Consider the following 121896-nt stretch of genomic DNA (forward strand, 5'->3'; position numbering starts at 1 on the left):
AAATGGTCAGATATCTAAGTACCAGGCTAACACTAACTCCTAAAAGGAATCTGTTTTGACACATTTTTTTGTATACTAGCAGTTTGGGTTGTAGCCAAAGGCAGGTTTCAGTAATAGGCTGCTATACCCTAATCTAGCAAGCTAACATACCCATTAGTAGAGTAGGTTGTGGTTTGTGAAGCGGCCATGGACAGTTTGGAGCACACACTATGTAACATAAGCAACAATGACATACAAACAGACAGATGTGACTCACTCTGCAGCTGGAAGTCCTGCGTAACCCTGTGTGTACTTGGATGAGGCTTGACTTGATGGACGCTTGTGCTATTATCAGTGGAGTTCTGAGCCTGTAACACACAGTCATTTACACATTTATTTCACTTTCTTTCAGTTAGCTCCTCTATCGAGCTAGCAATAAACTTTTGTGGTAACTTTAGCTAGCTGGAGTAGCTTAAGAGAAGAATATTGGGTCTGTAGTTAGGAGCTGATGATACTGAAACTATAGCCTTTATAATAATTTTAGTTTGTACCTGAGGAATAGCATCCATGATTTTGTCACAGGAGGGTGCAGGTTGATGGTGGTTTACTACAGCCTTTGGGGCAGCCTGTGTCCCCTGACTGGAGAGGGAAGTCTGTCTCTCCTTTTTGCGCTGAATCAGACGGATGTGCAGCGCCCTTCTGTCCAGCATCCTTCCCTGCATCTCGCTCATAGCCTTTGTGGCTTCCTCCGGAGAGGAGAAGCGCACAAACCCAAACCCTCCAGAGCAGCCATCGGTCCCCATCACCTGTAGAAGACAGTGAGGAGACTCATTAGGATAAACTGCTAATGTGGCTAGTCATGAGGAAAACTGTAGACACAGGTTATTAAGAAATGAAAACATTTTAGGGATTATTTAATTGTCAGTGACCTTTGCGTGGATGACGGTTCCAAAAGGTGAGAACTCTTTATGTAGGCGCTCGTCATCCACAGAGACATCAAGATTCCTCAGACACAGGTTCACACACTACAGAACAGAGGGCAAAGTCAACATCTACTCTCTCTCTCTCTCTGTGTGTGTGTGTGTGTGTGTGTGTGTGTGTGTGTGTACCTGCTCAAACTTATGTTGAGGTTTAGGATGTCTCTCTTCCTTCTTCTGCTCTTGGCACTCCTGGCGGGACTTGAAGTGTGTGATAAACCTATAACACAATCGAGACACTGCTGTTAGAGCCTTTATCAGAACACAAATGTTAGAGACTTTATACCTAATTTAGTGACCTTTGAGCCTGTCAGTCCCAATAAAGGAGGTGTAGTCTTTTTTCTATTAAATTCCAACTCTGCACAATGCTGAATCACACTACATCTCACTGTAACAGTGCTATATAATTATTATTATTATTATTATTATTATTATTATATAAACATTTTAATGAGATAGTTGTTGGATTTAATCTATATTTAACACATTTAAGAATTTTCCTGTATTAGGGTATGAGCAAATTATAACTATATAACCTTATAATGTTTTCAGCAAGTATTAAATACATTTAGTTATACACATATCAAAAACAAATTCAAACGAAATTGAATCGATTGTGTACATTGTAGTGATTTCCACATGACTTACACATAGTGGTCATTAAAGAGCATGCCATTCAGCCTCTTGATGGCAGCCTCAGCAGCCTCGGCACTCTCAAAGTGTACATATCCGAATCCCCGGGACCCATTTTCATCACACACCACCTTCAGGAGAGGCACATCCATCAACACACAGAACTTATGTCAAAGAGACCTAATTGAAGACTTTAGATTTAGGAAGTTATTAACAGCCACATAGCCCAGTGTTCAAACCTTGCATGAGAGGATGTTGCCAAAGATGGAGAAGGTGTCGTAAAGGGCCATGCTGTCGATGGACTTCTCCAGGCCCTTGATGAAGATATTTCCCTCGTTGCTGTTTCTGAGGGATGAGTCACTCTGGGACCACATGATGCGCATGGGCTGACCCAAAAGGATGTCAAAATTGAGCAGCTTCAAAGCGCGCTCAGCTGAGGGAACAAAGTGAATTACAGCTTATTAACATCAAAGTTACAGAGGTCTATTACAAGAGTGCAGTATACACCATACACTTCAGTATTCCCTACACTTGACCTTATTATTTTACTAACAAATCTAAAAAAAAAATAAAATAATTAAATACACTTGCTGGTTATATATCAATTATAAACTTGTATTATGGTTCTTTATTCACTTTACCATCAAAAGTGTTCATGAGACTGCACATGCTGGGATTTTTCCTTCCAATCCTTTTGTTTTTGGACTAAGTATTCACATCAGCTTACAGCTTCACTTCTCTTATAATTTCAGTTGTGTGGAAACTATAAAGAGACCACTTTTTAACTAGAGGACACAACATAGTAGTATTATATTAGATATCAAAGAAACATTCAAATGTACTTAATTGCAAATTAATTTCCCTTAACACTGGCCCAGTTTTGCAAAGAAATGTAGAAACTGAATTCAACTAAATTGGGACAGTTTGCTTCAGCTATTTTAATTTTTGAAAATTGTCATGACTAATATATTGCTCATATTTATATAAAAATGAGCTTTGCTTTTACTTCAAATCAGGTACATATGTTTATATTTAAATCATTTTTAGGATATTGAAAATACTGAAGATTTTCTAAACCTTGTTATTGCCGGTATAGCTGTAAGAAATTACAGAATGTTACTAGGCCAACGTGTTTATACTATATGTAGTCATTTTTACTTAGTGTCAGGTGGTCCGACAACAAAACAATATATGAAGTAGTGTAGGGAATACTGTCACGGTGTGTTAGAGATGTTTGTATTACCATCGGCCCGATGCTGAAAGATGATAAAAGCGTATTGGAGGGATGTGCCGGTGTTCAAGCAGAGGCAGAGATAACAAACTCGCCCAACAGAGCTGAATTTCTCCAGGAGCATGGACTCGGTCACATCAGGGTGAAGATCGCCAACATAGAGTGTAGCCATTTGGAAACTAGCACTGATCAATTCACATAGAATCTAAAACAAAATTCCACTTTTAGTGACAGACAAAAGCAATAAACCCCACTGAACTGAAGACTGAATATTACGTCCAACACGAGTAGCCTACTTTCTTTCCAAAACAGTTGATCAAGGTTTCTTCAGATGGTTAACACTTCTGGTATTAACCCATAATCATGTTATAAAAAGCTACTGAGACCTACTATTTCAACCTGACAAATTTAAGTAAAATGTAAACTAACAATTACTTTCACCCCTGTAAATCTGAAACGTAAGAAAACATAGGCCTACAGCACTTAAGCCTAGCAGTATGATAATAAACTTATCATTTAACAATGAGCAGTCTCATTATTCGTTTGTGTAATAGGCTAGCAGTTTAAAAATGAAATCGTTAAATTAGAAATCAACAAAATGTTGTAAGGATACTTACCACTGAACCACCAAACCACTGAAATGCTGATCACTGCACAAATGTCCAAATAATGCGTTTGTTACAGAATGTTCAGATTAGAAGCAGTTGGTTCTGTTACCATAGAGTTTGTGATGTCAAGGTTGAGATTCCATTACTGTCACCGCATTCCGGAATTTTTGTTCCACATTTGCCTTTGAAGGTAAACAGCTAGGTGCAGTCTCAAGTAACTTAGTAAATTCAACAACATCAGCAACAACAACAACAACAACAACAAAAAAAAAAACTCTCACACTCCAGATTTAATGGATTCAAAAAGAATAGAGTTCCACAGATTTAAAATATTAGTGTGTGGATATTTTTGTATGTTTTTAATAAAGTATGAACAAAAAACATTTTCAGTCCACTAAACCCTTGTTACAAAATCACACAGATACTAATCTTAAACAACAACAACAACAACAATAATAATAATAATAAAAAAATAATAATGCAATGAAGGGCTCATCCTCATACATAATGAAGCGTGTGTATCATCTGAAGCTTACTGCTAAGCGATCGCCTCCTCATTGGATTTACCCCTGGCACTATGTGCTTCCCTATTTGACCCCCTAGAGTCAGTGGACATCAGTACTCTCTTACAAAACAGCACTTCTCCCTGCTTTAGCATCAGCAAAGCATTGTGGGTGATCTCTATGCCATGTCTGTGCACTCTAATGCAAGTAATGTAAAATTGTACCTTAATATGGTCTGTGTAAGGTTTTGAACATGAGCTACAGTTCACTGGTGTTTGAGCAGTTGCCCAGCTATCCTCTTCTGTTTGATTTAGAGCCCAAAACACTGCATTTACAGTGCCTTGTGAAAGCTTAACACATGTACAGCACTATGCAAAAGACTGAAACTACACTTTTGTTTCAATCAAACAGCCATTCAGTGGTCATTGTTAATTATCTGGTGGCAAACAACAATGATGGAAAACTGTACTGTACATTAATACTATTTTCAGTCAAACAGTCATGCAGTACTTATTTATCCAGGTCAATATTAAAGTTCCATTTTAGAAATAAAATATTTACAGATTTCTTACTGCTTTTACTGTTGATGACCTGGGTGATTTAACACCCCCCACCCCCCCCCCCCCCCAAGAGTTCCCACGCTTATTGTTATTCTTCCTAAATCACACCAAGGTCTTATTACGGTGCCCTCCATTAATATTGGCACCCTTGGTAAATATGACCAAAGAAAGCTGTAAAAAATTGTCTTTATCGCTTAACCTTTTGATCTTTTGTTTAAAAAATTCACAAAAATACTCTGCTCCCATGGGCATAAAATAATTGCAAACACAACACAGGTTTATTAAAAAAAATATATTTGTACAGCGTACCATTTTATCAATAGATGAGAAGTACATCTGTGCACAATGCATGGACAATACGCTTAATTAAAGGCTTTAATAACCAGTTTCACAATTGGAATGTTGTCTTCTTTTTCACCTGGTTACACTTATATATAAATATATATATAGGGTACAGTATCTGGGGTTTAACTGAAGACATGGCAGCAAAATAGGCATAATATCCCTAAATAGCCCCTATTAATTTGGTATAGATTAAAAGTCTGGTAAAAACAAACAAACAAAAACTATTAATCGCACCAGGTTATATAACTGAGAAAATGTTGTTCTGTTAGGTAGTGCATGTTATGTCAGTCTGATAAAGCAGCAGCATGTAGGTAAATATCACTTTTTCTTTTGATGAGTGAATTGCACTGCTAATTACCTCGTGTTGTTAAAGTATCAGATTTATAATACTCTAATTCATGTCATGAATGTGAGATCAATATTTCACACTAATTGACAATTTTACTTCTGCACTCTAATACACGCACTGCACTAACATTTGATACTTCTCATATTGAAAACCAGCATTCAGAACCTCATCTGATGAGTCAGATGTTTTTACTGGCGATTATTAAAACAGATGCATTCACCAAGCAGTTCTTGGTGTCTAATGTTTTATTTGAATCCCAAGAATCAACTAAACTTAAACTTATGATGTTAATATTGTCAATAATTTTGACAAGTTTTTGATAGAAAATATGATCATGTCAGTTAGGGGGTATTATGAAAAAATTAATTTATGATAGAGGGAAAATTACAAATATTTTCTCAGTAGTTTGAGTGGAAGGTTTGAATCATTGAGGGCATTTATACGATCTTTTTTCTTTTTCTTTTTCTTTTTTTTTTTACACAATCATTGTATGCATTTATACAAGCCATGTTTCTTAATCTGGACCAATGTGATATGGCTAAGGTTAATTTCGTGTGTAAATGTGAGTTCATGTGCCACTATAAGCACAGGCTAATGACACCACTGGTAACACTGGAGAATGGTGGTGGGTGTTTGAGTCAATAAGTATATAGTCAGAAAATGTATTTATTTAACAGGCTAATTTGTGTTAACTTCACTCTAATGAGCCATTTGTGCTAAATGCCCATATATAATCTTTCTTGGCCAGTCTAATATGCAAGCTCTGTCATCAACCAATAATAGGCTTGTTTTCTAATCATTGTTCATTAAATGTGTCACCCAGAAACACATTTATAATAAGCTTCAGGTACACATATAATCTGAAAAGCATAACCCTGTTCTCTATTGTAACTGTCCCTGCAGAATGTTACTCTCACTTCCTGAACCCTGTAGTGTGCCGTGAACTTCATAATTCAATTTACTTTATATGTATATATATGTCCCTCAGTGGTGGAATGAACTTCCAACCTCAGTCTGGACTTCAGAATCTGTCACTATTTTCAAAACCAGCTAAAGACCCATCTCTTCCACAAGCACTTAACTAACCCCTAAAATGCCAACCCCCACATTATTTAAAAAAATTAAAATAAATAAATAAACTTACTCTGTCTCTACTCTGCCAGAGTGCCAGCACTCTACTTTGCTTCTTTAGAACTCAATTATAAATCTTGCATGGTAGCACTACTTGTATTGTTCTCCGCTTGATATATCGCTTTGCTTGTATTTCCTCATTTGTAAGTCGCTTTGGATAAAAGCATCTACTAAATGAATAAATATAAATGTAAATATATATATATATATATATATATATATATATATATATATATATATATATATATATATATGTGTGTGTGTGTGTGTGTGTGTGTGTGTGTGTGTGTGTGTGTGTAACATCATTAAAGAGTAGCACATACACCGGTTGGTCTTCCTGCCACACAGACTGCTGTGGTCCCTTTCCTGGATTTTTGTTAGAAGTCTGCAGGAAGGGAAGTGTACCTTTAGTCTCTCTTTCATCATTCAGAGTTTTTTTCCCATCTAACTTCCAACATTCCAGCATAATGCAAAAGGCAAGAGGTGTGAGATAGTTCTGCACTGGAGAGGAAATGACATTTTTCATTGCCATTTCTGAGCAGTTCAGAGGTCTGAGAAAAATGGATTATATTTATCTATAAAGCTTTTCAGTCAAAAGTATTTATACGGGTAGCTTTTCTATTATGTTTGTGAAAAAATAACAAACCTTATTAATCCCCCTCCATGGGAGAGAAGGAAACAGGTTTTGTCCCTCTGCCATACTGAAAAAAAAAACTTTCCTCAGAAAGAAATATTTGAAGAAATTGTTTATCATTTTTTACATTTCTTTATTTTTATTGTTTATTATATTTGTAATAAATCAATAATGTATGATATAATTATATTACATATGTCCTTACAGAAAATTACTATACAGTTCTTTTTGTTCCTAGGCTAATATCTTCTACCTATTTTATATTACTTATTAATTAACTGTAACCTAATTTACTCTAATGGCATTGTACATTACATTTGAACTACTGAAGACTAATGAAATGTAAACTTGCATTTAAAAAAAAATCACACCTAAGACAGGAGTGGGACATAAAAACAGACATGAAAATCATACTATCACTGTCTGATTACTTATCTACAGAACTGTATTCATTATAATGTAGCAAATCTAATCCATTCCTATTTATATATTGCAGTCTTGGAGGAAGATATATAACCTGAGAGAGTCCTGGACTCTGGAGGTGTTGCAGGATTGTTAATGAGTAAATTCAGTGCTACAGAAGTGCAACAGAGTTTATTTCGTCTTTGTTGTTATGTATTGGATTCTCTGCTCTGTGATTATTGGGGAGTGTAGCACCTTTGGTAGGGCACCAGCTTTTGTGAGAAATGACCATGGCAATCATCAGAGCACCATTCAGGCAACAGATAACCATTCATCTGTCACTCAGCCATGTGAGAATGGGGAAAGTATTGAGTAGGCAAAGTCTCCTCTCCAAGCCTGCTACAATTTGTTGAGCATCATGAGCAGTGAGCATTGAAGGGTCAAATAAAAAGCAATATGCCTTTTTATACACAGCTGTTCCCAGAGAGAAGAGATTACTCAATTCACTATGGAGGCTTATGATGGGAACTTAATGCTGCTCCTGTGGTGTAATCTACTAACCCAATCTTGTTTTCTCACTAGGCTGTCAACTAGGCTGTATTATGAGCAGATGTTGTGATTAAATTTTCACTGAACTCACGATTCTCCCACCTCTTTTCTGTTCCTCTTAATCCTACTGGCAAATCATGGCATCTGTACCAATTGTTATAGTAAGTGGAAACAGATTGGCTTTTATTGTGTTAAATAAATAAATAAATAAATAAATAAATAAATAATACAGTGGTAGTAAGACATTAACTATTGGCTATTTGCTCGATGCAAAAAGGAGCATATTGATTTCTGTTTAATATTCATTTCCTATAAGATTAGTGTCATGTAATATTAGAGAAGGAACTCTGGACTACAGTTCCCAGCAGCCACTGCACCTCACTGCATCACGGTCATGACCACCTGCACCTGAATCACGATCATGTTAACAAGCACTTATGTGTATATTAGTCACAGTTTGCGCTGCACTCCTTGTCTTATGTTTGTCTTTCTTTACCATTTACTCTGCTGCTGTGTTTATGGTCTTTGTTTTATGTTTATGCCTAGCCTTAGTGTTTTTTCCACTAGTTCTAAGTTCCTGTTTTGTTTTTGGGGGTGTTTGTATTAACGCCATCTGTACTTGCATCCGTCTCCGCCTCTCCTGACATGACAATTAGTCCTATTTGTGGTTTTGTGCATTCAAAGTAACGCTGTAATATTGGTTGAATAAACTAACTTCAATTCAGTTCAGTTCAGTTTTATTTGTATAGCGCTTTTAACAATGGACATTGTCACAAAGCAGCTTTATAGAAATATATCAATTCAGGATATAAATTTTTAATTAAAAAAATTAAAAAATTTAATTAAAAATTTATTTAATTAAAAAATGTATCCCTAATGAGCAAGCCAGAGGTGACAGTGGTGGGGAAAAACTCCCTGAGACAATAGGAGGAAGAAACATTGAAAGGAAACAGGCTCAAAAGGGAACCCATCCTCATCTGGGTGACACCGGATAGTGCAATTATAAATAAATCCCTTCTATATCTGACTGTGTACTACATGGTCAAAAAGTGCAATTGTGTAAACAGAAAATTCATAACCAGGAAACTTGAGTACAGAGCTGCTCATGGCAATTATTGTCCTAATGTTATCATAGCAATTGTAGCCTAAGTCATTGAAACAAATCTGTTCATATCAGTTGCAGTCCAAAGCCATCTTCATGGTTTTAAGTGGTACAGTCCTCAGTAATCTAAATGGTCTTTGGGCCATCCATGTGAGGCCATCCTCAACAGCCGTGAGTGATTTCATAGTGATGAGAACTCAACTAGAAGTAGGGCATCAGGTGGATCAGGCAGGTCCAGGGAGCAGAAGGGGTCAGGATCATCAGTACCTCAAGAGTAGTATGTGTAGTTCGACACACATACTCGACACACACACACACACACACACATACACAGACAGACATGAAGACATACAGAGAGAGAGAACTAGGCAACTAATACATTCACTGGTCCACATGCCTTAGGGAGCTGTGGACTATTCAGAGTGGTGGAAAAATTCCGTCAGTCCCTTCAGGATTTAGTGATTTTGTGATAGCAGAAATTAACACAAAATCAAGGAAACTCCGCCATGTTGGGAGGAGCTTGCAATATTTTCTTTTAATTATTGCAGATTTTCCACAGTTTTGGACCAAAATTTAAGTAGTTTTCTGCAAAAAAGCACACAAAACTCCGCAAATTTAATTGCATATTTTGCCACAGCAAAATCAAGCATTTTTGGCCACAACAATCACAAATAAACTCCACAAAATCCTGTACGGACTGTACAATGAGGCAGACAATAAAGAAGGCAGGCTAAGTGCACATTGTTAGTCTGAAACTATTTCAGACTAGGTAAAGCTAATTTTATAGTCAAATGCACAAGACTTTTGCTTTTTGCTTTAACAGGCCTTCAACACTTTGATATCACTTGGCATGAACTAGAAAGGTGTGTTTTTTAATCCCACTCCTGTATGTTCCATTGTTGTCCTTTAAAGCTAAATAAAATATAAATGAAGTCCTTGCACTGTAGCATAGTGAATGCACAGTTGTGACCAGTGCAGTGTAGAAAAGAGCTTTCAGGGCCACTGGATGCACATTACTATGAAAAATTACTTTAAAGAAAAACTCCAGGGCACTGCTCAGAACATTGCGTCCATATACTTTGTTAACCTATAAGGAGGTTCTAGGCTGCGATGTATGCTCTCGGTTTCAGAATCAACATTTTCAGCTGAGCCACGACTTCAGTGAGTTTTAAGAACTGGTACATCGTAAATGTAGAGCAAATAGAGTAACATGACACAGAGTTATTATTGGGCACATTTTTGCACAAGTTTTTTTTTGGGTTTTTTTGTAACTGTTGTGGTTAACAGTGTAGCCTAAAAAGCTCTGGAGCTCGAAATGTAATTTGTAGTCTACGCATGGCTGTTAGTTCAAGTGCAGTTTGACGTGTTCTTCACTTCAAAAATACAACAGCCTCAAAATAGTGATATCCTGAAACAGTTTTTGCTTTAACTATGAAAAAAATGACTTCTTGAGTATTTTTTTGAATTAATGCTCAACTAGTAAAAATTAGCAGCAATGCAACCTCTACTCTAAGTTTCATGCACCTTGAATCTAATCACAAAGCCCTAGATGGTGTTGAAAGATCAAAGCATCCAAGAAGTGTTTGCCACTGTGCCACTTTTCTAGGCCTCTCATTCAAATTCATACACTATAGATATGCTTGTTTTATCAGAGTTAAAGTGGTGCTCATGGAAACAAGTGTTTAATATACATCATTGGAAAACCACTCATCACTGATGAACCAGTGATAAATACAAGACAGAAAAAAGGCAGTATAAACAGGGGAGTCTGTAAAATAAATAATTCCTAGTGGCACAGTGCTGAGGAAGGAGACCCAATTTACTCTAATGGCACTGAACATTACGTTTGAAATGGCACATACTGATGAAATCTAAAATTGCATTTCACAAAAACACTCAAGGCAGGAATGGGGCATAAAAGAAGCAGGAGTATCCTGGGGGCAAGGGATGTTTTCCTTGTACAAATCACAACAGTGGACCTTAATGTTCCATTAGCCATTGTATATATATAGGGTGCCTAAACTTAGTTTAGTGATGTACATTGATGAGATTGTGTAAAAGTGAGTTGCATCACTGTGAAGTCTGCAGCATGGAGCAGGTGTGTTTGTTTCCATAAACTCTTGGATGAGGAGAGCTAGGGAATAAAATGTAATAACTCCAGTTTTACTTTCAAAAGTAAAACTTTTTACACATAAGATGCTTTGCTTATTAGAATGTAGAAGCTGGAGTACAGTACAATAAAATCAAACATTATGACAAATCAAATATAAACCATTTTTCAGTTCATTCATTCATTAATTCATCTTCAGTAACTGATTTGTCGTGGTGACAGTCACAGTGGAGTCCCTCCTAGGAAAATTGGGTGCAAGGCATGAAAACACCATGAAACAGAATGCCAGTCCATACACACACAGTTTGGGAGGAAATCCATGTTGTCACGAACCGAATATGTGACACTACACAGACAGTAACCCTAGAGCTCAGGCTCTGTTGAAATACTTTTTCAGTTGTCTCGGCACAATGATATCATTGGCTCCCAATATTAATGTACTTGTCCTGCTTTGCTCTCTTCAGTGTAGAATTTGGTTTAACAGTGAGGCTACTAAACCACATATCAGCACTACTGTATATTCCAGGACATCATGAACCCATTTACTTGTTTACAGACTCAAACTATGAGATGCAAAAAAAAATCACCAAATTTTCACCTTACTACATAAACTGAAACTTTTTGCTTCTTCACTATTTACACCTTGCACATTCTACATTAGATGTTCTCATGAATTCATGAACAAAAATCCTCATTATGTATACAAAAGCCTGCAATGTTGTTGTTGTTTTTAAAAAAAATAAAAAAAAATAAAAAAACAAGTTTTGCAAAAAATGTTTTGCTTTTCTGTAGGAAGGTTTTTGCAGTATTCAAGATGTGATTACTGTGCATTCAAATGAAAATCTGTTGGTTTATATTGGATGTCGTTATTTGATAGAAGAATGTTGTGAGATACTTCAGAGCTGGGGAAAATTTAGAGACTTTTTTTCCCACACTTTCAAGCTCAATTTGTAATTTGAATGATAAAAACTCACATACAAAGGAGTCATAATTAGACAATTTGTTCCAGTGTAATGAGAAAACACATTTTTAAGCCATTAAAAATGTTTAATCCATTTTCTAATTCACTTTTCACAGGTTGGAATAAATCTGTGATACATTGCACAAAAAGTAACTGCACTGGACAGGTGTTATAGGTGATATGTGGAGGAGGTTTATGATGAAAGTCTTTTGTAATACCCTGGTAGGTGTGCCTGGTTGGACTGAGTCCTGGTAGTACTCTGGAGGCAGGTTTTGGAGAGCGTGACTCTGACTTTTCTTTTATTTATTTATTCTTTTTATGTATTTCTTTAACCAGATTGCTTTTCAGCGCTTCATTCGCCAACTCAAATGCAAAAAGGGCAACACACACACACACACACACAAATCATTGGGTTTTACATTTGAAAATAAATCTAAAATTGCATCTAAAATCGCTGGTACCAAGCCCAGAAAATGGGGAGGGTTGCATCAGGAAAGGTACCATGCACACACACATTCACACAGAGGGCAATTTAGAGCTACCTTTTTACGTCTGTCTCCTGAAATTGTGAAGAGATTAGTATAAAATAAAAATAAATATAGTACAATAATAATAATTAATTCTTTTTTTAAATAGCTATTTCATAAAGATTTTATCCTGTTTTCTGGGCTTGGGACCAGCTCTGAGAGTGCACTGGCTCACACAGTCCTCCAGGTTCTCTGACCAGAAATCGAACCTAGACCATGGCAGTGAGAACACTGCATGCTAGCCACTAGTCCACCAGTGCAATAAATCTGTAATACAGTGTGCAAAACTCATAGATTTTAGGTGATATATGGATTCAGGTTATACAGTAAATCAACAAGCACCAATGGAGCTCCTTCCTAATTTTCATATGTAAAACCCAATGGTTTGTGTGTGTGTGTGTGTGTGTGTGTGTGTGTGTGTGTGTGTGCGCGCATGCATGTGTGTTCGTGTGTGTATGCATGTATGCATGTATGTATGTGTATGTTCAGGTGAAATGTCTCTCACCCCAACCCCTTTACCTCTGTAATTTTCTCACAGGAATGTACTAAAACTCATATGTACTCGGAACTCTATCTTATCACATGGCTAAGCTATTTCCTCTAGTGCTGTACAGAGCGTCACATTGTTGCTCTTTGCGCAGTAACTGATGAGGCAGTAAGCTGTGGAATGTCCCATCAAACAACTAAATTGCAGTGTTTGTCTGAGATGCTGTGTGATGACAGTAAAGGCTCTGGTTTGGTAAACAATTACTTCTAGTGCTCTGTTAAGCTAAAACAACAGCCCTGAATTAACACTTAGCATTACATTTCTGTTATTCTAGTTCATCTCTAATAGCAGTCTAATGCTATTTAATGTATGCTTGTTCAATGTGGTCTGTTTTTGTTAACTAATCCCACTTAATTCCATTTTATGTGAACAACTTTTTAAAGAGTATAATATATTTAAGCAGGACTTTCCTGTTGGAACAGATGAAATCTCTTTTCTTTTTAGTTTACATTTACTTTCTGCTTTTTAACGTTCCCTTACCTGAAATTTTTTAATACTTTTTTTTTTTTACACCTGGAGAGCAGAGTTCATTTAGTTACCAACATTTAGTAAAACACTGTAAGTTAATTTTGCTAGTTTATATGGACTTATTTTTAATCGTGAATTGAATAAACATTATACAGTGTAGTTGTAATTTGTTAACCCATAAGCAAATGTCAGTTCATTGACATGTTATTCAGTGGAGTAAACAATGTTACTTAAGGGGACCTTAATGGACAGTGTTACCCATGCTTTATATAATATATGAAATTATAACACAGTGCTGTTGAAAGATCAAATCTGATTGGTCAGAACGTTCTGACAGTAGTGCCAGCTGCAAGACAAGTCACAGGTTTATATTAATGCTCTCCTTCTAATCATTATTGTTTCTATAATAACAACTTGTTCACAGGGGCCTGCATGGCAGATGATCTACATAATCTAAGGCTAATAATAATAATCCCAAAGATAAATGTTTTCTATTTGATTTGTATAGGGAGACATTTATTTAACATTTATGTAAAGAGTCTCAGGTGTCAGAGCTTTGTAACAGTCCATTTTTTGTCTTATTAACTTCAAGAAAGAGAAAAAAAAATGAGAGATTGATGAGGGAACAACTGTTGTGTTGCATTCCTTACTTATGTTGATCACTTATTGTGATTGTGGAAAAAGTACAAGGTATGAGATAGAAAGATGCAGTATAAAATATTAATTCAAAAAAAATTAAATAAATAAATAAATAAAACATGTAGAATGCAAGGGGACCACTGAGGGACTGATACCAGGATGTTCTGAATATTTTCACAGCGTGAAGTGTATAACGTTAAAAATAAATAAATAAAAGAATGCTGAATTTCAACAAGGAATATACTGCCATGTAAATATAAGCAATCACTAAATTTATCTTACTGTATTGTTTCAGTTAATGCTACCTGCCACCTGTAAAGCTGAGTAAGTAAAGCTTAAGTAAAGCTTTCTTACTACAGGCACAGTATATTCAAGAGTCTGGTTTACTCATATACCACTTATACCACTACATTACTACACACACTGAGCAAACATGAAAAACATAAAAGTTCACCTTGAAAATATCAGATTCAATGACATCAGCAGGCTATTTTTTACTTCAAATACTTGCAGTGCTCATACTACTGTATATCTTTGTTGACCATGAACAGGACTTATGTGTACTGTCCCTGTGTACAGTTTAATCCAACATAATGCTTTCACCATTCGCACCTATTTCTGTTCCGTGACAACCAAAGCTTGATGCATGACACGAATGGTGAAAAAAAAAATCGTTCTAATTGTCCACAAAAACAGCTCTTTACCCAAAAAGAGCTCTTCATATACTTTATGCATTATATTGTCATGTAATCTCTCTAAACTGTGTGGAGAACATAGAGGAGTACAGTGTGGTGGCAGATTCTGGCATACACCATGACCGGAAACAGGCCCTTACAAAATAAATAATATCTCAGCTTCCTGGACAGGAAGCGATAAAAATATGAAGCAATTAATTTTCAACCTCATTCATATCATAAAGTAAACAAAGGTTCTCACTCTGAAGTATGTTCTTGAAGGGCTTGTCTTAATGCCATAGACAGATGAAAAAGCTGCTTGAAATAGATACATAATGAAACCATGAGTGTTTCAGGAACTTTTCTTTTTCTTTGTCCTCACATAGATTAAACCCCAAGTAATTCTGGGGAAAAGGTAACGAGTGCTGCATGTCAGTAAGCAATAAAAAGCCATGGGGTATGCTATCATAGGAAAATAACCAACAATGGGGTGTAATGTGGCCCAATGTGAAGCAAATTATTTTCCAATAACAAGACTTTCCTGAAGTGTTTTATTCCACTTATACTGCAGCAATTTTGCAAATGATTACGATTTTTATTCATTAAAGAATGACATGTTGCACCTTTTTATCAGTTTATAGTTACATTAAAGGTTGTGAAACAAAGTAGTTCCTGTTAACACTTACATGATCAAAAATCAATAAATAATCGTTCTCTTTACAGCTTCTCCTTTGTCTCTCTCTTGAAGTTAATAAGACAAAAAATGCAGCTTGTCATGTTACAGAGAAACCACAAATCCCTACATTCTGAAGACTCAAGTAACTTAAAACTACTTTTTACAACTGTGTTGAGCAGAAAATCATCTCAGAACACACACAACATTGAACACATGTCAGACCTTGTGCTGGATGGTGTACACCAGCAAAAGACCATGTGGGGTTCCAGTCTTATAAAAGAATCACAAACAGGAATTGAGGCAACAGTGGGTACAGGTTCAATGATATTGGAGAGTTGTAGATCGTAGCTGAAGATTGTAAAAAGACCATCTCTCTTTCAACTGTCCAGTTTTGGGGAGTCTGTGCCCCTTTAGCCTCAATTCCTGTTCCTGGTTGAGAGGAGTGGAACCTGATGTTGGTTCCTGCTGTTGTAGCTCATCCAGTTTAAGGTTATTTTAGGTTATTTGAGTCACTGTTTCCTTCCTGTCACCTCAGTCTGTCTATTCTCCTCTGAACCCTCTTGTCAACAAGACATCTCTGCCCACAGAACTGCTGGGAGTTTCTTGTTTTGTGTATCATTCTGTGTAAACTCTAGAGACTGGCTGATTGGACAGTTGCATGAATGTGCAGTTGTACAGGTTCCTGTTAAAGTGGATGGGTCAGTGTAGAAACAATAACGTCTTAGAACAAGCACACTAATATATACCTTTCAGTCACAAATACTGTCCGAGCTGAACATTAATGCCTTCTGAAATCAGAATTGAGCATTGAACAGCGCTGTGGTACAATATAAATGCCGCTAAATAATATGTAATAAAATGGCTTCATGTTTTGACTTTCAAATAATCACTAAAAAAATCACTCCCTCCCTAAAACACATGACCAATGCATTTGAGTCGATTGAATCAATTCTTGGTTGATGTTTTAATGTGCTAATTCTTCATTTTGTGTTCTGTCAGTTGACCTGCGCTGCAATAAATACATTATTAACACAGCGTTTCTGCTCAGCTGCTTGGGATTCTGTGTGTATGTACAGGAGAGGTGGGAAAGCTGTGGGGTGTGAGCACCTGGACCTCATCAACATCGTGCACCCCCTGGTTCTACTAAATCTCACAGACTCACAGACACCTTTACTTTTGGAGTGACACCGAAGTGCATTGCAAATTGACCCATTAGGTCAGATGCATAAATATAGATGTGCGAGAGAGAGAGAGAGAGAGAGAATAAACTCTGAAATGCACACTATCACTCCTGATTTGGTCTGACTGCTTCATTCCTAATTTATTGATGCTAAACAGTCCTCCTGAGTCTTGTGTTAGAGTGTGAAGACCAGAATTGCTCAGGAAAAACAAATAAACATCTCATTCTGGCACAGACTCATACTGATCAATGATCAGTTAAATTATATTTATGAAACTCAGACTGTGATCCCAGCAAATAGACAACCAAATAGATGAGTATGGCACCTGTAAGTGTGTTTGCACAGTCATGCTTCAGCCATTAATTAAGATTATTCCCCAACAATAAAAATCCATTTAAGGAAGTTTCTATATTTTGATGCAATAAGATGATTCCATTATAATCTGGTTAAGCTCTGGCCTAAATAACATAAGTGTTGCTGCAGTAAAGAGATGTGGCAAATTTATGGGATCCATCCTGGCATTCATTTGTTCATGTAAAGTCTTTGTTAGTTAATTATTCTTCTTCCAGCCAAATGCTTCTGCTATAGTGTCTTATCCCTAGATCACAATGAGCAAAGACCTGTGACCATCAGAAATCATATGGTTGCCAAGTAACGGTTTGAGGACTTGGAAATGCTGCTGTGGCTTTTAAGTGCATTGTGTAGAAAATAGGGAATGGTGGAGTTTAACTATTAATCTGAGCCTAAGCTCAGGCCACTCACACCTGCTAATTCTCCCATCCTATATAGGCTCTATGCGGCATGGTGTGTGTCGTGGTTCACTGTGTTACAGTGTTATAATACCTAAGATTAGCCATATTGAGTAATGAACATGTTGTATGGATCTGGTTTTTTTGCAGGGTGTACTAGACTCAGGTGTGCATTGATTCATTTCACTGTGTGTGCTCATTTTGTTTGCCTGCTTCACATTTTCCATTTTTCACAAAGACTGTCATCTGAACATTTCCCAAGCCCTTTCACAATATGATATGATGAATTTGCATCATTATATTTCGTTTCATTTCCTTTACTGTGTGTGTGTGTGTGTGTGTGTGTTTTTCTTGCATTAATATTTTCCGCTGATTAAAAGCCAGAAAGATAAGGATCTGCTCTATAGAGACAGGTGACAAATCTATAATATGAGGATTGGATATAATCTTGTAAGTTATAATGCTGCAGGCTTCCCATTGCCTTCTTATTCATTACATGGTCCTTCATGCTTGGTGGTCATGTCCATTGGTTAACATTGTGGTAATTACACACAGAAAGGAAAACAGACTGTGATTTTCTGCATTTAGATACGCTCTTTCGACATTTTGATTTAATAACACAACTGAATTTAATTGGTTCCTACTATATAAAAAACAGTTTTATGTATTTTACTTGTTTTATATATAGCCATATAACAGAGGGTATTCCTGTCAGAGTATATTAAAATATGTAATAGATATAAGGGGGGAAAAATATAGTAGTAGGCGCTATGATGTATAGAACCATTTCTATTGTTATATATATATATATATATATATATATATATATATATATATATATATATGTGTGTGTGTGTGTGTGTGTGTGTGTGTGTGTGTGTGTGTGTATAATGATTGGGACAGGGAAAGATTATGTAGCGGATGATGTCCATACATCAGCAATGTGTGCACGCCACGGTGACCTTGTTTTCTGTGCAAAAAAGCACAAAATATTTCTTCTCTTTACAATGCCCAATTTTTTTGGTATATCAACACCTGCTATATCAACAAAGTTGAACAGTGATACATTGCTCAGTGGAACAGTGGCTCAAAACAAGCTGCAAGACTGTATGTTGGATGACTAAATGCTTTCAACTTTATAACTGCCTATAATGGGTTACGTAAAAATTCCCTAGATCATAGCCTATAGAGTAATTCAAGTGTGACTTAATTTTCTATATGATTATTAAAGTCCACCAAAATCTATGATCACCATCTGATGCTGGTGATCCTGCTGGCTGATCAGCTTGGCTCAGTGGATGTTCTTCCTATGTCTGCATGGGTTTCCTGCGGGTTCTCCAGTTACCACTGTCCAAAACAGCATGCAGGTAGGTGGACTAGCTAAAATTAATTACCCCTAAGTGTGAATGTATGTGTGCGTGTGCATGAGCCCTTGTGATGGACTGGCATCCCATCCCGATGGAAATTCTTCCTCCTTGTGCCCTGTGTTCCTGGGAGAGGATCTGGATCCATCCCTTACTGAAAATGAATGAAGGAATATATTGAATATTATTATTTGTTCATGTTATTCATTTTTAACTGGCATTATTCATTGCTTGCCTTTTGTAAAATACTGCCAATCTTCATTTTCATGTGAAATTGCATGTGCCTAGTCTATATAAATTTAGCACTGTCTCCTCAAATTCTTGCCTACTTGAAAATATTTGATTTGTTTAGACATCGTTGTAAAAATGTACTTATCTTTTTTGCAGTTATTTCTGCATTACTATTGCTTAAATGGGAAAAGGCTCAGACACTATTCAGATAATCAGAACAAAGCATGAACATGCTTTCTGAGGGACTAGCTCTATGTTTGTTTTTCATAATGCACTGTAGGTAATATTTATGGGACTTTTAACCTGTAGAGGCAGTACTAAATCAGGCCTGGTAGCTCTAGGCTTTTCTGTCTAGGGAAAATAAATCATTCCTTTCACCAATTAACTAAACCTGACATGTTTCTATATTTGCCACATGCAATAAATGAATTAAATTAATGAATTAAATTCAGTTCAAAAGGGCATATTTCAGATGGGTCCACATTTTCAAAAGTGTTCCTAAAATGTCTGGGTTACAGACTACAAGAGAACAAAATCATACACCAAAAGTCAATTTGTATTATGGATTCACTTGATTCAATGTAATGGTAATAGCTAAATCAGGTACAGTCTGCTTGTAATTCTGTACTGATAGCAGCTGGGCTGACATAGTTCTCCATACTAAAACAAGTGCTTACAGTAACCATTGTGCTCTGTGTTGTTTGTTTGCTTGTTTGTTTGTTGTATTATCTTGTAAATAATTTCTGCTCTGGAAGTGTTCAGCAGAATGTGATGAGTTGAATGATAATGGGGGGGGGCAGTATAAGGTATCTTGCCTGCTAATTCTGTGTTTGTGTATGTCTGTGTGTGGCACCATATTTTTGGCAAAGTGTTTAAAGTAAGTTGGTTGAAATCATGCAGGGGATTGTAACTGCTCACATAGACAGCCTCGTTGTCCCTGGTGAAAAAAGTAAGGAGCAAATTATATGAGGAAAGGATGTGATCAATAAAAAAAAAGCTGGTGCTGTTTCACACCTAGACACATTGTCTATTACGGTCCATGACAAAACCTTTTCCCCATTAACTTTCTGTGAGTGTATATTGATCATATGTTTCTAGAGTATTGTACACTACTTACACAGTGCTGCAAATAATATACACTTATTGTTTACTTAAATTTTTCTACCATTGTTTTGTGCATGCTGAGAGGCTTTTCTGCTCAACATAGTTGTAAAGAGTAATTAATTGAGTTACAATATCTTTCCTGGCCCCTCAGACCAGTCTGGTCATTCTCCTCTGATCTCTCTCATCAACAAGGTGTTTCAGCCTGCAGACCATCTGCTCACCGGATGTTTTTTTGTTTTTCGAACCATTCTGTGTAAACTCCAGATGTAAATCCCAGGAGATCAACACTTTGTAAAATACTCAAACCAGCCCATCTGGCACCAACAACCATGCTACGGTTATAGTCACAGAGATCACACTCTTTCCCCATTCTGATGTTTCATGTGTATGTTAACTAAAGCTCTTGACCTGTATCTGTATGATTTTATGCACATGTGCTGACTGGATAACTGCAAAAATGACCAGGTGTTTGCAAGGTCTGTATTATTAAGAATATAGGAATTAACATTTTGCAGATGTTCCACAGCAATGAGTGTAATTATAAATAGATAATAAAGTATGCAGTGTCCTTCTTTACTAAATAAAAACTGTAATTGTTGGCAAATTACTGTGGATATTGGAAAATATTGGTGTTATTAATAATGGTTATAGTATGGCACCACCCTGTCGTTGATTTTTTTTTTCCTATAGCAGCATACCCAGTCATGTTTTATTCCCTACTTGAACTGTCTTAATTATTGGTCTAAACTCAACATCACCAAGCTATTTGTTTCAGATAGTATGTGTCTTGTCTTATAAGCATGAGACAGTTTGTAATTGAGTTTAAAACAAAAACTTTACTTGATCACATCCTCTTCATTCTTCCCATATAATTTGCTCCTGTCTTTACAGCGAGGACAATAAGCTGGTCTACAGGGGCAATTACAGTCTCTTCCATGATTTCACCCAATGTGGAATTGCTTGAAATGGCCAGGCCTGCTGTAGCTAATTGTGTGTCCAAACCTTAATGCAGGTAAAATTAAATCAAAAGGGGAAAAAATGTTGAAGGTTTCTTTTTGATGTTCTGTGAAAGGAATCACCACAATAAGGTCCGCAATAAAAATAATGCATGTATCATTTTATCATACAAAATATGAAATAAAAGAGAGGTTTTTTTTTTTTTTTTTTTTTTTTTTGGAATTTGCTCACAAGGGATTTTGGTAATGAGAAAGCAAAATTAATCTAAGGACTCAAAGCTTTATTGTCATATGTGCAAGCACGGTGTACTGAGCACAATGACATTTTTACTTGGATGTCTCTCCGCAGCCAAGACCAGATGATAAACATGCAATAACAATAAATTAACAACAAACATATAAAGACAGATGACATTAACATTTACAAAAATATACATTAGTGCAAAAATTATATAAAAATAAGAGTTGAGAAGCCACAAGTATAAAACAATCCAAATATGTACATCTCAATATAAAAATACAACTGAAGCAGCAATGATTGTTAAAGTGACCATGCAGACCACTGTTAAAGTGACCATGCATAAAGTGTCCTGGCATTGTCAGTATAGTGTGAGTGGCTTTTTTTAGTGTTTTATTAGAGAGAGTTGAAAAGTCTTATGTCATGGTAGAAGCTGTCCCTGAGTTTTGAGGTGTGTGAGTGTGCTGATGGATCTGAGTCTTTTACCTGAGAGCAGAAAGGAGAAAAGTGAATGTGCAGGATGGCTGGAGTCTTAATACAACCCTCCTTTCTGACACAGCATGTTGGTAAATGTTCTGTATGGTTGAGAGCTGTGTGCCTGTGATTTCCTTTGGTGCTTGGTGGACCTTTCTAATGGCAGCTGTTGTGTGCTTTGTCCACTTGAGAGTAGAGGGGATGGTGCCCCAAGGTTTTTAAAGCTGTTGACCCTCTCCATGACGTGTGCTTTGAGCCCTGTTTCCTGTAGTCAATGATCAACTACTTAGTTTTGCTGACATTGATAAAGAGGATGTTGTCCTGGCATCACTCTGCTAGGAGTCTCACCTCCTCACTGTAGGCTGTCTCATCATTGTTTGTAATCACACCCACTACGGTGGTGTCATCAGCAAACTCTATGATGCTGTTTGAGTTGTGTGTGAGCAGGGAATACAGCAAGGGACTCAGCACACTGCCTTGTGGAGTGCCTGTGATAAGAGTCAGAGAGGAGGAGGTATTCTTGCCTATCTGTACATGTTTGGGTCTGTTAGTGAAGACATCTAGAATCTAGTTGCATAGGGAGGGGGCAAGTCCTAAATCCAGTAGCTTGTGTAGCATCAGTTTAATTGGAATGGCCATGTTAAACACTGAATCCACAAATTGCAGTCTGGCATTACAGTTTCTGTTTTCCAGGTGAGCCAGTGTGGTGTGTAGTGCAAAAGATACTGCATCCTCAGTAGACCTATTTTGGAAAACTGAAGTGTGGCCAGAATCTCTGGGATATGGTTTCTCAGCACCAGCCTCTCAAATAATTTAATTGCTATTGGAATCAGAGCTACTGGGCAGTAGTCCAGTTTTTGGCAGAGGGATAATAGTGCTGTTTTTAAAACAGGTCAGTGCTATAGAACTGCTTAGAAACAGATTAAAATGTCTGTAAAACATTCACTAGTTGGTCAGGCTACAAGTTTTCAATACATATTTTGAAATTCCATCTGGCCTAGTCTGGCAGCTGTGCGTATGTTGATTCTGTTGAAAGACCTCCTCATGTCGTTCACAGAAAGCACAGGTATAATCTCTCACGATGCCGTGGGTGGGGTGGTGGTGGGGGGGGGGTTGTTTCAGACCTTTGTAAAAGAGAGTATTCATCATTTTTTACATGTTCTCATCAAATATCAATCACCCACTTCTCGTCAATGGGTTCATTTCATTGAGGCTGTGCTGAACATAACTGTGCGTGAAAATAAAGCAGGCAGTGTTTGGGTTTCCTTGTCTTTGGGTCAGGTGTTGGTGTACGTGGGGCTAAATGGGTCACAGCTGTTACACAAGTCCACCCCAATCTCCTCCCAGGATATTTATGTTGTTTCTTGTGGCTCAGTTCTTTCTACCCTGTCTAACATTTCATTCTCGCCCCAGTGGGCCTATGGGTTCGGATTCACATGTATGTGTTTCTTTCTTGCCCCAAGCACATGAAGGAAATGATAGTTTAACAACAATGTGTTTCAGTCCAGGGACATGATTGATAGTGTTGATAGTGATGCATGAAATACTAAGAAATCTATACTAATGGCTGTTATTTGTGAGACTCTTACGTCAACACTTACACTTGATTATGCTTTGCCTTTGTATAGTATAATAGTTGTTTCTAAGAACACCAATGCAATGAAAACCTTTTTTCTCTATTATTCTAGTAACTGCTATAATTGTGTACATCCTGTCCCTCAACTATATGCCATAGGGATATGATTTTAAAATAGTTTAGTGTTTCTGTTGACTCATATGAGGATGCAGATCATACTTGACAGATTACTGTGCAAAGCCTGTCCTTTTACACTGACTCACAATTAATCAGGGGTTCAATATTAATTATGAAACTTAAATTATTACTATTGCCTCAGCAATTGATTTTTTTGTATGTCTGTGAACAGATATACAGTCTGTAGAATGAAATATGATCACTAATAAACATAAGCTCATTGTTCTGATGAGATAGGGGGAATTAAATGATGGGTGAGAATTGTTACTTTATAATTTACCTCACCTATGGTGAGAACAAGTAATAAATAATGTTCTCCCTCATTGAGCTTTATAATTTTTAAAAACTTTATAATTTTCCCCATTTTTATTCCTTTCTTTCCGGGAACCAACTGTGAATCAGTTTTTTAGCACAAAACCTTTTGTGGAATTTTATTCCATAGTCTTTGAGAATGACTGAATGCATATTGTATGTGTATGATTTGTGTGTATATGTATGTGTGTATATGTATGATACTATCTGTATATGGATTTAAACCTTGAGTGGATGTAGTTGAAAGCTGGAGTTTATTTTTATTTTTTAATTAAATGTGAACAACTACCACTATGTGCCCTCAAACACTGGAAAGCAATCAGGGAAAACAGATGTAGAAATGCCAGCATCATCAGCATGTACTGTGAATTCTGGTTTTGGCAGAGTCCATCAATTTCAGCTACATCACTCGAGTTCATAATTGGGCTCAACTAGAGATGTGAGTGGGATATTTTTTTCAATCCTGTTCATGAAGTTATTTTCATTTGTGCTAACCATTAAGCCACCGTGCCCCCCTTTCCGTTACATTTTCTAAAAATAATAATAATAAAAAAGAAAAAATCATTAATAGTTCATATCTGTATTTATTTCTTTTTAGGGCACATTATATGTTCATTCCAAATAATGTTTTTGGTTACATCCTAAATGTCCATGTTATTGTCTAAAGCAGTGGAAAGATGTATTTTTATTATTATTATTATTATTATTATTATTATTATTTATAATTTCATTTAATTTTACTTTTTATAAATAAACTTTACTTACTAGTATATTGGCCTGGGGCACTTGGGGTTGTGTTGATTAAAGTTATGCAAAGTGTTTAGCTATACAGCTAGGTTGTTTTTGGAGATCTGGGTTTTCACCATGTGAAAGAAAATGGTTGAATGAGCCATCAGTGATTCATATACTGATGTATGCATTGTGGCCACTGAAGAACATGAAATTATAACAATCCCATTCTATCAGTTTATTCAAGACAAGGTGCAACTTACAAAATATAAATATTCATGACAACAGCAAGAAATATCATGTGCATACTTTAATCATTCACCCAATGAACTACCAAGATCAGTTGCATGTTGCACAGTATGGCATTGTACTGTACATTCTGAATGGTTTCCAAAGTCTATGTAAAGCAGGGTATCCTTTGCACCAAACATTTTTTGCACCAAACATCACACGAACATTTATCATGCATTTTAAAAATGCATTTTTTATTTTAAACCAGCCTATATAAAATTTTTAATGCTATATCAAATACCACATTCAGGAGCACAAACTTGCATCTAAAGCTACATACATTACAGTTAAAATAAAAAAAGAAAAATTTAAATTTACAATGCCTTATCAGCCACCTTTACTTTAAATAACACATTTACATAATAAAATAAGATTGACCAAGATGTACATTCTTCCTCTCTTTTATCCTTTGTCTTATGAATATTTTCAAATGAACTTTTTTTTTTTCATCTAAACATGCTCACAAAATGCCACTGTACGGTATGTTCTACCTGGCTGTATTTTATTTTTAAAGGTTACATTCTTTAAAGCTTTCAAAACAATAATCAGAATTAACACAACATAGACATGAAATAAATAAGATAGCAAATGTATGCTTGATACCTCTATCCATTTCCACAGCGACTACAACAAATCAGTTTCTGATATCTCAATGGCATGTAAACGTGAAACCATCGTTGTAACAAGTCTTTTGGGGGAGAAGTATTTAACACTGATGCATTGTGCAGTAGCTGTATTAATCCATGTGAGTTGGGCTTTGAGCACAAGGCTATTAATCATCTGGGCAGGACAATTTGAAAGATTTACTGTGCATTCTCTGCCTTTTCATTGACTTAACACTAGAAGTCTATAGAGAAAAGACTTTAGGCCACTTCTGTATATCACATCATTACACTCTGCTGCTAGATTTTAAAACATACCAGAACAAATATGGACGACTAATCGAAATTTTGGTCTATTTTATTCAACATTGAAAAATTAGACTGATTTACCAATTATTGGCTATGAACAATTATCTATCCATAAAACTAGGCTGTAGTTAATGTGCTGTCTGACATTGAGGATTCCTTATATGAAATCTTATTTCTTCCAGGCAGGAATTCATTTGTAGGCCCTGGAAGCTCCTCCATCTCTGTGGGGAAGTGGTCTGGACTCTGCCCATTGGAGGTTTCCTTGATTACACTGTAAGTCAGTGCCATGCTGTATGTAGCCGGCTTCTGTGAGCTCTGCGGCCTGCAGTTACACAGCTTACGGAAAGCAGCACGGAACTTCTGAGACATAGCATTGTAGATGACAGGATTGATTGCACTGTTGAGATAGATGCAGAGTCGACAGAAGAGCAAAAACCATGTGTCAGAGTAGGGAGGTTTTAGGAATGAGTTGACCACCACCAGTGTACGATAGGGCATCCAAAGCAACGCGAAGAGAATCACCACCACAGCCAGCATCTTTGTCACCTACAACACAAATAAGGAAAGACTAAAACAAAATCTACAAACTTTTGCCAGGATTGAATAATTTTTGCACTTTGCATAGAAATTATTATACATTCATGCAATTATCCAATCAGCCAATCATGTGGCAGTAGCACAATGCATAAAATCATGCAGGTACAGGTCAAGTGATTCAGTTAATGTTAACATTAAACATCTTAATGGGGAAAAAATGTGATCTTAGTGATTTTGACAGTGCTGGTTTGATTATTTCAGAAACTCCTGATCTGCTGGAATTTTTACACTGTACAAAGAATGGAACAAATGGTGCAAAAACAAAAACATCCAGCGTGCAGCTGCTCTGTGGGGGGAAACGCCTTAATAATGAGAGGTCAGAGTAGAATGGCTGGATGGGTTTGAGGTGACAGGAAGAATATGGAAACTCAAATAATCATTCTTTAGAACTGTGGTGATAAGAAAAGCATCTCAGAAAACACAGCATATTGAACCTTGCAGAGGATGTGCCACAACAGCAGAAAACCACATCAGGTTTCATGCCTGTCAGCCAAGAACAGGAATCTGAGGCTATAGTGGGCATAGACTCACCAAAATTGGAGAGTTAACATTTTTAAATGCTTTTTTTAATCACTGATGTTTTTCAAAGATACTGAGATCATATTTCCCCATTCTGATGTTTGATGTGAACATTAACTTAAGCTCTTGATGTATCTGCATGATTTTATGCATTGTACTGCTGCCACATGATTGGCTGATTGGATTACTGCATGCACTAGCTGGGTACAAGTGTTCCTATTAATGTGGCCTGTGAGTGTATGCAGGTATCAGATGACCTAATGTTACTCATGCCACAATAAATAGCTGATTGGACATTAAATCATTTTTGTCTATGTTATTGAAACTATTTTAAATGTGATACTACTGGTTTGACTATCATTTTGTTGCCAAACCTAAATATCATGTATCATGAAAATGCCTTCCAGGTATTGTGATATGATATTTTGGCCACATCACCCACCCCTAGGCCAGTGTTGCTAAGACAACAAATATGTTGGTGGCATTTACATCTAGAATCAAGCACAACCTTCTTCTTGGCAACCACACAGAGCAGTGGCATAGTAGCACACACAAACGTATTTTATGTAGAATATGCAAGATGGCAAGAAACTGCCAGTTTTTTATTGTGTGTCATCAGAGACTCATGTGATCCTACTCCGCAACTCTCATGGAATATTGCTGTTTTTTGTTCCTGGCTCCTGTAGCACACATGCATATATGTGTGTGTGTGTGTGTGTGTGTGTGTGTGTGTGTGTGTGCGCGTGCACGCGCATGTGCGCGTGTGCAAGCGTTCGTTAGTGTTAGTGTGAGAACAGGTGCATCTGAACCATTAAACATCAATTCTGAGATAAAGGTCTAGCTATTTTGTGGCATAACTATGTTTAAAAATTGCCAAGTTAGCTGGTAGACAGTGATAAGCACGAGTAGAGGTAGTGACAAGATAAAAAGGAAGCAGAAGAGGGATGGTGCAGATAAGGCACTAAAACATCTTTTTGTGAAAACCAGGAGTGAAGAAGAAACAGACCCAGGTGCTCAGAATGGCATCTGCAAAGCTAAAGCCTTTAGGAAAGAAGAAATAAATGTAACTTTCTTAGATGCATGGTCACTTATGGTTGCACAGGATGGCAGCTGCAAACCTTGTAATAAGTCTTAGCACCACAGCTGCTACCTACTTTGACCACACTGACTGGTCTATTATTTCCTTCAGTGCTGTCAGAACTGGAGTGGTAAGATTTGTATACAGAATAACAATAACATAATACAGTTATGCATTACATTGTCATTTAATTGTACTACAGAATGAATGAAATATTTTACAACAACAACCTATACATAATTAGGGAGTAACACCAGTTAATGTACTCGTGCCCCTTTTGCCATTCCATGTCTCAAAACCTGGACATGGCCCTTCACTGGGTTTTCTTACTCCAGTTCAATGTTGAGATTTACAATACTTATTTATGCGTGCTTTCTTTGTCAATTTTATTTCTTAATTTTTTGCATGCAGACTAGCTATGTTTGGTCATTTTATCAGGTCATCACCTCAACATTGCCCATATTGTGCTAGTTTAATCTATGATTGTGCTAGTTTAACCATTTTACCATGAATGCAGTAATGGCCATAAGAATAAATGAGAATAAATGAACTGCGGCTAGTTCTCTTTGTACATCCAAATTTCCGGTGATGTTGCCCTGCCATTCCACATGATTATAAGTAGTGTGAACACTACTAGGTGCAGTTATATGTTTCTACATTCTGGTATGTGCTTGGCTTAGGTTTTGAAGCACACCTTTAACATATTTTTTTTTTGGCATGTTTTTGTGATCGCCCTGGATAGCACCCGAACTACATTACTCCTGGTACTGGAGTACCTTAACTTGAAACGTTTTCCCTGATCCAATTAATCAGGCTAACGAAGAGCCCTTCCTGCGTTGAACAGTTGGAACAGGGAAAACACCAAAACGTGCAGGACATGGGTTTACTCCAGGAGCAGGGAAAACACGCAACGCGCGCGAGGACAGCGCACGGTTACGCGCGTGCCAGCCTTAAAAACAAAACTTAAATGTCTAGTGCGTGTTATTAAAAATTGTTTCTAGTGTGCATGATAGGAACAGTAAATGAATACCTGTCTTCGCGAGGCCGCTGTGCTTCCAAAGGAAGAGTTCTTGGTGTGCTTTTTGCTCTCTGCGCACGAGCCTTTCCTCCAGGTTTGCGCCTTCTCCTTGGGGTCCGACGGCAGGGGGTTGAGAAAGAGGATCCTGGCGATCAGCCCGTACAGCACGGAGGCCAGCAGGAGCGGAACCACGTAGAACAAAGTGAAATCAGCGAAGTATATCGGCTTGTAGTATCTTCTTGCTACCTTGTAAGAGCACACGGTTAAGGTGATGTTGTCGTAGATCATCTTTTCGATGTCGGACAGATAAAACCACATGACGCAGTAAAGAGTGGTGAAAGCCCAAACCATGACAATGATCTTTTTTGCCCTGGAGAGGGTGCAGAGAAACTGCGCCTTGATCGGGTGGCAGATGGCGATGTACCTCTCCACGGTGAAGGCTGTGATGGAGCAAGATGACGCGTTGATGCCCAGGTACTGCAGGTATGTTATGGTGAGGCAGCCGCCGTAGCCGTACACCCACTCCCCGAACAGGCTTTCTGTGATGTTGGGTAAACCTGCCGCCGTCAGCACGATGAGGTCTGCGACCGCCAAACTCACCAGGTAGCAGTTAGTGGGAGTCCGCATGTGTTTGGTCGTGAGCACCACCAGGATCACCATCACGTTCCCCACGATCCCGGCGCCGCAAATGATGATCACCAACAACACACTCACCACTTTATACTCGATGCTTTGGTCGGTCCATATGCCTAGATTCTGGTTAGCATTTCCAAATAATGTCACATTCTCCATGCTTCACTCCGCTCCTGTACTTCACAGCTGAACACGATCACCGATCACCTTTCAAGTCCAGGACACAAGCCATAATCGAAACAGACACAGATAATAAAATGTCTATAAAAGTAGAAAGGTGTTGAGCATAAATACAACCAGTTTGCAGCTAATATGTAAACACCACCTTTCTGATATTGCAGATGATTTTTTTTTTTTTAAATCGACGTAACTTGTGAAGATCCAAAAGTATTTCCAGATATACGTGTGGCTACGAGGCAATCAGTCCTCTCTAGTGTGTGTCTAAGGTGGAGAGGGCAGTGGTGGTGTATCCGCCCATAGGCTGAGTGTGGCTTTACTGAGCTCCCCATAAGCCTCCACTAATACTAATGGAACACCGGTGTACGTAGTAGGCAGGAGAGGGAAATGCTCATACAGCCTACACTACACTGGATGGACTCTTTCCAGTGCAATCTCGTTAAGAGCCGCCCAGTTCTTTATAAACTAGCCCAGAATGCAACTTTGCCAGATTAGACCCATACCAGTCCAAAGCAATTTTACACCCGATGTGATTACTGATATCTCAATGGGATCAGAAAGCATATCAGATTTAGCCTTTGTAATACAAGGCCTATGAGTACACACACAGCAGCAGCACACACAGGTGTTTTTGTTTTTGAAACATCTGAAAGTATATCTATTGTTCTGCAAATGTTCTAAATGTCTGTTAATTGGCTAATGAATGAGAAATAAGGACACATTACCAGCTTAGCATCGAGAAAAAAAGATTATTATTTTTAGCTTTTCACAAAGACGTTTCAGCACTTGTGCAGAGTTAACATTCCCTCACCAGTTCCTATGTACCCCCCCATCCCCCCTTTTTAAATTAAATTCTTCAAATCTTTACTTTTTCACTTTTTTATTCCTTCAATTCACTAATTCACTGACTACTCATTTTCCAGCTATAGAGAACTTAGGTCATATTATCTGAAGTGCTCCAATCTCATTTCTCAGTGACAAAATAACAGTGATGATTTAGAGTGGTATGATTAGCTAAGGTAATTATCTTCTCTTACTCCAGTTCTTCCACATCTGCTCCACTTTCCAGATGAGTCACAGCTTAATGAAAAAAAACAACAACATAATGTTTCTCTGTACGATTTTGGGCTACCGTGAGACACCAGAAGATCTTCACTGCTACTTGGCAGATATTCTAAAAATTTCTGGAACTGCACTGAAGGGATGAAAACTTTTTTTCTCAATTAGTGTTTGATGATGGTGGTGGATAGAGATGTCTATTAGGTTACTTCAGAATCTCCTATAGGGGTTTGATTGGGGCTGAGATCTGGGAAGACCACAGCATATAATTTATATCAAGTTCATCCTTATGAAACCATTCAGTGAGCCCTCATTCCCTGTGGGTGGGGATGTTATTATACTGGAAGAGACCACTTCCATCATCTCTTCACAAAACTGAGCGTTGAAAAGAGCTCCCATGTATATGTGAAAATTATACAACACTAACCACTGCATGTAGCCAAATAATCCTAAATCTTTCTGAATCAAATAATGATTACACTTTTTTTTTGTTCAAATATTATTTGAAAACGTAATGTTAATATTTAGGTCAAGATATCAAAGTTGTAGCTATAATTCTAAGCAAATAATTTGCCATCAGAAGCCACTGTTCTAAAATAAACCTACAAAAAAAACAACAACAACAAACAGTCAACTCAAGCTCAACCATATTAGTTGTTTTCTTCAAGAGGTGTAGATATTGTCACAGATTGCAGTATTTATTTAAATAATTTATACATTAAAGTCTCTTTCTCATAAGATGATGTTTATATATTGCCTGGCCATTCCTGCATACTTCTAAAACTGATAAATATTACTATAAATAACTGATAAATATGTACTACTATAAATATTACTGTAGTGTATTACTATGATTTTTGTTTTTAAATACATAATCTATTGGTGTCTCATACATATACAATGCTGTGGAAAAAGTATTTGCCCCATCCTGATTTCTTCTGTTTTTGTGTATATCTCATATTAACTAGTTTTAGATCTTCAAACAAAATACAACATAAAACAAAGGCAACCCGAGTTAACACACAATATTAATTTTTTATTGAAGCAAAAAATACATACTTGCAAACAAACACTTCTGATAACTGGAGATCAGACTTTAACTTACTTCTAGGACTAGGACTTACTCCTATGCTTTGGATCATTGTCTTGCTGCATAATCCAGTTGTGCTTGAGTTTCAATTTACAGACTGAAGACCGGACATTCTCCTTTAGGATTTTCTGGTAGAGAGCAGAATTCATGTTTCCCTCAATTATTGCAAGTTGCCCAGGCCCTGAAGCAGCAAAGCATCCCCACATCATCACACTTCCACCACCATGCTTGACCTTAGGTATGATGTTCTTTTTATGGAATTCTGTGTTTGGTTTACGCCAAATGTAACGGGACCCCTGTCTTCCAAACTGTTCCACCTTCAACTCATCAGTCCACAGAACATTCTCCCAAAAGGTTTGAGGATCATCAAGCTGTGTTTTGGTAAAATTTTGATGAGACTTAATGTTCTTCTGGGTTAGCAGTGGTTTTCACCTCACCACTCTTCCATGGATGCCAGTTTTGCACAGTGGCTTTCTGATAGTGGAGTCATAAACAGTGACCTATATTGATGCAAAAGAGGCCTGTAGGTCCTTTAATATTGTCCTTGTCTCTTTTGTTACTTCCTGGATGAGTTGTGGTTGTGTTCTTGGAGGAATTTTGGAAGGTCTGTCACTTCTTGGAAGGTTCACTACAGTGCCAAGATTTTCCATTTGGAGATTTGGTCCATTTGGTCGGTCAGAGATCTGTGGGGATACAACCTGCACCCTGTAAAATATTGTATGATGCTCCTGAAATAGAACTCAGAAACATGTGATGAATTGTTTTTGTAAACATGACTCATCATATACAGATCATATACAGTCTGTATAAGTGTATGATTCAACTTTTTCTCATGGTCTTGTGTTAAAAAAGCAAACAAAAATCACAATACATAGCAATATCGAATCACAATACATGTAGAATTGCAATTCTTAAAAATCACAATACATATAGATTCTGCACCGAAGTATTGTGAAAGTATCAAGTTGGGAGATAAACGTCTTGTCCCAGCCCTAAATAAAGCTACAGCAAAAGTAAATAAAAAAACTTTCAATTATTATTGTTCTTTTAACTTACTTATAAATTAAAGCATAGCCAGGTAATGAGTTCTATATTGTTGTTTTTGATTCTACACTTTCTTAACCCAATTCAGTAGTCCTTAATGTATGCAAGTCTGTCTTCGATACATTTTCTGATGTATTTCTGACAGTTATGTGTCACCGCCCCCTTGTGGATATTTTTTATAATAACAACCCCTCTCTGACTCAGGTTACAGCGACCAGAAATCTAATAGTCCAATTCAGGACAAAGAGGACAGAGGGTGGTAGGGGTCATGCAAATACAAATGCATTTATTAGACACATTTTTCTCATGTGACACCTTTCTCTTACAAAGGAACAAATAGAAAACCATTCACACCTTTCACAATGCCTTCAGTGTGACTAAATAAGACTTGCACAGATTGTGCCAGATTGAAGATTCTGTCTAATGGGTGGATTTCACCTAGTCGGGGTCGGTCTGACAAATAATTACACATACACCTTAGTGGGATGATCACTCTGCACAATAATTAAAATTTAATAATCAATACATTATTTGACACCTAAAGCAAAGAATGACTACAGGACTGCATCAGGAACTATTGAGCATTTTGTCACCCTACTTCTAACACAGCATACTGTGGCTTATACTGTTAATATTAAAGCCAAAGTTAAATCATGTACTATATTAATTTCCACAGGGTTTTGATAAAAAGCATAATGTTATAAAGTCTCAGAGAGTCTTACTGCTTTCTAATGATTTCGAAGCATTTCAGAGCTTTTCATTGGCAGTAATTTTTGAAGATGCTTTCAACAAGCTTTCTTACATGGATTGTGAATGAAAGCAATGCAGAGTCACATCTCATACTGTATGCCTCAACCACATCAATGTTCATAATCTATATGTTAAAATTCATCAAAAGCAAGCAAAGGAGATGTCAGAGTTTGTGTCACATATTACATTTGCTCTGTCTGTTAATAAACTCATTGATGGAATATGTGTAATTTCATATTATTATATCATGTTTTAATAATATTTTTCTTCATAAAGCAAGGTTATCTCTTAATTAATAGTCTGAGCAGGGAAACATATTTTATTTTATCTTGTCTCATTACCTTCTTTTAACAAAGACAAACTTCTGTGTGCATCAGATCAGGTCTAGGATTTATCTGCTGCAGTGCATTTGTATTGACTTAATTAATCATTTGTGTTCAGTCATACTATTCAGTTCATTGCATTCAGTGAATTTTATTTCAGCTAGCTTTAAATACAGACATGTCCAGCTTTCCATCACTTTCCATGCCAGCAAGCCACTCAGAACTTGGCAGCATTTATTTCAAGGGAATAAATCAAATATTTAGCAGGGACACCAGGCTGTTTAATTTTGCTAATGACAAAGGCCAGTTCCTACATCTGTTGTTGCATGACTACCATACAGAAATGTACTCTCTCACAACAATGCAAAGAAAAGAAAGGAAAAGACTAGCCATTATGTTAGATCAGTTATAGGAGTCCTTGAAAACCCCTCTGGAAGTGAAACTCTACATGCGTCTACTTCAACAGATGTGGCTAGTTGGGAATATCTAAAGTTATTCTTTTCTTTCATTTATTCATGTGGCTGATGCTTTTTATATAAGTAAACTGACTTTCAGTGAGACAGAACACAATCCAGTTATAGAGCGGGGACAACACTAAACAGTAATACAAATACCACAATCTGCATATGTGATGCATGTTCACCTGCTGAATATTTTTACTACTTATGAAATATTTATGTAGATATTTGCTCATACACACAATGTGAAAGATATTTAGCATGCACAAATGGTTAATGGAGGAATACTACATGTGAATATTTTCTGGGTTAAATTTCTTTGATTGACATGCATGTGCTCATAAAAAAGTCTATCCATGTAATATCTAGCATTATCTGTTAAGACAGAATTTTGGAAAATGTCAGAATAAAAGTAATGTGGTTTTAAATGAAAGTAGTAAAATATGCTTTATATTAGAAATAAAATATCATTCATAACTAAAATTCCAAATTTTTATTTGGATACCTCATGTTTATACTGGTTAAAAAAAAATATGTATGTCCATTACACCATATCAGCTATAAGGAATCGACCGAGTTCAGAACCTTGGACAGTTCCTGCTATACCTGGAAAGAGCTACAGATGGGTGACAGTATAAACTGGTGAACCTGTTGTGCTGTGGGGACATTTTGCATGGTTTATATCAACTTGTCTGTTTACAGGGAAGAGTCACTGCAAAACCATACAATCACTTTTCTATCCTGAGTGCTTTCTTCCAGGATGGCAATATCCCCATCAACAGTGCATGAGAGCTCACTGAATGTTTTGATGAGAATGAAAATGATGAAACTAACGGCCTTCACACTCACCAGATCTCAACCCATTTGAACATGAAATATTTCAAACTGATGAGTTAGACATTACCACCACCATCATCAAAACTCCACTTGAGGGAATATTTTCTGGAAGCTTCACCTCCCATTCAATACCCTGCTCTTCTCCCATTGACAGCAGCAGCTACAATGACAGCTACATCTGGAACAATCACGCCAGAACTTTTTAATTGAGAAATAACTACTGTCCACTACTCTGTATATGAAAGTATTTCTCAAAAACCCTGCTCACTTGACTCATTATCCCACAACAAACAAGGAAGACATGCGTCTACAGTCTTCTCTGTACTAACACCCAGGTTGTAGGATGAAGCTTCCCTAGATGTCTTCAAATAAAGACTGAAGACCTACCACTTTACTAAGAATTTAACTGAGCATTTTAAATAAATGCTAATAATAACTTGTTCTAAGTTGTACTAACTCTTCTCTTATAGAATTTTAGCTTAATTGTATTCTTAGACCCTGGCATATTTGTTCTTTGATGGAGACTGTAAGTCACTCTGTTTAAAGGCATCTGCCAAATGTGGTCAATGTAAATGTAAGCATTCCTTTTATATATTTTTCTTCAAATATAAATTCATTAAATTACTAAAATTTACATTTCCTCAAATTAATTCATGTCTTTAAAATTAGGAAATTAGGCCAGTGTGACCTACTGTATATGGAGGTATATCTGACACTTAAATTTGTGATTATTGTCAAGCCTACTGGGTCATAATCATATAGCACAGACCGATTTACTATTTCAGTTCTGCCTTGCAAGTAGAATTGTATCCTTGGCAGATTATTACAATACCAACAAATTTGAATCGTAAGATCAGGGTAACAGTATTATGTCCAACATTTGATACATTTTGACTTTCCTGCAACATTGTGTTACTTCAGAAATATACACAGGCCTTTTAGGATATATGAGTGTATTCCCCAACCTATACCTAGCCAAAATTGGGCATCAATCATACCCTGAGTTTCCCTACTCTCTCACTAACTTATTATGGAAATATATCTGATCTCCTGCCCAAGCATTCATTAGCATTATAACATAAATAAGTACTGAAAGTCTGTAAAATATAAACTCCTATATCTTGTTATAATTGAATTCAGACAGTAGAGGTTCTTATGGTTTATGATCACCATACAAAGTAGGACATTTATGTTGATCTTTGCTAATATAACACATACAATGTACCAGATGCTTTGAAACGTATTAAGCATGTACAACTTTAGAATGAGGAAAAGCCATCTGTGTATGTTTAATGCATACAATAATTTCTTTCAAATTTTTTAAATGACTTTGAATGGCATCCATGTGCTCATTATAAGCGTATAACGTTATATAGGGGCAGTCCCTGCTGAAAAAACAATAGCAACCCTCATAGAATTTGCAATGGTTTTAATGGTTATAATGGGAATTGATTTGTTTTTAATGGAGACTGAAATGGTCCCTGTGTAATGGTCTACTGGTATTTGGTTGCCTTCTATTGCTGACATGTTATGTCTAGTGGATACCATTAAGGACCAATAATGGTCATGGTAATGGTTTTAATGGTAAGCTGATTGTTTGTAATGGAAAACATTAGAATTTCTGTGATGGTTTCTATTGTTTTTCATCCTGGAAGAGAGCACTCCCTTCAGGATAGAGATGTTTCATCATAGGAGAAAGATAATCCGTGAGAATTACTTTGTATTGATTTGTCGTGGATCCAAACCATGAAACAACATAACAGCGCCACTTTTCATCTGTCTGTATATGCATATGTAGCATAATTTCTCTCATCGATGCATCCCTCTTCCTCCTCTTCCTCCTCCTCTTCCTCTTCCTCCTCTTTGTCCTCCTCTTCCTCCTCCTCTTCTACTTCCTCCTCTTTGTCCTCCTCTTCCTCCTCCTCCTCCTCTTCCTCCTCTTTGTCCTCCTCTTCCTCCTCCTCTTCCTCTTTGTCGTCCTCTTCCTCCTCCTCTTCTTCCTCCTCTTCCTCTTCCTCTTCGAATCACAGCTACACAGGGCGTGATTAGAGAAAATGGGCTTGCTGCTGTAGGCTACACGGTTGAATTGAAGGATGTGGGAAGTCATAAAGGTGATGGGCGGGACTTTATTTGGACAGACAAGCGTTAACAGCCTCGGTAACCAATCAGCCTGCGCTGTAGTCAGTCCTAATGTCAAATGTTCCGGTAAGTGGCGGCGTCCTTGCGGAACTGGAGCTGCGCGCTGCTGAGAGCTGCCGGGATGAGAGCACGTTTATCTACGCACAAAGGATTTCCTGCGCAAGTATTCCATCTCTTTATCAAACGCAGTGTAGCATTTTACCTCTGTAGCTTACGTACAAATGCGGACTGAGGAACTGGCGTCTCCATTGTAGCCATGCTAGCAGTCTGAATTGAACAAGCGTTCATATACAGGCTGTGACTACAGTTTTCTAATCTGATGCGACCTTCAAAGAAGTGTGTTCAATTGTCAGATTTTTTATCGCAGTAGACAAGAAGCTTAATGTGTTCTCCATTATATAAAACGCATTTAGTGCATTGAAATCTTTGTATTTCTCTGCCTACGTGCGTTTTTAAAGAGCCTTGGATCTTGTTTGTGGTTTGCATGGATATCTTTCTTTATGGAATATTAATACTATGAACTAATCATTTCAATCTGATATCATAAGCTTTCATAAGGTCAGGCAATGAAACATGATCAACTTTCACCAAAGCAAGGATGGTTAATGCTGTCCCTGCTGAAAACAAAACAAAACAGAGAATTTCTAATGGTTTTTAATGAATATAATGGGTGTTGTATTGGTTTTAATGGAAACCGTAATGGTTCAGTCTTTCCTGGTAATTTGTTGCCTTCTATTGGTGGCATGTTATGTCTGGTAGATACCATTAAGAACCAATAATGGTAATGGTTTTAATGGCTAAAAGCTGATGGTTTGTAATGGTATTTGTAGTGGAAACCATTAGAACTTCTGTGATGGGTTCTTTTTCAGCAGGGTTGAATCATGTCTGTGGTTTGCATCTTTATGCAATACTAATACTATAAACGAATCAGTTCACTCTGATATCCAGTGGTGGAAATGGCCGAGATACACTAGGGGACTCTAGTTGGGGTAAATATGTGTAAATATAATATAAATATAAACGTATAAATACCTCTATGATATATAATAACATTACACTTATTTCATGTCTCCTCCAAACAATATGGTCAATCAACAACATTCATGAATTATGTGTGGCACCAAACAAACACTGTTCATTCATTCTAATCTTCCGTATCTCGACCCTCTGCTGTCTTACTCCTAGCTTTTGACCAGGTGGTCCAAATGAATTTAATATAGTATTAGAATAAGGGCATTCAAAACAGATTGAACATGGATCATTTAAGGTACATGCATGCAGCTTTATCCGTCTAATTTTCTACTATTGCATCTGTTAAATTAATTGTTTCTGTTAAGATTTTTGTCAACATTAAGACTCCGTTAAATTACCTGATGTGGTCTGATTGGTCCTGTGAGGATGGCACTGATAGAGAAGCGTTCCCATTGGCTGCAGCCTGTAGGTATTATGGCCAGTCACAAAAGTCAATGTTATGCAACCACACACAGAATATCTCCACTACGCTTCTAAGCGGAACTCGCTTTCGTAGGCTTTCGAGTGGATAAAAGATACAAACCCTTTTCATTTACAGAAAAAATTTTAGCCAGTTAGAACTGGAAGACTGTCCCCACTTGAAATTTACTGCCCATCACCACCATTTCCAGCCCTGCTGATAACATAACCTTTCATAAGGTCAGGCAATGAAACTTGATCAAAACTTTCACCAAAGTAAGGAGGGTTAATGCTGTAGTTATAGCTGCTCTTTCAAAAAACATGACTGGACATGGTGTTTTTTAATCTGTGGCTTCTGTGTTGATAGTTTTTACAGTAAACACTAAGAGTAGCAACAGCGGAAGACTTCAGGCCTCACTAGACCTTCTTCTCCAGCCCCACACTGATGATTTGTGTTGATAGGTGTTGATGTGGCTGTCTTGGTGGAGTGATCTGGTAGCAAGAGTCCAATGGCTTCAGTGGAGCTGCTTTACATAGATAAAGAGAGAGGACGAGACGATCCACTGGATGTCCCTGATTGGGCCCAACCTGTTCAAGTTCATGGGACAGATGGTCCAGCTGAAGAAACGACCCCCAGCGAACATGAAAGCAGTTCACATGGGAAAGTGGTTGTTGCAGAGGGTCAGCGTCATTCAGCACCAAAGATGACCCAGAGCAAAGGACTGTCAGGCAAGCACTTTCATCAAGAGAAGGTCAGGGTGTGTTGTGACGAGGAGCTGGAGACCTCTTTCACTTATGTTGATGAAAATGTCAATCTGAGACTGGGTACTCCAGACACAAGCGAGAAAAGCCTCCATGATGGGACACCTTGCCCCGACTCCCCAAACGAGAACCGCCTTGAGTTTTCCTTAATGTCCGACCTGACATCTGAGAGCTCAGGAAAGCCTGTAGATTATGGATTTATCAGTGCCGTCACCTTCCTAGTGACAGGAATAACTTTAGTGATCATATCTTATTCTGTCCCTCGTGACTCAGGAGTAAACCCAGACACCATCTCGGCACGAGAGATGGAGAGACTCGAAAGTGAGAGTGCAAGGCTCGGGGCACACCTGGATCGGTGTGTTATTGCTGGGCTTTGCCTTCTCACGTTAGGTGGGGTAGTGCTTTCTACTCTGTTAATGATTTCAATGTGGAAAGGGGAGATGTACAGGAGAAAGGCCTTCTCATATTCCAAGCACTCAGCAAAGCTGTACGGCTCGACTAATTTGAGAACAAAATCAAGCTCTGCTCAGTCATCAGCACACAATTTTGTTGAGGAAGACTCTGGTGGTAATTTGAGCTAAATTTTTGTTTCTCTTTACAACATACCCAAAAGTGTGTTGTTTATACATCTTTTCCACTGGACACTGTAGTACAGCAAGCCTCTGGCTACTACATCCTATGGCTACTAATCCAAATCTATAACTAGCCTTATCTTTGTAAACAACCTGTGTCAGTTTCTCCTCACAAAACAGTTTATTTGAAAGCAGTTCTCTGAGGGTTGTGGGGTGGCAACATCATTTCCTATGCATCACTAACAGTAGCAACAATACCAGATCTACTTTTCCATATACACATTGATGAGGGCTTACACACTTGATGAAATTATCAGACACTACTATTGAAAATTGCTGTGCCTTACTGTCTGGGGGAAAAGGTGATTCTAGTTAGCTAGTATTTTTTAGTGTTTTTTTTTTTTTTTTTTTTTAATGGTGGTTGTCTGACTGTGTGATGACCATAATGTTTCTGTGATGATTCCTTTTGACTAATCAGTCTGCATTATTTATCGCTCCACTGGTATGTCCCTGTTTGGTACCCTTTTATGAAGGGTAACCAAATTCATCATGGGCATTTATACTGCAAAAAATGATATCAGGTGAAAATATCTTTAATATAGTGAAATGTTTCTAGTAAAATATGTCTAGTATTCCCTATTATAAGATTACTGTAAACCAAATATAAGATTTTTAAACCTGTTTCCAGCTTTTTATAACTCATTTCAAGCTTTGTCCTATTGGCAAATAAATTAGCTATTTTTAAGCATTTATTTCTAGAAAGAAGCCAACTTATTTGCCAATAGATTAAGAGCATTTAAAACTTGAAATTAGTAACAAAAGTCTAGAAATAGGTTTAATAATCTTATATTTGGTTCACTGTAATAGGAAATACTAGATGAATCGACCTATATTTAAGATATTTTAAAGGGTTGTTGTTTTTTTACACTGTAGTTACGGTACACTGCAAAATGTATGTTTTAGCAACTAAAACTATCTTGAATATATTCAAATTCAACTAATATTTATCTTTATTAGATTAAGATTATGAATCCTATTTCTAGACGTTTCAAGTAATTATTCTATTGACAGATAATTTAGCTTATTCTATGTGATCATTTCTAAAAGAAAGCAAAATTATTTAAGCTTAAAATGAGTCAATATATCTACATTTATCTGCAGTGTATAGCAATGAAAATCTTGGCAAAATACATGATCCTGCATTTGTTATTGTACCATGTAATACAGAAGTGTCCAGTGGAAAAGTGCTATTAGTTACGTATTTTATGGTCCTGTAATAGTCTGTGGTTTTGTTTTTGTTTGTTTGTTTGTTTATAGTAAAGTAAAGCTTATAGCTTATAGTAAGGATATTGTTGAACTAGACTTTATCTTAAAGTTAGCACTTTTAAAAGGATTATTACCGTTCGATTTTTTTCCGTGCAACCATGTAACTAACCTTTTGTTGTGCTGGTTAGAGGTTTAAAGGCTGGTTATAATCTTTGAGTTCTACCCATAAAAACAGACAAGAATTCCATATGAATCAAATCACAACTTTGCTGCTGCTGTCCTGACAATCCTTCTTAATTCTCACTGCTTTATGTATTTAGATAATACAGTTAAATGTAAATATATCCAGCCTTAATCCTTTTATCAGCAAATGTACATTTCCAAAAATCTGTGTAAATAAGGGCTAGGTCTGGATGGAAATCAAGTAGCAAACCAGAAACCTAAATCCAGATGTACACCACACTCCGCAAAGCATCACAGATATACTGGAAATTTATGACCATAAAGATTGCTGCTTGTGTCTTGGCTTGATCTAAACTTGTATGCAAATGCTGTACTTCTTAGTGAATATGGTCCATGCAGAAATGTACACACTTAAAGCCCAATGCTTATTCAATAACGTTAATGGAAACAAACAGCTGCTAAGTGTGTTTGGTTACTGTGAGGGCTTTTTTTTCCTTTAAATGTGAGTGTGTTTCTTCTCAACTAACTGAGTCATATGAAATATCATTTAAAGCATGATATAATCTACAAAACTAAGTCATTTTAAATAAAACTTGCATGCTTATAATGACAATATTCTGTAAATAGGTCATCACTTACAATCACAGAATGGAAAAATGAATGTAAACACTACTTGTGTTTTGTTAACTTTAATAAACACATTGTATGCTCTTTAATATACAAGATTAATAAAACATGCTGTTATTAACTGATGCTTTATTTCTTCACACAGAATTATACACTCAAGTTGCCACTTTATTATGTACACATACCTTGTATTTGCACTCACTGTCCATTTCATCTAGTATATGTGGCATATAGGTCACTTTGTAGGTCCATTGTCTGACTGTACTCCACCTGTTGCCCAATTTCTCAGCCTGTCAATCAGTTAAACAGATAAAATAGGAGCAATGCCAACAAGCTATTACTTGAATAGTAATCCATTCTCAACGCAGCAATGACACTGACATGGTAGTGTGTGTGTGATGTCAGTATTAGGGTATTAGATACAGCAGCTATACTGCCATAGATGTCTGAAGCCACCATCCCTACTGAGTAAACTCATAACATCCTGTTAGAGAATGCTAGCCTTAAACGTCTGTTTTGGCATACACTGACTTATGCTGCCCTTTGTTAAGCTGCTGTGCTGTATCAGTACTGCGGTATATTAAAAAAAACATAAACTGATGCAAAATAATATAAATAATACACTATGCCAACTAATATTTAAATTATCAGTTGTACTTCTACACATGCTACATATTAAGAATGTCTTTAAAAAAAAAAAAAAAAAAAGTCTAATTACAAGCAAGCTCTCTAGTTCTTTAGTTCTTAAGCAAGCTCTCTAACTCTTTATATGAGATGAGTTTCCTATCGCTATCAAATGGTCGATTTATAATCGGCATAAAGAGTAAATGTAATTATACTAGATACAGCCATAACTCCTAAAAATTTTAAACAAACTTCTTAAAAACTTGAGATATTAACTACGGCTGGTGCTGGAGTTTCTACCGAAGAAGCTTAACATTGCTGTGTGGCTTTCTAAGGGTGCAGGACTGCAGACAGCTGTGTTGGCCCACTGAGAGCGGACACTGGCACCGTCAGTCTGGGAAATTACAGGTTTGAAAGTGTACGGCACACTGTCACTCCATGCCAACCATCAGTCTCTGTATCTAAACACTGAAACAAACAAACACACACACACACAAAATCACATTTTCAAACAATGGACAAACCATAGCTGCAATTGTCTTACATAATGGCCTGTGTGGTATAATTAAGTCATTTCACCTTGATGATTATAGATTGCACAGTAAGGTAAAATAAAACAATTTCACATTTTGTTTATTGAGTTGTAGCGAGAGCTTCTCCATGCAGCAGGAGATATTTACAATAACCTGATTTAACCTCATGTCTCACTCACATTACTGCAGGAATAATGCAGGAGTTATTTATAATGCATTGTGATTGTTATTTCTAGTTCCTTATGCTGAAGCTCAACCAACATCATAAACGCTCTGCGTGGGAAGCTGCATAGTTTTTATCCAGGCTACCCAGGAGACCTCCTTCAACAGCACATGAATATCTGTAGCTGATGTTAAGCGCTATGAGCTCCCAAAAGCTTTGCTCCTTTACCTGATTTATGCCTAAACACTAAAGTATGCTTACTAGACTGTGGAAAGTTTCCAGTCGTATTGATTCATCTGGAGAGCACTATCCAGCGATAGTTCCAGGGTCCTGACCTTAGCTCGGCCTCGTTTTTACTGCCTTTAGATCAGGCTATTTTTAGTAGGCATGCCTCATGGACATTAGGAAAGCTTATTTACATTACGCCAGTGTCTTATTCTAATGCAAATTAAATCCTTAAAGCTATTTAGCCAGACTGGATCTATGCAAGGCTGCATTTTACATTAGCACCCTGCTGCATGCAGTTTCACAATTACTGTTCCACTCTATTACCTTAGAGCATTTGTCATCATAAAGTCGAACACAGGTATTTTAAAAAGCCCTGTGTGGATTACAAATATGCACTGCTCAGTTTTCTTGTTTAAAGCTTCCTGTAGAAGACTGTAGAAGATTGGAAATCAACATAAAGTTACAAGTCAAAGTCGTATGATCGTAAAGGACTTAGGTAACTTCCTGAAAATTTCACTATAAAGTATAGCACACTATAACTGACCCAATTCTAGGCCAAATTGTAAGTCATTATAGGTGAAACATTGTATAATAAGGTATAATATAAAGTCCAGATCACAGAACCTGCAACTACACAGTTACTGAATATATATTTAGTCATAAAAGACATGGCAATTCAGCATACATCTTTAAAATATATTAAACAGGTCTCTGAAACGTGCTAAGAGTTAAATTAAGTGATGGTACTGACATATTAGTATTAATATTATTTTAACTTATCATTTAGCTATGTGGTGTAACCCTGTGGTCTGAGCAAAATAAAAGATTCCAGTCTATTTGCCATTAATCTCACTGCACTGAATAGGCTTCATTGTACAGCAATAAGCCTGAATACTGAAGCACATAAAGAAGACACATACCTGGGTTTCAGGTCTGGTTATTCATATCTTCATCTTCAGTAAGCACTTTATCCTTGTAAGGCGTGCAATGGATCTGAAGCCTATCCTGAGAACTCTGGGTGTGAGGCTGGAATACATTTTGGATAGGAAATCAGACACGTTCACAACTAGGTGCAATTTTGCATAGCCAATCCACCTACTGGCATGTTTTTGGGAGGTTGGAGGAAACCAGCAAACCTAGAAGAAACCTGGGAGTGGGGCTGATTAGTCTAGATCATAAGGAAGACATGGCTGATAGCTGACATTCCAATGATAACAGCTTATTTGTGATGTGAAGCATTAAACCAGTGAAAGCAGCTTTATGATTTCATTTGTTATATGCATGTTAATTGGCAATCCCAGACAGATTTTGTTTGGCTCAGACAAGTTGCTGACGAAATCATTCAGGTGTGTGTATGCTGTAGGTCTCCACTACTCAGTTTATTCAGTTCTAGGTTCAAAACAACAGCACTTTGAAACAGCAGTCACAGTACTATAGAACTTTATTATTATTATTATTATTATTATTATTATTATTATTATTATTATTAATTTGTTTGTTTGTTTCTTTTATTATTGTTATTATTATTATTATTATTTTGTATAATCAAGTAGTTAATCGCTGTAATTCACATTCAAACCACTGGGTGGCAACATTAGATCTAAAATATGGTGGCGTGTAGCCATGGTATGCATTATTTCGATGATCTTATTTCGTGGCACAATACACATACATTTAATACTATTTTCTTTATTAAAACCTAAATCAAGCAAGTAAAATAATCTCAGTGCTTAGACGTTGCATTATTGTGCGTTTTTTGTTTCCCTTATTGATTCCTTATTGATTTCAAAGCAAAGTGGAGGCTTTTGTAACCCAAAGGCACTGACCTCTTATGTCAGATAAGTACCCTAGCTTTATTTAGGATCACTCGTAGGATGGTGGTCAATGTATTATATATATATTTTTTTCTTAGAGCGTTACTTTCCAACCTTGAAGCATCAAGAGACCAACATAAAAATCGGTTGAATTATTTATCTACGCTGATGGTGCTTCAAGGTTAGAATCCTTCCAGACTAAGATGTTTTTCTCACCTTTTATTGTCAATGTAATGGTGCTTTTAGTGTGCAGGCCCCAGGTTTAAATGCTATATTAGCAGCTTTGTTGCCTTGTCACGGTTAGTTTAACAGCAGTGTCGACAAGACTCAAGCTGCCCAGCCCCCAACGGTGTGTGCATACAGCAGAGGAGCCTGCTTGCGGGAACCACTGGTGAGCTTTCATATCTGAGATGCTCTCAGGTTTCTCAGCCACACAGAGACCTGATGTACCGTGTTGCTATTCACCTTGGACTCAGTTTTCTGTGCCTGACTATAATTACTGATAAAGAAAGATATAGATAAAGAGAGAGAGAGAGAGAGAGAGAGAGAGAGAGAGTGATAGAGAGAGAGAGAGCGTGATAGAGAGAGAGAGTGATAGAGAGAGAGAGAGAGAGAGAAAGAGAGAGAGAGAGTGATAGAGAGAGAGAGTGAGAGAGAGAGAAAGAGAGCATGATAGAGAGATATAGAGAGAAAGAGAGTGATAGAGAGACAGAAAGAGAGTGAGAGAGAGAGAGTGATAGAGAGAGAGAGAGAGTGATAGAGAGAGAGCGCGTGATAGAGAGAGAAAGAGAGAGAGAGCGTGATAGAGAGAGAGAGAGCGTGATAGAGAGAGAGATAGAGAGAGTGATAGAGAGAGAAAGAGAGAGAGAGTGTTAGAGAGAGAGACTGATAGACAGAGAGAAAGAGTGAGAGAGAGAGAGTGACAGAGTGAGAGAGTGACAGAGAGAGAGAAAGAGAGCGTGATAGAGAGAGAGAGTGATAGAGAGACAGACAGAGAGTGAGGGAGAGAGAGAGTGATAGAGAGAGAGAAAGAGAGAGCGTGATAGAGAGAGAGTGATAGAGAGAGATAGAGAGAGAGAGTGATAGAGAGAGAGAAAGAGAGTGAGAGAGAGAGAGAGAGAAAGAGCGTGATAGAGAGAGAGTGATAGAGAGAGAGAGAGCGAGAGAGAGAGAGAGAGAGAGAAGTGTGGTCAAACAATTGTAATGTGAGTTCAGGAGAAGGAGAAAGGGATATGTTCAAACATATGCGCCACATGAAAGGTTGCAGGAGAAAAACAAATGGATGGATTCAGGCTTACATCATGGACGAGCTATAGAGGGAGGATGCGGTGCCCACTGATAGATCTCTCCTAATTGATGGTCTATGTTGGCCCATCTGAACAGTCAACAAAGAACTGGTGAAAAACAGCTGAGGATGCTTCGCTTTGAGTGTTCCAACAGGACCCCGAAATATTCAATGACCCAGTCAGGAAGGGGATTTAATGCCATCTGTCCAATTGATGCAGGTCACAGGGGTAATGTTATGGAAGGAGTGCTGTTATAGGAAAATAATCCACAGTGGGATCGTGTGATATGCCCCAGCGCAACACAGCGGTGCTTGAAAGTTTGTGAACCCTTTCGATAACCCTTTCTATATTTCTGCATAAATATGACCTTAATAAAATATTTTAAAATATTGATAATGACCTTAAACATCATCAGATCATTTTCCTCAATGACTAAAAGACCAAGGATAATATTTTTGTCTTATTTGTTTAATTGTGTTCTCTTTATCTACTTTTAGGTCATATTTTATGCAGAAATGTAGAAAATTCTAACAAACTTTCAAGCACCACTGTACATATTTACTGTTACTGTTACCACCACAAAGTGGATTATTGTTGTATAAAAGCATGTGCCAAAGTGGTTTATTCCTTTTCTACCACAGCAATCTGCCAACAATTACAATTTTAATAATTAATGAATGATGTGTCATGTTTCTACATCCATTTGAAGTTATGGAACATCTGCAAGACATGTTCCTGTTACTGCTTACGTTATAACAGATGAATACAGTCATTCCCTCACCAACCTGTCTTTTTCTCTCTCCCTTGGAGTTAATAAAACAAAAGAACAACAACCTGAATGTTACTGAGTAATGAGAAAGCGCAAAGTCCTCTGATCTGAAGACTTTCCTGTGGCAGAAAACTTAATGACTGTTAAAAAATGCTGACACTGGAGACTCCTTCCATAAGTGTTAAGTAAAAACCTCCTCACCATATCAACAAGTTGTGTTACAGCTGGAACTGTTGTCAGAACTGCTATTATAGAAAATTAGTCAACACCTTCTGACCAATCAGATATGACGATTCAGTAGCACTGTAGTATAATTCATTTTAATTTGTACAAATCCTACGAGGCAGCTATATTCATTGACATAATTCTGTCAATGAAATATGGACCCACATTAACAAAATAAAAAAGTCCGCTTGTCTAATCGTATAAAGCTAGAATATATTTACCTGTCAGACTAAAGGACAGCATTACCTCACTGCAAAATACATTTCTAATTATCAGCAGAATGCAGCCAGACTTTGCATCAGACTAGTGATATAGGAATTCATTTATTATGCAGTAGAATGATATTCATCATATTCCACTATGGCTTTCGCTGATTTGAGTGCAAGCATAGTCCATATTACGTCAATGGTAGTCACTCTCCAGACACTATGTAAGACTGTCCAAATAAGCCCAGAGGACAGTGAGTGTACTTGAAGGATGATGTGCAAGATTGACAGATGTTTAGTATTCAGAACACTGCTGCCTCGGCTTCCTGTCCCCATATTTGGTGGCTCTAGACTCATTTAAAACTACGAATGAGTCATAGCACAGAAGGCAGAGGCTGAATTGGCTCCTTCCTAACCCTCTCATTAGATTAATCTGCCATTGCCATGTTTATTGGTATAAATAAAAAGACTCATCCCTCTGATTCTTCCGGGAGGAGGTTCATCTACATCCAGTCCTGGCAGGCCTCAAGGTTAGCTTGAGTTGTGCCAGGAAGAGAGCTATGAGCTGGGTGGCTGGGCGGGGGATGTCTAAACAAATCTCTGTCCTGACAGGTGTCCTCTTTGCCAAGGTTTGTCTGGGGCTGCTGGTGGAACAGGGTGCGGGGAGGTGGGGGGTAAGAGAGTGTGTGTGTCTGTGTGTGTGTGTATGTGTGGTGGGGGGACGCTGTGAATGAGGATGACGTGATCCTTTTTCGCCCAGCCAATAAAAGAGAGTGCCCAGCAAGACCTAGCTCTGTACGTGCTGTCAAATTCAATAAGGTAGTGCTTTAATGTTTTGGTTTAATCAACCAAATTGCATTATACACAGAAGGCCGGAGAGGAGAGGAGAGGAGAAAAACGAGGGGAGGAGAGAAAAAGAGGGGAGGAGAACAACGGAGAGGAGAGGCAAGGAGAAGAGAGCAAAATAAAGGAGAGGAGAAGAGAGGAGAAGAGGAGAGGGTAGGAGAGGAGAGGAAAAAGAAGAGAAAAGAGCAGAGGAAAGAAAAGGAGAGGAGAGGAAAAGAGATGAGAGGAGAGGGAACCGAATGAGAGGAGAGGATAAATATGAGAGGAGAGGAAAGAAAAGGAGAGGAGAGGAAAAGAGAGGAGAGGAGAGGGAAGCGAATGAGAGGAGAGGAAAGAAAAGGAGAGGAGAGGAAAAAAGATGAGAGGAGAGGAAAGAATAATAGAATAGAAGAGAAGAGAGCAGAGGAAAGAAAAGTAGAGGAGAGGAAAAAAGATGAGAGGAGAGGAAAGAAGAGGAGAGGAGTGGAGAGGGAAAAAGAAGAGAGCAGAGGAAAGAAAAGGAGAGTAGCAGGAAAGAGATGAGAGGAGAGGAAAGAAAAGGAGAGGAGAGGGGGAAAGAGAAGAGAGCAGAGGAAATAAAAGTAGAAGAGATGAAAGAAAAGCAAAAGAAAAAAATTAAGAATAGAGGAGTGGAAAGAAAAGAAAGTGAAAGAAAGGAAAGGAAAGGAAAGGAAAGGAAAAAAAAAGAGGAGAAGAAAGTCAGGATGTCCACCACAGGCAGGAGAACTGGGAAGTCAGGCTAAAGAAACGTCATGCACATCTGAATGTAAACCAAAAGGAAAAGTGCAGCTGGCCTCTACAATGAGAAACTGGCAACATAAGAACCTTTACAGAAAAATGATATGATCATGTGATTATTCACATGTGAAACTGACACGTGATTTTTATACACGTTACATCTCACACATAACTCATTAAGTTTCACACATGTTCACATGTAATGCACTTGTTTTTATTTCCACATGTAATTTTATTCACGTTCCATTTCTTTTCACGTGTTCGTTTTCACATGTATGGCATCGCATTTTTCAGAAGTGAATTACTCATACGAATAATTCTTTTTTCACATACGATCATATATTGTTCACATAACGTCACGTGTGTTTGAGTTCACATGTGCAGCTCCAGGAACTAATTTGTTCAAATGTACTGTCACACTTTTTTTTTTTTAATCTCATACTTTTTTTGATCTCATATTATTCATATAATCACATGTGGATCAACTAACGATCAGAGATGCATGTGAGTTTTCTCTATGGAAAACTTCCAGTATTCTCCTTGTTCTGTTACTAACTTGGATGTGTACAGTTAGGGTGATCAGCTTTGTGGCCTTCACTGCAGGCATCTTAATGAATGCTGCTGGAAATAATCATTCTTACTCAGTATCTAAACCAGCATCATGATTGGCTCAACACCGCTGTCAATCACAATAACTTCTGGTTTTGGTGATCTCATCCCAATGCATGGCTCTACAGGGATTCTCCAAAGAACTTCTAGAAAAGTTCCATAAACGGTAATAGATGAGGGGAAAAAAATTAACATGCAGTACGCTGCAGTACGTTTGAGTCATTGAGAGCATGCAGAGACTTTCCACATAAGTTATGTGTGGGTTTGCCGCCTTGAAATAAGATATACTGAAGATTATATGATTATATGACTGTGCGCTTTCAGGATTGAAGATAAGCAAGAGAAGGAGAAAGGGAGAAAAATGATAAACAGAGATGGATGATTGTCTTGAAAATGTGTGTCAAGAATCTCCAGCCTTCGTTACTCTTCACCGATTGTGGCATAGCCTGACTGTTTCTGACTGCATGCCATACCATATGCCATATTCAGATGATGGAGCAAGTGCTCAGTCCCACAGACAGCATTAAAACAGTTGAGATCACACTCCGCACTCAGCAAAAACATCTGAGCCCTAGAGAAGATGCAAAGTAGAGGAGAAACTAAAGGGATGACTTCAGCCACAAAGTCACTTTGACACAGCCAATGAGGAATCAGGTAACAGGATCAGGCTTCATTATGTGACTTCAGGCGGGCTGGCAGGCGACCAGGTGAGCTGGACGCACAAATGGACATTGATTTTTCAATAAGGGCCCTCAGAGCTGTCAGCCAACCACAGCACACTGATATCTTCCCCCTGAGGAGAGGACCTCTGCTGCCCAAAGCCTGGGACTGACTGGCATCCACATGCAGACTCTGCTAAGACCACTCGCTCTTAACCTTAACCTACAGTACTAGCGGGTGTGTGAGAAAATGCAGGTAGCGTGAAAAATTTGAAACCTTGAGAAAGTAATTTGTTTGTCATTCAGCAGGACACAGCCCAGTGGTTAGGTTGTAGGCACAAGCACGCATGTATTGTTTAGAGTGAGCGAGGTTATAATATTCTCTCTCTGACAGCTCGGTCATATTTCCCAGTTCCCTGTAGGCTGGGATATGGGCCCCCTGCTCCAGGGCCAGACACATTTAGTGCTCCCCATTCATCAGAGCAGCAAAGTCCAGCACACACAACACTGCCCTGCTCCTGAACCCCTCAAGCCAGCCACTGCTCTGAAAACACAACAAAGAATATGTAGCAAATACACACAAATATATTTTTTTCCAGTGAGTCTTTTTCCACCCTTGGCTGATATCCCGACTGCTAAGTGCTGGCCAAGTAATCATTATTATTTGATAGATCCACTTTGGTTTTGTCAGAGACAGCCAGTAATAATGCCCGTGAAGTTAGCAGATGAGGAAGTCGATATTTGCACAAAATCATACAAGTTAGACTTCATACACGTAATTATCAGGTTTCAAAGCCATTCTCTCAGACACCATTTTAAGAGATTGAGTGGGTATCTGTTGTGTTAAATAATCCATATTCAGCCCTGCTTTCATCATCAGTTATGCTCAAATGAATGTCAGCCCAGCCAGATTTTCTTGAATATATACTGCATATTTTATGTGAATATACATATTAAGCCATCAGCCATGCAATAAAACTTGACTAATGGTTACTAAGCGGTCATTATTAATGAAAAGGCACTTGTCAACAACTATGAGGTAATCCGAACTCAAAATGGTATCACCCTTTTGTAAAAGAGAAAGTCTGCTGGGCTAGACTCTGGGAAAAACAGTGAGGAGTTTAGGGCGGTGAGCTTAGTGAGGAAATTGTGGGGGGTTTTCTAAAGCTATAGACAAAGCCCACAATCCGTTTAGTATGCCTAGGGATCACACAAAAAAATAAAATATTATATACCACCCCCTTTTAGCAAGAAGCAGTTGTGTAAATTTGACATATGTACCCTTGTGGTCTCTTTGCTTCTCACTGTGCTATAAGTATGTCTCTCTCATATACTGTCTGGCTACATTACAAACAGAGTTTTATGACAAAACATAACAGGAAGCATCAATCACCAGCTCTTTCGCTGCGTGTTTGGGAATGCAGAGTTTCCTTTTGTGTTGATTTTAGCCATTTAGTGCATTCTGAATGAGAAGAGAGGAAAAGCGAAATGTGTGGTACTAAACAAAGTGAAATCTAATAGTAGTGAACGGGTGTAAATCATGCGCTCCTACTGACACGTCTAGGTACACAGCTTCTCGTATAGGAAATGAGCAGGCTTATGTCAACAGTCTTCTGTTCGTAAAACTGCAAACTCGCATTAGATGTCAGGTCATAAACGAATCACCTGCAGGCTTTTGGAGCTCATCGAGGCTCTGACATCAGTGAAGTGCAAAGTGTAACGCACAGCTTTAGCCAGACTAATTTTTTTTCACCGCATTTTTATTTGAATACGATTTGCCAAGATAAAGCAAAAGCAAGTAATCATTTTCCTCGCTCTATACCCGTCCCTTCCAGTAAACTCAATGAAATAGCCATAGCAAACCGCGGCTGCCTTTTACTGTATTTATGAATCAAATATGAAAAGTTTTATGACCAAATGTTGTATTCCTTTTATTTTATAGAGCCAATACCATATGACTTTGGATGCCAGTTCTACTCTGTGCTCCTTATGCTTGTCCTATCCTCTGTCAAAGCTGGGCTTTATGCATAATTCATTCGGGACTGTCCCTAGAGAGCAGAGAGATCAAACTAACCTACTATTTCACTGCAAGCAAATGCTATGCATGACAATCTCCAAAAGTGATCTCAACCCGTCCGAATGCAAAAGGATGCAGTTCACTGGGTTCAGCATTATGAGAATGCTTTTCACTGGATCCTTGAACTGTTCATTTCAGAATTAACTAAGCTTTCTGATGTGTCCTGCAGAGCTCCCTGCACATGTGCACGCAGTCTGGATCAAGACAGCACAGTTCCATTAGGTTGCTGGATGGAGCCCATTTGCCTCGCCTTGTCTTGTTAACCACACATTTCTCATACGCGTCAACCCCTAAACTGTCTAGATTTTTTCAGCAATTAAATTGTTTCTCCCTTTCCTAGTCTACTTTCTTCCCTTTCTCTTTGGCAGGAGAGGTGACCATGTTGGTCAAGTTGTCTCAGGGCTTGCGTTCCAAAGCTGCCAGAGTCGATTTGCAGACACTGCTGTGATTTGTCAAACAAAAGGAGTGGCGTCTTATTGTGAGGGGAATGTCTGGGGTTCGGTGGGTGTCAAGAATCACGAAAACACAACAGGGCGTGCCATTGTTTCCCCAAACCCCCATGCTTTTCAGGGAGCTCTGTCAACCTTTTTTTTTTCTTTCCTCTGCTAGAGGAGTTAGCCCACTTTGTCAAAATCCTCACAGAGAGGACATACGGCGCATGAATGGAAAATAAAAAGCATTTGTGTCCTTTGAGGGATGTTGAAGAAGTGACAGCCAAAGATGGGGTTGTACATGGTATAAGTGTAAGGGCTTCTCCCCACATCACACATAACTCAGACTTCTATCTGAATAACAAAGCAGCCTTGACTAGCAAAGAATTGTGCCGAAGGGGGGCTGGGGGGGGGGGGGGTTAATTATTTGAACATTCTCATTGGATTGACGACTCACTTAATTTCATCTGGTATATGATTCTGCCAAGAAAAGGGTAATAGTTTTATAACAAAAGTCCAAGTGATAATGGAGCAAAAGTTTGTGCATATACAGGATGTAGGCTTTATACATGCATTCAACTTTTGGGCTGGAAGTCACAAATCAGTTTGGTTAAAATAATAATAAAAGTTTGAGGGTTATACAACCATTTCATGCGCCTATGGAGAATGATGAACATAACCGAGGAACATATAGGTTGGTACTAACATTGTGTTACAGTACCTTTGCTAAATATGTTATTCATTTAATGGCTAATACTAATGACAAAAAGGTGATTACATCATACCTGCCTACACCTGAGCAAAATAAAACTTTTATCACCAGCTGCACAAACTAAACAATATTCGTTATTCTCAGTAATGTACTTCCTCAAGGCATAGCTTTTATTATTTTTGTACATTTTTTATGTTACTGTTTCTCATGGGAAAGGCCAAAAAAAATATGAACGTCCTTGTCTTAATGGTTGAGCGAATATTGAATGATGTTTGACTGGAAGTCTTAATGTTATGAAAGCAGCGAAAAAACAAATATGACAAAGATCGATTTTTGCTGAGAGGTATTGTGGAACTGGGCTGGAGATATAGTACATGCATGTAAATGCTTGTGTGGAATTGTTGAGAAGTGAAATCACAGATGATGGGAATCGCACACAAACGTTTAACACGGCATGAGTGGTATGAGAGAGATGTGTTTTAAGGTCTCCCAAACCATGTGCTCTAGTGAATTGGGTCATGAGAGCCATGATTGGGTTTAGCTTTTATTTGACAGTTGGGTCTGGTTAATGTAAGTTCCTGCAGCTTCTGCTAGCAGACTGGTTGTAGCCATGCCTTTTCATTCATTCATTCATTCATTCATAATGTACTGTATAAATCATTAGCCAGCATGAATTATAGACCAAGTACCTGATGGATAAAAAGCAAAATGAGACCTGAAGGACTGTATGCAAGGTTGCTGAGGTGCACTCTAGATGAGCCTTATGGATAAGATGCAATATGTACGGTTCATTGTACCGTATTGTGCAATAGACATTGTGTACACACAGTTGTATCAAGAGATTAGTGAGATCCGCATTATAGACATGTGACTCACTTCATATTTAATATAGCCGTACTACACCAATTGCTCATTTCTGATCTTGGTTATATTATACTTCCATTCTTCCACAAACTGCTCTGACTCGAGTTTATTTTATGGAGTTAAATATTTTGGTTTACAGTTATCTGTGTGCGTGGTCATCGTCTTTTTCTCTATTGCTTCTCCTCACTGATTACCAAAAAAGCGTACCTTACAATTATGCAGGGTTTATCATCTTGCTACAATCAGACTTGACTACAACTAACAAGATGATTTGGCTAGTTACATTACGAGTAGTTTGCATTTTACAACCCACCAATTTCTCTCATAAACCCTCACATGTATATATGTATATATAATATGTTATCAAATAAACTCAAACATTTATATCATATATCTATCTGATGTGTGTGGCATATCTTTCAACAAGAAGTCAAAGTCTGGAAGCATAGTGTGCTGGGAAAGCTAAACATGGGGAATTAAGTCTATGGGCAAAAGCTCTGAGGTCAGTTGAGAACCAGTATCCTGCTGATTTGGTAGTCTTGGAATGCAAGTTTTTCCACATAGTAGGCTACATTCTGCCAGTACATTATCAGGATGTCACTGTTTCCATACTGAACTTGACAACTGGAGATGATATGTGAGAGATTTATAAAAAAAATAAATAAATAATTTAAAAAAAAAAAAAAAAAAAAAAACAACTTCTGAAATTACTGTGTCCTCATAGCTAGTTGCAGCCATGTATACATGCATAAAGACATCACTTATTTTTCTATTATTTTATTACTTACAATTTCTTGGTTGCAAGACCAGAGGTTCATAGAGCTCAAAACTCCCATGCCTTATGTGAACCATAATAAATTTAAAGCATCTATGGCAAGAACCACTCAAGATGAGGTTGACATCCTCAGATTTGCCTGGGAGTTCAATTAGGAGGTTGACAGTAAACCTTCCTATATGTTTTTTTTGCTGACACTCACAGAATTCTGCTCTCATGCTTTATTCCTGCTGCCTGGTTACATGATACTAGGCAGTAATGGATTGAGAAACACAATGTTTCAAGTAACTTCCTCAGGGTGTAGCTTCTGAATGTTGCTGACTCTAAGGCTTCACATGCTACTCCTGGACTCCAGGATCCTCCGTTAATTCTGGACTGCCTCATGGATAGGAAGAGTCACTCGAAAACACTATTACTCCACAATCCAATATGTGGGTATGACTATGACATCAAATATCTTGGCCCCTTGCCATGTACCACAACACCCACAGAACAACGGTGGTGACTATGTGCTCTCACACAGTCCAACTTAAAGAGCTCCCACTGAGGTAAAGTCATGGGTCACTGAGGGCCTTCAGCGTGGGCCATGAAATATTGCTCTCCTCCTGTAACAATCTGCCAACTCAGATACCTTTGGAACACTCACCCTGGGAGTACTTAAGATGCACTAATGCTCTGTCACCATACTACATTTGCAATAAAGTGAGCTTGGTGGGAAACAGTGTCTGACTCCTTCAGCAATGGGCTCCAGCTGGAAGCTACATTGTTCCCTTTAAGTACTTCAGGGCTTTAGACATTCATGTTGTGAGATGGAATTCTCTGAATTCTCTGAAAACTGAGTGTGTTGTACAAGTGCTGTTCTTTAAGTTTCTTATGGGCATACCTCTGTTGTAAGGTTTGCTGTCAGAGCTTTCAATAGAGCTGTATGCAGATAAAATGTACTTGCACAAAGTCAACAGTGCTGACAGACTGCTTTACAATGATGTTTGAGTACACGACCAGTCCATCACAATCTACGTCGCATTGATCGAATACATTTGCAACCAAATATAAAAGCTACAGAGGATTCAAAATATACTCAAAAAATAAAATGGATATTTTATTCATTTAAAATTTACAACAATGTTAATTGAGTTATCGTTTTACACTCTAAATACAAACATTATAATGTCAGTTTTTATATACAGTTAAATAGAGTCACATTCAGTTGAAATAAATCATTTATTATAAGCATCTCAACATTATTATATCACTTCAAGTACTTTATGTAAGTCATGCCCTTATGTTCGAAGGAATTTATAGAGTTAATTGCCTGTATACATACATCAGCCATTTTAATAGGAACACCTGTACACCCGATCATTCAGAATCTGCTGATCTCCTGGGCTTTTTCATCCACAATAGTCACTAGACTAAATACATCCAGTGAGCAACAGTTCTATGGGGCAAAACGCCTTGATAATAAGAGGTCAGAGGAGAATGGTCAGACTGGTTCGAGTTGACAGGAAGGCAACAGGTGAGAAAAGGCACACCAAAACTGGGCAGTGGAAAAAAAACAGGTGATGTTTTTCCTCAAAGTTCGACGTGTGAATAGTGATATGCTTTTTTTGCTTACCATGGTTGGTGTTTCAGTTAATGTAGCCTTTCTGTCTGCTCTAACCAGCCTGTCCATTCACCTCTGACCTCTCTCATAGAAATGCCACTTACTGGATGTTTCATTTTTGCACCATTCTGTGTAAACTCTAGAGAGTTTAAACTCTGTGAAAATCCCAGGAGATTAGCAGTTTCTGAAATACTCAAACCAGCCTGGTGGGCGCCAACGATCATACTACAATCAAAGTAACTTTTTCCCCATTCTGATGTTTCATATGAACATTATGATTTTATTTTATGTATTGCACTGCTGCCATATGATTGGCCGATTGGATACAACATGGTTGTAAGAGTTTGCAGGTGTTCCTAATAAAGTGGACGATGAGTGCATATGGTACGCTATCATGAACTTGCATAAGCACAGATACTGAACTGGCAATAAGTAAGAAAAAGAATTTCCTAATACATGGAGATTTTTTTGTGTGGTTTTCTTCCCGTAGTTTATTAAATTTCAGGAGGAAAACATTGACATTTTTATGTTTTCTAAAATTTGTCTTGTACAAACATGGAGGAGATGCCAAGGGCTTGGGAGGACACAGTAGGTTTTTTCATTGTCATCTTTTTACCCTTTGGCTTTCCTATCTAACATTTTATCCACAGTCAGTAGCAGAAACAGCACACAGATTCTTGTCATATTTTTACTTTTTTGACTATTACAGTGGGTTAGAATTGAACTCCTCCTACCTAAAGCCTTCTGAACACTATTACGCAGTGTGAGCAGTTTGACTTGCCCTGATGCTGGTTTTGGACTTCTCCCCATCTCCAGTCGGCTGAGGTGGCGGGGGAGAGAGAGGAAACTGAGAAACTATAAGCTCTGGAAGAAGTTTCTCTTCTATGTAAAACTTCCCAGGAGTCAATTAGAGCCTGCCATCCTTAAGAACATATCAATTCTTTAAACATGCTCAGATTAATGAAAGATTAAAGAAACGCCGGTATGAGTTTTTACCTCCATAAAACACAAAAGCACCAAACAGAAACATATACACAATGAAGAACAACATATACACAATCAGTAATAATAATTAAAATATAAAACTCTTGGCTCAAAGTCAACCAAAATGTGCTTGAATTTCCATAAAACATGCACATCAGTTGGTGATAGAAGTTTATAAGGGCCAGAACTTCAACATTTAAGCATGTGATGTGTATATACAGTACAGAAATGTGCTCTAAATTCAGGGTGTAATTGCTGAATCAACATTGTACATGCAGAGCTATTATGCCGTGTAACCAGCAACACAGCTGGGCAAGAAGTCATCAAAGTGACGTTACTTTAAAGTGACAATTCAAAGAGCAACAATGTCTCATTTTCGTGTCGAATCCTCTATACTACTCATTCCATCCTTTCATCTTTTCCCTGCTTTCTTACAGGGAGAAATTCAGATGTGAGGATGGGAAGCCAATAAACACAATTTGAAAAAGCAGAGCATATTCTCCATGGTCACTGAGAATATGTCTCTAGGTGGTGCTAAGGAGGTTTCACGTATGAGGGGCCTCAGCGATCTGTATCAGTAAGCAGTGATCAGTATGGCAAGATCCACTTTAATAGTTCCTGGTTCACTGAAAAATACAGACTCTGGAGAAGGAACTACAAATGGTTCATTGAATGGAAACGCTACTATGGTTTTTGAGTTTAAAAAATTCTTAAATTCCTGAAGATGTTTCTGTGGAAGTCTAAATGATGTATTGTCTAAATTGGGATATAATCCTGAACACTACATATATTATATTGACCTAGGAGAGTTTAGCCTCATGGACAGCAAAAGGGTTAGTCAGAACCACATCCCAATGAATAATATATGTTGCCAAGAGCTTGACCAGGATTATAAAGGGATTTTAATGTATTAATTCTTATCAGGTGACAGCAGATTGGTGGGATTATAAATCATTACAGTTGTATAGAGAAAAGGAAAACAGCAACAAATGTGTTGAAAGGATACAGAAAGTTAGGTATGATCCGATTGTGAATAGTGAGTCCTGAGATGACTTGGACCTGTTTTATGATTACAACAGCAGTTCTTAGGAAGCACACGTCTCTGCAGTATTGAGATGAGATTATCCACTCAAGCAGGAAGGTAAGTAATATGCGTAACTGTCCAGTGTTGCACAGGAGGCAAGTCATAATGCAGAGAGGGGAACATATTAAGAATATTTACAAAGCATGAGAAGTGAGCGAGTCATCTGCCAATGAAAAGTATTAAATTATCATGCTAGCAAAAGTGCAATAGGCCAAGGAAATATAATAAGCTCAATAATAATGGGAATATATACAAGCTCGGATTAACCAAACAGTGTCACACAAAAAAAAATCTCTCAACAACCGTTGGTGGAATACTTTGCTCCCTGCAGTGAGAAAAAAACACTTAATGTGTGGAAGAGTTTTGAGGAACAGACATGCCATGGTGCTGACTATGTCCAAGTCTGTTAAGATTTGGATGGAACAACTCGCTTCAGTGGCTTTGACTGTAGGCCATTTGAAATGTCTTCAGCTGAATCCCAGGTCAGAATGGCCTATTACTATGATTGGGTATTATGTGGCCTGACTAGTTGGAAAGCTGTGTACAATAAAATTTTACTGAGTTCATAAACCTCTCATGGATGTAGGAATTGCTCCACTCCATAATTGGAAGGTGTTAAAGGCGAAGCCATAAAGTCAAAGCAATGGAGCACAGATATCAGTGAAGGAGTAAGATGCCTGTAAACCACTCACAGCTGAGTAAAATGAGTTTTACTTGCTAATATAATAACTATGTATATATTAATGTTTGTGTCTTATAGGTACATCCTTTAATGACTTTCAGCAATCATATCAGTCCTTGTTAATTATATTTTTAAATCTTTGCATTTTATCGCATCAGCCATCCATCCAGCCATCCATCCATCCATCCACCTTCTACCGCTTATTCCTTTTCAGGGTCACAGGGAACCTGGAGCCTATCCCAGGGAGCATCGGGCACAAGGCGGGGTACACCCTAGACAGGTGCATCACTGACACTCATTTCACTAATTTATCCTCATCACACTACCCTTAATTGTTTCTCTGACTAATGCCCTACTTATCCGGGCACACAATTTTGCTACACAGAGTCGTGGTGTACCATATGGGTTACATTTTTATTTATTTAATGGTGCTCAATGGGATTTTCAAAGTTTGAGATATATATATTTTTTATAACAAAACCCTGGTTGATAATTTTCCAGAACTTTATTCTCTAACAAACTCTACAGCCTTCCAGGAACAGGTGTATTTATATTAAGATCACATGACACTTCAGTTACACAGGGATGACTTCTGATTGCACCAGAATTACAGTAATTTAGGGGTTTCACAGCAATGGGGGTGAATACTTATGCAATCACAGTTATTACATCTTTGAATTTGAATGAACTATTCAGTGTTGTGCGCTATTTTGTGTAGATTCAAGATATATAACCTCAGTTAAGTCCATTTCAGTTCCAGGGTTTAACTGCAAACTGGTGGTGGGGGGGTTTGGGGGGAAGTTTGGGGGGGGGGGATACTAGCGCAAGGCACTGTACGCATGAGAGTTTTTTTTCTGGCCTGCTGGAACTACATTTGCCTCTTTGAGTACAAACCACAAAAAAAGTAAAAGCACCCCCCCATGTACCATGAGCTTTTAAATCACCCCAAAGCAACTCCAGATTGGTGCACTGATCACAAAAATGTATAGAAAAGTATTTACTGTGTTATGGGAATATATGCTGCTGCTATGGCTGATACACTCAGACCAGTGCTAAACACACTATGTTATGCTCTGCAAACTATGGTCTGCCACCCAAATAATTCAGATCAGTGATGCCTTTCCACTGATGGACGAGGTAGAGTAGAGCTAACAAAATAGACAATGATTCTCTTGAGCTATGTCATATTGGATGGAGAGAGTAAGTGAGCCATAATGTTCACATCTCTTCAAGTCCAGGCTTTTGGCTGGTCTACTCAAGGACATTCAGATACTTGTGCCAAGGCTGCGAGTCTCCCTCGCCATGTGCCTCAGTCTCACTTAAAAATTAAGCAATTTTATATTAGTTTCTTAATATAAGAAAACTAATTTAAAAAATTGACATTGAATCTATAAAATTGTGCAGATATTTAACAAAACCAGTGTATATACAGTAAAACAGACTAATGTGGAATTCAAGGCAGGGCTTCAGTTTGGAAAATGCCAATATTTGTCCAAGGCTGGTCATATGACAGAAAGGAATATATGGCATTTTTACAGAAAGACAATAGTAGCAGTAATAAATACTGCTAATCTAATTCATGTGTCTGAAACATGTACAGTATAAGAAGAACTGTATGGTACTGTTTTGGGTAATTTTGTCTTTAAAAAGATACACAATTCAAGACAACATGGTTAACAAAACAAAAGTAACCCTATAGCCTTAATTATCGATGTATATTTATATCACAGTGCCGTTAAATTCTCCAGTCTATACATTGTTGTTTTTTTTTAACAGCAAAGAAATACACGTATGTGATATCATCATATTGTAAATGTCCTGTATTTAGTGGTTTGCAACTTTCTTGCCTTAAAAAAAAAATCGCCATACTGTATGTAACATGTTTAATATTTTCCTCTAAATACTGCGTGTGTATATATATTTTTTCCCTTAATTCCATTTAATGGGAATAAAATCTGACAAAAAATACACTAATGTTTTACTGACTTCATGTTTACAGCTCAGGCACAAATGTACTTTATAGGGATGTACTGTATGTGGTTGTAGAATGCATTTAATTCTTGGATATGGTTAATACATTCAGTATTTCTAGATGATGATGCATATGGGTATATTTGGTCACTTTGCTGCATGCATGAAAACAATAAGCTACAATACTAGAATTTATTCCAGGACCATAAAAAACAGCCAAAGCTAGTTCATTATTACAGGACGGTTTGGTCTTTTTAAAAGCAGAAATGTGTGATAAGAGTTGCTTGTAGCAGCACTTGCATTTTAAATAGACTGATCATTTGAACATTCCACTATAAAAAAAAATACAAGACAAAAGCTAACAAGCTCAAGGCATTGTGCACACGTTTACTGTGCATGAGAACTCTGAACTGCAACATGAATCTTATTAACTGTAACGTTAGTGCTCTAGGATTTCTTTTTGTGAGTGTCAGAGAGTGCTGTGTTGCAGAGAGCCTACCAGTGTCTTCTACCGCTTCCACTGCTACTCAAGATTTCTGCGAAAACATTGAAGGATGTTCTGCATCGCCATGGAGAGCCTACCGTTAAGACAAGCAATGTGAAAAATGTCAGTGCTTGATCTGTCAGAGGTGAAAAATGGTAGGGCTGTCTCCAAGACGTTTGGGGTTATAAAGCCAAACTCATAAATCTCTTCTGATTACATCTCATGCTGAGCCAGGGGTAAGTGGTCAATCTTAACCCAGTACACATGTAACTGGGATGGGGCCTCCTGAGCGTAGCAAGGCCCAGTGCTCTTCTCATTCCCATACCGAAAGGGCCCCAAATGACAGTGTTCCCCAAGTCCAAGAAATGCTTTGGCACCCTCATTTCCCCTCAGAACAAAACCAAAACATCCATATGGAGCTCAGGCCGCAGGCAAAATCCAAAATACAAGTTTTTGTTGTTGTTTTTTTTCCCCTCAAATGTCAAAGTGTTGCCCTCTACAGGTATTTGGGTTTAACGTGAGTGTAATATTTTGAATGGTTTTCCAATGCTCCAACATGTACGCGATTTTGTTTCAACAGAGTAAGAAAAAAAATACTTCAGTGGGAAGGTTTACATTTACACATATTCCCCCCTTCCCCCAAATGTAACTGATCATCCAAGATCTTTTTGCTCTGGAGATAGGAGACTAAAGTTTCATTCAAGTGCACTGGCATTTGGTTACCTTCACTGATTCATTCATCTTTAGTAACTGCTTTATCATGGTCAGGGTTTTGCGATGGATCCAGACCCTATCCTGGGAACACTGGACACAAGGCAGGAATACACCCTGAATCAGTTCAATGCAGGGCACCATGCACACACACATTCACACACTCATTCACACCTCAGCACAGTCAATCCATCGACTGGCGTGTTTTTGGCAGGTGGGAGGAAACTGGAGAATGTGGAGGAAGCCTATGTGGACATGGGACAACGTGTATCTTATACTAATTTAAACACTTTTTATTAATAACAATATAACCCTGACCAGGATGAAGCAGTTGCTGAAGATAAATGACTGAATGAAAGTACTCAGAAACACCAAAAAGTTTCTTATTAGTAATGTTGGCTTGTAGATAAAGTCATCACCAATAACAATTGAAGATTTAGTTTAGAAATGCAAAATAAAATGTAACTCTTCTTCAAATCTTGTATGGCAAAGTGGCACTGCAGGTAGTCTTGCTATCTCACAACTCCAGGGTCCCATGTTCACGCCTGAGCTTGGGTTTCTGTCTGTGTGGCGTCTCTGTGCATGTTCTCCTATGGGGAGCATGGGTTTCCTATGCATGGGTTTCCTCTCATGTCTAAAAAACAGGGTGGATTGGCTATGATAAATTGCTCCTAGGTGTGAACGAGTGTGCTCACGGTTCTCTGCGATGGACTGGCATCCCATCCAGAGTGAATTCTTACACCTCGTACCCAGCGTTACTGCGACAAGCTCCGGATCAACCATGGCCATGACCAGGAAAAAAATGGTTGCTGAAAAAGGTAGAATAGCAGGCCAGCAGGTATCTTAGACTGATCTTTATTTTTTTATTAATCCACTTTCTAGAATTGATCTTTCGGGTCAAACATTTGAAATGTTTGAGATTATTTTTCTGCCTTCCCAGCACAAATCTTACTCAACTGTGGCTTTTTGTCTAGCAAATCATTATGAAAACATTCGAAATTTAGGTCCAAAACCAATTAGGTCCAAAAATGCCTAAAATGGCAAAGCAGAGAGAGAGTGAGAGAGTGAGAGAGAGAGAGAGAAAGAGAGAGAGAATGACTAGCTAAGATGGTATTTAGCCCAGCTGAGGGATAATTGTGACAGTAATTTCTCCAGTTAGCCACGTGTTGCTGATGATTGTGGAGGAAGATAGAGACTCAGTGGAACCCATCACGATTACCTTGCCTTTTTGTGGTCACCACTCTGCCATTTCTCTCTCACCACAAACAGATGGTAGCCTCTGCAGCCTGCCAACTATTTAGGCATAGCAGAAGCCACAGTGTGTTCTCTGCACCAATGTTTTAACATTAATCTGTTGAACTCAGCTCTCCACGGAAAGAGTGCCTGCCTGCCTTCCTTTCCCAGCAGCCTTAATGCTCCATGTGAGCTGTGGTGAGAAAGATGATAAAGAATAAAGAGAGAAAAGAATAAAACACTGCTACTGAATATGGGTGTTTTAAAATCCAAAGAATGGGGATTTAAAGAAAACTTTGAGCTAATATTACAGAACAGGGCCGAATGACGCACAGGGGTTACCTATTCTCAATTTCATAATGGGTTATGCCATGTCTTGAAATTATGCCTTTCCTTGTTCTAAAAGACAGGCCTGCAACACACTGAGCATTCAGAGTCAACATGACCTCAATGTCACCCTGAACATTGTATGCCCTACAGATGTGTAGGAGAATTTGCCTCAGGGAACAAACTCAAACAAAACAAGAATGGGCTAGGGTTGTTTAGATCATATCTTTAGGCTCTCTTAACCCTTTCCACATCTCTCAATTATCATTTGTGTTTAAATTATCAGTGGCCAATTACCTTGAGTCCTGTGGACAGACTGAACCTCTTTCATGAGGAATTCTGAACCAAAGCCTGCTAGTAAAGACAACCATGCGTATCCACAGTTATCTTCAGAACATGTGGAGGCCATCAATAATGTGTCTGTTAGTTTAAATGCTGAAAAGCACATGCGTGTATACACACACACACACACTTTACACAATAAACTTACCTCATTAAATAATCTCATGTTCTAGTCTTATAAGGAAAAGGATGAGGTTTCTCATGAACGTGTCAGAAAGTTTATTATACAACAGTTAATTCCGATTCACTAATTTGATTGGATTCGTGGTGATTCAAGAGGCTAATATTTAGCACAACCGCACTGGGACCTTTCACTGTTTGTATCACTTCGCTTGTCTGTGTTCGCCAAACGATACATTTTTCATGAATATAACTTCTGACTTAAAATATGAACGCTCAGAAGAATCTGAAAAGGAAGAACGGAAGCCAATTTCACTGAATGCACCTTTAACAAGAATGTAGAAATCATTGTGAGCTAGTTAGCCAGCTAGCCAACTGGCTATCAGCGAGTGTGGCTTCTTTGGGATCTATTTCCCCTCATGGAACAGCGTTATTATTATGTAACAAATTATTTGGCCATACTGTGTCCAAAATGTCAGTTACTGATATTAATTTCTTATTTATAAAACTGTATAAAAGCAATGTCACATTCGCCATCGTGCTGTTATACTGCATATTGGTATAACTGCACTCTTGCTCATGAGATATTGCTTAAATACCAACTGAACATTACAGTTTCAGTCAGAAATGTTAGTTGTTCAATCACACACAAGTCTTGTTTTGTGTCAAAAATTGGGCTGATGTGTAGAATAAGGAATGTTTATGAATGTAGGAAAACTACAGTACAATGACATTTGGAGGAACAAATTTGCTATGATGTCCCAAGAGGAGTATTTTCTAAACCCACAGGATCCAAACTCTGGTCCTGGAGTACCCCTTGTATTAGTTAAATCAGATGTGTTGGGAGCCACCATGATATGTGTATCACACGAGGTACTCCAGGACTAGGGCTGACAACTTGTGGACTAACCCATCCAAAGGGGTGAACAAGATAAGCCAAAGATGGAAGTAGGCATTGTAGGTTGGAATGAGGCACTGCAAAAAGAACTACAAGAACTACTACCTGCAAGAGGAATGGAGGGAGCTGGTAGCTTGAACGCCACTCCTGAATCCCATGCTCAATGACAAACATGGTTCTTGGGTCTAGAAAGACTAGAAAAACATGGGGCATTGTGTAAAATTCACAGTAAAACCCAGTATCATGGTTTTCTGTACAGTTGTATGCAAATGTTTGGGTGAAAAGGTGTTTGTTTCATCAACCCTTTTTTCTCTAAACATACCTTTAGTGATTGTAGCCAGAGAGTTCCATTTGTACTTCATCAGTCTACAACATTTGTTTCCAAAGTGTCTCTGGTTTATCTAGATGTTGTTTCGCATACTTTAGATGGCTTTTGTGATGAGGTCAGAATTTCTGTATGAATTCCTTCTGGTGACGCTTCCATGCAGATCATATTTGTGCAAACAACACTCTGGAGTAGAATGGTGCACGATCCATTCCTGTGTCAGCTAATCCTTCCTGCTAGTCCTTGCTGTCATATGGGAGTTCTTCTTTGTCTTTCTGCTCAGCATACCAGCAGTTCTATCAGAGAGTTTCTGAGTCTTTCAGATCATGCCTTGACTACCACAGTTCCCCTTAACTGACATTTCTTAATGACATTTCGGACAGTGGAAACTGCGAGCTGGAAGTGCATTGTATTTACTTTTTATAACCTTTCCCTGCTGTATAGGCATCAATTAGGAGCCCATGTTTGTTCAGTGTTAGCACAAGGTTTGAAGAGTCAAAGAATTTAGTCAAGGTTTGAAAATCATTTCGATGTTTTTTTTTTATCATATTGTTTTTTTCTATTTTGAATTTTTATTTTTAAACATAATGTTCAATAAATATAAAGTATCTGTGCATAAACATTTGGATAAAATGCTGTTGTTTTTCAGCATTTTGCTGCAGATGTATTGTTTACTTCTTTTCACCTTAAAATATGAGATTGGGTGAACAGAATTTGTACATTACTTGTGTATTTGAGCAGGGAGTCAGCATCATTGTAGAAGAGGTGTGTAAAGCATGTATATGAAAGTCAACACATAGCCCCAGATCCCCATCACAGAGCTGAACATGCTTTAACTTGAGCACCAAGCAAGGGGTTACCCCATACCAACTCCATCTTGTACTTACCAACAACATTCACTCAGGAAGATCAATCAAAGGACAGGCTCCCTTTTTCTCATGGTCTCAGGCCTCATGAAGGCAAGTTGCATGCCTTTGAGGCAAGATGATGGTTAGTAAGGGAATTTGTGGTTTAAAGTATTATGGTGGACATCACAACAGTGTACTGAAGTGCACTTCCTTTCTTATAATTGAACACATCATGCTTGCTGGATAGTTGTTGAATGTGCCGATTATTGTGCATTTCCAATAAAAGTATGTAAATAGTCTCTAAAGCAAATTAAAAGCAGATATTGTTTATTACTGAGAAGTGCAACATACTGCTGTATGTTCAGTTTGCTTACTTCAAATGTTTGTTATATTTCAACTATGTCCTACACAAACAATTAAGACATTATACATTTCTCTATATCAGAGGTGATATCCATATTGCCTGGTGCAACTAATGAAGTGCTTGATTAGTTTCATCACATGTGCTTGAGACAACATCTGTTTAGCATATTTGTGCTGTTGTCAGGGGGTTGAATAATTTTGAAACTGGAGAAGTCATTATAAGTTGTATTTTCAGTTGAATTTGGGGAAACCACTTGAAGCATTTGTTGTGTTGAACTATTTCAATTGCTTTTGTTGGATTTGTTCATTGCAAACAGCTGAAAGTCTGTACGTTTTGACAATAAACCTGATTTGCAGTGGGGGTTGAATAATTTTGATTGTAACTGTATACACACACACACACACACACACACACACACACACACACACACACACACACACACACTACTAGGCAAAATTTTTAGGGACATGCAAAGAAATGTTGTAGAGCAAAGATGCTTTTAAAATAAGGAAATTAAATGATTCTACATTTAAAATAAATACCATAAAGAGCAGTAAACAGTAGTAAATGAAAAAGTCAATATTTGGTAAATTAACATGATAAAGGTTTTGGGTATGATGTATGTATTATGTTTGCATTATAAGACGAATACATCCAAGACTTTCCCAGAGTACTGAACTGCTTCTTGCAATAGTCATTCTTAAACAGGTCCAGAAATAAATCAGTTAGGTCTGGAATAAGCATACACAGTAGTGAACATGCTTTGGTATTGCTTAAATGCTTGGACAATTCCGTAAATGAGGGGTAAACTCATAAGGCAAGCTTCTGGTCAAAAGCATCTGGGCTGTTTTTCATGGCACGCTCTGTTCTTGGAAGACCACTGATTGTGAGAACACATTGTTCCAGGAAATTTCATTTAGAGCATTTAACTTTGAACAGGGGAGTCTAAAAGGCAATACTTTTATCAAATTAAAATTGTTGTGATATAAATTAACCCAATATGCATTGAACTTCTGTGCATGAAACCAACTGGAAAAAGCAAACCATATGAGCAGTTAATAGCAGATCTGTGCCTTATACTATCCAAGTGTACTTACTGAAAACTTGGGTATTATAAGTCAGACTTTGTGCCATTACTGAGCAAGTCTGGACAAAAAAAACACTTTTCACATATTTTTGTCTGCAAAAAACAGGCTGGGCAGTACAATAATAGATCAATCATTTGTTGAAAATGAAATTTCTTTCTGAAGTATTCATGCTGGGAGACGGACTTCTTCAGAGACAAAGAAATATTTAGTGCTAATGACAGAGTCAAAATTCTAAGACATTAATTTTTTAAGCATGCTGTCTTGCTGGATACTGGTATGCTTAAAAGACAAACATTGGCTAAGTGTATACACGGATCAGCCGTAACATTAAAACCACTTGCCTAATATTGTGTAGGTCCCCCTTGTGCTGCCAAAACAGCTCTGACCCATCGAGGCCTGGACTCCACAAGACCTCTGAAGGTGTGCTGTGGTATCTGGCACCAAGACGTTAACAGCAGATCCTTTAAGTCCGTTAAGTTCCAAGTTGAGGCCTCTATGGATCGGACTTGTTTGTCCAACACATCCTACAGAAGCTCGATCAGATTGAGATCTGGGGAATTTGGAGGCCAAGTCAACACCTTGAACTCACCTTGAACAATGTTGCTCAAACCATTACTGAACAATTTTTGCAGAGTGGCAGGGTGCATTATCCTACTGAAAGAGACCACTGCCATTAGGGAATACTGTTGCCATGAAGGGGTGTACAGTACTTGGTCTGCAACAGTGTTTAGGTAGGTGGTACGTGTCAAAATAACATCCACAGGAATAACAGAACCCAAGGTTTCCCAGCAGAACATTGCCCAGAGCACCACACTGCCTCTGCCGGCTTGCCTTCTTCCCATAGTGCATCCTGGTGCCATCTCTTCCCCAGGTAAGCAACGCATATGTATGTGCTGTATATGTAAACACACACACACACAGACACACACTATGCACACATGCAGATACATACCCACACCCAGCTTGGCAGAAACCTCAACCTTTCAATCAGTAGCCTTAAACAATGAATTACTGCCATATTTCTCTTTATACAAATAATAATAATAATAATGATGATGATGATAATGATTATTATTACTATTATTATTATTATACACTACAAACACCACTTTATAACTATGTTTAGCAGTGACTATATATTAGAAGAAAATACTTGATCAAACTCCTATCCTCTTCTCTGAAGCAGTGATGGCTGTATAATCTACTCAATAACCCTATCCTTTTTCTGGGAAATATGTCTATTCTAGTAATGGATAGTCTTGCATGCTCTCATCAGCTCTTTACAGACTTTCCTCTTGGTGAAAATCCTGTTGCAGCACAGTGACTCTCACACACTCACCAGCTTTTCTCTAGAATCTGGTCAATGTGGTGATGACATATGGTGAACCAATGATTAATATTGCTGTTGAGTCATCCACTGGGGTGAATCCACCAGGGGTTTAAATGTATAATGCAAAGCAGATATCTGTCCTACCAGCTTAGAATCACCTGCTTTCCATGAATAAACTTTCTAGGCCTATAGTTTGCCTTGAGAACATAATAAGGAGGCTTGCCCAAGATATGATAGTAAATGATGTATAAGAGATGGGATCCTGTTACTAGTACAAGCAAACTGCAGACACAAGATTAATACATTGAGTGAGGAAAAAAAAACTTGTGTACCTTAGTTCCTCAGTTTAGTGAAACAGATGGGATGTAGACAGCATGAATTACTATTAAATGTAAATTTATTACATTTACTGGCAGCATGGTGGCACAGTGGGCAGCATTGCTACCTGAAAGCTCCAGGGTCCCCGGTTTGATCCTGAGTGTGGGTGACTGTCTGAGTGGAATTCTTCAATGTTCTTCCCTGTGTCCACATTGGTGTTCTCTGGGTTCTCCAGTTTCCTCCCACTGTATGGGATGAATGTGTGTGGGATGAATAGGTGTGTGCATAGTGCCCTGTGGTGGACTGGCATCCCATTCAGGGTGTATTTCTCAGCTCATGCCCAGTGTTTCCGGATCCACCGCAACCTGGACTGGGATACAGTAGTTTGATTTTTTTTTTTTTTTTTTTACAGCTGTGCTAATAAATTTACATACCCCTTGCAGAATCTTCAAAATGTTAATTTACAAAAAATAAATAGATAAATAAATGAAGGATCATAAAATAGTATTTAGTTTTTTAATTAGTTCTGCCCTGAATAAACTATTTCACATAGCAGATGTTTATATATAGTCCACAAAACACAATATTTGCTGAATTTACAGAAATGAACCCGTTCAAATGTTTACAAATGCTTGATTCTTATTACTGTGTGTCGTTACCTGGATGATCATCGACTGTTTTTATGTTTTGTACATTAAGAGCCAAGGGGGATGTATATTGTTTTTTATTTTGTTTAAAGATCTTTTTTTCCCCATTTAGTACTGGCCCTTCAGACACTACAAAAAATATTTACATCTTTCCCAGAAGACAAAATAATAATTTGCACACACCCCCCAAGCTCTTAATGTATCATGTTGCCTTCTTGAGCATCAGTGAATGTCTAAATAAAATAAAAAAATGCAAATATTATTGATTAAAACATTTTGCAGATTCTGCAAGGTGTATATAAATTTATGAGCACAACTTTACATTTATAATATTTAAATGAATGACTATTAAATCTTTTTTATGCATTTCAGGGGTTAAATCATGCTGGTAAACTGTGCAAATGGTATAAATACACTATATAGCCAAAAGTATGTGGACACCTGACCATGAATCTCATGTGTGGGACACATGATTGTCTAGAATGTCTTTGTTTGCTGTAGCATTACAATTTCCCTTCACTGGAACTAAGGGGTCCAACCCTGCTCCAGCATGACAATGCACCTGAGCACAAAGCGAGCTCCATGAAGATATAGTTTGCCATGGTTAGTTTGGAAGGACTGAGGGGGCCTACACAGAGCCCTGACCTCAAGCCCACTGAACACCTTTGAGAACACCAAGTGTTCCAGTTGCTCTTGTGGCTGAATGAGCACAAATAACCAAGCAACACTCCAAAATCTAGTAGGAAGCCTACCCAGAAGAGTGGAGGCTGTTATGGCAGCAAAGGAGGAACCAACTTCATATTAACGCCATGCCTTTGGAAAAGATGATCAAGAAGCATATACAAGCGTCATGGTCAGGTGTCCACATACTTTTGGCCTTATAGCATGCGTTGGACTCAATTGCTGGGCTACATATCAACAATTTTCTCCCAGTGTTTGCTGTAATATACTGTATCTGCTTTACTTGAAAATGTTTTGGTTTTCACATCATGACCTTTCAGTTATGGTTTCTTGACGTCCCCATTTTGGAAACACCCTCCCTCCCCCTGACTACAGATGGCACCATTGCGTTAACTTTAGCCAGGTTTCAAAGTCTCAAACATATCATTCATACATCAAAGTGATTGACATGTTCTTTCACAACCCAATTACAAGCATTTAATGACCTTTACAAGAGAGGCCATTTACTTCCACGTCCCTCAGGTGCCAAGGAGACAGGATCCACATGTAAAGATATTGTCTCTCAAGTCAAACATCCTCGATGACTCTTCAAAGGACACACTTCAGTTCAGTGGTTTGTGTAAAAATAACCGCTCTGTCAGTCCCTGGGCTTTCACTGGCTTGGGTAGGATGGAATGTGGAGTTAAACGCAGACACATCCACTGACCAAAGTATTAAAACTGACGTGTATATGGGTTTCACCGCTGCTACTTTGGGCTCTCGACCCCTTTACAACAACTCTGGCTTGCTGCGTGACAAAAAATGAGAAGCCATAAAGTCAACGCTCAACTTTTCCACCAGACTGGATGTAAAATTATGAGACAATTGCTGTGACTTAATAAACAAAGGAGATGGAAGTAGCAGCTGACCTTGCATGGGTGAGTGAAAAAATAAGACCCTCATTTAGCCCCAAAGTGATTCAGCAATTACAAACCAAACCAGTGCGGTAGGAAACCAGACCTACTTTTCACAGCACTGCTCACGCTTGGTCTCTCAGAAGAGAAAGCTCTTTTAGTTTTATGTATCGGATATGTTCATGTGTTAATTAGTGGCAGAGCTTTGGTGCTTCCTGGTTTTCAGAAGTTCCAGTTGGATGATCAGTCTATACAGCTAGCTGTGAATCAGCCTGACCTTCTTTTTAATGAGAGGTAACATAAGTGCTCCAACAGATGCCTCCACACTGTGGGTTATGGCACAGCCTTAGTTTTGCTTCTCTAGAAATAGTTAGCTGAGGGTGGATTACATGAACATGGTAATAGTGATTATTATTCTCTTTATTACTGTTATCAACACAGTGGTCAGAGGGTGGTCTGATGTGAAAAGTTGGTTAGAACAGGGAGCACTGTGTTCAGGCTCTTAACTTCTGCTCCTTTATTATGTGGAAAGATGATGATCTGCCAAGCAAGGAGCAGCTGGTCAACTCAAAGGACTTGCCAAGCAACCTTTAAAAAAGGGGAAAAGAAATGAAAGGGGTGATGCACACTTCACCAGTCATGTCCTACATGGAGACACTGAAGCTTATGCATGTTGTTTAAATAGTGAAGTTCTTTAATTAGAAGGACAGGTGACCAAAATGGACACAAGCCATATATTACAAATGACAGCACACATACACATTTTCAGTCTAAACCACACCTGCCCTTCCAATAAACATCATTCACTGTCTATTCACATTAGCACACTTGATTTTATATTAATCATCTATCTGTACTGTTAAAAACACTATTAGCCCACCCAGGCATTGCTCATGATTCTGCATACCACCTATATACACCTGTGTGCGTTACGTCCCCAGTTCATGACCTTTCAACCCTTGATAGGTTGTTTTAAGACTGACAGATTTATAATAAAAGAAACATGTGGAACGTCTGGGGGTCCTTAAAGCCTGGACTATTGGACAAGCAAGGACTGTAAGGGGGAAAAAAAACAAAACAACAAAATAAAAAAACAACAGAGTGGGAGAATGTGGTGGGGGCGGTCGGGGTGGTCCGCGCCGATCCGCATTGTGGGTGGTGCTGGGCTGCAGTGTGCAGGGAGAGCTGCCATGCTGTTGTGGTGACCGAGACTAAGGAGGAGAGAGTTGAGGCTTAGGACATGGTGATCTGCATGGACTCCAACATCTCCTCTACCGCCTTCATCGAGCATTTGTTCTCCTTCTTCCCACGGCCGGCGAGCTGAGAGACAGAGGAGAAGGGGAGAGAGGGGGATTGACAGAGAATAAAGAGTTGAGGCAAGGACATATGGTCAGCCTAATTCATAATAGTTCTCTACAGATCATGGTTTAACACAAACTTTGTGGTTCATTGGATTCAACAGGAAAGAGAGATCATCTTACAAATAGGTTATGTTAAATGACAAGTATTTAAAAACATTCTATATATCTCATTGCACATACCGGATTCGAAGTTTCAAAGGATGAATAATGTGTCAAATGAATTCAGTTAACTGACGCCATAAACTTGCAATAACTTGCTGTTTAGTGCCAGCTCTCTGACCCCTGTGGATTCTCCAATGACGTGGCCTAATTGAGTTGCTAAGTGAGTCTCAGAGGTCAGCGTTTCTCTCTTCTTTTGCCCTACGTAGGGAACAATGTATGGAGGGAACAAATCTTAATGAGTCCGGCGCTTATTGGTCTATGGTTATTTGCCCAAACATGCCACCTCTCACATACACAATTTCTCCATCCAGTATGACTCATCCCAAGAAACCCTAAGCACTCCTCTGCTCTATTAATAAAGGACAAAAATGTCCACTTCAGCCATGCCACAACCTTCCATATCCCTCCACCCAGCCATACTGTGGACCCATATAAATTAGGCCAAAGGCCCTGCACTCAATTTCTCCTCATTAGCCTTTCTGAGAACCATACTGAGAAACTGAGGACATATGCCCATTGCTTAGCTCAGCACTTACTCCAATTGAGGTGTGTGTGTGTGTGTGTGTGTGTGTTACAGCTGTGGGTGCGCTGGCACTAGCCAAGGAGAGGAGCATGAGCTAGAGTGAACTCACTGGGTAAACAGCGCTAGAAACAGACAGAGCATGGCTGAACACACTGCAGTGCTGTTTCTGGACGGACACACACATTTCTCTGCGTCCTCACTGATATCTCATTAGCCCCAGAGGAATAGAGGAATAGTACTCCTCCCCACCTTCCCTCATCACACAAACACTATGAAAAATGGTACTGCCTCACTGGGAAACCTTGCTGGATAAATATTCTGATGTGTGACACGGACACATTACTGCTTTCTCTGACAAGCGAGCGTCTTAAAGTCTAGAGCCTTACTGTCCTAATGCAAGTATTTCTTAAACACGCTAAGCCTTAACATAACTATAAAAGATGATTTTAGCTCTCAATAGGGCTGTTACAGTGTCATGGTTCCCAAGTCCTATTTGGATTGGACTAGTTTTACATAGGGAGCTGGAGTAATATAATTATTACTGGAGTGTCTCTGGGATTTTAGTCATGTCCATATCAGTTATGTTGGTAATTTTTTTATGGACTGCGCTTGCACATATCTTGAAAGATTACAATGTATAATAATGCATTATATATGGGATATATATGTATATATCCCATCCAAACTGACACGTTGGTAACAATTCCATCATATCCTGTGGGAAAAGAGGTGTTTTGAGCTTTTTCCTTCAGTATGAAGCAACTACAAGAAGTGCTCTTTTCTTTCATCTCACACTGGAACCAAGTACTGGCTGAGTTTAAAGAATGTAAAAAGACTTGTCAGAGATGTGATGAGGTGTTTTAGGCACGGTTTATCCTTTTTACCAACAGATGCAGCATTGGCTGGAAAAAACCCAGGGCTCAAACTATCCATCAATTCATTTTCCGTACCGCTTATCCTACACAGGTTTGCGGGAAGCCTGGAGTCTATCTCAGGGAACTCGGGGCACAAGTCGGGGGACACCCTGCCTCTTGCAGGGTACACTTGTATACACATTCACACACTACAGACAAGTTGGGAATGCGTACAGCCTACAACACATATCTTTGGACACATATCTATCTTCCGAAGCACGGGAAGAACACGCGAGCTCTGCGCACACAGGGCGGAGGCAGGATTCGAACACCCAACCCCAGAGGTGCTGTGTATGATGTCCCCCTTTCTCCTGCCTAGGTATGCTACGTCCTACCTTGAGTTTGTGAAGGGTGCTATATAAATAAAATATTGTTATTATTTTAAAAACTCAATATTTACCATGTTGTGCACATCCTGTGTAAACCACTTTCATCCAATAATTCGTAGTGATTTTTTATTTATTTTTTTTTTATTAGAATTGGTCCTGCATGGAAGCAGGGGGATATGATATTTATAAATAAATCAGTCTATACAGGATTTTGAGGTATTTGTTTGTGAAAAAAATGCTTTTTTACAAATGTTTTGGCTTTTTTTTTCCCCCTTCAGAAAACTACTTGAATTGGTGAAATTGCAATTGCGCGAAATTGTTTTGCACAGTCTTTCGCAGTTATGTTTGTTGGTAAATGAGACCTTTTAGCTGTACTCATGTGAACTGAAGACGGCTTACGCTGAATTTGCGTTGTGATGTCACCCAAATATGACGTCTTTGGCCCAAATATGGAGAAAAGCTGTGGTAATTTTGAAAAATGCCAAGGTCCTCAGAATATTGTGGAGTTTGAATCGGGAAATCCTGGAGGGACCGATGAATATTAAGTACATTGATCCAATTTGAATGAACACTATCTCTGGACCATGTCCCATCATTTCATATGCTCCGGGTGAAGAAGACTCCAAAGCTGCATTCACTTTCAATGAGACACCATCAGCATGACAGAAACGTGAGTAGAACAATTTAATATTAGCCACCATTTATTGCACTCAAGTCTTTTCAAGTACAAATAAAGTATTGCAAAAATGTTAGGACATGGAATATACTGCCTTCCACTGTTAAAACTCTTTATAGCCCTTAGTCATGGAAAGCCTATTGAAGTGTGCTGCAATTATATCCAGGCAATACTCGCCCTTATAGCTTGGGGAACATATTACTGAACTGAGAGAAGAGCCGTGTCATTTAAAACGTATTGGAAATCACAGAAGAAGCCTTGTCACAACAGTTTTCACTGACCTCCTAATAACTGTTTTTTTTTTTTCAGTAAATCTCTTCCAGTGATTCAGAATGCTGCAGTGCGCCTCGTCTTCAACCAGCCCAAGAGAACCCATGTCACACCCCTCTTCATCTCCCTCCGCTGGCTTCCTGTAGCCGCCCGCATCAAATTCAAGGCCTTGATGCTCACCTACAAGACCTTGTCTGGAACAGCACCCTCCTACCTCAAATTACTCCTGAAGGCCTACGTTCCCTCTCGCAATCTGCGATCGATTAGCGACCGACGTTTAGTAGTTCCCACTCAGCATGGCGCAAGGTCCCTTTCCAGATCCTTCACGCTAACTGTTCATCAGTGGTGGAATGAACTTCCAATCTCAATCCGAACCGCAGAAGACCCATCTCTTCCGTGAACACCGGACCAACTCATTAAAATAAATAAATAAATAAAAATTGCACTTACACCTCTACTCTGTGCACTTTGCTTCTTCTGGAACTCAATTAATGGATCTTGTATGGTAGCACTACTTGTATTGTTCTCTGCTTGATATTGCTTTGCTTGTATTTTTCTCATTTGTAAGTCGCTTTGGATAAAAGCGTCTGCTAAGTGAATAAACGTAACTGTTGTAACGGTTACTAGTATGTCATTCTGTGACTTACTGCCCCGACTCTCCCATCACATAAAGGCAGGATAAGCACCAGGTAGGCGGCTCTGTAAACTTCTCGACGTTGCCACGCCTTAAAACATCCATCAAGCTGAAATTACACTGCTTAATGATAAGAGGTCATTCAACATCTTTTTCAAAAGACACATCAAAGCATGACGGACAAATCCTTCTCTTCAAAAAGAGTGTACAGACTAGTGAAAGCTCAGCTCTCTGACTGCAAAAAGAAATGACATGGAAAATGTCACATGTAAAGTGCAAGTGGTATGCGCCGCAAGTGGATTCTTTTGAAAGGTAGAGCAATCACACCCTATATTTCACACCTCGCCTAATTCATCTGAGGTAATATAGACAAGTAGAACAGTGAAGTAGTGTGCTTGTTACTCTTCTCACATGAATATCCAAGTATTCCCTCCACCACCAACATCAGTGCCTGAAGCACATCAGCTTTTAATATGCTCAGGGAAAATATTATATATATATATATATATATATATATATATATATATATATATATATATATATATATATATATATATATATATTACTGTGAAATGGTTTTGTGTTAGCCAAAGTTCATGTTGGATAGGGGAGTAGATTTTAACTCATCTCCGAGCGGGCCAATTTTTCCCCAACTCTCATATGGCTTTGTACGCAAAAACAGTGTCATCCTAAACCGGTGGCCTTTTCTTTAAATCCAGGTTTCCTATCAGATTCAAATAAATGGTTCCAACTGACAACGCACTGATACGGAGAGTGGAGAAGTGAAGGAGTAAGATTAATATCAGTTATTTTTAGTGAGGAAATTCTACCTGCCACCCGCTGACACTGTAATATGCATCATGAGATTATGAGATCGAGAATACTTTGGGGAGATGGAAAGAATGAGGAATGAGCTTCAGGAGCAGAGGATAACCGGGCTTACTAGTCTGATTCACATCGGTGTAAAAGTAAACGGCTGTAATCAGTCACATAACCCCACGTTCTTAAATGTTCTTCATTTACACTGTCTAATCGTTTCTCAGAGGAAAAGTCAGACATCACTAAGAGGACTCCAACATAACGCTGAAACTCCCTCTAACCACAAGAAAATGGGGAATGTGGATTTTTAACAGGAGTCCCCATAACACAGGAGGTACACTACAAGTGTGTGTGGGCGGAATAAGGCCTTCTTTATTACACAAGCTTAAATTAAGTAATGTATGTTGCCCTGATGGCAGTTGCTATTTCTATTAAATGTACATTTATTCTCCATGTGCCATAGCAACAGCATAAACCATCTGAGCAGCACTTCAGTTTTTCCTTTCCCAGTATCCCTACTCCTCTCTGCTATTTACTGATGTTAGTGGTGCATATTTTCCTCTCACCGGGCCTCGACACCAGAATTTGGCACAGGCTGGTATGATTCATGCCGAGGGGGAATCAATAGCAGTGCTTTCACAAACATAGAACAGCTGTGTAACAAAACGCTGGGCCATGTGGGCTTAAGTCAACACATTAGCTGAGCCCGGCCTGGGCAAGAGTGCAGAGAGTGGATCCAACGTGTAGGCAGAGTAGAGAACGGCGACTGTATGCGTCTCACCTGATAGGCTCTGTTGATCTGAGAGGCAGCCCAGGCAGCATACTTCACATTGTCCTTTTTTACCTTTGCGCTCACTTTAGGGCTACTGGCTATGTGACTTGCTGACTAGAAGGTGAGAAAGATAAAGAGCAAATCAGAAACAATGGCAAAAAAATAATAAATAAAAGAGAATCAAAAATCCACAACAAATATGAAGAATAAATGCATGCATGGATCAACAGAGAGCGAGAGCGGGAGAGAGAGAGAGAAGCTGCTCGGTTTAAACAAGCATCATATCATGGAAGGTAAAAAGCTCAGATGCCACACCATGCTAGTCTTTAGAGGGAGGAAAAAATGAGTGTTTCCCTGCTGATTGCACTAAAAGCCCTAGTGCGCCATGTTCTTTAATGCAGCCTCGTTTCTCCAAACGCAGAGATAAATGGTGCTGACAGGGACACGAATGTTTGGGAAGCGGCATGTGGCTAGTGCGGTGCAGTGTGAATCATACACTCCACGCCACCCAAAGCTCACTCCTTGACAACCACAAAGCCCGTATCGCTCCCATGTTTCTGCAGCCAGTCACACACGGCAAAACCCAGAGGAGCCCATGAAAGTCCTCTCTGTGGATATGCTGAAATGTTAACTGCACACTAATCAAATAACCCCTCTGGGTCTGGCACAGTGTGGTATGATTTTTAACCTCAAATATCACCTTTAAGCAAGACACTTTGTCAGAAAGAGAAATGTAATGCTCCTGTGTGCGCCTGTTACTAATATTAGGTACAACACTCTACATACTAAGACAATGTGGGGCACTGGGACTATCAGAGAACCTCAACACACGCAGAAAATAACAGTGTGGAAGCCAGCTGGATGAGTAAAGCGCAGCGAGTGCCAACAGTGGACGTCTATTCCTCGTTCCTTGCATGCATGTGACACATGCTGATAGCACATCAAAGCAGCATGACTGCCTGAGCCATGTCTGAAATCCTGCGACAGTCATGCGTGTACGTGTGCGCGTGCAGGTGTGTGTGGAAGAGAACAGTGCACGCCTGTGTGTGGTTCCCCACATGCCCTCTGCCTTCCTTCTACTCCCAGCTGGCTATTTGTGTTCCTATGTCAGGAGTCACTTACAAATGATGCATTGGTGTTAATGGACAACTTCCTGTTTAAATAAATACGCAGATGAAAGGCTTATTCAGCGCAGATACGTCCTAAGCTGAGCAGCTGGTCCATGTTGGACAGAACGGCGGCCGGCTCTCTTCAGTTTGTTTTATTGCCCAGAGTTTATTTATCATCGTCGTAACATAAACATGAAAAAGCCTGAAAAGTCTGCAGCGTTACGTTACAGAAATGATGCAGAGAGCGGCTTTTCCAAGGTAAGGGGCAGGAACGAGGTCTGAGTCAGCAGTGACCAGTCATTTCTGAGGCATAAAACATCTCTGCTCCTCTAGCACAACCTCAGTGTGCCAGGAGGAGAAGGAGGTGGTGTTTGTTTTCTTTAGCTTTGGTGCAAGTTGTGACTCACCATATACAGGCCAAACAAGGCCCTCATGTTTCTGTTGTTCAGCTTGAGTGCCTGCGCAAAATACTTCCTGGCCAGCTCCAGGTTCTCTGGCCCCCCCTGGGTGTATTTCACCTAGAAGGGAAAACAGCACAGATGCACTCGTAAGACCAACATGATATCTGAAGAATTGCGTGACAGCTGGAGGGTATAATCTCATCGTTATGAACAGTAAGCTGGACCGGTACAGACAGTCTCATGCAATGGAGAAGAGTACAATACAATTCGGTTCAACTAAAGCCAGGCAAACATACTGACAGACAAGCATGGGGATAAAACAAGCTGTCAGTTATGGTACCTCTGCATACTGCTCACAGTACAGGTGATTGTGTGGGTTGGTCATCATCAGCTCCTCCAGACAGAAAGCTGCTTTAGCATAACTAACAGAGCACAGAACAAACAAACAAACAAAAAAATTAATAAGGCATACAGAAATATCATACTGCACAGAAATGCACTGCTGTATACTGGTATCAGTATACAGCCTAGTGGCTTCTGAAACAGAAGAGGTTTTCGACTTGCTGAAAGCAAGAAAATGGCTCTGCCCAAGGTTTTCCTTTTATCAGCCTTTAAAGGACTGATGGAAAAGTGTGCACGAACATCCATATGGTGAAATGATGGATGTAGCTTTGCATTAGCACTGGCAATTCTGGCCTATTCCCCCCCATCTCATCTGTTCTTGGAAACTGATGAGGAGAAAGCAGAGAGAGTGTGAGATCTACCACATTTCTAGGCACATAGTATCAATCTGTCTGCCTTTTCCCTCCAGGCTTAATACTCTGTCTTGAGGTCACTGCCGAGCAGCGGCGCACTGTGTGTCACTTTCAGATGAGATCACTTCTTTCTGCGAGTTGCTGAGCTATGTACTCCAAGCTAATCTGCAACCACTTCATGTCTTACAGACACTTTCCCTTCCATGGGCTCGATCAGAGAGGACGATGGAATTCTCGCATACACAGACACAGACTTTCCAACTGTTCCCTCCCACAAATAATCAAATCATTTTACAGCGTAATGCCCCACAAAAGACTTTCATGACAAACCAGCAACACACAAACAGAGCCAGACTATAGTGTCCAAAACTTGCAGATGACTTTAAGGGGTTGGTTAAAGGCTTCAGAGCCTCAAGAGTCCCCCGTGTTTTCAGATACTCCGTACGGGATCATTTTTCTCATCTCGGCTTGTAGATTTCCAGGGACTCATTGGTTTTATCAAACCATACCAATCAAAATCAAGCACTGGAGACTTACAGTCAGATGTCTATATCTTGGCTCTTTTCTTACCAACCAAAATAAAAAAATATTTTAAGAAATAGTTTGGTCTAATCTATTTCAAAAGTCTTAGGAAATCATTTTTAATAATTTTTTTTTTTTAAATAGACATGTGTTATTTGTATCCCACCAGAGTTAGAGAAGCATATTTGTGTTGATTAATCAAGAGCTAATTTTTCACAAATCTTGGACCAGTTTAAAAACTCAAACAGATTACCAAGGAGTGTAAACTAGAATTACATTATTTACTTATTTTTTTATGTCAAAAGGGGAGAAAAAGAAAAGAAAAAAGAAATAATTTTGCCCTTTCCAGGGCAAAATCTTAATCTAGGATATGGCTAATTACAAAAACCATTTACATTTATACATTTATGTGTAGTTGGGAAAGTTGATCAGTGTTGCATTTAGCTGGTTTAAATACATCACTGCACCAAACCACCACTATTACATACTGGTGATTTTTTTGTTTGTTTGTTTGTTTGACTCATCTCCAAACAGTTGACTGCAGTACTTCTAGAGGAGATAACCGAAACATATTCTTCTTTAAATGTATAAAGATCCCCAGATAAGAATAATAATCCGCTTGTGTCATTTCTTTCCTAATACTTAGCTACACAAAAGCTGTTTCAATAATAATAAAAAAAAATTCAATAATAGCCCCATCTTGTGGAGAACCTTCTACCGGCTCATCACTCAAAACGCTGAACTCTTGTATTTTATCCAACAGCCACAAAAGGGTCAATTAAAATCTTTAAATAAATAAATAAATAAATAAATAAATACATACATAAATAAAAGTCACATCCACGAATAGGAGTTATATTGTACAATGTTAATAGGTGGCACACGTGAACAAATCTAATGTATAAATCAGTTGAGGTTGACTTATGCCAATTGTCCACGTTAGACCAGCGGTCACCAACCCTCTTCCTCTTCTACATTCCTGCAGGTTTCATCTTCAACCAAAATCTAACACACCTGTTTTAGTTGATCAAGAACTTCTTTAAGGCAATGATTAGATGGTCAGGTGGGCATGGTTATGGTCTTCAGGAAGGCAGAAGAACATTGTGATATGAAATTGTCATTTATTAAAAAATAAATAAATTAATTAATTAAAAAAAAAGATATTTTAAAAGCAACAAAACAATCTATTGCTGCCTTGGGGTGGGGTAAAAAAAAAAAAGTTATTTTGGGGGAATAGCACTGGCATTACTTCCTCTCACGACATGAACAGTCTATCAGATGATTTGGAGTATGTTTAAGAGACATCAAAGATCAGAGAAGGGGGCAGACAGTGAAGGAGGGAGGGAGGGAGAGAGAGAGAGAGAGAGCACGAAAGAGACTGAGGGTTAACAAAGAAGTGGGGAACAGGCCATTCGGAAGGTTGCAGGCTGCTTGCAATTACCACTTCCTTTCGATAAAGACTTTCAGATGTGCTCCTGCCATGGCCCAGGCTACAGAAGAGTGGAGAGAGGGAGGGAGGGAGGGAAGGAGGAGTGGAGGAGGAGAAGCGATCAGCGATCAGCACATGCCACAGAGCTCAATATACCCTACCTGAGCTTTGGAGTGCTTGATGCCAATTTTACACTACATGACTTTAAGACACAAAATGATAACGCTAGCATGCCAAGCACTTATGGGCTTCATTAGAGGGGGTTAATTCTATCAACATTAAATCTACATTTACAGCATTTGGCAGGCGCCCTTACCCCGAACGACCTACAGAAGTGCTTTATAGTTTCCATCAAACACACATCCTCATGCTGGTACAAATAGTTCAGGATCTAAGAACACTATCAAACTAAAACCTTGTTAAGAGGTGAGGTAGTACGGTCACAAAAACAGTACAAATCAATTGTTTTAAAAGTTAGTGCTAATACCAGAACTGCTACCTGCTACCACAGATGTAGCACTGAGGAATATATCAAAACGCAGACACCATCCCTCAGTTTTAATTGTTGTGTGGGATGTTCATTTCTAGAAAATAAATCTAAGTATGCGAAGATATTTAGACTTTTATTGTAGAAGCTGCCGAAAGTACATAAAACTCGCCTGCATATATTCGGTTGGCAAGCGGGGCACTAAAGAGATATAGCGAGAGCATATTTCTCATCAACTTAGCCAATCAGGTCTTGTTTTTACTGGCTGGGAGAGCAAGTGCCACCACCTTCTCCTGGGAATTTCCCCCCGCTCGCTCACTCTCTCTCTAAACAGCGTGGAAAAGAAAGGTGATAATGCACAGCTTGCAGGAAGAGGAAAGGAATGGAGGGGGAGGAAAAAAAAATGTGACCTAAAAGAAAGAAAAGAAAGAAAACCAGGGGTCAAAAGAGAGAAATTGACACACATGTAGACAGGGGGTTGTCAGAGTGAATGGTGTGATATTAGAAAAGTTGGACTAAGCGAGACGGTAATCCTCTCACCCCTGGATTTCCTCTGGCCACTACAGCAATAAAGCCCTTAAACAAAAATACAAGCTAGCCAATATACAGCCCCCTCACTGGGCTCCCGAATTCCTATAGGCTGCACCCTCTAACCACGGTGACCATCTCTCCCACACCCACCCAAACACACACACTCACAGGCAAAGCGAAAAACAATTAAAGAGGGATAGAGAAGAAGTGACACAAACAAAACTATTTTCCTACAATGTTTATGTCTGGCAGACACGAACCCCTGGCAACACAGATATCAAAGAAGGGGGAGTTTTATCCTAAGAGTATGAAAGAGGGCTTAAGGAGCAAATCCTTTTAAAGCCCTACTCCATGTGACAAACAGATCCCGAGCTCAATGCAGGCCTCTGACCGAGACTAGATTGGCATTTCTCTGGATTTCCCTCGGGCTGTCCCACAACCCCTTAGGATGCAGCGCTCATCAACTGAAGGATTCCCTCAGACTGACATCCTGATAGCAAATCTGAACCCTTATACAGAGGATGTGTGAGGTTTAGATGGTCATCACAAAAACAGCTTACAGACTTCAAATTAAGTCACACCGTCACCATTATTTACACAGAGAGAACAGGTCAGTTTGGTATAACTCCTGAAATTTCATTAACAGCTTTGCTGACCTCTATGAGCAGTGTGAAATAACAACAAAATAAGCCTTGTTTTCATATGTTAAAACGACTACCACACACACCAACTACAGATAAGAGATCAATTGTCATTACTCATGTTCGTTGATGTAGAGTTCTGACAGCTCATGCCATGCTTCCTGGTCTCCCACAAACCTGGAAGACAAAGTGACAGTTAGGTTCTTTGCCAGACAAAAGCAGGGTTACGGAAGGGCTCAGGGGCAAGCTCAATCAAAAGGCAAAGCCCGTTTTAATTAAAAAGTGGAGGGGAAGGGGAGGAGAAAATGGGGCCCAAATCCGCTTGTAAAACACTCACTGCTCCAGATATTCATTGAGCGCCCGGATGGCCTCGTTGCTCCTGCCCTGTGCTCGCAGAATGGAGATCTTGCGCTTCCTCGCTGCCTGTGGAGACACATCGACAGAGGATTAAGCGCTCTGAAGCTTCAAGTGTTTGGCAGAAAGAGAGAGAGAAAGAGAGAAAGGACATAAGAAAGCAAGCAAGGACGAGATGTGTAAATGATCAGGGAAGTGCTGGAGTGACCTGCTGGAATGTGCACTTTCACCTCCCTGTCCATGCTACATACTGATCAAGCTTATTCACAGAGGTCAAATCAACATTTCAGTGAAACCGTTATTCAAACAGAAAAATAACAGTGTTGAACTGCAGCTAAAAACTTTGCAATGCACTTTATTAAATCACAGCGACATTCCAGATTACGGACTGTAAAGACTTTATTGGAGATGCTCAGACATCATGAGCTTGCTACTTAGAAGTGGGGAACATTTAGCCAGACCAGATAAGCGGCGACTCATCATGTTTAAGTGGAGAAATTAATATATTAATCTAAAGCTCAGGCCAGCATGAGCCCATGCGCTCCTTAGGCGTAGCTTGCATCAGCCCCACATCACGTTTTTTTTCCTCTTTAATTCAGAAGCGACCTTCGGGTGGATAAGACTCCCATCAATCTAAATCATAACGTATTACGAATGCTTCCATGACCTTTCCAGGAGTTTTTATATATATATATATATATATATATATATATATATATATATATATATTATATATATATATACACACACACACACACACATATATACACACACATACATACATACACACACACACACACACACACACACACACGTACAAGTGCAGCTTTAACCATGGAAGTGTGCATTCTTGCCACATAGATTATTTATGGACTGGCATTTGATAGTGGCTCTTCCTCACTCCCACACTGCAGACCAGACCCTGTTGCGCAGGGCATGAGTCACATCTGAGCAGCCGTAAATCTGAAACTGTTCTGACACTGTTGCCACTCCAAATCCACTTATCCATCACACAGGCAGGCACAGCCACCAGCTCTGCTGAGTGCACCAGGCCGAGACGTGCTGACACACACACACACACACACACACACACACACACACACACACACACACACACACTTCAAAAGAACTTCATATGGAGCCCCCAAACCCAAAGTGAAACCCAATACCTAATTAGGCCATCAAAAGACAGACAGCAACAGATGATCTATATGTAGTACTGACATGTTAGTACACCCAAATCTGTGGGTTCCTGGTAAAGTTGGCAATACATGAAGTTAGTTTTAATGAACTGTAAATATATTCTACAAAGCACAAAATGAGCCACTGTGCTGCGTTTTACCTTCTTCCTTCCAGAATGACGGAGACTGATTGGAACATGTAAAAACGTGTTAAACACATCACTCTCCCAGAGGTAACAATTTCGAGAAGGCTGACCATGTCATTGTCAGCACTCTTTCTGAATTAGCACTTGAAAGGCTTCATACTGAGGAGATGGGTGTTTATAGCTGCTCTCCTGTTTCTACAGGCCCACAGGCCGAAGGCATGACGCAGCCATTTTCGTCCTCCCTTACAGAAAAAGGCATTGATATGGATGAAACGAACTACTGGGATTTTAAAATCTTGATCTCTCGTCAATTATATATTCGAACTTTCTTTAACTCTCCACCATAACTAGACTGCAGACCGTAATGCTTCTTTCAGTGGGTATTAAGGAGGAGTCAGCCCTGCTTTCGGCACCTAAAATTGTTCATAACCAAATTGTGGTTTTGCAATTCAATCAAATATAAAGGTTAATAATTTACTAGTTATTAATGCTCTATACACGTGGCCAAAACTCCAAAAACCCAAGTTATGTTAATACAGTGCAAAGATGAAAGATTTATTGGAAAACAAACTCTTCTGAACCAGTGTCGCCGACTTACATCAAGTTTAGTGCTTTTTAATAACCATGTGGGTGAGTAGCACCCACACATGATTGGACAAGCATCTCGATTTAGTTCGGCACAAATCCTCTTGTAGGAAACCTAAGCTTGCAAATGATGCATCGTTCAACAGAACTATTCTATTTAATATTACGGGAATTTTCGTTGACCTCATATGCTTTGTCAATTACAGATCGAACGCGAGGGCTGAGGTGTTAAGCAATCTGAACCGTTATTCAATCTGAACAAGCTAATTAAGTTACATTTGAATGTATTGAAGTAATGGTCATAATACCGAGTGATTAAGATCAAGTGAGTGAGCACTTCAATGTGCAGAGAAAGGAAGCAAAAGCAAAATGGTATACAAGAGCAAAGGAGAATTTTCTCTAGAGCGTTGCTGTAGGTATTGGAACACAATAAATAGTGGAAGGGCTAACACATAGTTCTAACATATTTTAGACACCGCCATGGCACAGAAGCCTTGAACAATTTTTTGTTGATTCAACAATTTTGGTTAATGGGTACCACATCTATTCTACAGCCTATAATTACAACAGCTCAGTTTCCAATCTCAGCTCTGCATGTTGGGATGCCTCACAAGTCTTCACCGTAGTCGCCAATTTTCCGCCAATTTCTTGGATCATCCTCTCCCTTCTCACATTCCACGATGAGAAAATAGTGTCCAGATAAGTCTAACCCAAACCAACAAAGACAGGTAGCCCAGATGATGTCACCCACTCCCATACCACAATCTCTGCTGCCCATCTGCCAGCCAGCCCATCTGTTAGCCAGAGTTTTGGATTGTGGGAAAAAATACATGGGCTGGTGGACATCGCAGCACAGCCCTATTTTGTTCCATTCCCGCCCACAGGTTTGAGGACACAGAATCTAATGGGAGGTGGCGGGTGTTTTGGACATCAGGAAATATGCTGATCCTATCACAGAACTCTGGGCTGTACCACAATTTGTCAGAAGAGTTCACAGGGCACCTGCCTATTAACACAACGTTCCCATTAGTGGGTGATTCTTACCCAGCTTATGCCAGATATGGAGGACAGAACTTAATCAGTTTTTATCTGCACGGATTCTGACGGAGTAAAACAGTGCCTGGAACAGCACCTCCCTACCTCAACACTCTCCTTGAGGTTTATGTTCCCTCATGCAACCTGCGATCAGTTAACAACTGAGGCCTGGTAGTGTCTACCCAGCGAGGCATGAGGTCCCTTTCCAGAACCTTCAAACTGTCTGTCCCTCAGTGGTGGAATGAACTTCCAAAGTCAATCCGGACCGCAGAATCTGTCACCATCTTCAAAAAAAAACGCACCTCTTCCATGAACACGTAACTAACCCCTAACATGCCTAATAACTCATACATCTGAGAGTTTTGTTTAGCAGGTTCGATGTTTCTCTTGATGTTTCTTTTTTGATTCAGCTAGAACTTTGAGAAATGTTAGGTTTAAGTGACTGAGCCATCTCTCTAAATATCTACCGCATGGCTTTGAGGTGTATTTTGGATCATTTTAAATCATTTCATTGTATTCCATTTTTGACTCTACGTGCACAATAAATGAATATGATTTGAATAATATTTAAATGTATTTAGGGCCAAAATAAAATAACACCTGCTTGCCTGTTATTGACCAGTAAACTTATCAAGTTACCTTTGAAAGGTTTTCATATAAATGGTCTGCTTTTGGGCAATCATTGCACATTTCATGATTGCAGTACTTCTTAAATTACTATACTCTAGTGTTGAGCAACTTTTACAGCAATATATCTTCCATCTGACTCAGAATAAGATTACATAAATCAATTAAAATATCTTTTTTTAAACCATATACTCTAGCCACATCTACTTACATTTAACCTCCAAATGACTCCATAACAGGCCAACACAATTTCTCCATATTTTTAACAAATCATGGATGGCTCAGAAAGAACACAATGTCTTCAGAGAGTTGATTATTAAATATGATTATGTAATGCACATTACATCACATGTTCAATTTGGACAGTACGTGAAAAAAAAGGAAACAGGTTTCCTCAAGTGAATGTATTAGGTTAATGCCTTTTAAATGTTAGCAGAGGAACAAAAAGTTGTACAAATGCCAGATTGTAGAGAAGGGAAAAAAACTGACACTATCCGTTTTGCATTAGTAATCTTGAACTCCCGTTTGTTCAATGTGTTTGCAATTTAATCATGGGAATCGGGACGGTGTCTCGGTTGACTAGCCTGAAAAACAAACAAAAGAGGCTTGCTTGTTTTCCAAACGAAGAAAGAGTGATGGGGTCTATATGGGCCAAAAGAAGCAGATAGTCAAATAAATACCAACGGTAATGATATAATGAAGGCAAGTGGGATTGAGGACAGGCAGTGAGCGAGATGAGGATGACTTGAGGAGACTTTTCGAGCGAGTTGAGGATGACGACAGTCCAGGGAGTGCAGTCTGTGAAAGTGGGAGAATGAGAGAGAGGTGACTGCATCAATGCACGTGAGGGTTTATTGACTTTGACAGCAAAGCTTCCTTGGGTTTGAAACAGACCGACTTTTAGGTGTGGAATCCTCAGATGAAGTCCAAAGAACAAATGTCTATGGTTCATTTTGCACATTTTGCCAGCCCAGAGAAAACATTTAATATGTCTAAGCAAGTCCATGTGTCAGAATCGTGTAGAACTTCAAGAGAGAGCCAAAACAAACATCGATTCTTTTGAGAATCCATTAAAGCATTTTTTTTTTTTTCTATATGGCCACGTATCCTTTGTGGAATAAATTAACAGCAGGTATGTGTTTGGTGATGGCAGGATGGGGTGACTGTGACAGATGGGCAAAACTTGGGCATATCTGGTTGCTGTAAATGATTCGACTGAAATGTCGTGCAAATCACATTTTTTTTAAAAATGGATAGTGTGTGACACACGGCATTTGACTAATAATAAACTTCATGTTATTCACTGATGTGTGATCTGATTATTAGAAAATGCTGGGTAAATGTACTAGGCTATGGTGAGACCAGATTCTGGCCTTGAGAATTTCTTCGACTTCTGAGGGGCGTTTTCAGACCTGTACATCTGTGCTTTGTTCTGAAACGAGGGCCTTAATTGTTAAAGTTGCATTTTCTCCTTGGCTCACAAAGCAACATTTCAAAGCGTACCGAAATGTGTTTATGCAAGTAACGTGTGAGTAAACTGTCCTCCCAGTGGTCAGAGTGCACCTGTTTATGTTGCGAGGTTCCACCTATAGCGGTCATCCCTCAAAATGGATAGACAGCAGATCTATCAGAGATCATTATGGCTTTTTTTTTAAGCTGTAGTCATATAATTTATCAGTTTGAGGAGGAATCAATGTTCCACAGAGTGATTAAAGCCCATATCCTTGAGACGCTCACTAAACACCTTGTAAACCTCAGTGTTTTTATCCGTTGTGAAAGTTGTTCAGAAATATGTTCGTCAGATCAAATTTCAATGTGTTTGGTCCAAGTTAATCCGCAATTCATGTTGTGAGCCATTACCAAAACATACACGCTTTTTTCCCTCTCGCAGTTCCCATCATGCATTGTTATACAGGCTGGTTCGTCGTTTCGGATTGCTTTCTCACCGCAAGCGAACCGCTCCAGAATTCGTTTGCAATCGGGCTGAGACCACCTCATCCAGCTGGTCTCGGCCTGATTGTTTTGGAGCAGATCCGAGTGCGATTGCAGTGTTCTGCAAGAAAACGTCAAAAATGCTCCAAACAAGCCAGGTGTGAAATCGCCTTTAGCCACATCGCTAGTTCGTTGTTTGTGAATTATGATGGTATGTTAACTGAGGAGCAGCATAATAAGCATTTCCATGTTGTGTATCAAACACTTGACATGAGCAAGTGTTCCATTCAAGTGCATTGGCTATGCCTTGAAGCGTTTATATTTCATGTATTTTTGTTGAAAAGTGTAGTTAGTGTTAGTGAGTAAGAGAAAGAGAGAGAGAGAGAGCGCAAGAGAGAGACGCAGACAGACAGACAGTTAGTAGAAAGGCCAGAGTTCAAGTAAAAAGATACAATTTAAGCACAGCAGGCTGATCTTCATTTCTTTACTTACCGTATTAGTAGGATCGTCTTGCAGTATTGAATCATACAACTTGTTGGCATCATCGTACCTTTAAAAAGTAAAGAGCTGGGTCACCATTTGTTAGGCAGCAGTGAAATCAACAGAGCTCAAGGCAATCAGCTTCTTGTATACAGGGTAGCTTAACTCCACGCAAAGCACTAGCACAGATTAGTGGTGTGTCTAAGGAAGGAAATAAACAGTTGTCTAGTTTATCTGTAGTGAGGGTCCCTATGCAGCTTAAAAATGAATCAAGTGTACAAATGAACACAAACATCTGTACAGGCAATAACTGCAAGGGCTTTTTTCTGGATTTGCAAAGACTGCTGCAAACAGATCAGTGTTCGCTTGCATCACCAATTACACATCATTTGCAGATTTGTTTCCTTGCATGCTGAGTGAGAGAAAAAAAATCAAATAGAATCAAATCTTTATTGTCATTGTACATGTACAACCAAATTGGATGCAATCAGATCAGTGCAACATCACAAAGTGCAACAGGTATAGAAATATATATAAACATAAAAGAGCCTTTAAAAGTAGCTATAAAATATATAAAAAGAAAAGAAAGATTCAAAAAGGAAATGAAAACATATCATATCATACATACACAACAGTTCGCTGCACGATACATCTCCTTAATATTGCATTCAAGTAATGTTTAGTGCTGATATTGCTCTTGGATAAAAACTGTTTTTTAAATCATTTTGTTTCTGTCTTCATCGTCCTGAACCGTCTGGCGAGGGCAGAAGTTCAAACAAAGAGTGTCCGGAGTGGGAGTGATCTTTTAGTATGTTCTGGTCGTTTTTGAGGCAGCGGGAACTGTAAAGCTCTTCCAAAGAGGGGAGAGGGCAGCCAATAATCTTCTGGGCGGTGGCGACGACCCTCTGGAGCGCTTTCCTCTGTTTCTGTGCAGCTGGAAAACCACACACAGATACAATAAGCAGAATGACGGTAGAAAGCGGCAGAAAGACAGAAGCACTTTTTGGGTGAGGTGGTTCTTCCTAAGGATCCTCAGGAAGTAAAGTCTCTGCTGTGCATTCTTTACCAGTACTGTGGTGTTGGTGCTCCAGGTTAGGTCCTCCCCCACGTGCATGCCCGGGACCCTCTCCACACATTCCTCGCTGATGAAAAGGGGTTGAATATCAGTTTTATTTTTCCTGTAGTCTATTAGCAGCTCCTTGGTTTTGGTGGTATTGAGGACCAGGTTGTTATCCGTGCACCACACAGAGAACCGCTCCATCACGTCCCAATAGGCGGACTCATCACACAGCCCTGTGGGGAGCCAGCGCTGAGACTGAGGGCTGAGGAGATGTGGGGGCCTACTCTCATCCTCTGGGAGCGATCTGACAGTCCTTATTCCAGCGGCAGATTGAGAGAGGTAGTCCCATGTTTACCAGTTTAGTCACCAGTCTATGAGGGAGTACGGTGTTAAATGCAGAGTCCACTAAGAGCAGCCTATCACAGCTCCCCCACTGCTCTAGGTGGATCAGAGCAGTGTGGAGAGTTGTAGCGATGGCATCCTCTGTGGACCTGTTAGCTCTGTAAGCAAACTGGTGTGTGCCAAGCATGGGTGGGAGGTTTGAGATTAAGTAAGTCCAGATCAGTTTCTCGAAGCACTTCATGATGATGGGAGTAAGTGCCACTGGACGGTAGTCATTCATGCTGCTGATGTTGGTCCTCTTTGGAAGTGACCAAACAGGATAGGGACCAGTTGAAGATCTTGGTAAAGACCCCAGCCAGCTGGTCCTCAAAGTCAATCAGCACCCATCCCGGGACGGCATCGGGTCCCGCAGCTTTCCTCGGGTTCACCGCCCTCAGTGTGCGCCTCACCTCACGCTCCTCTACAGTGAGGATGTGGCTGCTGAGGACTGGTGGATGTTATGTGGTTGCCTCGGGTTGCTCCACCTCGAAGCGGGCAAAGAAGTGGTTCAACTCCTCCGACAGCGAAGCACAACCGACCGCAACTGAGAGACCATTTACTAAATATATTCATCTTAAAGAAGACATAAGAGCACCGTTTGATATTTGATACGTGATAATAGTACTGACAATATAGTTTCTGTATTGAAATGACTATCACAAAATAAATGAGAAATAATTTAACTAACAAAGTTCCTCAAGAGTTCTTTGGAAGGTTCTTTGGAGAGATTAGGGAGAGGAACACCAGAAGAACCCTTTTAGAGCTCTAGACGATTTAGTTTTTTGTAAGCAAGCAGGATGAAGAGAAATTTGTGATTTAAAAAAAATAAATGAGTCCTCATGATTAAGACCTGTTCGTGCTCACAGCTGCCAACAGAAGCGACTCTGGATCATATTATCAGAGAACAGCTCCACTTCCACTCCACCTCTACCCCAACATCCACTTTATTACTCAACTGCACTCTAGCACATTTCACATAGCACAGCAACAGGCAAGCACGCCTTCGCCACTTGGCTTTATTTAGGTCGGATTCAAGCATGTTGTGTGTGCGTGTGAACGTGTGCGTGTGTAGGGCTTCGTTTAGGCAGCACCGTCTGATGGCAATTAGACCGAAATTTGCAGTTTATTTAATCTAACAGTGCAGAAACGATCACTCTCAATTATGGCGTGAGTGATAAACAAGTCGATATGGTGCACAGACTGAAAACCGATGAGTCATGAAATATAAACATATTAACATTGATTTTTATTCCTTTCTGCTTGCAGAAATGAAAGGGTCTAGTGAAAACAAGATGGGAGATAGTCTACGTTTGTGAGTGTATCCAGATATTTCTAATGCACATGGAGCCTATGCAAAAGAAAAGGAACAAAAAAAAAAGAAAGAAAACAAAATGGGGTAATAGCGTGACCCACCACTTCCTCTCTGGGAATTCCTCACTTGGGCAAAACAACCACAGAACTACAAAATCCTGAAACTACTCCTCGCTCTCCCACTTAGTCAGTGGAATAGTGGCTTACTAAACAAACAGCCTCCCACCCAACTTCTCAACCTGCGTGCTGATCAGACCCTCCACACCCCAGCCATAAACCCAAGGACAAGCTTGCTAAATCTGGGTTCTAATTAATCTTACCTCTCCAGAGCCTCGAGCCGCATGCCCGCTAATCGCGTTACTCTGTGACTGTCTGGAAACTGCCTCTTCAGCTCCTGTAGGCAACTCTGCACAAAATATAAAAAGCTGTAGTATAAGCACACACAGCCGTGTATAAAAACACATGTACAAAAACAGAACGTGTGGGGAACGTGTTGGATTAGGACATGTAAATCACTCTGTGGTTATTTCATTTTTATTTACATGCTTGGGTGTCAAATCTGTATATTCAAACTCGAATTTTTCTTCAATTCAAGGCTTACTGAAAATCTGGTCTGGGAAAGCAATATTACACTAAAGGCCTTTACTGACTATAAATTAAACCCAGGTGAGAAAAAAAAAAAAAAATTACTGATGCCAGTGAGAACTTTCAGTGGTGCGCTATGGGTACCCCTAATCTCACGCCAGCTACTATACCAGGATTTTCATCTTCACACTGAACTACCCTTTTTTTCCCACATGGTGAGGAATGCTGCTTTCCTAGTTAAAAAAGAAAAAGTTATTCTATGGCTTAATCCAGTTAAGCCATCAGCATCATGGTCAGTTTCCCTCTTCTTTACACAGTGTTCCAGCTGAAGCCAACAGAAAAGTGTCTCCTCTCCATATAAATATATCAGCAAAAAGAAAATTTCAACACCTCAAGGAGGCCAAATTGGTTTCTATCAAGACAGTGCTGTTTGAACAGGTCTCTACTGACAGGCTTTCTAATAGTCATTACCACTAAAATTATTTTTTATGTTTTAAATTTGACAACTTCTTGTAGGTCTGTTTAATTTTTTTATATATATATATATATATATATATATATATATATATATATATATATATATATATATATATATATATATATATATATATTTATTTATTTATTTTCAATCTGCCTTTTTATCTTTCAGTCAAAAAAATAGTTAACTTATGTTAAACAAAGGGTGTCCCAAAAATCTCCATACACACACATAATATTAAATAATATATAATAAATTTATATATATATTTCATAAAAATAATAATAATTATAATGATTAAAAAAAAAAATTAATTCTAAATTAAGTGTTCATTTCCCCTATGTATGGAAAATTTTGGGACACCCTGTATATACAGTGTGCCTCAACAGTCTCCATACATAAAGGGACTATGGTTGCCAGCACCACGTCAGTTGTGCCTTCGTCAGTGGATGTTTGTGGACGTTCACTTCTCGGTTGGTCTACAACACTTCCAGACTTTATTGAAATTGTTAAGTTTGGCAACAGTGTCATGTGTAATGTCCTCGCCATGTTTCCTGTTAAAGTCCATCGCAAACTTTGGGACAGTTTCCCAATCCAGCCATGAGAATGATTTCAATACGTTCATTAAGGCGATTTCAATAAGGCATTCTTTTTTCTTTTGTTCCTTGTATTCGGGTTTATCGCCATACCAGCTTCAATGGCTATTTCATGGCGAATACAGGAATTTATCAGACATGAATAAAACAAAATTCTGTAATAATCAAAGTAATGAGTAATAAAAAAAATAAGCAAATTAAATCAAAGATGGCAATATAATTCAGCTTAAAAAGTCAGACTTTTCCATACAACATGACTCTATAAAAGATTCTTTAAATTTGCTAGTGATAAAAACTGTAAAAGTTCTCCAGGGTCCATCTTACAAAACAACGTTTCAAAGTTTGACCTGATAAAAGGTGTTGTCTTTATAAATAGGGAAAACTATAAAAATATACTTTATGGTCAAAGGAGTGTTGTAATATTGGGATTTTGGTAATTCTTCTTCCTTCAATAAATATCCATGTGTAAGACTTGTGTACACCATTTGATCATGTCTAGTTTTAAAAGGGTAAGTGCATATTCTTCCTATTACAGGGTTTATTTCGAATAACTTGTTATTCGACATTCTTCCCATTCTACTTGCCATTTGTCGAGTATATACTGGTTGAGCAAGGGATTAAGGTCAGAAGGTGGGATTTTGCATTCTCCGATTGATTCCATGAGGGCTTCTTTCGCAGCCATGTCCGCTTGTTCAATGCCAAACATGCCATGTCCCAGAATCCAGCAGACAAGTATGCTATAATTGTGTATTTGCAACCGGTCTGTTTTCAAAGGCATTCTTAAAAGCTATCTGGGGGAGATTGTTTTGTTGTGTTGTGTTGTGTTGTGTTGTATATATATGAAAATCTAAGTATGAAAGATTTTGGAAGATATTTTGCTAAAAAGTGTTCATTTACGTTAATGCATGGAGACTTTTGGGGCATCCTGTACTGTACTATACTATACAAGAATATAGTTAACGTTAACTACATGATATACTACACGATCAACATACATTTATAGATTTTATTTCACATTAATAAACATTCTCCAGTTTCCTTAACAGAAAGCAAGACTGCATGTTTTAAGTGGGAAAATCGAGTCATGGCAGAGAGTATCGGCTAAAAGATTTCTAATGTGAGATGGCAGGAAGGGCAGGGCTTCCAAGGGACCAGTCAATGTTATTGGAGAGTTCAAAGCCTACGCAAGTGTCAGTCATTCCAGATTCATGTCAACTGGTTCATCTCCTGTTGGGGAAGAAAAAGGAGACTCTTTTTGGCACATTTTTGACCGAGAACACGTAGGAGTGTTCTCAGATATTAAAATGCTGCATTCCTGGTTGGCAGGTCTGCATTAGAAGAGATTTCTCACAGTCCCTGAAGTAATCTTCAGCAACTCTTTTCCAGTACATGTTTTCTGGCTGAACAGCAAAGCAGCACAGTGTGTGCAGGATGAAGCTTGGGCTGAAAGGATGAGAGAGACTAGAAACTCACCCAGGCCAAATCATCCCGACTGCAGTCCAGCGCTGCGATCATCACCTGCTCATAAATTATCCAAACTGTGCAAGAGAGAGAGAGAGAGAGAGAGAGAGAAATACAAAACGGTGGCATTCAGTAAACTTAGTTTTTAGTCAGGTACTAAAGATGACACAAAAAAAACAGTCTGTTTGACAAATTGTATGGAAAATGTATATGAATCACAAACATCACTCCTAAAAGGTTTCTTGTTTAAATGCTGATGTATGCAAGTTTTACTAAACAATTCTCATGAGAGAGATAGGAGAGCTATATACAGAGTGCTGCAACATATTTAAACATAATTACACATCTCCAATACTGTTAGTCCTGACTAAACATCCATGAACTTAATAATATACAACCCTAAATAACATGGCAACCATTAGCACAATAACACAGTAAGCTACACTAAATAATTACCTCTGTGATTAGCACCATGGATTAAAATATAATAAAAAAAAAAATTCAGAAGTTAAAAACATTTCTGCCATGACTCATAGTTATTATCTCACCAATAAGAGATTCTGGAGACGTTTGGGAAGGTGCCCTGTTGCCAATCATCAAAATACATTTCCTCATGTTTCCACAAAGTGCTAATAAAAGTCAAACGCTTAGCAAAACGTTAGTGTGACCTTTTCACTTCAACAATAAAAAAAAAAAGGCTGATTAATGGGTTTGGCTAATGGATCCAATTAATGGAATTAATGCTTCATATAAGACAAGTGTGTTTCACAGGCTGTGCATTCTTCATCAGCTGAAACCTGTTAATTGATAAAGAGCAATAAAATCTTACTGAGCAAGAACAAAAATGATGTGCCAAAACAAACGCCTGCAGCTCCTTCTGGCTTTTTTTGGATTTTATGATTTCGAGTCTTGCTTTCATAATTACCCTCTTGTTTCACAGCCAGTTTTAGAGCTGGTTTCAATAAAACCAGGCGGTATTAAGTGTTTACCTCTTTCCTTAAATACTGTATGAATCATAATGACTGCAGCAGCCAGAACAGTAAAATAAAGATCTCCATATGTGAAACTCATCACACTCTACTCTTTCGACGGAACGCGCATCACGTGTGTTGCAGGAAGGTCAAAAATAAACTGATAAACATGAATCTGGTAGAAATCTATGTGAAGTAGATACTGAGTTGATCAAAAAGGAAGTAAAAAAAAAAAAAAAAAACTGAAACACTGCAGAGAGTTTTTGACACGAGCCACATACTGGCCTCTGGTCTTCTGCTGCTCATTTATCATCAGGTCAGAGTACTTTGATCATAAAGGTTGAAAGTAAGAAATATTCTTTAGGAAAAGAAAGTAAGAAAAACAGAGAAGAAAGTAAGAAAGGCAACGACATCATCAGTTATTAGCAGAGATCTCACAATACCAAGATTTTTCTTTCCTAATACCCACACTGAAACCTTGAGTATCAGCTGACACCAATAAGCAGCTGATATTCAGTACATTTACATGTTGTTTACATGGACAATAATAATCCTATATTAACCCGATTAAGACAATACTCTAAGAAACTACAATGTAAACAGTGATTTTTACTTACCTTAATCCGATTAATGTCATACTCGAAGTAAACACAAATCAAATTAAGACAGGTGGAGTACTCCTGTTTTAGTCGCATTACGGACGTGTATTACAGACATGTAAACACCTTAATCACACTATTAACTTCGTGTGGGAGCGACAGGACACGATCACACACACGGCAGTGCTCAACCGTTTTACAGCAAACAAGAGAGCACGGCTGCGTCACAAACTGCGTATTTGCCTACTATAGGCCTGTAGTAGACGAAATACATGTGTCTCGGCTACTATATAGTAGGCAAGTACGCGGTTTGGGACGCAGTCCATGACTTCAAGCAGTCGTCTATTTGCACGTATAGTATGACAAATAATTAACTGCACTTGAAGCGTTCGTAAAAATTTTTTAAAAAAAATACCCAAAACTGGATAAGGTACCATAATGAAGACGAACTGTATGTCGATGCGTGAAATTCTGGAGGGAACATCGGACGGCGTGGCGCGGTGAAGTAATGACGTGTGTTGTTAATTGATCTATGTTCTATAAACATGTAAAACATGAAAGGAATATTCTAAAAGCAACTCATGTAAACACCTTAATCACAATACTGTCTTACTCAGAGTAAGGTCAGTAATTATATTACTACTGTCCATGTAAACGTAGTTATTGTCTTCTATTCAAACTACAAAGCTTTAAATAAAAATTTTAACTGAAGCACTTCACAGTTCTTTCCACCATAAATATAACACATTGTAAATATACAGTACAGTGCTCACTAATATTGGCACACTTGGTAAATATAAGCAAAGAAGGCTGTGAAAAAATTCTTTATTGTTTAACCTTTTGATCTTTTGCTTTTTTCTTGAAACCCTCAAAAAGATTGAACACTAAAAGACAATTTTTCAGTCTTCTTCACTCATTTACCAAGGGTGCCAATATTAGTGGAGGGCACTGTAATACAAAGTATAAATATAATTTTTAAAAAAAATAAATAAAATAAAAAAAAAGATAAAATAGTCAACTTTCTTTATATGTAAACATTTCTTTTCCAAATCCGAGATCTGCTTGGTGCCATATCTAGTCCGTCCAGGATTTCGCGATTTTGCGATCAGAGAAATGAACACAAAATGAAGCAAACTCTCCAATATATAGAGCAAATTGTAAATTACTGCAGATTTACTACAGATTTGGGTCAATCACGAGTCACGTGACATCGTCACAACCCACATTCAGGCAAAGCCCTCTTCGATTCACGAGCATCGAACATGAGTTGGGTGAGTAATCGAATTACTTTTTCTGATAACACACTAATGTAACGCATTACATTTTAAATTTATGTAATTTGTTTACAGTTACTGAGGTCAATAAAATTATATTACTTGCGTTACAAATTTATTGTTATGAAAGCAATATTAAGTAAAGTGAATTTTTTAAATAAATCATGTTTTTCTTTAGCCCCGAATGATTCTCCACTTGGAGTGGTTCGACACTACGTATCTGAACATCAGTAAAAGAAGACGGCGGTGTTGTAATTTTATATCTTCAGTGAATGGAGGCGAGACCAATCAGACAGGGTTTACAGGTAAATATGTAGAAACGCTCGTGTCTTATTGGCAGAATTGAGAGCCGTCAGCCAAACGCTAGCTCACAGTCAGTGTGAGGAAAAATGGATAAACTAGTAAATGGGTTGAAACTGAAACCATAACATCCTCTGATGCTGAGCAGGAAAACAAGGTGTGTAAATGTCTATAGGAGTTCCAGTTTACATGAACATGATATGAGCTGAGCATAAGGAAAGATAATGTACTTTGCATGGCACTGTAGTGGCTAAACCCATACAATAATAGCTTAGTTGTGCCTCCCCTTAGCTAACGACCCCAAACTAGCCTAGTTAGAAAAGTTTTATATTTTATCCATCTCGTAGTCCTACAAACAGCGACATCACCCAAAGAAAGTGTCATGATAAATCTGACTTTTTCTGATCATGTCATAAATTGACACGCACTAAAATTACTGAAAGAACTACGAGTTTCACTTTGTAGTGTATTTTTGTAGGTTTGATAGGTTTTGAAAGTAACATGAAAGTAAAGTAATTAGAAATCTGTAGTGTATTACTTTTTTTTGTGTAACTTACTGTTTACCAACAACCAACAGTGCAAAACAATTTCGTGCAATTCAAGTAGCTTTCCGCAAAAAAAAGCTCAAAAGCAAACTGCATCGCAAATGTTTGTTGTTGTATTTTTTTTTGGGGGGGGGGGGTGCAACAACTTAGCATTTTTAAATGCAACCATCACAAAAAAAAAAAAAAAAAAAAAATCCTGTATGGATTGGCTAGTTATTTATTATTAACGTTATAATAACGTTAACAATTCTTAGTAGTTTTGGTAACTTCACATTATTTTACCATTTAAGGAAACATGTTTTGATACTTGCCTTGTTTACAATGTGTAGTAGGAATCATTATTTTTTTAAAAACTGGACCAAACAGAAGACAGTAGAACATGGACTACTGGTTTACATTTATTTATTTATTGAAAGGAGAGATAACTGAACTCTTATAGCCATGACCATGAAAGCAACTGCCTCATCATCACAGCCTGCATCTCATCGCTCTTTGAAAGCTCAATTTTATCCAATTTCAAACAACTAAAATTGTGTCCATGGTTAAACTAAGTACAAATCTATACACACTCAGGAACACACAGTGCATCTGGTGTCTCCCGTCACATCTGGAGGTCCTGCCATTAGGTCCGACCTTGAGCACAATAAGAACACTTACTCGACTGAGGGCCAAATGAAAATGTCCCACCATTTCTATTTATAACGGTTCTGGTATTCTTTGTAGCGGAAAAGGTCTTTAAGAGTAACTTTAAAAGATGCAAATTTTTTAAATGCTTGATATCAACACACTGAGATTACCCATCTCACAATAAATGGTCTTTTTTTTTTTTTTTTAAGTAGTAGGTATGTCTATCCTTCTGCCAAACCCAGGTCGATGACGGTTTTATGGTATGAATCCTACTGTTTCAAATCTATTCGCTCATTCTTGTAATTCAACTGTAAACAAAGCTCATATGCATCTTCACCAGTTCTTATTTGATCAATTAACTCACATCCAATGAAAGCTCTAAAAAAACAGTTCAACCTATGAAGGAATTTCTAAGAACTACATTGAGACTGTTAATGAATAAGACCAGATAAATAAATCTGGAATAAAGCGTTGGGAAATCAGTAAGAAGTGCAGCGTGATGAAGAAAGTAGAAGTGGTAACATCACTGTGGACAGCATGAAAGCCGGGACATGCTTTTATCCTTCTTAAAAACCATGCCAAACCCTGCAAACATAGTGTTTGCAAATGTGTGGCTTCTTGTGTGGTAAACATACAGTATCTCACAAAAGTGAGTACACCCCTCACATTTTTGTAAATATTTGATTATATCTTTTCATGTGACAACACTGAAGAAATGACACTTTGCTACAATGTAAAGTAGTGAGTGTACAGCTTGTGTAACAGTGTAAATTTGCTGTCCCCTAAAAATAATTCAACACACAGCCATTAATGTCTAAACTGCTAGCAACAAAAGTGAGTACACCCCTAAGTGAAAATGTCCAAACTGGGCCCAATTACACATTTTCCCTCCCCAGTGTCATATGACTTGTTAGTGTTACAAGGTCTCAGGTGTGAATGGGGAGCAGGTGTGTTAAATTTGGTGTCATCACTCTCACACTCCCTCATACTGGTCACTGGAAGTTCAACATGGCACCTCATGGCAAAGAACTCTCTGAGGATCTGAAAAAAAGAATTGTTGCTCTACATAAAGATGGCCTAGGCTATAAGAAGATTACCAAGACCCTGACACTGAGCTGCAGCACGGTGGCCAAGACGATACAGCAGTTTAACAGGACAGGTTCCACTCAGAACAGGCCTCACCATGGTCGACCAAAGAAGTTGAGTGCACGTTCTCAGCGTCATATCCAGAGGTTGTCTTTGGGAAATAGAAGTATGAGTACTGCGAGGATTGCTGCAGAGGTTGAAGGGGTGGGGGGGTCAGACCATACGCCGCACACTGCATCAAATTGGTCTGTATGGCTGTCGTCCCAGAAGGAAGCCTCTTCTAAAGATGATGCACAAGAAAGCCCACAAACAGTTTGCTGAAGACAAGGAGACAAAGGACATGGATTACTGGAACCATGTCCTGTGGTCTGATGAGACCAAGATAAACTTATTTGGTTCAGATAGTGTCAAGCGTATGTGGTGGTAACCAAGTGAGGAGTACAAAGACAAGTGTGTCTTGCCTACAGTCAAGCATGGTGGTGGGAGTGTCATGGTCTGGGGCTGCATGAGTGCTGCCGGCACTGGGGAGCTACAGTTCATTGAGGGAACCATGAATGCCAACATGTACTGTGACATACTGAAGCAGAGCATGATCAGTATGCGGTATTCCAGCATGATAACAACCCCAAACACACCTCCAAGACGACCACTGCCTTGCTAAAGAAGCTGAGGGTGAAGGTGATGGACTGGCCAAGCATGTCTCCAGACCTAAACCCTATTGAGCATCTGTGGGGCATCCTCAAACGGAAGGTGGAGGAGCACAAGGTCTCGAACATCCACCAGCTCCGTGATGTCGTCATGGATGAGTGGAAGAGGACTCCAGTGGCAACCTGTGAAGCTCTGGTGAACTCCATGCCCAAGAGGGTTAAGGCAGTGCTGGAAAATAATGGTGGCCGCACAAAATATTGACACTTTGGGGACATTTTCACTTATGTGTGTACTCACTTTTGTTGCCATCAGTTTAGACATTAATGGCTGTGTGTTGAGTTATTTTGAGGGGACAGCAAATTTACACGGTTATACAAGCTGTACACTCACTACTTCACATTGTAGCAAAGTGTCATTTCTTCAGTGTTGTCACATGAAAAGGTATAATCAAATATTTACAAAAATGTGAGGGGTGTACTCACTTTTGTGAGATACTGTGTGTGTGTGTGTGTGTGTGTGTATATATATATATATATATATATATATATAAAAATCATACATATATACATACATTTTTTTTTATTATTTTTTTTTTTTTTACACAAACCAGAACAAAATGAAAAACTTTGTTTTTGAAACCGATTCACCTCCTTAAACATTCGGTTACATTTTCCGCTGCTTTCCATGGGATTGTTAGTGACAGCTGTCAGTGTCTGGTTGGGTGAAATATTGATGCTGAACAGTCTGGTCATAATTCAACAAGCATGCTGTTTCATATTGGGCATCCACAGAGGGTGAAATTATTTCACGGATAATTTCACACATGATGATGTGTGTGTGTAGTAGCCTCCTCACAGAAAACCATTTACCTACGGATATTTTGACATTTTCTACTAGGAGTTACGAAAACAACGTGTTTTCCTGAACTCGAATATGTTTTCCTTTTACTTGCTTCTAATGTAAAGTTGCAGCATTCATTTTTACTTCCCCCCAAAAAAGTGAAATGGGGGAAAATTGCATTTAAAGATTCTGACTGCGGTGCAGGAATGTCACACACGGAGCATCTAGACAGCCATTACCGGATTATAAGCTGAATTAATTAAGCAACTTAATCAAAGCATGATATTCACTGTGTGAGGGAAGCACTCTCCGCTAGCAAGGTTTTAGACATTGTAAACAGAATGACTTTTTACCACTGCATTTGTTCAACTGGTTCACTACTCAGCATGTTTGAAAGAAGATAGATAAAAACATTAGTGTAAAAAGTTGTTTGGTGAAATATTTTCATGATTTCTTAAAACTATGTGTTATGATTGTATGCAAAAAAAAAAAAAAAGTTGCTTTTTGCTGTTGAAAGAATTCACATCCCTCAATATTTAACAAATAAACTAAATGAAACAAAAAGAGTCATCCATCCACTATCTGTACCGCTTTATCTTACACAGGGTCACGGGGAACCTGGAGCCTATCCCAAGGGCTCGGGGCACAAGGCGAGGGCCAACCCATCACTGGACACAATCGCGCGCACACACACACACACACACACACACACACACGACGATTTGGAAATGCCAATCAGCCTACAGCACATGTCTTTGGGCTGAGGGAGGAAACCGGAGTATGCGGAGGAAACCCCCAAAGCACGAGGAGCACATGCAAACCCCACTTTAAAAAAATAATAATAAATTACTCCACTAAGTAAAATATTTTTAAACTGTGTGACGAGTTTGTCTAGAACCCACTGAGAGCGATAAAGCTGCTATCGAGGCTTCATTCCATGTTAGCGATCTCCTGGAAGAGCACGAGAACCCCTTCACTGATGGTGAGAGTTTTTAAAAGAAACAGTGACTGTCACTACTGACACATTATTCACACACTTTAAAAACAAAGACGACTTCAAAATGGCAGTTAGCAGTGTCCCACTTGGTCTAGAATAGTAATGAAAAGAGTGGAGCTGTTATCGGAGGACATTTCTACAGAAAACCTAAGAGGCCATGCATGATTATTTTTTCCTTCTTGTTTTCTCGTGATCTCGATTTTCAGGAGAAAATCTTTGCCTTGTGAACAGGACCGGTTTTGCACGCACACATCTCTCACCATGTCTCTGGTTGGCCGCAAACCATTTAAACAGAATCTTTCACCGGCGTTCTGTAGCCATGCAGACATCGCGGTCCCTCAGGTAGTCTGGCAATGAAACTGACTACACGTTCAGGGGTGCCATATTGTCCTCGATGATAAAAGTTGTAAACCTGACAGCCTCCTTATCAAGTGTCACACAACAATGTGGACATTGTCAAGCACTGACAGACACAGAGCTATTTCGGCTTGATCGAGTCACTGATCAAAATAAGAACGATTCATGATGCTGCGGGATTGTGGTAAGCTTCTGCTGCCTCCAGAACAATAAAAACAACGTTATGTCGAGTACGCAGAAAAATAACGTCGTTATTAAGAGAAAACGAGGCAGAAAAAAATTATAATAATTATAATAATGCATATAATATAATTATTATAATAAGGGCTTTCGTGCATATTATCAAGAAATTTACAAATGCATTTTGACAAATACAAATCAAGTCCATGTAGCAGCCACGTCTGTAGAATAGCAGAATACAAACGTTTTCGTACATTTACAGGATTTTCAAGAATACCAAATTTAACGTGCAATGATTTTCAATCATTTGAATGATTTCATTCATAATCAGTCAAATGATTTTCGAATGAAACTCCTCAGATCCAACTTTCTAAATGAGGCCTATTGTTTGTATTTCTTGAAATTGCACTGCCTCTGGCCCTGTTTACACTAGTGCATTTTTGTTTTAAAATGAAAACGCTCCTCGTCCACATTGGCGTTTCCGCTGTGTTTCAGAAACGATCTCCGTCCACACGACATGACTGAAAACGCATGTCACGTGACCATTCATGCACACTGGGCATGCGTATACAAGTGTAAATAGGAAGTTGGTTGCTAGTCCAAACCGGCATTCCATGTAGGGTTTATGCTGCTTGAAATGAGATTCATTGCCGATTGCTCTAATCGTAGCTCGTGTCTTGCGTATGTAAGCAGGTGCAGTATTATAAAATACAGAATTTAACTGCACAATGGCTGATAAGAATGACTACAAAGCCAGCAAAGCTTGCAGTTCAGTCTCCGTGTTGTTGTGTATACGATCAAGGTAGCGTAATGGTCATGTGGTAGTGACTTGATGAATCAGGGAAGGATACGCAATGATCCAGAAGAGCCAATCAGGGAGCGAATGTGGGCGGAGCCACGTTTTGGTCTTCGTTTTGGTCTGTTTACACTTTAGTTTATTTCAAACTAAAACAGTGTCTTCTTCGTTTCCAAAAGTCTCCGAAAACGCCGGACTAGTGTAGACGTCGGGCGTAACTATAACAAAAGCTATGTGTTTTAAAACAAAAATTCTCTCGTATAAACAGGGCCTCTGTCACACTTGTCACTGTTTCTTGTTAAATGTAGCACTACAGTGAAACTTCTTTCTTAACATTACACCAGGGATGAGAGGAATGACAATAAAGCCTTGAACTTGAAGCCTGAACAGTTGAAGCTGATATCCGTACATAAAAATCCAATCCAAGTAATACATTAAATACAATTAAATCATACAGCAACATCCTTTTCATCTGCTGTAGCTTTATTATCAAAGCTCTTCTACTCGCCCACAGCTCCCACTAGGTAGCAACTGTAAGCGATTTCTGTAAGAACCTCAGGGAAGTTATAAGGAAACATCAGGGAGAAAAGTTTCAGAGAAACCCCATTACACCCACAGATACAGAAATGAAGCCATGCTGTAAAGCTGGAGTTAAGACTTACTGTCATCTCCCAGCTTTGACGAGTGTTCACTGATCAGCTCCTCGCCAACGTCCACTATCTGCTCACTATTCCTGTAATTCTCCTCCCGCCACTTTCGGAGCTTGTCACGCATCTCTGCAAGACAAAACCATCAAAGAATGCAGTGTTTTATACAGCACATTACTTCAGTGTATTACATTTCAAATTAACAGTGGAGACATAGGATTAAACCATGTCATTTCATTTGAAAAATTCTTAACAAATGATCAAACTGCAACAGTACAGTGCAGGTACGCTACAACTTCCACATCTACCTCACTGCACGGTTCCTGAGCTGCTGCAAGAGTATCCAGGACAAAATACACCTTTGAGTGCGAGGTGAGACACACAGCCTTGACTTTTCCTATAACAGCAGCTCCAACTGGTTTATATTAATGCTGTCGTTCTAATATATTTTTCTAATCTATGGTATAGATTAGAAAAATATATAAGAACGAGAGCATTAATATAAACCAGTTGGAGTTCTACGTAAGGAATAATTGACAATGGGCCGTTGAATTATTAGAAAATAACGCACACCCTGAGGCTGTAATGCGGCCATTACGCCTCACGTGTGCATTATTTACTAATAATTCAACGGACCAGAGTCAATTATATTGCTTACACCAAAGTTGCCAAACCTAAAGACATTGTTCATACGTTTTATTTCAAGACATGTGTCAGGTTGTCCTTAAAACGCTCGTGTGTAGGGAACTAATTTATTACGCATCCCATCTCAAGCCTCCGTTGCTAATTGAAAACAGTCAATTTAGAGCTAATAACAGAGGCTTGAGCCACTGATATGCAATTATTGGGAGAGCCCAATTTTTTTTCCATTTCATGCTGATAATATAAAAATAGAACAAAAATTTAAAATATTGATAAGTCTACTTGTTCATAGGGTTTTTCGTTTATTACTGCAGAAAATACAACAAATACATAAATAAATAAATATACATTCATACTTCTTCACTGGCTTAATCACACGTGCTCTCTCGTGCTCTCTCTCTTTTTTTCTTTCTGACTACGTTTACATGGACAGCAGTAATCTAATTATTGACCTTATTCTGAGTAAGACAATATTGTGATTAAGGTGTTTACATGAGTCGCTTTTAGAACACTCCTTTCATGTTCCCGTTTTACATGTTATAGAACATAGATCATTGGCACCCTTTCCAGGGTGTACCCCGGCTTGTGCCCGATGCTCCCTGGGATAGGCTCCAGGTTTCCCATGACCCTGAGATGGATAAGTGGTACAGAAGATGGATGGATGGATGGAGAACATAGATCGATTAACAGCACACGTCATTACGTCCCTACGCCACGCCGTCTGACATTCCCTCCAGAATTTCACGCATCAACATACAGTTCATCTTCGTTATGGTACTATATATAGTGTTCATTATTAATTTCAGGAAACTTCAAGTGCAGTTAATTATTTGTCATACTATACGTGCAAACAGACGACAGCTTGAAGCCGTGGGCTGCGTCCGAAACTAGTTACTTACCTACTATATAGTAACCGAAATACATGTACTATGCGTACTATATAGTAGGTAAGAACACGGTTTCGGACGCAGCTGTGCTCTGATTTGCCGTAAAATGATTGAGCACTGCCGTGTGTGATCGTATCCTGTCGCAAAATGCAGTGAAAACTCCCACACGACGTTAATAGTGTGATTAAGGTGTGTACATGTCTGTAATGCACGTCGATAATGCAACTAAAACAGGAATACTCCACACGTCTTGATTCGAATTGTGTTTATGTTGAGTATGACTTTAGTCGGATTAAGGTCATCAGAAATCGCTATTTACATGGTAGTCTCTTAGTATTGTCTTTTTGTATTATTAAGAGTATAGTCTTAATCTGGTTAATATTGGATTCAGTAAATCAGTAAAAAGCGAGATTTAAAAATCTCAGACAGAAAACTTTGCTGTAATTTTATCTGTAATAAGAAATGACAAATTTTCAATTAATAGAATATTACCATGCACAAAGTATGCATTAAATGACATTTATTCGGGTAAAATACAAAACCATTCATTAAGGAGAATTCCTACTCCCTCAGAGCGTGACTCACACTGGCCATGTCCGAAATCGCGTACTATGACAGTACGTACTGCACTGCCGTTGAAACAATACGTACTAATGAGTATGTGTGTGTATTATGACTACAATCCCAGACATATTACATCCACCATGTTAGCATTGTCATGTGACCTTCGACATCATCATAAAATCTTAAACAAGTTAACAATTTATTCAGGTATTGTTAAACAAGTCCTGTTTAACCAAGGTTTAATACTTAAAAAGAACCGACGCCGTCTTCCACGTTTTTTTTCCTGAGCTCGTCCACACCAGTCCCGTTGCATCATGTTATTGTTTGACTCACGTAGTGTGCATCGGTTGCACGCTGCAAAATCTCGCCGGAAGCAGTACACCATCCGGGTATATCTCACCTACTGTTTCTCGCATACCTAGAATTCGGACATACCACCCCTCTGGCATGCTGCTTTTCGCCTACTGTGCAGTATGCAGGCTCGGACGCAGCCATTTAGTATCGGCTCGGCTCGCTTGGAACCTCGACCGAGGTGGTACTAAAAAAGTACCAGGTACTATCCACAGTGGAAAAGCCCTGAAATGCGAGTAGAGTCGAGTCAAGCTGTACTGTGTAGTGGAAAAGTGCCATTAGTTAGGACCAAATGTCCCCACAAAGCTAGTAATAACGAAGACCTTAGACCTTTTAGAAACTCAATGAGAGAAAACTGCCTTTTTAATTTTACAAAACAACAACCCTAAAATAATCTAAAACGTTTCCTTGTAGTTACTGGGGTAAAAGGATTAAAGTGTATGCAGAGCGTTCATAATTTTGACAAGAAGGTTTTCACAAATATATTAACATAAATGTTAGTGTGAGAAAATATACGTTCATAGCCAAGCTCATTTACTCCGCGCGCACCTGCTAGAACCTTCTCTACTTCATTTATCGTATAACGAGGATTTCACTTGTCTACTTAACTGAATGAAACCTGGCTAGCCAGTTAGCATAACAAAGACACTTATCTTAGAAGCTAGCTAAGCTAACTAACTGGTTGTAATGAGCTAGCTACCTGACTGGCTAGCTTATAATGCACTTACAATTCCTGACACCAATCCCACATGGTCTTATTTATTTATTGATTGATTGATTGATTGATTGATTTAACAGTAACAAGGATAGCGTCATGGCTAATATACAGTCTAAGTGGTTTGTTAAGCAGTTGTTTAGCACTCTACTACCTAGCTATTAACACGCTAGCTTTTAGCGCCAATTTGTCTAAATACGGGAATCAGATATGTGGGAATATGAGATTATGGAAATACGTCTTCCACACGTTCAATTCATGCATGAAAATAATATCGTCAATACAGTCAATAATAAAAAAAAATCTTGTTATTTACCTTCCCAAGTAACATCGTACAGTTCAGAAACCGACGCCATTTTTCCCGCGACCACCTTCCTCTGGATTAATCACTGGCTCACAGTTATGACGTCAGTCTGTCTAAGCTTTAGCTCACTATATAGCGTCACTCTTAAATACATTCAGTACGTTTACATGGACAACAATAATCCAATATTAACTCGATTAAGACAATACTGTGATTAGGAAACTAGCATGTAAACAGCAATTTTTAATTACCTTAATCCGATTTAAAGTCATACTCGAAGTAAACACAAATCAAATTAAGACATGTGGAGTACTCCTGTTTTAGTCGCATTATCGACGTGTATTACAGACATGTAAAACCTTAAATCACACTATTGACATCGTGTGGGAGTTTTCACCGCATTTTGCGACAGGACACGATCACACATGGCAGTGCTCAACCGTTTTACGGCAAACAAGAGAGCACGTACATGTATCTCGGCTACTATATAGTAGGTAAGTACGAGGTTTCGGACGCAGCCCACGGCTTCAAGCAGTCGTCTATTTGCACGTATAGCATGACAAATAATTAACCGCACTTGAAGCGTTCGTAAAAATTTTAAATAAAAACAGCCAAAAATGTTTACGGTACCATAACGAAGGCGAACTGTATGTTGATATGTGAAATTCTGGAAGGAACCTCAGACGGCGTGACGCGGTGACGTAATAACGTGTGCTGTTAATCGATCTATGTTCTATAACATGTAAAACGGGAACATGAAAGGAGTATTCTAAAAGCGACTCATGTAAACACCTTAATCACAAATTTGTCTTATTCATAATAAGGTCAATAATTAGATTACTGCTGTCCATGTAAACATAGTTATTGTCTTACATTATATTAAAAAGAAAATAATAAAAGTGCCGGATGTCTTGAATATGTTGAAAGAACAGCTCATGAAAAATTTCAACCCCAACTACAACTCACAAAACATACAAAAATACTTGACACTAGCACAAAATATTTGTGAATAGGAAAAGGTAGACACATTTTTCATCTTTTTCTCAGTCATTGCCTGGGAAACAAGTGGACAGTGGTGCGCACGCATTTCAGTATCAGCAATACACCGACATTAGGACAGGGGCGCTGACAAAGTGTGAATAGCAACAGATGAGCTACAGTCACTATTTGTATATCCGTGACATGCACCTATATAATCCATATATGGAATTACAGTGTTCAGTTCAGTGTATGACAAATGAACAGTGTCATAAACAGTGCTGTGGTGTTGTTTCTCCTGTGATAAAAGCAGTACAGGTGCATCTCAAAAAATTAGAATATCGTGGAAAAGTTCAAAAAGTAGAACTTTCATATATTCTAGATTCATTACATATAAAGTGAAATATTTCAAGCCTTTTTTTGTTTTAATCTTGATTTTTATTGGCTTACAGCTCACGGAAATCAAAAATCCAGTATCTCAAAATATTCGAATAAAGAATTTATATTAAAGAAATGTAGACCTTCTTAAAAGTATGTTAATTTATGCACTCAATACTTGGTCAGGGCTCCTTTTGTATGAATTACTGCATCAATGCAGCGTGGCATGGAGGTAATCAGCCTGTGGCACTGCTGAGGTGTTATGGAAGCCCAGGTTGCTTTGATAGCGGTCTTCAGCTCGTCTGTATTGTTGGGTCTGGTGTCTCTCATAGATTATCTGTGGGGTTCAGGTCTGGTGAGTTGGCTGGCCAATCAAGCACAGTAATATCATGGTCAGCAAACCAGTTACTAGTAGTTTTGGCTCTGTGGGCAGGTGCCAACTCCTGCTGGAAAAGGAAATCAGCATCTCCATAAAGCTTGTCAGCAGATGGAAGCATGAAGTGCTCCAAAATCTCCTGGTAGACGTTGCATTGACTCTCGACTTGAGAAAACACAGTGGACCAACACCAGCAGATGACATGGCACCGCAAATCATCACTGACTGTAGAAACTTCACACTGGACTTCAACAACTTGGATTCTGTTCCTCTCCACTCTTCCTCCAGATTCTGGGACCTTGATTTCCAAATGAAATGCAAAGTTTACTTTCATTTTCCCCATGATTGTGGTTGTCTGTACTGAACAAGACTGTAAGATTAAAGACTCAGGAAACCGTTGCAGGTGTTTTGAGTTAATTCGCTGATTAGAGCTCTTCTCAGGTCAACATTTCTGTATTATAAATTCTTTATTCTAATATTTTGAGATGCTGGATTTTTGATTTCCGTGAGCTGTAACACTGTAATCATCAAGGTTAAAACAAAAAAAGGCTTGAAATATTTCACTTTATGTGAATCTAGAATATATGAAAGTTCCACTTTTTAATTTAATTATGTTAAAAAATGAATTTTTCCATGATATTCACATTTTTTGAGATCACCTGTAAGTGACTACAGCTCAGAAGACACTCAAGGTCCAAGTCCTGCAAAGTTTAGCTTCAACCCTAACCAAACACACCTGAACAAGCTAACCAAGGATTACTAGAAAATTACAGGCAGGTGAGTTTGGAGTTTGAGCTAAACTCTGCAGATTTGAAGAACATTGTAATAGATCATGCTTCACTGTTGCCAGTATCAAATGTTACATTTTAGACCTCACTGACAAGCACAAGCTACTGTATGTCAATTATGCACATAATTATTGTAAAATATGGTTAATTTTTATTATCTGTTATGCTTATATTACATCTGATCATTTCTCAAAATGTATGAATAAAGTAGGCTTTTCCCCAGATTTCTACTTGCCCTAGCTCTGTAACCAGTGGAATCTCACACTCAAAATTTTTACACCAAAATACTACTACAGAGGACTTATTTCTGTGAACATTTCAGGTTTGTATCTGGTCCCCCACCAGAGATATTCAACCCGAAATTGAGGAGAAATTCTCATTCTCACCCCCATAAAAAAATTTGAAGTTTCAAACCTGAAAAGTTCTTCTTTCACACTATGCTTACCTAGGTACCTCCTAAAAATATTAAGATTCAAATCCTTCCCATTATAAATTGACCCTAAATGTGGAACTGTAAGCAATCTTGAGCATTACGTTAGGACTCTTTGGTTCTAAGTCTAAGGAACAAGAATCTGTTTATACATATGTATGTTGTATATATATATATATATATATATATATATATATATATATATGTATGTATATATATATATATATATATACATATATACACACACACACACACACACACACACACATATATATATATATATATATATAAATATTATAACCAAAATAACACATTTTGGTTATACAACTGTTTACATGAACCTCAATATCTTGGCTCGGGATGGTCCTAGCTCCTTGGAACAAAAACTGATCTCTACAGCACATCACAAGGTACGTATATATATATATATATATATATATATATATATATATATATATATATATATATACACATATATGTATATGCATGTACCTTGTGATGCGCTCTAGAGATCAGTTTTTGTTCCAAGGAGCTAGGACCATCCCGAGCCAAGATATTGAGGTTCATGTAAACAGTTGTATAACCAAAATTTGTTGTGTGCCATGAAACAAAGATGGCCGTCATAGTTAAATCAAGTAAGAAAAAAAACTGGTGGTTTTGTAATGCCGATACATAGAGATAATCACTTGAAACAAAGAAAATTAAAAATGGCCAATTAACCTGTATTGCACCACTTGAGTTGGAATGACCTTCCAGTTTCCAAACTATATGCCATTCTGAGTATAATACACTGTACATGATATTTTATTTTAGCTTTTGTGTAATTTTCATTATAGAGTATTTCTAAATTATGATATCTGGTGTAGAACAATTTATAGACAGAGATATTTTTTTTAAATAGAGATCATGATCACAGTGGACCAATTTTCTGAGCGTGACTGTCTATATGTGGTGCATTTGATTATTATAGTTCTAAATTTCAGGTGTGTCTTGTATCATGTATAATACACTTTAACCTACACACCATTTCCCAGGTCTATATTCCAGACCAGGTAACGTTTGCTTATTTGTCCAATTACTTAATAAATTCCTTGACCACTCTGGTCCACCATGACCATAGAGAATCATAGGAACATTTACTGTGGTTTCATGTGTTGGGTCTATTTTTCTTCTCTGTGGGTTTATCTTGTCTCACAGGGGCTGTGGATCTGGCACTGTATCGACCACAATCACTGAAGTGAACTCAGCACAAACTGGCCCAAACCTGATGTCATAACACTTACGGAACTAACTGGATTGCCTGTGGATTTCACAAGTCTGGTCTTTCCTAAACGGGCAGCATTAGTGTTAAAGCGTAAGAGTACCATAAAATATCATCATCTCTACAGCGATACAAAAAATACACAATGTGTGGTTTATCTTACATGAAGCTGTAGCGATTCATGGACATGTAATTTCCCAGACTGCAGATGGCAGTGAGTTGATATGTGGTCAGGCTTTTGCTGGAAACGCAAACAGTGCTGTGACCACATTAAAACAAGCAAATGCTGCTCTTTGGATGTGAAAGGCTTCTCTTGGGCTGAAAGGGCATTGGGGTAAAGGCAATCTTCACTGGACTGGACTTACCTGAGAATAGGATGAAAGATCAGGATGAAAGATGTCCACCTTTAACTTCAGGGACTTGAGCTTGAGATGTGTCTGTATGCACTGAGAAATCAAAATACTATTGTAATTCATTTTAGTCAGTAGTTGGTATTATTGACATGTTGTGGAGAGCTCAGCATCCATTTGAAATGCATATATGCTTTTTTGGGCCTACAGATTTCAGATGTTGGCCGTTCATGTACTGCTCAAAGTTTGTGGCTATAAAATGTTTTAGATTTTTGGCCAATTTAAAAAAAATTAAATAAAATTTCTGGCCAAAGCAATCAGAGATGGTGTGCAACCATGGAATAGAAACGTGTAAGTCACTACTAGATTCCTTGTGGTTTTAAGGTTTATATACTAGTATCTTAATTACTAAAAATGACGGCTGACATGTTTTGCTTTGAGGCTTGATTTCAACCTCTGTCTCACAGGACCACTTTTGCTCTCAGATAAATCGTTCTCAGCATCTCATTTCTGCTGTGCTCTGGACCTGTAAGCAGGAAACTTCTCACGGAACGTCTTTGACACCATCCGCACTAGACGTAAGCGCTCAAGTTCAGGGAATTCTGCTACAGCTTAATTAATTATCCCATCCCCTACCCACACATATCTTATATTCCAAGCACAATATTCAATTCTCAGTCGATCTGCACTTGCTCAGAACCATAGATGAGCAGTTGCTCTGACCTGGTGTAATAGCGTAATAGCTCAGGGTAGTGTAGGGTACCGCCACGTGCACTACATTACATGCTGCTGGATTAGGTTTAATGGCAGCCGTTCCTTCTCATTAAATTCCGTTTAAACAGGAGGTTTAACAGCACCATGCTCGAGACATCTACATGTCTGCAGATGTGTTGACACTTGCAAGTAATCTCCTGAAATGAAGTTACCTAAGCATTAACAGAGAACATTACACTATATACTATATGGAGGGTGTTTAGCTGTCACTAATCATCAGATGCATCACTAGCAAGAGGATTCTAAAGTCGACTACATTTCATGAGGTTTTTCTCAATATACTTTAAAATTATGAAGTCTATTTCAGTGATTTTATTAAACATGAACATTGTGCTCCACCTTTACTTGGTAGGGAGCTGAAATTTGGCCAACACTAAATAACTTTGTAAGTTAATAATAAACAAATTAACAGGTTTATATTACAGGTAAAAAAAAAAGGGAAAAAAAGGTGCTTTTGGGCTTATTGCAAATGAATGAAGCTGAGCTATAACATTGTCTCTATAAACTCTGCCATGTGCTCGAAAGATGTAAGACCGCAACCGAAAAAACAGCTCGTTTATGCTGACAGCCTGAAGACCTTTTTCCTGTTGTGAAACACTTTTTCTTCTCAGGATACTCCACATTATTTCTTGTCTTCGCTTGGAACACGTTTTGTTTTGTGAAACATTCTGAGACCGAATGGGACATGCCTTAGTTCCCGTCAATATGTCGGAGCAATAAAGCATGGCCTACAACTCATCCGTGGCATTGAAATCGCTTTCTGGACTCGGTTTGGTCACATCTTTGGCAACGTTTTCCAGCATTCAGGGCTTGATAAGCGTCAGAATCGAATGCGTTACTTACTACACTGGTGAAAAGATGTAGCAGTGAAGTGTGCACTATGTGTCATAAGTAGGGAGCATGATTATCAGACAACTGAATGAAAAAAAAACAAACAAACAATCATTTGTGCAGTTGTGGTTTCTATAACGCTGCACTCCAAACAAGAGAAATATAGCAATCACGAAATTTCTATCCAGAAAATCCCCTATGTCTTGGTGGTCTGGCCCGCAACTCACAGCTATTATTGTAACCAAAAACATGGGAGGATATTATGTATTTAAGGGGTCTGCTGTATGCTCAGATTCCATCACAAAAAAACAGCTGATATCTATACCACTCTCAGTTAAATATTTTGCTATTGTACTATGTAAACTATGTTTCTTTTTACACATTCAGTAAAAACAGAATTTAGTCTTCGCCTGATCTAGTAAACAAAAACAATGTTTGTGTGTTCATTGCTACAAAGGGCCAAAACTATCATTCTTTGTGTCTCTTAAAGTCTGCTTAGTTATTAACAGTTTTTACTGTTTGGCTGTATGTTTAATGAAAACTTCAAATTATGCTTATTTGAACTATGTTGCTTGTGGTGTATTTTAGACAAGTTTAGGTGGACTTGCCCAAATAGTTTTCTACACAGCCAGAGAAACGTCGAATTAAAGTTTTAAATCATTAAAAGGTTGGAAATGCAGTTTCAGCTTCTCGGGATGAGGTGTGTACTTTCTCTATGTGCCTTGCTCCATGTGCCGTGCAGATGTCTTTCAGTGTTTGCTGCAGTGAGAGGCCCCGTCTGAGTTTGCAATGTTTGCTGGGCCACTTGGCTGAAGTGATAACCCAGGACAAACGACACTGAATACGATGCGGCTAGAGTTAGCATTGCGCACAGAATCAGCAGTTTGGGGATTTATAACCTGACACGGCCAAGTGAGATGATGCATATCTTATGCACTAAAAACAAATGTTTGAGTAACATAACACTTGAAGTATCAAGCAAAGAGGCATGTGTTCTGAGACTACTGATGTGAATTATTTCTCTCATTTTGTGTTGGAATAAGAAGTGGCTGGGGAAGTGTTTGGTCCTCTCTCTCTCTCTCTTTCTCTCTCTCTCTCTCTCTCTCTCTCTCTCTCTCTCTCTCTCTCTGTAAGTGGTCGTTAGTAAATAAAGCTGGAATAAAGTTTTTGTCATAGACTATTCATCGTTTGGTTGTACAATATTCTATTCCGAATGTATAGATAATGTGTTATCAGATGATAAAGATATGAATAGGAGGTGCACTATACATTTTTTTAGAGCACTTGCCAGAAAGATTCATAGGACATGTTGGTGAGACAAGAGGTGTGTATTAGGAATAGGATCTCATGCAACACAAACAAAAAAAGTTTTTCCTTTAATGCACATGTGAGCAAGCAGTCATATATGAAGCTCGCAGGACAAAGAAACACCATGTTCATTAGCATAAACGTGATACAGTACCCTCCACTAATATTGGCATCCTTTGTAAATATGAGCAAAGAAGGTGTGAACAATTGTTTTTATTGTTTAAACTTTTGATCTTTTGTTCAAAAAAAATTCAGAAAAATACTCTGCTCTCAACCCTGTCCAGGGTGTACCCCGCCTTGTGCCTGATGCTTCCTGGGATAGGCTCCAGGTTCCCCGTGACCCTGAAAAGGATAAGCGGTATAGAAGGTGGATGGATGGATGGACTCTGCTCTCAAGGATATCAAACAATTGCAAACACAACACAGGTTTATTCAAAAATATCTTTATTAAATATAGGCGTGCAACAATTATTGGCACCATTTTAGTCAATACTAGTTTCTTTATATTTTGAGAAATAGAACCAAATTTGTTAGGAAAATATTGTGGACCATACAAAAAAAAAAAACTGGAGGATTCAAAAAAACAGGATTTAAAAAAAACCCCAAGATTTAAATTAAGGCTGTAAGCAGCAATGAACGGGCCCTTGCACCCTGGTACAAACTGGGGCTGCTTTGCCAGGGGAACGCCATTCCGTTTTTTGCTGTTAGGAGTGTATCACGATGTAAAACTTGTAATTTCCTATTGACAGTAGGTGGCGCTATGACTATAACTGAATATTGACATGTAAATGTATTCAGGCTGGGACTTTTATCAAACGTGTGAAGTTTGGAGCAGATTGGACATTGTATGTATGAGTTATAACATCTTCCTGTTTCATAGCGAAACATCGAAATTTGTCAGACCGCCACGCCCACCCCGTGCAGCAAAAACTGAAAAACTGTGCTCGAGCCCTAAAAATAGAGTCCCACACACATCTGAATTTGAGAACAATTATGAACTTAAGTGATGTAGCTGAGGTTGAAAGCCAGAATTCACAGGCCATGATGATGATGCTGACATTTGCACATGTGGGTTTTTCCCCCAGTGTTTCCCAGTGGTTGAAGAGACACAGTGGTAGAGTTCATATTTAATTTAAAAAACAAAACTTTCCAGTTAGGCCACTCTCTAAATATGAATACAGATAAAGATACTTGGAACACAAAACAGATACAGATAATGTTACACCTCTAATATGCTATATATTTTAAGCTTAATGAGAACTGGGATTTCTCATTAAGTCCTTTATTAGTTAGTTAGTTTTTTTTAGTGCCTAAAATGAGAATATACTCTGAATGATTATATAGTACATAGGTGAGCACCAACAAGCTCAGCAAGGAGTATTTTTTTTAATATTATGTTTACATTTATGGCATTTGGCCAACATCCTTATCCAGAACGACTTACATTTATCTCATCTATACATCTGAGCAGCTGAGGGTTAAGGGCCTTGCTCATGGGCCCAACAGTGGCAGCTTGGCAGTGCTGGGGCTTGAACTCATGACCTTCCAAAACATCTACCACTGCCTTATATATACATTTTATTCAATATTTCATTAAATTAATTAAATATTTATTTTAAATATAAGTCTGAGTAATGGGTTTGAAATTAACATATGGCTCCCATGTGACATTGTGGAACTATATGATATACAGAGTGTCCAACACTGTAAAACCAGATAAGTTCATTTAACTCAAAAAATTTTAGGAAACTAATTACCTCAAAATTTTTATGTTGATAAATCAATTTCTTTAAGCGGAATACACTTAAATATGTATTCAGCTTAAAGAAATTGATTTATCAATTTAAAAATTTTGAGGTAATTAGTTTCTTCAAATTTTTTGAGTTATTCTCATGGCTGGATCGGGAAACTGTCGCAAGGTTGCGAGGGACTTTAACAGGAAACATGGCGAGCACATCACACACAACACTACTGCCAAATTTTAATTAATTAATTAATGAAGACTGGAGGTGTTGCAGGCCAACCGAGAAGTGAACGTCCATGAACATCCACTGACGAAGGCACAACAGACATGGTGCTGGTAAACATAATCCCTTATGTATGGAGACTGTTGGGACACACTGTATTCTATACAGTACATAAACAATGCCTCACAATCAATGGTGTGTCATCATTGTGAGGAAATTTGTCTGTAACTACAACAATGATCTGCTCCTGTAGCACCAGCTTAAAGTGAAAAATCACTCTGTCAGATATTTTTTCTTGCCAGAACATTTGATGACTTTTACATAAAGAGCATAATGTAGTCTTCTTGTTATCAGACCATAACGAAACTGAAACGTCATGTTTACAGTGGCGTTTTCAGGGCAGTGTTTTACTCTGCACTAGTCCTTCTAGCGTTACTGTGCCATGTCTTGGGCATTTTTTTCCTCTTATTCATAGTCTGGGTTGGGGCTCCTCATTAAGGCTGTTTTTCGTCTTTCCCAGGTCGGAGAGACTGAGGAACGCCTGGAAGCACCAGGCCACACAAAGGTGCAGGGACATTGGCCAGACGTGAGTGCTCTGTGGACCACCCTCGCACCCTCTGTGGAACACACTCGGATAAGAAGCCGCAGGGAGTTCTCTACTACGTACCATTTAACAATAACTTCCTACAGTGGAGGAGGCACCTACAGACCTCTATAACAATCATGGAGAGGACATGATGCCATGCATTTCCTTACACTGTGCATATATACTCATTCACTGTGTAACTGTGTATTCATGTAACAGTGTGTTTCCTGTTACCCTGAGAAACTTATTATTTCAAATCAACGTTCAGCTCCGGTATCTGGTATTCTCGTACCTAGGAATAAGGTTAGCATGTTTGCCTCGCATCTCCAGGGTTGGAGGGTCGATTCCTGCCTCCACCCAGTTTGCATGTTCTCCCCGCGCACTTCGGAGGTTTACTCTGGGTACTCTGGTTTCCTCCCCTCAGCCCAAAGACATGTGTTGTAGATTGATTGGCATCTCTAAATTGTCTGTAGTGTGTTAGTGTGTGTGTGTGTGTGCGATCGTGGGTTGGCACCCTGTTCAGGGTGTCCCCCGGCTTGTGCCCTGAGTCCCTTGGGATAGGCTCCAGGCTCCTCTGTAACCCTGTGTAGGATAAGCAGTACAGAAAATGGATGGATGGATGGATGGATGGATAGTGAGTTGTGTTAGAAGAATTAGTCATTAATGCTGAATGAACTCACAAGTACAATGTCAACCAAACAGCTTCAACTAAACATTTTAAGGATTAATTGTATAAAAGGCACTAAAAGTATTCTCTGTTGTACACATTAGAGATTAATTTAACAGTTATTCCACTTTTCATTTTCCCTTTGTGTCTGTGTGTCTGTGTGTGTGTGTGTGTGTGTGTGTGTGTATGTGTGTTTGCGCAGTCTTTTTTGGAGAATCCGCACAGTTCAATTTCCAGACAGAACAGTAGTAAAAAAAAAAACCAGCAACAACATCTGGGGTAATCAGAACTACTCTGGCAAATGTTTTACTGTCTCCCACAACCATTTAAAGCATCCATTTCCATATGCAAAAGAGAACATATCCAAAAACT

At 38.7% G+C, this 121896-nt stretch overlaps 4 protein-coding genes across 7 annotated transcripts in view; 1 reads left to right on the top strand and 3 right to left on the bottom strand.

Annotated features, from left to right (window-relative positions):
* The window catches only part of LOC128614134 (polyadenylate-binding protein 4-like), a 6001-nt gene extending 1751 nt beyond the window's left edge, over window positions 1-4250 (bottom strand). The window contains exons 1-8 of one of the 4 annotated variants that reach the window (XR_008387015.1): window positions 3438-4250; window positions 2833-3025; window positions 1829-2022; window positions 1605-1720; window positions 1089-1176; window positions 909-1004; window positions 531-785; window positions 257-347 (exon numbers count right to left, since the gene is read on the bottom strand). Coding sequence is in view for 3 of the 4 variants with exons in the window: in XM_053635481.1 (XP_053491456.1) it covers window positions 257-347; window positions 531-785; window positions 909-1004; window positions 1089-1176; window positions 1605-1720; window positions 1829-2022; window positions 2833-2992 (1000 nt within the window). In the remaining variant the exon portion in view is untranslated. Of the gene's footprint in view, window positions 1-256; window positions 348-530; window positions 786-908; window positions 1005-1088; window positions 1177-1604; window positions 1721-1828; window positions 2023-2230; window positions 2378-2832; window positions 3026-3437 lie in introns of those variants that run through there. The other 3 variants (XM_053635481.1, XM_053635598.1, XM_053635679.1) reach the window with 3 other exon arrangements.
* Window positions 4251-25703: 21453 nt separating this feature from the next.
* On the bottom strand, window positions 25704-29972 carry trhra (thyrotropin-releasing hormone receptor a). The gene is made up of 2 exons (XM_053633457.1): window positions 29123-29972; window positions 25704-26444 (listed from the first exon to the last, which is right to left on the bottom strand). Exons 1-2 carry the CDS (start codon window positions 29900-29902, stop codon window positions 26016-26018), a joined length of 1209 nt encoding a protein of 402 aa, XP_053489432.1. The 5' UTR covers window positions 29903-29972; the 3' UTR covers window positions 25704-26015.
* An 8457-nt stretch (window positions 29973-38429) lies between these two features.
* Window positions 38430-42439, top strand: LOC128612969 (transmembrane protein 74). Its single transcript, XM_053633468.1, has one exon. The coding sequence runs from the start codon at window positions 39561-39563 to the stop codon at window positions 40392-40394; it is 834 nt and encodes a 277-aa protein (XP_053489443.1). The 5' UTR covers window positions 38430-39560; the 3' UTR covers window positions 40395-42439.
* Window positions 42440-73628: 31189 nt separating this feature from the next.
* Window positions 73629-110919, bottom strand: emc2 (ER membrane protein complex subunit 2). Its single transcript, XM_053633480.1, has 11 exons — window positions 110843-110919; window positions 107383-107496; window positions 97513-97577; window positions 94701-94786; window positions 91641-91698; window positions 85626-85711; window positions 85406-85465; window positions 81264-81345; window positions 80930-81040; window positions 79423-79527; window positions 73629-74273 (listed from the first exon to the last, which is right to left on the bottom strand). The coding sequence occupies exons 1-11, from the start codon at window positions 110880-110882 to the stop codon at window positions 74187-74189; spliced, it is 894 nt and encodes a 297-aa protein (XP_053489455.1). The 5' UTR covers window positions 110883-110919; the 3' UTR covers window positions 73629-74186.
* Between the last annotated feature and the right edge of the window lie 10977 nt (window positions 110920-121896).

Source organism: Ictalurus furcatus, chromosome 1 (genome assembly GCF_023375685.1).
Source record: "Ictalurus furcatus strain D&B chromosome 1, Billie_1.0, whole genome shotgun sequence".
Lineage (NCBI taxonomy): Eukaryota > Metazoa > Chordata > Actinopteri > Siluriformes > Ictaluridae > Ictalurus > Ictalurus furcatus.

Excerpts from the sequence above, each read along its gene's own strand:
- trhra (XM_053633457.1), bottom strand. The coding sequence starts at position 29,902 with ATGGAGAATGTGACATTATTTGGAAATGCTAACCAGAATCTAGGCATA. Across the intron at positions 26,445-29,122 it reads CAGCGGCCTCGCGAAGACAG|GTGACAAAGATGCTGGCTGT; the intron begins GTATTCATTTAC and ends TTTGTGTTGTAG.
- LOC128612969 (XM_053633468.1), top strand. The coding sequence starts at position 39,561 with ATGGCTTCAGTGGAGCTGCTTTACATAGATAAAGAGAGAGGACGAGAC.
- emc2 (XM_053633480.1), bottom strand. The coding sequence starts at position 110,882 with ATGGCGTCGGTTTCTGAACTGTACGATGTTACTTGGGAAG. Across the intron at positions 97,578-107,382 it reads GTCAAAGCTGGGAGATGACA|TTTGGATAATTTATGAGCAG; the intron begins GTAAGTCTTAAC and ends TCTCTTGCACAG. Across the intron at positions 74,274-79,422 it reads AGATCAACAGAGCCTATCAG|CTCGCCGGCCGTGGGAAGAA; the intron begins GTGAGACGCATA and ends TCTGTCTCTCAG.